At 44.7% G+C, this 126,922-nt stretch overlaps 8 protein-coding genes and 1 pseudogene across 10 annotated transcripts in view; 6 read left to right on the plus strand and 3 right to left on the minus strand.

Annotated features, from left to right (window-relative positions):
* Window positions 1-185, plus strand: part of LOC136494198 (pre-mRNA cleavage factor Im 25 kDa subunit 2) — a 4,230-nt gene extending 4,045 nt beyond the window's left edge. The window contains exon 7 of the mRNA XM_066490361.1: window positions 1-185. This exon is cut by the window's left edge and continues 126 nt beyond it. The gene's annotated coding sequence lies outside the window, so the exon portion shown is untranslated.
* Window positions 186-29,474: 29,289 nt separating this feature from the next.
* LOC136494199 (DNA mismatch repair protein MSH3-like) lies at window positions 29,475-37,354 on the plus strand. 2 transcript variants are annotated; one of them, XM_066490363.1, is made up of 13 exons: window positions 29,475-30,506; window positions 31,214-31,408; window positions 31,535-31,699; window positions 31,919-32,017; window positions 32,188-32,436; window positions 32,601-32,852; window positions 32,929-33,060; window positions 33,172-33,432; window positions 33,518-33,589; window positions 34,643-34,792; window positions 35,013-35,507; window positions 35,958-36,326; window positions 36,887-37,354. In XM_066490363.1, exons 1-12 carry the CDS (start codon window positions 29,544-29,546, stop codon window positions 36,246-36,248), a joined length of 3,324 nt encoding a protein of 1,107 aa, XP_066346460.1. In that variant the 5' UTR covers window positions 29,475-29,543; the 3' UTR covers window positions 36,249-36,326; window positions 36,887-37,354. The 2 variants fall into 2 exon arrangements, with proteins under 2 accessions (XP_066346460.1, XP_066346459.1); XM_066490362.1 differs by having other exon boundaries at window positions 37,041-37,354.
* Window positions 37,355-40,998: 3,644 nt separating this feature from the next.
* On the plus strand, window positions 40,999-51,864 carry LOC136492825 (K(+) efflux antiporter 2, chloroplastic-like). The gene is made up of 21 exons (XM_066488868.1): window positions 40,999-41,263; window positions 41,390-42,902; window positions 43,171-43,333; window positions 43,460-43,550; window positions 43,855-43,991; window positions 44,064-44,123; window positions 44,201-44,320; window positions 44,818-44,886; window positions 45,182-45,247; window positions 45,849-45,938; window positions 46,159-46,263; window positions 46,342-46,470; window positions 47,766-47,975; window positions 48,433-48,582; window positions 49,581-49,634; window positions 49,712-49,770; window positions 50,165-50,231; window positions 50,307-50,483; window positions 50,743-50,799; window positions 50,877-50,951; window positions 51,567-51,864. The coding sequence occupies exons 2-21, from the start codon at window positions 41,401-41,403 to the stop codon at window positions 51,675-51,677; spliced, it is 3,492 nt and encodes a 1,163-aa protein (XP_066344965.1). The 5' UTR covers window positions 40,999-41,263; window positions 41,390-41,400; the 3' UTR covers window positions 51,678-51,864.
* Window positions 51,865-69,854: 17,990 nt separating this feature from the next.
* On the minus strand, window positions 69,855-74,083 carry LOC136494200 (putative threonine aspartase). Its single transcript, XM_066490364.1, has 11 exons — window positions 73,844-74,083; window positions 73,231-73,281; window positions 72,842-72,962; window positions 72,622-72,706; window positions 72,219-72,300; window positions 72,014-72,140; window positions 71,054-71,208; window positions 70,675-70,838; window positions 70,405-70,525; window positions 70,221-70,322; window positions 69,855-70,126 (listed from the first exon to the last, which is right to left on the minus strand). The coding sequence occupies exons 1-11, from the start codon at window positions 74,036-74,038 to the stop codon at window positions 70,034-70,036; spliced, it is 1,296 nt and encodes a 431-aa protein (XP_066346461.1). The 5' UTR covers window positions 74,039-74,083; the 3' UTR covers window positions 69,855-70,033.
* Window positions 74,084-79,528: 5,445 nt separating this feature from the next.
* LOC136492540 (polyadenylate-binding protein 6-like) lies at window positions 79,529-81,633 on the plus strand. The gene is given in 2 exon segments (XM_066488521.1): window positions 79,529-80,131; window positions 80,133-81,633. Coding segments are annotated over 2 exon segments (1,959 nt in total). The 3' UTR covers window positions 81,489-81,633.
* A 479-nt stretch (window positions 81,634-82,112) lies between these two features.
* On the minus strand, window positions 82,113-85,082 carry LOC136494201 (phosphomannomutase-like). Its single transcript, XM_066490365.1, has 11 exons — window positions 84,635-85,082; window positions 84,406-84,450; window positions 84,242-84,308; window positions 84,021-84,097; window positions 83,709-83,744; window positions 83,562-83,617; window positions 83,376-83,475; window positions 83,190-83,285; window positions 83,015-83,104; window positions 82,766-82,817; window positions 82,113-82,455 (listed from the first exon to the last, which is right to left on the minus strand). The coding sequence occupies exons 1-11, from the start codon at window positions 84,707-84,709 to the stop codon at window positions 82,400-82,402; spliced, it is 750 nt and encodes a 249-aa protein (XP_066346462.1). The 5' UTR covers window positions 84,710-85,082; the 3' UTR covers window positions 82,113-82,399.
* A 13,138-nt stretch (window positions 85,083-98,220) lies between these two features.
* Window positions 98,221-104,059, plus strand: LOC136492541 (uncharacterized; annotated as a pseudogene).
* Window positions 104,060-114,554: 10,495 nt separating this feature from the next.
* LOC136494203 (16 kDa phloem protein 2-like) lies at window positions 114,555-116,345 on the minus strand. Of its 2 annotated transcripts, none has more exons than XM_066490368.1 (5): window positions 116,177-116,345; window positions 115,544-115,609; window positions 115,259-115,382; window positions 114,910-115,027; window positions 114,555-114,790 (listed from the first exon to the last, which is right to left on the minus strand). In XM_066490368.1, the coding sequence occupies exons 1-5, from the start codon at window positions 116,241-116,243 to the stop codon at window positions 114,761-114,763; spliced, it is 405 nt and encodes a 134-aa protein (XP_066346465.1). In that variant the 5' UTR covers window positions 116,244-116,345; the 3' UTR covers window positions 114,555-114,760. The 2 variants fall into 2 exon arrangements, with proteins under 2 accessions (XP_066346465.1, XP_066346464.1); XM_066490367.1 differs by having other exon boundaries at window positions 114,555-114,777; window positions 116,177-116,342.
* Window positions 116,346-118,394: 2,049 nt separating this feature from the next.
* LOC136494204 (cysteine protease ATG4B-like) lies at window positions 118,395-122,391 on the plus strand. Its single transcript, XM_066490369.1, is given in 9 exon segments — window positions 118,395-119,083; window positions 119,085-119,511; window positions 119,600-119,685; window positions 119,787-119,837; window positions 119,990-120,375; window positions 120,709-120,847; window positions 121,650-121,705; window positions 121,799-121,869; window positions 121,956-122,391. Coding segments are annotated over 9 exon segments (1,482 nt in total). The 5' UTR covers window positions 118,395-119,020; the 3' UTR covers window positions 122,159-122,391.
* The last annotated feature ends 4,531 nt before the right edge of the window (window positions 122,392-126,922 follow it).

Here is a 126,922-nt window from a genome sequence, read left to right on the forward strand (position 1 = left end):
TGAGAACTTGAGATGGATCATTGACATGCTGAGCTAGCTGATGAACGTACCCTGACTGATTTTATTTCATTGTGCTGGATATTTTTTTTATCTAGACTACTACTATCTAGACATGTATTTCTGATTGTATTTCTGTTGAATTTTTCTGTTATGTCGCATCCGAGGGGCAGATCCAGTTTAGGACATATATGTACACCTGATATTTTTTTTTAAAAAAAACGAAGTTAGTGTGTATATATAAAGCATATGATTGTAACTGGATCAGATCCGGATACAAATAGCTTGCCCTAGGCAGGGTTTGAGGTGCTCGGTTTAGCACACAGGAGGGAAGGGCGTTCCACGGAGTGGCTGACGTAGGCCTTGTTTAATTCATATCTTATCGGATATTTGACACATGCATGGACTATTAAATATAGACTAAAAAATAACTAATTGTATAAATTGCGACTAATTTATGAGACGAATTTTTTAAGCCTAATGAGCCCATGATTTAACATTGTGGTGCTTGGTGCTACAGTAAAGCTACATTAAACATGTTCTAATGAGTGATTAATTAGGTTTAATAAATTCGTCTCGTGGAGTACTAAGGACTTATATAATTTATTTTATTATTACTATTCGAACATTTTCATATGATACCGGATGTGATATCCCTAAACTTTAGCCTCTAGATTTAAACAACGGCGACAAAGGGCTTGACGAAGAGGGAAAGAAGACAAGAGAGGCTCTAGATTTAAACAACGGCGACAAAGGGCTTGACGAAGAGGGAAAGAAGACACGAGAGAGGAAGTGAATGCGGCGCGGAGATATTCAATCCTGGTCATCCGTTCTTACACCTCATTTAATTCTAACCATTTATTTAATTTCCTATCCCTATCCCACCTCCCATATCCAAACGCCACTTATATGTTTTCTCCAATTTCCATTTTTTCTATTTTTCTTGTTATAATCTTTGTGGTCAGTTTATAACAATCGTTATCTTTCCTTGTATATCCAACTGAACAGATTTCAAGGTATACATGCAATGCTTTTTTTAAGAAAAAAATAATATTCTCAAGTACGTTCACAGAAAAAATCCGTCTTGATCAGCTGTGCTATTTGGGCCGCAGCTGCACACATTTGAACTGCTGAGCAGTAGCAGCAACAGTTACGACAAGATTTGGCTATTTTTTTAAAAAAAAAATTAAACAAGATTTGGCCATTTTTTAAAAAAAAATACAAACATCGGTAGGTATTTTTATGTTTAGTTCGAAAACATGTAGATTATATACATATGTTTGTATTCAAAATAAATACTTGTAAAATATGTGTTTGTATTCAAATACTTGTAGAATATGCGTTATACTACGGTACTAGACTGAAGAATTCTGGATGCAGTCGTCCTCGGCTCCTCCCACCGTCGTACTTTCCGGTGTTTTCAGCTCCACAGACCTATATTCCTGCCCTGCTTTGCTTGCAAATTTTTGAATAATTGATTTTGGGAACTAATTGAAATATCAGAGACGGGACATGCTATTCTAGTTCTGGATCATCCGTAGGCGGTAGAGATCCAAACGCTCACTTTTGGAGCCGGGATTCTTCAGCTGGCACGTTAGACTGCAACCTTTTGGATTTACTACCTCCATTTTAAGAACGATTGCCATTCTAGTTTTATCCTAAGTCAAATTAACATTCTTTTCTTTGATCGTCAATTTCATAAACTTATGTAGTTTAACATATAAGAAATTATATATTACTAGCAAATATGCCTTATATTGTAGCACAAGAAAAAAAAACTATCAAACGTTAGTGAAAAACAAAGACACAGGAATGCTACATATCTATTTATACTTTACTCTTCCTATGAAATTTTAATTCTATAATTTATTTTATGAGGACCATGATATCTATAATATAAGTTATAATTCGTAATAATGTGATAATATCATATTAAGCTACATCGAATTAAAATACAATATTAATAGTTTTTTTTCCTTCTGATGTACATCATAGAAATATTTATTTGTAAATATATCATAACTTTAATATTGAGTCCCGGGACGTAGGTTTCGGTTGAACCTCGTTAACAAATATTATGACTCTAGTGCCATATATGATCTTACATGTTCATCTCGGTGGATCAAGCAAGTTTTCGTATAAACTCTTTTTTATTGACTAAGAAGTTGATCACACATCTTTGCGTACATTAATCTTCATCAAAACCAATTAACTATCAAGCTCTTCTAATTCATGTAACCAAGCCATCATTGAGATCAAGCCATGCCCATTTCCCTTTGCCTCATTTTGATTTATTAATTTGCTTGCATTTTCTTCATTTGCGATATGGCATGAATTTGATTTGATTTATCATTCAACCACTAAATCCCACTACAGGACTTGATGTACTTTCACACTGTCTGGTTTTATGTGAGGAGAAAAAAACAATGCTGGTGCCTTTTTTTTCCCTTTTCTTTTTGGATCACAATATAGCCATAGACATCCACATATAAATACACACACATCCCGTCTCTATGAGCACCTCCGAAAGACTGAGCTGGCAGATTTCAAGATTTACCAAGTCACCACGATGTTTTGCTATCGACGGGCACGTCGCCTACCTCCGAACAAAAGCGCCGTTAAAATTGTAGAATAAATCCAAAAATATGACAACCCGTGTCTAAAGATGGCAATGGCTTTGTACCCAATTGTTATCATCCTCCCATACCACTACGACCGTACCATCTTGGATTCTTTTTTATCCATGAAGAAACCCATTTCCATGTATGTGTCCGGTTTCGTGCCCATACCTATGCCCGTGCTCATGCCACCCATACCTATGCCCGTGCTCATGCGGGTTGGCGTATCCATGGCTTTTTCATACATAAGAATAAATATAACACATGCATTGGGATTCTTGGGACTAAATTGCCTCATCTCTCTTGTAGAAACCACATATAGAAATTATGTATGGAGAGTGTCTGGAACCCAACGAGCCGAACTAGGCTAAATGTTGTTTTTATCTTTTGAAACTTCAGTGTTGGTGTTTTGAGTTGTGTACCCATAAACCTATGACTTCTGTTAGTATTTTGCGAGACTTGCTTTTTTCTAGTTATTATTAACAAAAATACCCGTGTGTTACAAGTTACAACAAGACAACAATTTGTTACTAATGCTTTTGCAAATAATAATAAGTTAACTATTTTTATTGGATTTAATTTAAATTGAGTTTGGTCCAATACATTTATTGTAATAAATTTAAGAAATATGGAGGAGAGACACACGTCCACACGCATAGCTCGACGCGAATGAGCTCGGGTGACGAGACCAAGAGATGAGTGCTACACCGCCAAACAAACTTCAAATACTAGGAATTATATATTATTAAATAGCTAAAAAAAACTGATGCGCTGACTTGTCACTTGGCCATCGCTGCGAGGCTGGCTAGTTCAATCAAGCCAACATCATGATCGGAGTTCTCGGCCGTAGCTAATGTGGGAGCTTCCCCGAGGACCCCGAGTTCCCGACCCATCCACACGGCCATGCCCACGCCACGCCTCCCTCGCCGCCGGCCGACGGCAGCCGGATCCTCCTCATCCAACCATCCTGCAGCGGTCCACGCTCACACGCTCTTCCAGATGCCGAGCCTCATCGAGACCCCCATCCGTGCGCGCTCCCCACGTCAGCTGCTGTCGCCTTCAAGGCGGTGGCCTCGCCGTGGTAGGGTCTCGTTCCTCCAGCACGGGGACATGTACTCCCACCACAACCGGTGCCCATTCTGTCTATTTTTCGTTTTAACCAGCCTGATACCTCTTAGTAGACAAGAGATTTGCTCTTCCATTTCGTTAAAAAAGAGAGAGATTTGCTCTTCCATCGCTGCCCTTCTATGTGTTCCAAGGAAAACGATTTTCACATGAATCATTTGGCTTCTTCACCGTCAATTCTTCCTCTTTCCAGTTGTAATTTGCCTTATTCTAAGCTTGTTTGTTGCTGCTTTTTAATTTCTGTAATTTCAGATTGGCACTGGTGACGAGCTGAGGTACTTACTGATGGGGAACCTTGCATATTGATGAACCAAAGCACTCCACCGTGGCTTAGGTAACTGTTATCCATTATTTTTGGTATGGATGGTTTTACATATGTAGGTTAGTTATGACAATTGTTAATTTTTCATGTCTGTGGACCAACGTTAACATACTTGTTTGCTAATTACGGTATTGATTTATCATTTTTCATTCTTTCTGGTACTACGGACTGATTTGGATGCGAACTGTTTATGTTACTACTTACTAAAATAGTCCATATTGTTGCACTTACAAGAAGGAGGTCATAAATTTTGCTGTTAAAAGTTTCCTTTTACATCTTAGAATTATTGTTTATAATAGTTGCTGAATACTATTAATAATGAGGTTACGTCAGAACCTGACAAAGCAGGTCAGAATTAGAGTATGCTAATACGCAACATCAGGGTACTTATGTGCGTCAGACAAAAAAATGTTAGGATCTATGTCTATATTGGTGTTTGGTTCGTTTGCAGTCCCAATGTAAGTTTGGTGCCAAGCTGTTGGTGACGGGAGAGATATTTAAGGCAGAACCTGGATGAACTATGCATTGCCCCGGGACATTTGCATGAACGCTCAATTTAATGCGTAAACCTGAAATGAAAGGGTATAATGAGGAAATGTTGGTGGCAGAAAGAAATAAACAAGATGCATAAGAACAGAGATATGTGCACTAATGCTGGATAAGTTTATGGATAAAGACATAAATGCTATAGAATTAATTCCTGGTAGAATAACACTTGTGGATGCCTGGCTTCAATGTCCTTGTAAAGACAGTAAGACACATGTCAATTAGTGCTAAACCTGATAAATAATCTAGAGATAATGATTACATATGGTTTTTTATGTCTATTCATATCCACTCATCCAAAGGGTAAAAACAATACAGGTCATGGGGCTGCATCTGTTGGGAGAACTTTCCTTATTATACCACTGTTAGACTTTGATATTTGAATCATTCATTTGTCTTCTTGGTGATGAGCACTAAGATGATAATTCAATGATAAGAAGTCTGGGATTCCAAGTTATCAGAAAACCTCGGACCTTCAGAGATTTAGGCCCTGTTTGGTTACCCCTCCTAAAAGCTTTAGGAGCTAAAATCTGGATAGAATCTGTCTAAAGAACCAAACACCCCCTCCTAAAACCTCCTAAAAGTTTTAGGAGGCTGGTTTTTTTTTAGAGCTCCACTTCCTCCTAAAACCTCCTAAAGTTCTTCCTGGACCCCCACTACCCCTTATTTATTGCCCCCTCCCTCTCTCTCTCCTAAAAAAGGGTAAAAGTGTCTTTGTTCAACAATATTTTATGCTTTTAGTCAGTTTTAGGATGTGCAACCAAACACTATTTTAGGAGATTTTAGAAGGCCGCCTAAAACTTTTAGGAACTAAAGTTTTAGGAGGTCGAAACCAAACAGGGCCTTAGTATCATTGACATATGCATCTCAAGTTTTTTATTAAGTGCTTCACAAAAAGTAGCTATATCCCTGTTCGGCTTACCCCATATTCGGCTTGTTCGGCTTATTTTTTTTAGCCGGAATAGTATTTTTCTCTCACAACAATTCAACCGGAACAGTGTTTTTCAGCCAAGTTTCAGACCCGCGAATATATCTCAACTTGGATAGCACAACAGCTACATTTCACATTTTTGACATAATGCTTCACATGACATGACAGGGGATTGAAATGCAAGGAACTTTTATGCAGTAAAGAGGACATTTTGCGTCCGGAATGATATGCAACATCGGTGTTGGGTATCAGTGTGTGAATCATGTGCCCATATTCACCAAGACTGTAGCTTTAGTGGATCCTTATCTAGGCCGGGTTTAGTTGGCGATTTTTTAGGAAATAGTACTGTAGCACTTTCGTTGTTATTTGACAATTAGTGTCCAATTATAGTCTAATTAGGCTTAAAAGATTCGTCTCGTGAATTTCGTCCAAACTGTGTAATTAGTTTTATTTTTTATTTATATTTAATGCTTCATGCATGCGTCCAAAGATTCGATATGACGGAGAATCTTGAAAATTTTTGCAAAATTTTAGGAACTAAACAGGCACCTAGTCTGACTACAATCCTGCCTATGGTTTGTTGGAAAAAGATGGTGAAGCTACTGGTCAAGTGATGGATTGACATATGCTGCTGCAGCAATCTATGGTGTGTCCTGTAAGGTTAGAATTGTATGACACACTTTCCTAATACATGGTGATTATACATCCTGTTGTACCGTAACTTTGCTGGTTTCTGTTTGGCAACGGAAGCTACTTTTGTTGTTAGTCTTGTAAAAATATCTTGCCCTAGCGTGGCCATATGGGAAGGAACTAAGGATAGTACCACGACAGCACGACCTGTGGCATCATTTAACTCTTCCCTTCATGGAACACTGCAATGGATTAAGTGGCGGCGATGTTGCTAACTCGGCTTCAGCACCATTTGATTTACTGTTGTTCCTGATGGAGATCATATAGACATTCCACGTACAGTGCTTCCTCCTTCTACTTAGTAGAGTTTTTTTTAAAAGATCTACTCCATCCGTTTCAAATTATAAGTCGCTTTGACTTTTTTGATACATCTATTTTGTTATACATCTAGATATAATAATATATCTAGATACATAGCAAAATGGATAAAAAAAAAGTCAAAGTGACTTATAATTTGAAATGTAGGGAGCACTTAGTAGAGTTAAATCACATAGGTTTCTCACTGTTCATTTAAAAAAAAAAGGTTTCTCACTGTGTACATGTATAGTGGATGCACTTCTATGGCAATCTGTAAATATGCTACCATTCTTGGATGTTTTGGTGGAGTTTTTGTTGACATGAAATAAGAAATTATTACATGGAGGCACTCCATGCGATGAGTCTACTGTAGCTAAAGCAATAGAATGTGATTTTTTGTTATTGTTGTTTTAATCTATCCCTTATTAAGTCACTGGAAATGTGGACTGTTCAAAATTGCATCTCAATTTTGCACATCTTGTTCAGCAGCAAACCCTAAAAGATGCAGATGTTATATTTATAATCCTGTTTGCTGTCATGATTCGGGTACAACCACTGGTTGACAAGAGGGATCTAGTTTGGCTTCAAGACATATCAGCTTGCACATAGCTTTATTGAACGGTCAAGGGCTGCATTTGGAGTAGGGCAGGTTAGTCAGGTTGTTTCTGTGGCGTGCACAATTCCAGTTATAGCACTCAAATACTCCATTGTATCTGAGCTACACAATATTTATCACATGGGAACTACAGGATTGCACCAACACAATAATCATTTTCTTTACAGAATTGAAGTTCCAAAAGTTGGGATGAATGGGTACTTCCAGAGATGCATGAAGTTCTGATCTGTAAATCTGTTATGGTGGAGGGAGAGAGGGCTTCTTTTTTCGCGACCATGCATTGGCATGTATATCATTAAGTAGAAGTAAGAGTTGTTACAATGATAAACTCCGGTTGGCCTAGGACGCGAGTGGCACACTACGGCCAAACGGAGTTAACCAGGCAACAGGAAGCAAAAACGGTAAGGGGTAAAGGTAAGGCTAAGGCGATATTACATGACAACAAATGATGCGATGAAGGGGCTGTCGAAGATCAGGCGCCATCAATGGCCGCCCAGAGCGTAGCTAGGTGGTCGTTCCCGGTCTGAGACCACTGAACCGCCTCTTCCACTATGGAGTCCGTGATCGTGACAACCGACCGGCTGACGCCATCGAACACCCTCTGGTTTCACTCATTCCATAGGCACCACGATCCAAGGATAGTGAGGGAGTCGAAGCCTTTGCGACGTGCCGTCCCCAGCAGAATGCGGCGCGACAACCACCAATCTAGGAAGCTAGTCCTAGGCTGTGGCATGAGAAGCTCAAGGCCGATGGGAGCAAGCACCCTGTACCATACCTCCCTGACGAATACACATTCACCAGCAAGGTGCTGCGCTGTCTCCTGTTCCTGATCGCAGAGAGCGCAGACATCCCCGTCCTGTAGCCCTCAACGCTTTCTTCTTGCCGCTGTCCATAGGCGATCATGCAACAATAGCCAGAAGAAGAATTTGCACTTAGGCGGTGCCCGAGCCTTCTAGAGTTCCTTTGCGCCCCACAGCGACGTCATACCGATGAAGAAGGCTCTATAGGCTGAGGAGGCGGAGTACGTCCCGTTAGCATTTGAAAGGATCTAAACAATGCCTAGAGGGAGGGTGAATAGGAGTATCTAAAAAATTTCTAGGTAATCTCAAAGTCAAATGTCAGTGACAGTCGGGAGTCCCGATGGTTTGGGTCAGAACTTCCGGCAGCTGAAAGTTCCGACACAAATAGCCGAGAGTTCCAGCACCTACGAGAATAGCACTACAAGTGCTAAAACAAACTTTGAGTGAAAGATATCGTACAACCCCACTCCCTAGTGGTAAGATGAAGTGTTGGGGTTGTTCCTTTGACGCAGGAAGGTCACCACTCTGTAGATCGAGTCCAAACCCTAAGAGATGAGTTGGGGAGCTGTAGGTCAACCTTGACCAGCTGCTAGATGGACTTAACCCACTCCTGGGCATCCTCAAGCTTCACCGACAGCTTGGCGAGATCAAACTCCATGGTAAGTCCTCTCCACCCGAGGATGTCCTAGAGCTGACACTCCTGGGAATCTCGAAGGACGAACCGAACCATTGACGGGTCCTCGGGGTAGGGCCACTCTAGGTCACCCTCCTCCAGCCGGCCGGAGGGCCCAGCCTCTGACTAAACCACCGCTAGCTCCTGCGACGGTGCTGGTAGCTCCACCACGTCATCCGCTTCATCGTCGGAAGGGATCTCCACCACCTTAGTTTCGCGGGCCACCAACGGGTGTTCCGACTCTGTCCCGATCGCATCTCCCTCCGCCGCCTTCAGCTCCGACCATGAGGGAGAGCCATGCAGCCCTTTGCCCCACAAGGCAGGGAGCTCGGTCTCCTTCTCCTCTTTCGTCGTAGCCGGTGAAGGAGGGGCCACAAGGGATGCCTCTGGTGAAGCCTCCGCCGTCACCACTAGGATCGCCGCCAGCACCATCGCCGCCGCTGTCGCCGTACTAGCAACCGACCTAGGGAGCACCACCCCCAGAAGGGAAGGGTTCGCCTCCACCCCTTGTTCCCCCCGCCGCTCGCCGTGGCACGCTGCAGGGTGGGCCTCCAAACCTCCTGCACGGGAGTTGGGGCGATGCTCAAACCCATCACCGTCTGGCCGTTGACAAAAAGTACAGGTTAGTCATACTCCAAAAAAGACTCAACAGCAAGATCGAAAAGAAACAAAGAAAAACATATCGGGAGGTAAGCGGCATGACTCTGAAACCAAGACCCAATGTCCACAGGCCCACAGGGTGAGGACCGCTCCCGGGCTACAACCTGCGCCCCTCGCTTTAGCCGGGGGTGGAGACATCCCAACCGGCTCCTGCCCGGCCTATGGGTCATTGTGACCCTTGACTCGGGGCACTCCGACCGGAGCAGCAGGCGGGGCATCCTCCTATTGTGAGTCGCACGCTGGCACCGGCCCCGGCGACGCGCGGGTGTAGGCCCGCTCCTCTAACCTCCCGGCTCGCTCGGCTGTGTCCGCAGCAGGTGGGGACGAAATTGACGACTCCACCAAGGGGCACGGTGACCACGTCCGCTTCACCTCTTGTTTGCCAATGGTGTCCTCGCTCACAGCACGCTTCCTTGACACGGGGACATCGCCGTGCCTCTCTGCCTCCCGCTCATCGCCAGCAGACACGGCGTGGGACCACGACGCTCCGCCAAGGTCACAATGACCTCTAGGCTCTCCTCCTCCTCAGAGAAGATCATGTCATCCCCAACCTCTGTGGGGCCTCCAACTCAAGCTCTGACTCAACGTCGCTCCTACTTTCCTTGGCCTTCACGCGCCGGGCGATCTCCTTCTCCTTCTCATACTTCTCCGAGCCTCCTCGGCTTTCTTCTTCTTCCTGACATTTGCCGCCTCCTTCTGGGTGGCCTGCCGAGCCACGCCCTCTGGCCCCTTCAGAAGGTGCGGTCGGGACTTGTAAGCGTCAAGTCCCTACAAAACAGACGACTCAAAATCAAAAAGCAGGAAAGCAAAGGGGAAAAGATCATGGAGTAAAGAGAGGAAAACATACCAGTTTGGACACCACTAAGGCGTTGAGAGGTCCAGGATTTCCATCGACCTTCTCTTTGGGCTTCAGCTACAGCACCCGGTTGACGAGACTCCAGACCTCGTCGTTCAGCAGCTCCTTCAGTGACGCACGATTAGGGTCCATCGGGCCACCGTACTTCCACATCGGCTGCGCCCTATCCGCCAACAGAGCAACTTGACGGCGGTAGAGGGTGTGGAACACCCGCACCCCATCAAGGCCGCGTCGCACGAGCTTCTAGAGCTCTGCCTCAATGATCTCCACCTTCTTCTTCTCCCGATGGGATGGGTCCCACGACCAACTATCCTGCCTCTCCGGCCTCCCACCGGTGAACACCGGGAATGTCGCCTCCACCGGGTTCCTAATATAAAATCACTCCCCATGCCACCCTCGGTTGGAGTCGCATGAGTTATATGTGGGATACGAGCCCTCCATGCTCGGTTTTCTCTATAGGGCAAAGCCCCCCACTAGCAAAGATCGCCTAGAGAATAATCATCGGAAGAAATCAGCGTGCGGCTCCATCCCGAGGAAGGCCTCGCAGACGGTGACGAAGCCAGCGATATGTAGCACCCCCGTAGGATTAAGGTGCTGCAGCTCCAGACCACACTCATTGAGGAGCCTACGCAAGAACCAGTGCACGGGGTATCCTAACCTACACTCGTGGAAGGCAAGAAAGGAAACCACCTCGCTAGGCCGAGGTTATGGGAACTCCTCCCTCTCGAGAGCCCTCTAGTGCGCCACCTCCTTCGGTGGTAGAAACCCCTTCACGACGAAGGCCTCCAGCACCAACTCTCTCACCATGGATGACCTCTAGCCTGATATTTCACTCTAGATTCATGGACGGATTTGTGAGTTTTTCTCCTCTCCCTCACTCTCCCCTTTTTTCTCTCCTAGGAACCGCCATGGCACTCAAACACTCTTGGCGAGAAGGAAGAAAGAAGAGATGGCAGATGAGGAATAGGCAAAGGAACGGGGCAAAAAACCCTCTCCCTTCTCTTACTTAAAGAAAGAGGCGTGGTAGTTGGGGAAGGCACGACGATTAGGGAAAGGCGAAACGATGGGGGCAAAAACACTCTTCCTTCCCCATTTAATGCAGATGGGATACGATGGGACGCGTTGTGACCGAGGAAACGCACCCTACCCGATGGAACGACACCTGATCAGACGAGACATGGCCTGGGTATGGCCCACCACTACCGCATGCCGGGTGCAAAAACCAAAGTGCCACCACACATAGGCGCCTCTCCGCCTCCCTAGGCGGGACTTAGAAAAGGCCCAAAACTATGGGATCTCTGCCAGAAGAGACCAATGGGCTTCCTGAGTCTAATCGAATGGCTCAGGCAAAAACCGAGAGATAGGTAAGGAGCAAAGGGACGCCCCATGTAGGCCATGTCGACTTCGTCGCGAACGACGAGCACGGGTCCCGGTCGGACGTTTCTGATTGGAGCTCTTCAAAACCTGTCGCTCGAGTCATCAAAACACCCATTCATTCCATATGCCCGTGCCCCCTGGATATTTTGGGCCCTAAACCGCTCGGGGGCTCAAGAACTAAAGCATCGCACGTGTGGCGAAATGCACCATAACACTCCATGTTGCGTCACAAAGTGGCAGTTGCTTCATTCAACTTGAGCAATGATCGACCGAGGTACGAAGGCCAGCCCGCAAAGGGCTCAAGGCCACCTCACATCAAATAGAGTTAGGGGAGAAAAACATAGATGAGCCCCGTGCGACCCTCGCCTAGTCTGCCTCGAAGCGGACAGGGTCATCTCGACCTTCTTGTTTGATCCTAAACCTCTCGCCAAACCCACAGAATCTCCATCGAGGGGAGGCCAGCAGGCCACCTGGGTCGGTCTCTAGAACAACCTAGGCATCTGCTGGGTTGCAGGTAAAGGGGCAGTGGAATGTCACAAGAGGGCTATGCCGACCCTGTCATGAATGACGGAACCAAATTCCACTCGATCATACATGTTAACGAGCTCATCGAGCGCGTCACTCGAGCTCGAGCGATCGTGGCAAGCTACAAAACTTAGCCCCTCTGATTGTGAGAAACTGAGGATGGGGTAACGCATAAAACTCAAACCGACCCCTACCAAAGCCCAATGGGGCTTGGGGGCTCAAGACACTAAAAAACGCCTAGGTCTACGACCCTAAACTCGTCCCATCCTTCAGCTCCACCTCAACTGCACACCAAACACCTAGGTCTACGACCCCAAACTCGCCCCATCAGGATCCACGACTCCGACTCGCTCGATCCCACAGCGTGCACCGACGCCAGGATCCACGAGCTTTGTCTCGCTCGATCCCTAAACTAACTAACTAACTGCCTCGGCTGCGTGGGCTACACCGATGCCAGGATCCACGACTCTGACTCGCCCGATCCCACGACGCGCACCGACGCTAGGATCCACGAGCTCCATCTTGTCCGATCCCTAAAACTAACGACCTCGGCTACGCAGGATGCACCGATGCCAGGATCCATGACTCCGACTCGCCCGATACCACGGCGCGCACCGATGCTAGGATCCACGAGCTTAGTCTCATCCGATCCCTAAACTAACAGCCTTGGCTGCACAGGCTACACCGACGCCAGGATCCACGACTTCGACTCGCCCAATCCCCCGACACACACCGACACCAGGATCCACTAGCTCCGTCTTGTTCGATCCCTAAAACTAATGGCCTCGACAGCATAGGACGCACCAACATCAGGATCCACTACTCCGACTCGCTCGATCCCACAGCGCGCACCGACGCCAGGATCCGCGAGCTCCATCTCGTCCGATCCCTAAACTAAACCACCTTGGCTGCGTAACGACACCTTGGTTGATGACTCTGTCTCGACTAAAAAACATGCACACACTCCCGTTGAACCCCCCTAGATGATTCTACCTGAATCGCCCGGGGCTCGGGAGCTACACCCGTGTGTGTGCTCGCACGCACCTGCTAGCGAAATGAAAAAACTTCTCCTGCTGGCAACACAAAAAAACCCCAAACCATTCTTCCCGAATCGCCCGAGGGCTCGGGAACTACAACCGCGGGTGCGCTCGCGCGCACCCGCCGTTAAGACAAAAAATTCCTCTAAAGATTCTATCCGAATCGCCCAGGGACTTGGGAGCTCCTGTTGGGTTCATAAACCCAGGGTCCCTCAAGGACCGGCTTCCCTACAAAGGTTTGGCCCAACAGACAAATGCTGTGAACAAACGTGTAGCTCTTGGGCCAGCCCAAGAGCCTAAACGACATGTCAGAAGGGCGATCTAATCACTAACCGGAAGACCTGGCCGAGGAGGAACGACGCTCGCTTCCGACTCCGGCCCATCTCTCCGACCGGAGCGCTTGCTTTGGTCTTCAACCCACCTCTAGATGGCCTCTCTGACCGGAAGGCCTGGCCCAAACACCGCTTTTCCGACTTCGACCAGGGATGCGTCAAACCCATGCTCACTACTCTTCTCCGACTGGCGTGATCAGAGCCGACTGGAACCAACCGACCAAGGACGCTTGTAACACCCCGGTGTTATGCCTGTATTTAGGCACTGCAAATCACGCATATCATGCATCATCAAGCATCCAAATCATACCTGCTTAATCATGTGAATAACAATTGAAACATTGCTTTGAAACATCTAAAACATACGTGAAACCTGAATGTTGCATACACCTGTTTAAGAATTGTTTTGCCCTAAATTTATCTTGCTAGGTTAGTAAAACATATTTGGCGACTATTGTAAATCATCTAGCAATGTTTAGTTCAATTTTTGGAGCAATGTTTGTATTCAAATTAATTCAAAATTTGGCTTCAAAAATAAATTCCCAAAATTAGGGTTTTGAGCTAAACGTGGACTTTGATCTTATAATTCAAAATCTAGAAAGAATTTGGCTGTGGTCATAAAAGCAAAGTTGTAGAGAATTAAATTCTAAACAACTTTCATTTTTGGTACATTTTCAAAAGAGGTCATTTTCTTACTCAAAATAATATTTGAAAGATGACATTTAAAAATTCCTTGAAAATATATTTGGAAAAAGGATTTTTCTCCTTCGCGGGCCGCCGCCTCGCTTCTGGCCCGGCTGCCGAAGCCGGCCCAGCGCGCCAGCGAACCCGCCCGCGCACGCCAGCCCACCTCGCGCGCCGGCCTACTCACGCCATCCAGCGCTGTGCTCGCCTCGGCCCAACCCCGCGCCGTTCCCCTGCTCGCCGCTCACGCACGCGCCGACCGCGGCAGAGAACTCCCGCCGCGTGGCAACCATGTGCCGGCGTCGCCCGCCGTGCGGCAGCCGCGGCCTGACCCAGCTCCCACGCGCCCGCCTACACCTGCTGGTGCCCTTGCGCTCACTCACTCCCGCCCACGCTGCCTTCCCTCTCTTCCAGAGCCAAGAGCCCCAAGCTCTGCCCTTCGCCGTGCCCACGCCCCCACCGGCGCAATTCGCCGCGGCTTCTCCACCTCGGCCAGAAATCTCGCACTAGCAGCTCTGCCTCGCTCTCCGGCACCTGGTGCTCATGGTTGTGCCGTCGTTTGAGCCGAGGTAACGCTTTTTCCAAGCTTCACCGCCGTCGGCCATGGCGTCACCGTGCTCGACCACCGTGGAACTTCCCCTTCCTCCCCTTCTCCACCCTGCTTAGCTGCCTGCTCGCATTCGCCAATGCCTTGTGAACCTCCTGCGCTCGCTCGCTTGCCCTGGCCCAGCCGACAATGGCCGCCGGCCGCTGGCCGATCTGCGCCGCCGTGAAGTCTCGGCGTCGGCGTGTCCCCTTCGCTTCGGCCGAGCTGGGCCAAAGCGGCCGTGGGCCGAAGCCCCTGCCAGGCCGCCGCGCTCCCCTTTCGCTAGGACCGCGCGGGCCAAAAGTGGCCATGGGCCAGCTGTTCCCCACGGGCCGGCCCAGTATCGTTTAAATGAATTGTTTTTCATTTATTCTTTATTATTTGAAATTTGAAATGGTTTGAAAAATGTTTGGGTACTCAAATTTGCTCCAAATTTGTTGAAACAAATTTTACTAGGTTCCTTATCATCAGAACTACTTGTGAAAAATTGTGCATGTCATTTTTGAGATACTTTGCTGTAGAATTTTATTTAATCATGAATATTGCTGATAACTTGAAAAATATGTAGAAAAATCTATAGTCTTCAGAAAAATATGATTCCAAGTTTGTTAATCTTCTTATGTCATGTACTTCCTAGGAAAAATATGTCTCATGCATGTGCTGTGGGAAAATTTTTAGGTGTAGTTCAAGTACCTTTAATAGCTGATTTTTGTTATTTTAGCTAGAGAGCAAATTTTGTATAAAACATGCATGTGACAATTTTTGTACAGTCATTATATGCTATGAAGAACCTAGGAAAAATACTAATTCTGTTGTTTGACACTTTTCACAGTTCAAAGTATTTTTATGTACAAAATCATGCCATAGCTTATGATTTTTGTGTAGGCTAATCCACTCATTCAAACACCATGAAAATCTGATGGTAGTCTAATTAGAGTAGTACCATGCTACTGTAATTTTCTCAGATTTTTATAAGCACCAAAAATATAGATTGCTGTTGTAGCCCTAATTTAAAAAGGAAATAAAATAATCATCTTTAATACAAGATTAGTTAATAATAATAGCTTTGGTGTATCTTTGAAGCATTTGATAAGGTGTGTTGACTTAAACATATTAGTAGTAGAAGAGAATGCAGTAGATGACATGTGCTTGTAGTATAATTTCTTGGATGATGTTGACTACCTTGCATTTAAATATATCCATTGCATTCATCTCCTTCGATGCACCGTTTGCATAATCACCTACGCGCATTGCATCATACAGGATCGCAAACCAAGAACCCAGTCATCATACCCGAGGAGCCTGAGGAGCAGTTCGAGGTGCAGCCGTAGGAAGTGCCAGAAGCCGACGAGGAGGACGTTGAGGAACTTCCGGAGTGCCCCGATCACCGTCCGAGCTCCTTCGAGAGAGGCAAGCCCCGGAGCATATTTCTCCTGGTTTGCAATTGTTAATTAAATGCTTTACTTTAATTGATGCATTACGTTCAGGAGTTGTTTGCAACCGTTGCTGCATTATACCTTGTTTACCTTTGTTATACTATATCCTTGTTACCCTGGTATCCGCAGTCGAGTCAATGCTTAGCTGGCTTAGACCGGTAGAAGTCAGGTGATTTCCTGTCACCTGCGAGCTATAGGTGGTTACCTAGATCTGTTTGGATGACTATGAAGTCATAGTATAACTAAGTGTTAAATGAAGTTGAGATCGGACGGAGACCTGCAGAGTTTTAGACTGTAGTGTTTTCCGTATGTGTCGATTAAGGACCGACCATTGTTGGGCCTCGAGTCATGTTGAACGCATGCCTTACATTTAGCTGGCCGGATAAAGTACCTTCCGACCGTGAAGCTGGGAGATTTTTCGGGCCGAGTAGATTGCCCGCAACGTACTGTACTGGAGCAGGTGTGGTAGGACACAGGGGCAGGATGATAAGACCAAAGTGCAGTCGGTCAGCCCCCGAGTACATATGGTTCCTGGCAAACTCGAGATTCCTAGAAAGTTGACTCGGTAATCAATATCTCACTTTAGCGGGTGAGTGAGGTTTGTGTAAGGAATAAATCACCAGCTGGTTAGGAATCGATTCGAATCGCCATCGCTCCTGGACAGTGAGCACTTGACTTGAGTTACTTTATCGTAGTAAATGTTATGGAACACTTGGACAGTTATAATGAATATGACAGTATGTAAGTTGTTTAATGATCATTGGTTATCATTATCTGCTTAATCACATGTTTACTCTAGTATAGGTGCAAATATAGTCGACAGGTTAATAATAATTAACTTGGCAATAATGCTTTTTGAAAGATTCTTGAAATGCTAAAAATTCTTCTTTTTGCAAATGAGTCAGCTACCCTACTATAAAGCCTTCATAATCCTTGGTGTCATTTATTTTTGGTTATGTCGGGTAAGTCTAGCTGAGTACCTTCTCGTACTCAGGGTTTTATTCCCACTTGTTGCAGATGGGCAGATGTATTACGGCTACTGTATCAATTGCCTGTATCCTGCGATGGGTGATGCTTAGGACCATGGTCATGGTCATTCCTTACATCTCATCTGATGCTTTTGTTGGAGATGATCATTCGCTGGCACTAGATTTAAACTCCGCGTGAGTGTGTGTGTGGTTTGAACAAATGACTTCCGCTACTTTTATTTGAACTGGTTTTGTAATAACTATATTGAAACTCTAATGTACCTGTGATTGTGAACTTTTATGTAATATGTGATGGTGACCGCTAAACTTATTATGATCTTGGCTGGAATGGAAGTTGGTTTGAAATCCTTCGTGATTTCACGGACTACCGGGTTATACGGGCTTAAGTTTGCTAAATCGTCTGCTCTGGCGGATGATTTTCTTACTTAATTTCGTATAATTGGTCGGTTCTGTTATAGCTGGTATCAGAGCATGATTTAGCGTGTTACTGTTCACAAGTGTATTTAAAACAAAAAGGCATTTGAAAACGTGATTTTAAAACTATAAAGTGTGCCAGTGATTATATCCTTTATGCCCAGTTAAGGACTTTAGGTGGCTTAATTAAGTACTGACTAGGATTCTTGCATCATATTTCTCTTTCGTCGCTCATACGGCGTGCTATTGTATGAGTGCCACTTGTTTGAGTGATAATGTATGGATCATTTGCCTCTACGCCTCGGTAAGTGTGAGTTGTGAGAGCATGATCGGATACACCGCCGATCTAGGGTGAATGCTTATATGATGCTGGAGTAATTACATGTTTTACGCATATTTTACAAAGGTATCTCATGTATGGGTCTTCCGTCTGTGGAGGCGATGCCGTCAATAGGACGATGGTTCGGGTAGTTACTACCGTTGTACACGTATCTAGGAATTCATGTAGAGCGTGTAGATAAAAGTTACTGCTTTTTATGCATTCATTAGGAATTGGGCTGAAATGAATCTTCTGCAGGTACATAACAACGCTATCGTGTAGAACGTATTAGCTACATATTGAGAGATCGTTGTATGCCACCGAATTCGTCGTTAGAAATTATTTATTTCCTAAGTTTGTGAGAACGTACGGCACGTACATACATCATGTTACTTGTGCATTTCATTCATGTCATGCATTCCTCCCCTTATAAATTGATTATCTCTTTTGATAAAAGTTGTATCACCTAAAATATGTTTCCCCGGGGTAATAAAAGAACTTTTGCTACAGATGGCCCGCACGAAGCAAACCGCCCGTAAGTCCATCGGAGGAAGAGCACCTCAACGTCCGTTGGCCCTGAGGGAGCACCGCACCACGGACACCTTCTTGAGCGAGTTTGGCATGCCAACTTTGCTTTGGAGAGTGCTCCATGATGTGGGGTACCCAGAGGATCAAGAGCTGGTGTACTCTTGGAATGAGAGCTAGTTAGCAGAGGATGGACTCGCAGTGGTGGAGATCACGGTTTCTGCTCTCGGTGATGCTCCAGATTGGGATGGTTGGCATTTGGAGTTTGAGGGTCACACTCCGGCTGAGGGTGCAGAGGGAGCAGCCTTCCGTGTCATTAGGGACATTATGAGCAGATTTTCCAATGAGCTTACAGCAGCTCTAGCTGGTACTTTTCCTAGGGATGATCCTCGTGATGCCATTTGGGTTCAGCCTCAAGGAAGTGCATTGGTCAGAGGTCCAGCTGAAGGACAGGCTAGCGACAACTAGGCAATGAGTGCTATGTTCGCCACCATCAGAGCATATGAAGGTCTTGAGAGTACCTACTGAACTTTGACTGGCTTGCGTAGTGAGGATAAGCTAAAAGGAAAGAAGCTGAAGAAGAGACAGACACGTGCTATAGCTAGCTTGCAGGAGCAGTTGGCTGATATGAACTTACAGCGAGATCAGGCAGTTGAGAGAGGTGATAGAGCTATACAGCGAGTGCATACGTTGACTCAAGCCAACAACAATGCAGACCACATGATTGGACAGCTGGTTCAGGAAAGGAATGAAGCCTGGAACGCAAGAAACCTTCTACTGCAGAGGGTCGATGAGCTAGAGGAATACAACGGCTACCTGCATAAGGAGTTTCACGTGCTCTACAATGGGGTTAGCCCATATGCTCCACCAGACGCCGCTGGCATGGACATCGACGACAACAACGAGGACGAGCCTGCAGTTTCACCTGGGGGCGATGGTGACGTCTCCGATCCCGACGATGGCCCCGAGGAGTAGGCTAGCTGCCTTGCGCTAGTATCTAGGTCTCGTCGCGATGACCTTTCTTTTGTTGGCATGTAACCTATCGGATGTTGCTTCAAACGTATGAGACTTAGCATGTGGTTGGAACTTGATTTTCGAATGCGATATCTGAACGCATAAAAAGTCTAGTGTATGTATGCTGGCAACTTAATTGTATGGACGCGATGTTTGCCGTTGAAGTAATTCGATTAAGTATTGTTGTTTTAATTGGGATGCGATTGTTGTGCCTCTGTTTTATTACATGAATTTATTCTTTCCAGTAAATTCAGTACGGCATAATTTTTCCTTCACTCGCAATTATTACAGCTTCACTCAATCGTTACTTGTGGCTGAAATATGTAGATGACAAACACTCGCTGAACCACGTATGAGGCCGCTGAGCCCGGTGCTAACGGTGCGGGGATTGGTGGTGGTGGTGGAAATCACGGCAACAATAATGAACCTCCTCATGAACCACATTTGCCACCTCCTCCCTCGTTTACCCCCGAGATGTTCCTCGCACAGCTGCTCGGGAGTCAGCGCAACACGGAACAATCCTAGAAGAACATGGAGGATCTTCTGCGAACTATCGCCAACAATGTTCAACGTGATAACAATCAAGGTGGTGGCATGGGAGTGAACCAATATAGCAGCTTTAAAGATTTCATGGACACCAGGCCGCCAGTATTCAAGGAAGCAACAGAGCCACTCGATGCTGAGGAATGGATCAATACGATGGAAGATAAATTCCGTGTGTTGAGGATGACTGAGGTGCTGAAAACAGAATATGCTGCACTTCAATTGCAAGGACCGGCGGGAATGTGGTGGAAGCACCATCGCATCACCTTCCCTCCAAATGCTCAGATTTCTTGGAGAGAGTTTGCTGAGGCCTTCCGTGGAGCCTATATTCTACCAGGGCTGACCAAGATAAAGTTGGGAGAGTTTCTGGCGTTGAACTAGGGCACCAAAACCATGACGCAATACCTGCATGCCTTCAACAACTTATGTCGCTATGCTCCCGACATGGTTGACATAGATGCTAAAAGAATAGCCAGTTTTAAGTGGAGTCTCAATCTAAAAATGATAAAGCATGTTGGTACCAACAACCGCGTCAGATTCAATGACTTCATCAACGACTGTCTGAAGCAAGAGAAGAATAACAACGCCAGCACCGCGGCCAAGACATGCAAGAGAGCCTTTGAAGGTGGGCCGTCTCAAGCTAGAGCCCCTATGGGAGGTCGTCCCCCATATCGCCCATCGGCACCTAGCGCTAGGTTCCAGCCACCTCAGCAAAGAAGTCAGAATTTCTGTGGACCCCAAAAGCCGTACAAGATGGCAGTATAGCCCAACAAAGCAGCTGCAACTACGGTACAAGGCAGTTCCAAGGGAGCTGTGGGATCTGTCGGGACAGTGAGAGGACCCTGCTATAACTGTGATCAACCCGGCCATTTCTTGAGGTTTTGTCCGTACCTATCCAAGAAGCAGCAGACTTATAATGCTAGAGTGCATAGTACAACAGTGGATAAAATTCCTGAGGGAGAGCCCGTCACTGCTGGTAAGTTTCCTATCAACGAAAACCCTGCAGTTGTTCTATTTGATTCTGGATCATCGCATTCTTTTATGAGTCAAGCATTTGCACAGAAACATGGACAACTATGCACAGAATTGGGTTATGGGTACCATATAAGTTCAGCAGGGGCTGATGTTTTGACCAATCGGATGGTTCGAGGGGCAACCCTTGAATTAGGTAGCAGGAAGTTCCAAGTGAACTTGATAGTTATGCCTGGGTTAGTCTTGGATGTCATTATAAGGATGAATTGGATGAAGGATTGGGGAGCAGTCATAGATACTGGAAGTCGAGTACTTACCCTTAAGGATCCCCTGGGTGAGGGTACTTTCCAAGTACCATTGCCTCGGAGAACAGACCTGATAAGTGTTACATGTGCTACGGCAGTTGTTCCTATTCATCAGATTCCGGTAGTGTGTGAATTCCCGGATGTATTCCCAGATGAGCTACCTGGTCTTCCACCAGATAGGGAGATTGAGTTTGGAATTGAGCTAGTCCCCAGAATAGCTCCGATTTCAAGGAGACCCTATCGAATGCCTCTAGATGAGTTAGCTGAGCTGAAGAAGCAATTAGAAGATTTGTCAAAAAAGGGGTTTATTCGGCCAAGCAAGTCTGAATGGGGATGTCCCGCTTTGTTTATGAAAAAGAAGAAAGAGGGCATGTTGAGAATGTGCGTAGATTATAGGCCACTCAACGCTATGACCATCAAGAATAAGTATCCCTTGCCACATATTGATGTTCTGTTTGACCAATTATCCAAGGCCAAGGTGTTCTCAAAAATAGATTTGAGATCCGGTTATCATCAGATCAAGATTAGGCCACAGGATATACCAAAAACTGCATTTTCCACCAGATACGGGTTGTATGAGTATCTTGTCATGTCCTTTAGCTTGACAAATGCTCCTGCATACTTTATGTTTTTGATGAATACAGTTTTTATGCCAGAGTTAGATAAGTTTGTGGTAGTGTTCATCGATGACATTCTGGTGTACTCCGAGAACGAGAAAGATCACGAAGAGCATCTGAGAACTGTCTTGACCAGACTTAGAGATCATCAATTGTATGCTAAGTTTAGCAAATGCGAATTCTAGTTGAAGGAAGTTTCCTTTCCTTGGTCACATTCTGTCAGAGAATGGAGTTTCAGTCAATCCAAGTAAGGTGCGAGAAGTTATGAATTGGAAAGCACCGACCACAGTTCCTAAGATTAGAAGTTTCTTAGGACTAGCCGGTTATTATCGTCGCTTTATACCAGATTTCTCGAAGATCGCCAAACCAATGACAAGCCTCCTACAGAAGGATCACAAATTTGTGTGGACAGAGGAGTGTGAAGCAGCTTTCCACACATTGCGGAAACTGTTGACCACTGCTCCTATTCTAGCACAACCAGATATCGAGAAACCATTTGATGTGTTTTGCGACGCATCAAAGACTGGATTGGGATATGTTCTTATGCAAGAAAGGAGAGTCATTGCTTATGCATCACGTCAATTGAGAAAGCACGAGGTCAACTATCCAACACATGATCTTGAACTTGCTGCAGTTGTGCACGCCCTAAAAATTTGGAGACATTATCTACTTAGTAATGTGTGCAATATTTTTACAGATCACAAGAGTCTTAAGTATATCTTTACCCAACCAGAGCTAAACATGAGACAGCGTAGATGGTTGGAATTGATAAAGGATTACAACTTGAATGTGCAATATCATCCTGGTAAAGCCAATGTAGTGGCAGATGCTTTGAGCAGAAAGTCACATTTCTTGAATGTGCAGCCATTACTTGAAGATGGGTTCGATCTAATGCATCCTGCTGTGTTACATAGTATTCAGATTAGTTGCTTCTTGGAAAGTAAGATAATAGAAGGCCAGAAAACCGATAAGGGGATATTCCACATCAAAGAGAAAATAAAAGAGAAGCCGTCTCAACACTTTAAAGTGGATGAATAGGGCGTGTTGTGGTTTGACAACCGTCTTGTGGTTCCCAAGGATCAAGAGCTTAGGAATAAACTCATGGATGAAGCTCACCTTTCTAAGCTATCTATCCATCCCAGAAGTAGTAAGATGTATCAAGAATTAAGATCTCGCTATTGGTGGACCAAAATGAAGAAAGAAATTACAGCATATGTTGTTAGATGTGACACATGTTGTCGAGTGAAAGCCATTCACATGAAACCTACTGGTATGTTGCAACCCTTATCAGTCCCTAGTTGGAAGTGGGACGATATCAGTATGGATTTTATCATGGGTTTGCCCACTACTCAAAAAGGACATGATTCGATTTGGGTAATTGTGGACCGTCTTACCAAGACCACTCATTTCTTGCCGGTCAAAATAGATTATCGACCACCTCAATATGCCGAGAAGTATATCATAGAAATTGTGAGGTTGCATGGTATACCAAAGACCATAGTATCTGATAGAGGCTCATAGTTCACGGCTCACTTTTGGGAACATTTATACAAAGGCTTAGGAACTAGTTTGATTCGCAGTACCGCTTATCATCCTCAGACAGATGGTTAGACTGAATGAGTGAATGCTGTTTTGGAAGATATGTTAAGAGCCTGTGTATTGTCTTCTAAGGGATCATGGGAGTCATGGTTACTGTTAGCTGAGTTTTCTTATAATAATAGTTATCAAGAAAGCATCAAGATAGCCCCATTCGAAGCTTTATATGGCAGAAAATGTAGAACACCATTAAATTGGGTCGAGCCTGGTGATAGAAGGTATTATGGCATTGACTTTGTAGAAGAAGCCGAGAAGAAAGTTTATATTATTTAGCAGAATATGAAAGCGGCCCAATCACATCAGAAAAGCTATGCAGACAAAAGAAGGAGACCCCTTGCGTTTGAAGTTGGTGACTATGTTTATCTGAAAGTCACACCAATGAAGAAGAAAAGGTTTGGAATCCAAAGAAAGCTTGCTGCGAGATTCGTAGGACCATACAAGATCTTGGAACAAAGAGGTTCGGTAGCCTACAAGTTAGAGTTACCTGAGACAATGAGTACTGTTTTCCCAGTTTTCCATGTATCACATCTCAAGAAATATTTGCGTGTTCCAGAGGAAAGAATAGAACCTCGAGGTATTCAACTCAAATTAGATTTGGTGTATCGTGAACAGCCAGTCCGGGTGTTAGACACAAAGGAACGTGCTACTCGGAATAGTGTGGTGAAAACATATAAGATACAGTGGGATCATCATGATGAGGGAGATGCAACTTGGGAAACAGGAGAGTATCTACAAAAAGCTTATGAAGAATTTTATAACAAATGGTTCGTAACCCAAATCTCGGGACGAGATTTTTATAAGGGGGGAGGGCTGTAACACCCCGGTGTTATGCCTGCATTTAGGCACTGTAAATCACGCATATCATGCATCATCAAGCATCCAAATCATACCTGCTTAATCATGTGAATAACAATTGAAACATTGCTTTGAAACATCTGAAACATACGTGAAACCTGAATATTGCATACACCTGTTTAAGAATTGTTTTGCCCTGAATTTGTCTTGCTAGGTTAGTAAAACATATTTGGCTACTATTGTAAATCATCTAGCAATGTTTAGTTCAATTTTTGGAGCAATGTTTGTATTCAAATTAATTCAAAATTTGGCTTCAAAAATAAATTCCCAAAATTAGGGTTTTGAGCTAAACGTGGACTTTGATCTTACAATTCAAAATCTAGAAAGAATTTGGCTGTGGTCATAAAAGCAAAGTTGTAGAGAATTAAATTCTAAACAACTTTTATTTTTGGTACATTTTTAAAAGATGTCATTTTCTTGCTCAAAATAATATTTGAAAGATGGCATTTAAAAATTCCTTGAAAATATATTTGGAAAAAGGATTTTTCTCCTTCGCGGGCCGCCGCCTCGCTTCTGGCCCGCCTGCCGAAGCCGGCCCAGCGCGCTAGTGAACCTGCCCGCGTGCGCCAGCCCACCTCGCGCGTCGGCCTACTCACGCCATCCAGCGCTGCGCTCGCCTCGGCCCAGCCCCGCGCCGTTCCCCTGCTCGCCGCTCGCGCATGCGCCGACCGCGGCAGAGAACTCCCACCGCGTGGCGACCATGTGCCGGCGTCGCCCGCCGCGCGGCAGCCGTGGACTGACCCAGCTCCCACGCGCCCGCCTACACTTGCTGGTGCCCGTGCGCTCGCTCACTCCCGCCCGCGCTGCCTTCCCTCTCCTCCAGAGCCGAGAGCCCCAAGCTCTGCCCTTCGCCGCGCCCCCGCCCCCGCCGGTGCAATTCACCACGGCTTCTCCACCTCGACCGGAAATCTCGCACCAGCAGCTCTGCCTCGCTCTCCAGCACCTGATGCTCGTGGTTGTGCCGTCGTTTGAGCCGAGGTAGCGCTTTTTCCAAGCTTCGCCGCCGTCGGCCATGGCGCCACCGTGCTCGGCCGCCGTGGAACTTCCCCTTCCTCCCCTTCTCCACCCTGCTTAGCTGCATGCTTGCATTCGCCAATGCCTCGCGAACCTCCTGCGCTCGCTCGCTTGCCCTGGCCCGGCCGACAATGGCCGCCGGTCGCTGGCCGAGCCGCGCCACCGCGAAGTCTCGGCGTTGGCGTGTCCCCTTCGCTTCGGTCGAGCTAGGCCAAAGCGGCCGTGGGCTGAAGGCCCTGCCAGGCCGCCGCGCTCCCCTTTCGCTCGGACCGCGTGGGCCAAAAGTGGCCATGGGCCAGCTGTTCCCCACGGGCCGGCCCAGTATCGTTTAAATGAATTGTTTTTCATTTATTCTTTATTATTTGAAATTTGAAATGGTTTGAAAAATGTTTGGGTACTCAAATTTGCTTCAAATTTATTAAAACAAATTTTGCTAGGTTCCTTATCATCAGAACTACTTGGGAAAAATTGTGCATGTCATTTTTGAGATACTTTGCTGTAGAATTTTATTTAATCATAAATATTGCTGATAACTTGAAAAATATGTAGAAAAATCTATAGTCTTCAGAAAAATATGATTCCAAGTTTGTTAATCTTCTTATATCATGTTCTTCCTAGAAAAAATATGTCTCATGCATGTGCTGTGGGAAAATTTTTAGGTGTAGTTCAAGTACCTTTAATAGCTGATTTTTGTTATTTTAGCTAGAGAGCAAATTTTGTATAAAACATGCATGTGACAATTTTTATACAGTCATTATATGCTATGAAGAACCTAGGAAAAATACTAATTCTGTTGTTTGACACTTTTCCCAGTTCAAAGTATTTTTATGTACAAAATCATACCATAGCTTGTGATTTTTGTGTAGGCTAATCCACTCATTCAAACACCATGAAAATCTGATGGTAGTCTAATTAGAGTAGTACCATGCTACTGTAATTTTATCAGATTTTTATAAGCACCAAAAATATAGATTGCTGTTGTAGCCCTAATTTAAAAAGGAAATAAAATAATCATCTTTAATACAAGATTAGTTAATAATAATAGCTTTGGTGTATCTTTGAAGCATTTGATAAGGTGTGTTGACTTAAACATATTAGTAGTAGAAGAGAATACAGTAGATGATATGTGCTTGTAATATAATTTCTTGGATGATGTTGACTACCTTGCATTTAAACATATCCATTGCATTCATCTCCTTCGATGCACCGTTTGCATAATCACCTACGCGCATTGCATCATACAGGATCGCAAACCGAGAACCCAGTCATCATACCCGAGGAGCCCGAGGAGCAGTTCGAGGTGCAGCCGCAGAAAGTGCCAGAAGCCGATGAGGAGGACATTGAGGAACTTCCGGAGTGCCCCGATCACCGTCCGAGCTCCTTCGAGAGAGGCAAGCCCCGGAGCATATTTCTCCCGGTTTGCAATTGTTAATTAAATGCTTTACTTTAATTGATGCATTACGTTCAGGAGTTGTTTGCAATCGTTGCTGCATTATACCTTGTTTACCTTTGTTATACTATATCCTTGTTACCCTGGTATCCGCAGTCGAGTCAATGCTTAGCTGGCTTAGACCGATAGAAGTCAGGTGATTTCCTGTCACCTGCGAGCTATAGGTGGTTACCTGGATCTGTTTGGATGACTATGAAGTCATGGTATAACTAAGTGTTAAATGAAGTTGAGACCGGACGGAGACTTGCAGAGTTTTGGACTGTAGTGTTTTCCGTCTGTATCGATTAATGACCGATCGTTGTTGGGCCTCGAGTCATGTTGAACGCATACCTTACATTTAGTTGGCCGGATAAAGTACCTTTCGACCGTGAAACTAGGAGATTTTTCGGGCCGAGTAGATTGCCCGCAACGCACTGTACCGGAGCAGGTGTGGTAGGACATGGGGGCAGAATGATAAGACCAAAGTGCGGTCGGTCGGCCCCCGAGTACATGTGGTTCCTGGCAAACTCGAGATTCCTAGAAAGTTGACTCGGTAATCAATATCTCACTTTAGCGGGTGAGTGAGGTTTGTGTAAGGAATAAATCACCAGCTGGTTAGGAATCGATTCGAATCGCCATCGCTCCTGGACAGTGAGCACTTGACTTGAGTTACTTTATCGTAGTAAATGTTATGGAACACTTGGACAGTTATAATGAATATGACAGTATGGAAGTTGTTTAATGATCATTGGTTATCATTATCTGCTTAATCACATGTTTACTCTAGTATAGGTGCAAATATAGTCGACAGGTTAATAATAATTAACTTGGCAATAATGCTTTTTGAAAGATTCTTGAAATGCTAAAAATGCTTCTTTTTGCAAATGAGTCAGCTACCCTACTATAAAGCCTTCATAATCCTTGGTGTCATTTATTTTTGGTTATGTCGGGTAAGTCTAGCTGAGTACCTTCTCGTACTCAGGGTTTTATTTCCACTTATTGCAGATGGACAGATGTATTACGGCTACTGTATCAATTGCCTGTATCCTACGATGGGTGATGCTTAGGACCATGGGCATGGTCATTCCTTACGTCTCATCTGATGCTTTTGTTGGAGATGATCATTCGCTGGCACTAGATTTAAACTCCGCGTGAGTGTGTGTGTGGTTTGAACAAATGACTTCCGCTACTTTTATTCGAACTGGTTTTGTAATAACTATGTTGAAACTCTGATGTACCTGTGATTGTGAACTTTTATGTAATATGTGATGGTGACCGCTAAACTTATTACGATCTTGGCTGAAATGGAAGTTGGTTTGAAATCCTTCATGATTTCACGGACTACCGGGTTATACGGGCTTAAGTTTGCTAAATCGTCTGCTCTGGCGGATGATTTTCTTACTTAATTTCGTATAATTGGTCGGTTCTGTTACAACGCTCGCTCGGTAAGGACCAGAAAACGGACAGAGAAGGTAAGGCAGGGCGCACAAGTCAAACCGCAAAACCGGGGACCGTACCCTGTACACATGCAGAAACTGTACTCTGCGACCTCCCTGGCATGATAGAATCCAAGCAGTGTTGTAGGCACCGATATTTTTCCCTATAGTATTGTTGGCGCCATTAACTCACATACGGTAAGGCTCCCCCACATGCCTCTAGGCATCGATAGTGTTGTGGGCGTCGACATTTTCCGTACCAGGTGAACAAGGTAAAACCCCTTGCATGCCTCCAGGTATCAACAGTGTGGCAGGTGTCGACGTCTGCCATACCCGAAGAAGACAACATAACCTCCCACGTGCATTTGACATTCAACAGTATTGTAGGCGCCTACCATCATTCTGTACCTACCGGCATGAGCAACAAGGCTTAGTAGCATACGTATTCTCTCCTTCATCTATAAAATAGGATGCGCTCTCTTCCAACAGATAGGTAGATTCATTCAGATTTCATTGGATCGATCAGTTCACTAGTCAACAACAACAGAACCTCCAGGTTTAAACCACGAGTATACGCTCAAACACTTAGCGCATAGCGGGGCTCCCGTCACTCTCGGCTCCTCTGACCAGAATCCGATCGGACCTCTTGTACCCCTATCTTTCTCCTTCTCATTTGTAACCCCACTGCAAACTTCGAGCACCTGAGCTCAGGAATAAAGTCTCCGACCGACTTAAACTGGACATAGGGCACGTTGCCTGAACCAGTATAAACACTGTGTCATTGAGTGCTAGGCCACCTTCAATTTCAACGTACGGCAAAACTATAAATATTTACGTATTGGTCACTTTCTGTATCGTACACATGGTGAACCTAAAAGCCACTGTTTGGGTAAACAACCGTTTTGTCTTAGTTAAACACTATGTAACCATTACATGGAGATATCGTTTCTGTTTGATCGGTAGCTCAGATAATGGTTAAATAGTAGGTGGCTTGCTGTTTAGTGTTTGAAAAAAAACCCGCTAACAATATAGATCTTCTAATGCTAAAACCATATAGATTTGTTGATGGGGTCAAAAACAGAAAATAACTAATTTAGGACAAAGTTTCGAATCAGTGAACAAACAGCGGTAACTTTTGGAGGTTTATCAGCAGTTCAGCACTGGAGCCTGATCGCCTGGTGCACCGGCAAAGCTGATGCTGATCGGCTCATGGGGCCCAGTTGGAAGCCAGAGCAACCGGGTCCTTCAAGGCTTCAACCTTCCGGCATCCTGAAGGCCTGAGCGGCTGAACTGAACCCCTCAAAAACCCTCTCGCTGTGGCTGCGGCTGCACCCGGCACCCACACGCGGTCACGCGTCACGCCCCCACATTTCCCGCGCCGACCGACCAGGCGGAGGCGGCCACGCCATGGGCAAGCCCAAGCAGCAAGTGCTTTCCCGCTTCTTCTCCACGAAGCCCGCCCCCCAGCCCGCCGCCCCCGACCCGCCGCCCCCGCCTCCGCTCAACCCTAAACCCTCCGCGGCGCAACCGGCCGTCTCCACCGTCGCCTCCTTCTCCCCAGCCAAGCGCGCGCGCGCCCTCTCCCTCTCCCCCAAATCCCCCGCCGCCAAACGGCCCAATCCCACCCCTCCTCCTTCCCGCGACGCCGTCCGCCGCAGGCTCCTGGAGCCGCTCGACCCGCACCCGCCGCCGCCGCCTCGTCCCCTGAACCCTACTGCCGCCGCCGCCGCCGGCGGCGGCGGTGGCGGCAAGGGCTACACCCCGCTGGAGCAGCAGGTGGTCGACCTCAAGGCCCGCCACCCCGACGTGCTCCTCATGGTCGAGGTGGGCTACCGCTTCCGCTTCTTCGGCGAGGACGCCGCCGTCGCCGCCGCGGTGCTCGGCATCGTCGCGCACCCGGACCGCAGCTTTCTCACTGCCAGCGTCCCCAGCTTCCGCCTCGGCTTCCACGTCCGCCGCCTCGTCGCCGCTGGCCACAAGGTTGGGGTCGTGCGCCAGACCGAGACCGCCGCCATCAAGGCCGCGGCCGGGGGCGCGGGAAGCGCCGCCCCGTTCGCGCGGAGCTTGTCCGCGGTGTACACGCGCGCCACGATCGATGCCGCGGCAGGCGAGCTGGAGGGTGGCGGCGCCGCCGCGCCCGAGGAGGGGAGCAGCTACCTCGTCTGCCTCGTGGATAAGGAGGTGGAGGCGGCGGGGAGGGAGGGACCCCAAGTGAAGGTTGGGATGGTGGCCATCGAGGTGTCCACGGGTGAGGTCGTCCACGGGGAGTTCCTGGACAGCGACTCCAGGAGCGATCTCGAAGCTGTGCTGCTTGGATTGGCGCCCGTGGAGGTCATCCTGGGGACACCACTCTCTTTCGCCACAGAGAAGGTAAGGTAGCTGACGAGAATTATCAGTTAGTTGATCTTGACCCTCATGTGCTCATGTTCAAGTTGTAGGTTTCTTAGATGTTTTTGTTTTTCAACTCACATGATAGCTGTAGCTGATATTTTAGTGAGTATAATCGACCTCTACTCGCTTGTCATATATTCTTTATGGTTGGTCTAGTTTGTGTGTCACTTACCTTTCATGGCTAGTGCGCTTTTATTAATGGAAGTCTGTAGTTATTTAGCAAACTAATCAGAGATTTAGCTATAATCTTGTTGATTTATTAAATTAATTTGTAGCTTAATAGTTTTGATGTCATGCTATATGGATATTAATTTTCAGGATGCTGACACTACAGGTTCAATTTGATGCTATGGTTGCTGGCAAATTGGCAAGAACCACAAACAATTCACTGTAGTGTAGTTTAGTAGTATGTATAGCACACCTTTTCTGCTCCCACCATTGCAATTTCCTTTCTGTTTACAATTAATGCCAAGTTCACGTCCAGTTGTCTGTCATGAAGTGTCATTGCCTTTTCTTCATGGCAGCCTAAGCTCAAGAAATGTTTTCTTCTGATGGTGGATTTTAATGTGCTACTTACCCTACACCTTCTTCCTTTCCTTTTATGTATACTTTGCTTGAAGGTCTTGCTACTTGAGTAAATATTTCTCTTCCAGATTTATCTAAATCGGCATCTACTTGTTGTGTAGATTATGAAGGCATATGTGGGACCCACCTCTAATGTGCGGGTTGAGCATGTATCATGTGAATGTTTTGGCGAGGGTGGTGCTTTGGCTGAACTGATAACTTTATTTGAAAAGTCTGTGGACAATGCTTCTAGGGCTGAATATGATAGAAAGCTGATAGAAACAAATGATGACAACAACAATCTTCATGGGATTGAGGTACTGTTAGCCTTTAAATTCTATTCTGAGTGGTGTTTTGGTGTATTTATTATCATCCTGCCTAAGTCACCAATTGTTCATCATGTAGTATATGATTTCTCATAACGACCATTTGTTCAAAACTAGGGTATCATGGCGATGCCAGAGCTAGTTGTTCAAGCATTAGCATTATCGGTTCGATATCTCAAAGGTTTCGGCATGGAAAGGATAATATGCTTTGGTTCTTCATTCCGGCCATTTTCTGCTGGTACAGAATTTTCCTTATCAGCAAACGCTCTTCAACAACTTGAGGTAGAGTCTTTTGCAGCACTTTCAAAGTAAAAGTTCCTGTTTGAATATTTATTAATATTTCTTTCTCAGGTCTGTCCTTGGCCTCTAGCTTTGTGGACAGTTTTGTTGACAATAATTTCTTTCTCCCATACAGTCAACAGGACACCTAGAGTTTTTTTTTTCGTGAACTGCTGCTTCTCTTTTGTTCAATTCATGGTGTAACAACTAATGTGCTTTCAGGTATTCAGAAACAACTCAGATGGTACAACAGAAGGGTCTCTGTTCCAAACTATGAACAGTACATGCACATCTTTTGGGTCTAGATTGTTTAGAAACTGGGTAAGGCTATCTATGCCTTCTCATGAAAAGAATGTTTGCATGGTGTATCATTCAATTGAAACCAACTAAATGTCAGAACATTGCAAAATATGAAATGTGACAACCCCAAAAGCTTTACATTTATCTCAACTGTTCTTTCATAGTTCTTTGATAATTTGATGTTCTTGCAGTTAACGCATCCCTTATGTGATAGACATCTGATTTGTGCTCGTCACGATGCGGTATCTGAGATTTTTGAATCAATGGGATCACATCATTCAGTTAGCAATCTTCAGGATGGAGGGGATAGATCCTGCACAGCTTCAGCGCGTAGTGATTTGTGTACTGTCCTTTCATCAGTTTTAGCATTGCTGGGAAGATCAGTTGACATTCAAAGAGGAATAACAAGGGTTTTTCATTGCAAAGCCACAGCTAAAGAGGTGAAATGTGTATTCTTCCTTTTTGTTCTAGTTGATTGCAAACCGAATTCTTTGCCATTTCGTGTATCCTTGCTACATATCATTCTGGTCACTTGGTATTTATACCAATAGCTGACTGCTGTATTCTCTTATTGGTACCTCATTTCCTAATGTTTGCATTGCAGTTTGTTGGTGTTATCCAGTCTATCCTCACAGCTGGGAAGCAGCTGCAGAAGCTTGTTCTTGAGGATATTGGCACTGTCTCGTCTCAGCATAAACCTGTGCACTCCTCTTTGCTGAGAAGGCTAATAAGTACAGCTTCGTCATCCACTGTACTTAATAGTGCTATGAAACTTCTGTCTTGTCTTAACAAAGATGCGGCTGATCAAGGAGATATGCTAAACCTATTCATTGCATCTATGGATCAGTTCCCAGAGGCAAATCCTTCCCTCAAAACGAAATGAACTTGTTCTGTTTACCCGTTCTGAGGCTTGACACTCGCATGTTTTATAGGTTGCAGAAGGTCATGTAAATGTAAAAATGGCTGACCATAAACTTGATTTATTGATCGTGGAGTATCGGAAGCAACTTGGTATGTGCAACTTGGAGTTTAAAACCGTAGCTGGAACCACCCATTTGATCGAAGTTAAGTGGTCTGAGTTCAGCTTCAAATATTGTTAACTGCATTCTCAATTAGCAAAAAGGTTATATTTATCTTTTGTTATATTATTAAGACTATCTTTTGTGTGCCTGCAGCTACCAGTAGATAGAAGGGTACCATCAAATTGGATAAAGATAAATAGCACAAAAAAGGCCATCAGATACCACACCCCTGAAATATTGAAGAACCTGGACAATCTATTACTGGCTAAGGAGGAACTAGCTGTTGTATGCAGGTCTATGTGGCATAAATTCCTAACAGATTTCAGCAAGTACTATGCACAGTTTCAAGCAGTTGTTGAATCTCTTGCAGCTCTGGACTGCCTCTACTCATTTGCGGTTCTTGCTAAGCAGAATGTAATGAAAATTCCTCTCTCCTTGCGTCTGACTTTTTCTTGTGTGAAATTGTTCACCAATGGCCAACCTTTGTTCCATCTTGCAGAATTATATACGGCCTATTTTTGTCCATGATAATGAACCAAGTCAGATTCACATCAAAGATGGACGCCATCCGGTCAGTTGTAGTTGTAGCTCACTTTCCATGCCATTTCTAAACATCAGTAACAACAACAACAACAACAACAACAAAGCCTTTTAGTCCCAAGCAAGTTTGGGTAGGCTAGAGTTGAAACCCAACATGAGCCCCTAGTCTAAACATCAGTAACAAGACTATCTAATTTGATCAGCAAATCAGAAGCAGTATAATGTACTTTTAAACTTTCTTGTGGGTTCTGGGGTCGTTGAAGTAGATTTCTTTCAATTTTTTAGTTGTGTATGTAGTGGCACTGCACTGCCAAATTTTTATACGTCTCAAAGTTAGGAAGACAACAGACAGAGGAACCTTGAAATTTTAGAGTTCCTTTCTGAAAAGGTAGAGTAGTTATGCATACTTGTTGAGTACTGCATGCATACTTTAAAATACTTGAAAACTTGTATTGTACCTTTGGTTGGGTAGCCAACAAGATGGAATATATTATTTGCTATTACTACTGACAGATTCCACACTGTTATGTCCATTGTTTATTTGGGCCCTTCTCTATGCTTACAATGTTCTTTACAATCAAGATATTAAAGAGGAGTTACTATAATACTTCTATCTAAGATTATGCGTCAAGACATTGTTCTAAAAATGGGTCAGCTAAGTCTTATACTAGGGTACATGCATGGATTTCCCCTTCCTATCACTGCATTACTTGTCTGGTTAGGTCATATATTACTGCTAGGTGGGTGGCAATGAAAAACATCTATAGAAACGTACTTCATATCTTTAAATCCAACTGTTTATCTGGTAGGACATGGTCTCTTTTTCTTTCTTTTTTCCAGTTCAACACCATATATGGGCCTGTCTGGCACATCTCTAGCTCTGAGATTATTACAGGATTTTAGTTTATAGGATAGGATAAAATAATGTGATTTAAGCATGTGTTTAATCCAAATAACAACAAAATTGCTCAACCAAATGCCTTCATATGCCCACAGCTCCAGCTCGAACAATTCTTGGAGCTGGAGACAGGCCCTATGTTAGGTACATTGACAATGATGGTGACAGTTTGCTGTTGGGCTTTAGGTTCTGGAGTCTTTGCTTGGAAACAATTTTGTTCCAAATGACACCGAGCTTCACACGGATGGTGAGCACTGCCAGATTGTCACAGGACCAAACATGGGAGGAAAGAGTTGCTACATTCGCCAAGTTGCACTAATTACCATGATGGCCCAGGTATGTAAATCTCATGACATCCTTTATGGGAGCACATTGTGAATGTATTACATGATGACTTTTTTTTTGATAAAATGATGACCTTGTTGTTGGACATTCGTTCAAAAAGCATTACTAGGGCCTTCTACTGTCTCTAAAAAAGGAGTTATTTCTTTTAGCTGACAAACTTCATCATGATACTTAGATGATTCCTGAAAAACATCTTCATGTTTTTTTGTAGGTTGGTTCCTTTGTACCAGCTTCATCAGCTATGTTGCATGTTGTTGATGGAATTTATACCCGAATGGGTGCATCTGATAGTATTCAACAAGGAACAAGTACCTTCCATGAAGAGATGAATGAAGCTTCAAACATATTGCGTAACTGCACATCTCGATCCCTAGTTATCATCGATGAGCTTGGTCGAGGCACAAGCACACATGATGGTGTCGCTATTGCTTACGCTACTTTACACTATCTTCTCAAAGAGAAAAAATGCATTGTCATTTTTGTCACTCATTATCCAAAGATCCTTGATATTCAGAGAGAATTTGAAGGTTCTGTTGGGGCATATCATGTTTCATATCTAGCCACAAGGAAGCTTTTGGAAGTTACTGATAAACAGGTGGAAACTAGGCCAGAGGCAAATGATCTTGGAGAAATTATTTTCTTGTACAAACTTGTAGCTGGAGCTTCAGATAGAAGCTTTGGTCTTAATGTTGCCCTGCTTGCACAGGTTTGTTATGCTTATTTGTTAGGTTTCATGTTTTGCTGTTTTCATCTAGGTAGGGACTAAATTTTCATCGTCATGGTGTTATTGGTACCTACATTGGTGTGTCTAACTATCCAAATTATTAATGCATGTGTTCTGATTATCAGTCTTGCAAGTGCCGAATTCCGATAATCTTGACTACTATAAAAATATTATAGACATGGTTAATTTTGTCGTTTCTGCCTCATTGGAATGCTCTATGCAGCATTGTAGCAAATGTGTCCTGTGTTGATTGTTCCAGTAGTTGGGATGAACCCTCTAATTTATACGATAGCATTTATACACCAGCTACTATTTGAAGTGTGTCCTTTTCACATAATGTTTTGCATGTTGAGGCCCTGTTGAAGTTAGACAGTAGTAATGATCTCCACTGTTATACCTTGGTTACTAAGGTTGATCACTTGGTCCTTGCAGCTTCCATCTAGATGTATAAAGAGGGCATCAGTCATGGCAGCCAAACTGCAAGAAGAGTTAAGTGCGCGTGAGGAAGATAAGCTTCGGAGGACAACGGATGCACCAACCGTGGACGGACCATCTGAAAGTTCTGCAGAAGTTGGTTTGCTTTGTGCACAGCCTTACCAACGATTGGCAGAAACATGTCGCAGGGTACTGCTGAACGTCACGTTGGCTCAAAGCAATAATGATGTAGCGAACACACTTCCTTCTTTGAAGAATGCGCAGGAAATTGCACGGAAGGCGATATAAGGCTCAAGGCCATCATATGAAGCAGTGACCCATTTGACAATTGACATATTCTTCATCAGTGTGAAGGCAACTTATCAGGTAACTATCTCCCCCATTCTGTTCACTTGGTTTTCGTGAAGCTATCATCCAACCACAGCTCCCTAAACTTGCACACTCGTGACACACAGCTTTCTAAAGTTACATTGTACTTCCTGAGCTTCATAAAACTTTTAGCCTTCACCATATTGCTGTTTAGCAGAACTTGCCAACATGGCATAGTCAACTAGGTAGCACCTGGCATCATCACCACAACAATTTAGGATCTGTTCCCTCCTTTTCTTCCCCTCCTTTGTATTTCCACTTATTTCGTTGGCACGTGAGACTTTTTTATGCCACCATGGTTTGACTGGTCATTGTCTGCTCCCAACAAGTCTGGTAGTTTACTAGGGAAAAGGGGCAGTCGTGCAAGCTACGCCGCTCGGTCAGGGTGTTGAAAAGTTGAAAAGCAGAGTTTTAGGGATTATATGGGACACATCACACAACAGTGCAGTACAACAATTGCAGTTCTAGACTTCTTTTGAGGGAAACACTTGCGTTTATGGCTATACTGGCCCCGTTCGCTTGTCTTAAAGTTTGGCTTGTTCGGCTTGTTTTTTCAGTCGGAACAGTGTTTTCTCTCACAACAATTCAGCCGGAACAGTGTTTTTCAGCCAGTTTCAGCCAAAGTTCAGACCAGCGAACGGGGCCACTATACAGCACTTGATGTACATTTGGCACAGCATTTTCTCCAGAGCTAACTTTCTGAGGATGCAGGTAGGACTGTAGGAGCCGTAATGGTGGGAAGCATTTTGCTGGAGCCGTTTTTGTAACCCATGCTCTGCGAGGATAGCGCGCTTAAGCATTTTGGCCACAACTCAAAGCAGTGCCTGTGCGTAGTCGGGGTTCTGATCTTTGCTGGCACCTTAGGGGGGTGATAGGCGAAGAACCTCGAGCCTGTACTGTACCAGCCATAAGCTTAACCTCTGGATATATACTGGAGTACTTAGTATGTAACTGACTAACTGTATATTCCGTTCCTGTATTTATCTAGAACTCGTTTCGGTGATGGAAATGCAGAGAAAAGATACCTGTTTTCTTTGGCATCCTCGAATGTTTGTGCGGTACTCCTATACACCTAGGAAATTTTCCTGGTTTGAGCTAGCAGCCTAGCTCGTTGAGAGAATCAGAGTTGGAGAGTGCAAGTGCTCGTTTAAGCTAGCTAGCAGCCTAGCTGCTACTCTTGCAGCCACAGCGCTGCTGCTGCTGGTTTCCTTGTTGATTGAACAGTAGCTGCCGGAAGGGGGTACCGCAGCTGCAACGCTGTGGCTGCTGCAGCAAGCTCTTCCGAGCAAGCTGTTGCTGCTGGTTTCCTTTGTTGATTGAACAGTAAGAGTAGCAGCAGCGAGCAGAGAGGTGCCAGCCACCCTTTTGATGATCGTCCTCTTTTCTAAGCTTTGGGCCTCTTTGGCAGGGCTTCGGTGGCTCTGGCTCCCGCACCTGTCGGCCGCCCACGGGCCGATAGGTGGCAGGCGGAGCTGGGGCCGCGGAGCTCGAAAAACGAGCTTCTCCGGCTCCGCCTCGGTCTGTGAGAGAGGAAAGGAGGAGAGAGAAAAACGGCTCTGGTGAACAGTAGCCCCTGTCGGCCGACAGGTGCGGAGGGGCGGGAGCCGGGAGCCGTGTCAAAGAGGGCCTTTGTATGGTGTAAGGGGGCACAAAGATATTTAAAGGAAAAGTCTGTTCTTTTGCAGCAAAAAAATATTATAGAACACATTGGCTTCATCGTCAGAGGTCAATGGTCATAGGGTCACATTTATCATAATTAATTCTCTCATGCTTGACATGTTTTCAAAACAAGCCAAGAGCCATTTAAATTTTTTGGCTTTACCAAAATTGTTCTCAACGAACAAGATGGTATCATCTGCGTATTGCTGAGAGATACAATACCACTTGGGCAGACATTTGTGAGTAAGCCACTAATAAGATCACAGTTGACTGCTTTATTAAGAATTCTGGTATAGACATCTGCTACTAAGTTGAAGAGAAGGGGTGCTAAAGGATCCCTGCTTAAGGCCTTTCTCCGGTTTAAAATAGGGACTATTTTGGTCATTGGTACCGATCTACAAGAATAAAGAAGATATTATATTGGTATCGATCTAAAGAATAAATGGGATATTCAAAGTTATACTAATTACCGGGGAATTAAGTTGATGAGTCATACTATGAAGCTATGAGAGTTATCGAGCATCGCTTGAGAGCAATAACGCGGGTCTCTATGAACCAATTTGGTTTCATGCCCGGAAGGTCAACCATGGAAGCCATTTTCTTAATAAGCAAGTTATGGAGTGGTATAGGGAGAAGAAGAAGGACTTACACATGATTTTTATTGACTTGGAGAAGGCTTATGATAAAATACCAAGGAATGTTATGTGGTGGGCTTTGGACAAACATAAAGTCCTAACGGAGTATGTCGGGCTCATTAAGGACATGTACAACAATGTTGTGACTAGAGTTCGAACAAGTGATGGAGACACGGATGACTTTCCGATTAGGATAGGACTACATCAAGAGTTAGCTTTGAGCCCTTATTTGTTTGCCTTAGTGATGGATGAGGTCACAAGAGACATACAAGGGGACATCCCTTGGTGCATGCTTTTCGTGGACGATGTAGTGCTAGTTGATGAAAGCCGGACATGAGTGAATCAGAAACTGGAGTTATGGCGGGAGACTTTGGATTCCAAAGGTTTTAGACTCAGTAGAACTAAAACTGAGTATATGAGATGTGACTTCGGCACTACTACTCAGGAGGAGAAATATATTAGTTTGGAAGGTCAAGTAGTGCCTAGGAAGGATACCTTTCGATATTTAGGATCAATGCTACAGAAAGACGGGGATATTGATGAAGATGTTAGCCATAGAATCAAAGTAGGGTGGATGAAGTGACGGGAAGCATCTGGTGTCCTATGTGACAAAAGGGTACCACAGAAGCTAAAAGGCAAGGTCTATAGGACGACGATTAGACTTGCTATGTTGTATGGTGCAGAATATTGGCCTACGAAAAGACGACATGTTCAACAGATAAGTGTCGCGGAAATGCGTATGTTGCGTTGGATTTGCGGTCATACAAGAAGGGATCGAGTTCAGAACGATGATATACGTGATAGATTAGGGGTAGCACCAATTGAAGAAAAGCTTGTCCAACACCGGTTGAGATGGTTTGGACATGTCCAACGGAGACCTCCAGAGGCACCGGTGCGTAGTGGAATCCTAAGCCAGGAGAGTAACGTGAAGAGAGGCAGAGGAAGACCGAAGTTGACTTGGATAGAGACAATAAAAGGAGACATGAAAGGATGGAATATATTCAAAGACTTAGCCTTAGAAGACAGCTCTTCATGTGCCTGAACCTTGATTGCTTCTGCTGGGTTTTAACTCTAGCCTACTCTAACTTGTTTAGGACTTAAAGACTTTGTTGTTGTTGTTGTTGTTTGGTCATTGGTCCTTACACAGATCGAACCCCCTCTAACGATATTACTAATCCAAAAAAAATCCAGTTATCTCCAAAACCCCTGGAAGCTAGCATTTATCAAGGAACTGCTAGCTTACCTGATCGTACGTTTTTTCATAGCCTAAGGGCCTGTTCGGCAGGACTGAAAAATACTGTTCCGGCTGATTATTGTGAGAGAAAAATACTATTCTGGCAGGACGTGAACAGTGATTCTGTGAGATGAAAAACAAGCCAGCCGGCTGGCTTTGAGCCAGCCGAACACGCTCTAACTTAAGGATCACACCACTTTATTGCTTATGTACCACGTCATGAATAATTTCATGTGTAGCCACAACACTATATAGGATGTACCTCTTTATAAAAACAGTTTGATTAGATGCAATTAATCTATCACAGATCAACATAAGCCTATTATTCAACACCTTGGAGAATTTTTTGAAGCTACAGTTCTAAAGGCTGGTGGGTCTGAACCTTTTTAGATGTTTGGCTTCTGGTTCTTCAGGAATAAGGGTAATCATGGCACAGTTAAGTGTAGGCAAGCTGAGGTGACCCTTTCAATACATTTAACCAGAGCCATGAAATCCGATCTAATTGTTTTCCAAAAGTGTTGATATAGAATATAAAAGAGAAGCCATCAGGGCTCACGAGACTCGAACTCGAGAACAGCGTCTTTAATCTCGTTTTCAGAAAAAGGCCTCTCCAGGAGGTGTTTCTCCAAGTTAGTCCGCTTTTCATCGTTGCCCCAAAAATCACTATCTAGAGTAATCTCTGAGTCGGGTTCTTTGCCAAAAAGGTTTCTTGTAAAAATCCACAGCAATGTTAAGCATGTCGTCAGTCTTACTTGGCCATCCGGACCTTCAAGGGTGGTAATGCCTTTCTTTTTCCTTTTTCTCTGGTTAGCGACAGCTTAAAAACAAGCTGCGTTTCTATCTCCTTTTTAATTTTAATCTCCCTATCGTGGCGGTCCCGTCGCTGAATCAGTGGGGTACAAGTAGCACTAGTGAGGAATATACCATTGTCCGAGGATAAAAAATCCAAACAAATTTATCTGCAGATCAACAAAGCCCGGCCCAGAGAGATTCAGGTCGCGCGCGCCGCACCGGCCACAGGGCAGGCTAACACGATCCGCTCGGCTTGTCGCAGGCGCCAGTTTGGCTTGGCAGTTGGCCCTGTGGCTTTGCCTCGTCCCCTCCGCCGCCGCTGCCGAAACAAAGGGGGAGGATCGATCAGAGGAGGGACACGCAAAACAAAACTGGCCCTTGGCCTTAACCCCTCCCCCAAGGGCAAAAGCCAACGCGAGCGCCAGGGCCAGCGAGTGAGCTCGCCTCCCACTCCCCCTCCTCGCCTCGCGCAGTCCTGTCGTAGGAATGGAATGAGGCCGAGGCCCCTCCGCCCTTCCTCCTCCTCCTCCTCCTCCTCGTCGGCGCTTCTCCCGTGACAAGCCTCCGTTCCTCCGGTCCAGTCGCCCTCTGGCCCAATCCGTATCCACCCACCAGTACGTGAGCACTCACTCCGCCGTCTCTGTCTCTGTCTTCCGCTTTTGTTTCTCTCGTCCCAACCTCTCCTTTTCCGCGGGTTTGATCTGGGTTTCCGATTGTCCTCGTGCTCGGCTACGATACAGGATAGGGTACGATGGATTTGTCCAGGTTCGCCTCCGGCGTCGGGCCCAGCCGCGCGGCCCCGCGGGCGGGCCTGCAGATCGGCGCCGCCGGGAATGGCTTCCGGGCCTGCTCACTGCGGCGAGCGCGGCACCGCGGCGGCGGCGGCGGGAACGGGAGCCTCACGTCCTCCGCTGCCGCCGCCCTCCGCGGCAGCGGCGGGCTCTTCTACCTGGCTCCCACGCGCGGGAGCCCTCTCAGTCTCCGCGCCATGGGTCGGCCGCCGCGGTGCCAGGGCAGCGACTCATTGGCCTACGTCGACGGCCCGTTGGAGGCCGCCAAGGACTCCGGCGAGGTCAGCGACGAGGAGGCCACCAGCTCGTGGTCCGACGACGACAGGGGCCCCGGCCCCGCCGACGTCGACGGTCTCAGGGAGATGCTGCACCGGTCCAGGAACGAGCTGGAGGTGGCCAGGCTCAACAGCACCATGTTCGAGGAGAAGGCGCAGCGGATATCCGAGTCGGCCATCGCGCTCAAGGACTGCGCCGACGTCGCTCAGAGAGACGTGTCCGCGGCCGTTGCCACCGTGCAGGAGATCATCGGCAAGGAGGCAGATGCCAAGGATGCCGTCCAGAAGGCTACCATGGCGCTGTCGATGGCCGAGGCACGGCTGCAGCTGGCGGCGGAGGCGCTGGAGGCGAAGCGGGGGTCGGTCGGGCCGATGGAGGTTAGCATCGAAGGTGTGGAGGAGGAGGCCCTTGTGTCTGCACAGGAAGAGATTAAGGATTGCCGGGCGGCCCTGTCGCGGTGCGAGGAGGAGCTGGGACGAGTTCAGGACAAGAAGATGGAGTTGCAGAAGGAGGTTGATAGGCTGACGGAGCTTGCTGAGAAGGCCCAGTTGGACGCGTCCAAGGCCGAAGAAGATGTTGCCAATATAATGGTGTTGGCTGAACAGGCGGTGGCTCTTGAGATGGAAGCTACGCAGCGTGTCAATGATGCGGAAATGTTGCTGCTGAAAGCGGAGAAGGCCATATCCTCGGTTGACACTGTGGTGGAGCTAACGTCATCTGCTGAAGAGCAGAAAAGCGCTGAAGAGGATAGCGTTTCTGAAGGCTACGAGTATAGCAACGATGGCACTGATGATGTTTCTGTGAGGGATGAGGTGTCAAGTATCGAGCGTCTAATAGTTGGTGACTTGACTGTTGAGGGCATTGAGCAGCTTGAACCATCCCGTGAAATATATGATGAAGCAAGCAGTGATAAGATGTCTGTTGAGCCTCAGAAAGAAGCTGAGCCTGATTCAGATAAGTCGAAGCAAGGGAAGAAGCAGGAAATGGAACGAAAGGAGGTCACCAAGGAACCACTGAGTGCTCCAAAAGCGCTGGTGAAGAGATCATCCCGCTTCTTCCCGGCATCTTTCTTCTCCTCCAAAGTTGATGGAGAGTTTACACCTACATCTGTCTTTCGGGGGTTAATGAAATCTGTGCAAAAACAGGCTCCGAAGCTTGTTGTTGGGATATTGCTTCTTGGTGCAGGGTGAGTCACATGACAACTGCTGTGTGTTTTTTAGGTTTTGCATTTTGCAGTAAGGATTTGATTTCAGATAACTGCACTCCACCAATTTACCTTGTTGGCTGTTATTTGTGTACAGATAAAAGCATACTTTCTGTATAGTCACCTCTTCTTTGCACTGAAAATTAGAAATGAGAATGGAAGTGTTTTCCTTATTATAACTGGTGGACATCATTTTCATTCATGTCAGTTAGGCAATACCTGAAGGGGTTTTGTTTTATGGGTCCTGTAGGGCATTCTTCTTAAATAGAGCTGAGAAGAGTCAACTATTTCAGCAGCAAGGCATTGCCACAAGTATTGGAAAGGTAACCTCCACAACAAAGCCCATAGTTCGTGAGATACGGCAAATTCCACAGAGAGTAAAGAAGCTAATAGAGCTCTTACCTCATCAAGAGGTACAATTTCCTCATCTGAACTTGCTCATCTTCTGATTTCATTTTGTGTACGTCTATGATATTCAACTGTTATAATGAAACTTAGCTTGCATGTAAATTCCTTATGCTCTTCATTTCCCTACTCAGGTAAATGAGGAAGAAGCTTCGCTTTTTGACATACTGTATTTGCTTCTGGCCAGTGTTATTTTTGTACCATTATTTCAGAAAATCCCTGGAGGTGAGATACATATTCTAATATTGTTTGTGCACAGCATGGTTTAGTAGCATCTGTAGCTTTTGCATTATTTTGGTCACCCAAGGAAGTTTGCAATTGAACTAAACAACTCCCCTTCTGGTCTCATCAACTTGTACTGTTTTAGTGACAACTGTGCACCATGCTTTTCCTGAATTGAAATGCCTGGACTTCTGAAGTTAGGAGCTAGAATGCATGGACTCATGTGCATACAAAAGTTGGAAACATTTGTGATTAAGATCATCAGTTTTGTGACCTTCTGCAAATAAATTTTACCTTGATACCTTAGGCAGTCCTGTTCTTGGATATCTTGCTGCTGGTGTCCTCATTGGTCCATATGGGCTCTCCATCATCCGTAATGTGCATGGGACAAAGGCAATTGCGGAATTTGGAGTCGTGTTCTTACTATTTAACATTGGACTTGAGGTACACAACTAAGTGCCTTTGGATACTATTTCTTCTTTCAGCATATACTGGCTTAATATCCTGCACGTGCAGCTTTCTGTGGAAAGGCTAAGCTCGATGAAGAAGTATGTCTTCGGCTTGGGATCTGCTCAGGTTCTGTTCATGCTAACGCAACCATCAAACAGTTATCATTACTCAATTACTCCCTGATAAATTTGAACAATTGACAGGTGCTGGCTACTACTGCAGCTGTTGGTATGATAGCTCATCGTTTTGCCGCACTACCAGGACCAGCAGCAATCGTTGTTGGGAGTGGCTTGGCTCTGTCATCCACAGCTGTTGTCTTGCAAGTACTTCCTTGAAATCACACTTGTTTATCAAACTCTTGTTTCTTTGTTACTGATCGAACATATGAGCAGAAACATATACCCCTGATTAATATTCTCAGCTAATATGAGTTGCCATTTAGTATTTAATAAGCTACTAGGGAAATTTGTTTTCTTGCCACGCTTCAAAATGCCATGTTCAGGCACAAACTAGGTTTCATTTAGGTGAGTACAAAATTCTACTCCCTCCGGTCAAAGACACTTGACATTTTGGACAAAAGGCAAGGTCTCTATTCTGTCGCTTTGATCACTATTTACTATCTTTAATGCAATCAAATTGATATATTTTAAAAGTGCTTCCAACCCATGGTTTTCATGTTTCCAATTCAAATGTTTGACCGGAACCATGCCTGATTCACGTGTTCACATGACTGGGAATTATATATTTATCTATACTTTCCAAGTTTTGTGATGATCATTTGTTCCTTGGCCTTTAAGCATTTAGTGTCCTGCTTTTCTAGGTATTGCAAGAGCGTGGTGAAAGTACGTCACGTCATGGGCGTGCTACATTTTCTGTGTTATTGTTCCAGGTATAACCTCACTGTGCTCAGATATGTTCCCTGTTTTTTAAATAACGCAGCTTATGCTTCAGCTTTCCATTTGTTCATTTCTTGCTAATTTACTTCAGCACATCATTTCTGTTCACAACTTTTAGATCACACCTCACAGTTGCATATCTTTATGCATCTTTTGCTGTTTACATCTGTGATGCATACGTGTATCGACTTGCATCGCATACTCATTCTGAAGCATTGAGAGCCTTCAATCCTTTAGTAATGTTAATCTAGCTTGCCTTTTTAATATATTTTCTTGTGTTGTCCCCAGGATTTGGCTGTGGTGGTCTTGTTGATATTAATACCTCTCATATCACCTAATTCTTCAAAAGGAGGGGTAACCATTTTATCTTTATGCTCTTTTCCTTGTCTGTCCTAGGACCTTTTGCTTATTGGTACACATAGTTTATGTGCTGTATAGCCCAATGAGAGTATGACTCTACTGTAGCACGAGAAACTAGTCTGTGAACACCAATGTAGTATGATTTTTAGTGACTAGGAGCACTTCAAACTCATGTTGAATCAAAATTCCCATTGAATTTTTGTTGCTATTCGGGACCGTTAGAGTTTGACTGTGGCAATAGACATTTCTATATTTCAGATGGAATAGGTGAAATGCAAATTTGTAGCATTAGTGACTGATCGGCAGGATTATCCTTGTGCATGTTATTAAGTAAGAAAATTTGTTCAGTAGTCCTACGATATGTAAATTTTGGAAATAGCATCCAACTTGAGGATGATATATGGGGCCTGGGGCCACATGTGAGTGATGCAGCCAATGCCTTTCCCAGTTTCATGGTTTTTGAGGTGTCACTTAGGCGTTGAGGTGTACCCTAGGCGCCACAGGACGCCACAACGCCTCAAAAACCATGCCCAGTTTACACTTCCTTTTGAACTGCTTGATCTTGAGGCCTTCGTTCAATATCTGTTTTTTATAGGTTGGTTTCCAAGCAATAGCAGAAGCCATGGGAATGGCTGCAGTCAAAGCAGTAGCTGCTATAACTGCCATAATTGCTGGAGGTCGTCTGGTGAGTTGACTGTTCATTTACATTATTTTGCTTATCCTTTCTGGGACTTTTTTGTATGCCATACGTAGACTCTGGGCCCAGCTGGACATGGGCATGTTTCCTAGCATGCATGCATGTTTCCTTGCATGCATGCATGTTTCTGTTTTTTCTCCTTGCAACTGCATTTATCTGAATTTATCTGCAACTATTTAACAAGCATTTTCCATTTTGTATCAAACAGTTGCTCCGGCCTATTTACAAAATAATTGCTGAAAATCGGAATGCTGAGATATTTTCAGCAAATACACTCCTTGTTATTTTTGGCACAAGTCTTCTTACAGCCCGGGTTCGTATTCTATATGTTTATTTCTAGCCTTTGCATTGCTTAAAACTACTTTTGATTCTATGGTACTACTATTCACAGGCTGGGTTATCAATGGCACTTGGAGCTTTTTTGGCTGGTCTGTTACTAGCAGAAACGGAGTTCTCCTTGCAGGTTGAGTCAGATATAGCTCCCTATCGTGGTCTTCTGTTAGGACTTTTCTTTATGACGGTGAGTACCGTGAATATAATTTCCTCAAGAATTATTTCTTTAACACTGATATGCTGCTAGTGTTATGTTTCAAGTGTTCCTAACCTTGTACCATCATCATGGGTATCAAATTAAGTTACCACGGACTTGCTACTCTATTAGTTACTACCTCCATAATCTTTTGTAAGGCACGGCTTGACATGACACGGTCTCCCAAATTATGCTTTGACCATTTGTTTATTTTATAATATATTTTTTGTTATAAACTTATGATAATTGGATAGTATATTTGATTACGAATCTAATCGTATCAAGTTTGTATTATAATAATTAAAAATTATTAGCTAAATTGTTGGTCAAAGATTTTAAAGTTTGAATCTTGATATGTGTGTGTGCCTTATAAAAGAACATGGAGGGAGTATTTAACTTCATATTAAATTCTCAGTACATAATTTACCATTTTTTCAGTTGAGAACTGTAGATGGAACCATTTTCGTGAGTTCCTCAGACGACAAATATTTTTCTTATCAGAACAATCTTGCCAGTAAATGTTATCAGTGTAGCATCATACATTACAGTCTAGCCCCGCGCGCTATTCCTCCTCCCCCGCACTCTATTCCCTGTCTCCTGCGCACCTTCTTCCTCTCCAGTGAAGTTGTCAAGCCGCTGGCGCCCTCTGCCAGTTCAAGTCACCGCTGCTCTTCATGATGAGTCCTCCAACGGTGTCTGCCCTTTCCCTCCTCCATCCCTCAGTCCGCAACCTCTCTGCTAGTCTGCTTGCTTGCTGTGCTGCCCATCTGCTACTCACTTGCTGATTCTCCATCCTGAGATATGGAGTTCTGGACAGTGGAGAAATCAACTCTCACAAGTCACCAATTAACCACTAATATAGTCTTGATGCTTGCTTTATTGTGTATACTATATAGTATACATAGGTATATATATAATATGTATATGTCTTGAAATATATAGGATGACTAGGACCGAATAGGCTCAACTAATTGGTCTGGTCGATGACTAATCGCAATTAGTCACCTGGTCGGTCCCATGGCGACTAGGTTCGACTATACGAAACATTGTATGTTACCCAAATAAAGTATCTTTCAGTGTCCTCTTTCATCAGCTTGTCAAATAAATGCATTTTTTTTGTGTGTGTACATTGTCATCTGTTAGGTAGAATCAAATGTATGCCAATAATCAATGCTCGAGCGCTTATTTATCTGCCGATTTTGCTTGTCCAACATCAAGGTATTTTTATCATTTTAGGATGATGAGAATTCCTTGCTTAATTCTTACATTGAGGTTTGGTTTTCCAGGTTGGAATGTCTATTGACCCAAAGCTGCTTCTGTCAAACTTCCCAGCAATCTCTGTGATATTGGGTCTCTTGATAATTGGAAAGACATTATTGGTTACATTTGTCGGCAGGGTGTTTGGGGTTTCTACTATAGCTGCCATTCGTGTTGGCCTCTTGCTTGCACCTGGTGGTGAGTTTGCTTTTGTTGCCTTTGGAGAAGCTGTCAACCAGGTAACATATGTCGTTTTCTTTTCTTTTCTTTTCTTTGTCTCAAACGATGCAGGAGAGCTGTGTCATTTCATTAAGAAGAGAATAAAATAACGGAGGAGAGGCAGAGCCTGCTCCCCCCAAGTAACCAAGTACAGGACTCTTAGCTCCACACACTAGGAAAAAACACATGACCACTGCCCAACAAACGCCTAAGCAGCCATAGGTAGCAACCTACTAAGAAGCTGTTGCAGAGCCTTAGCTCCAGCCCAACACCACAATATACATTCTTCAGAAACTACAGCTAGAACTCTTTCTGTGTCACAGGTATCTAGTACTCTAGACCTACTTCTCCTGTACACAATAAATAGTTGATCATAGGAATATCTATAGTTGTTTTATGACACGAATCATATGATTGTTGTGCTATGGATAGATGTTATAGAGCAGAGGGAAAACTAATGAACACACTATTTTACAGGGTCTTCTATCACCTCAATTATCATCGTTGCTATTTTTAGTCGTTGGCATTTCAATGGCTGTGACACCATGGTTAGCTGCTGGAGGGCAGTTTCTGGCATCAAAATTTGAGCAGCATGATGTGAGGAGTTTATTGCCCGTGGAAAGTGAGGTATTTGTTTGTTCTGACTTTTGCTTCTTGCTTCGTTTACTATGTTACATTTTATGTAATTTTGGCCAAATGCATGCAAAAGCACCTTCGGTCTGCCATATCTCTAGTCTAACCTGCCATGTAGAATACAAGTTTCAATTGAATGCCTGATTGTGTAGCCAAGTGTGTTCCCTGTGTGAAATGTAGCTAGACTCATTTGCCATTTGATATTTGTGTGATTGAGTGGTTCTGACAATGTTAAGAAATCAAACAACTCAGTGGCCTTGTTTACTTTTTTGTGTGTGTTTCAGTACTTTTGATTATAGTAGTTTCTTGTGGCCAGCCCTAAGATTATTTCCATTTATGCTGATTGACAATTGTAATATCCAGCGGGAGATTCTAATTATGAACGAGCTAAAACTCAGAACTAGGTGATTCTCTCTTCAGATGGTTACCGAGATACTGAGGATGATTGATGAGCACAGTGGGTGTATTATTCTGTTTCAGTTTAGCAGCCATGACCCACCCAAGAACTGGCAGTAAAATAATGAGTGAGAGTTACATTTTTTTTTTGTTTGTACAAGAATAATGTGGATATTGCATATGCAGAAACAATGCTGAAGTTTGGCTAGAATTGTTGGTAGTTATAACTTTAGCTGAAGCATCTGTCTCCTATCTCAGATAATGATCAAAGATGAGAAAAAAAAAATCTAAAATCCAATCAGTTCATGTATCAGCTGGTGCAGTAGCCATTTTAGATGAGCAATCAACCAAAGAGCTTATGCCAGACAAAAAAAACACATGGTGGTGGGATAGTATTTCCCCAACTTGCTTGGGACTGACAGGCTTTGTTGTTGTTGTTGTTGTTTGTGGTGGTGGTATAGTATTGCTTCTTGTTTTTATAATCTGCCAAGTTTGTAGTCAAATAGCATGCCAGCTCTTTAATATCCTTTATTCCTTTAACATGTCAATTTTCGCCTAATGTTGCTGTCTTCTGTTTTTTGTGTCTATGTATGTAGACTGACGATTTGCAAGACCATATTATTATATTAGGCTTTGGACGTGTTGGGCAGGTTGTATTGCAATCCTCACACACTACTATTTTTTCCATGTCTGACTGATCCTAATAAATCTGTTTCCCACTTACTAGATCATTGCGCAACTCCTGTCAGAGCGGTTAATCCCTTTTGTTGCACTTGATGTTAGAAGGTATGGTGCTTCTTGCAATAACCTGAATTTTAAAGAAACCATGGATAGCAATTCAAAACCTTAGTGTTTGTTCTGAATTAATGTTTAACCATGAAGTATGGCTGCATGAACCTATGCAGATTTAAGTCTGTAAGTTACTGTGTAGAGTTGGGATGGTTGATACCATATTTTAGGCTAATGTGGGACCGCAGTTCGAATGTATTAAATCCACAAAATAAAACAAACTTTCAGGCAGACTCTTCCAGGAATTCAGGAAAATGCTGGCAAGACCCGCAATCTGATGGTTGCATGTCTTAACCTTCCTTTGGAACCAAATCATCCGTGTTCAATTTATCCACATTAGTGGTCAGGTCATCCAAATTTTCTTTTTTCTGATGCATATTTTCTTTGTCAGCGATCGGGTAGCAGTTGGGCGTGCACTTGACCTTCCAGTGTATTTTGGGGATGCTGGAAGCAGAGAGGTAGGGAGAGTTCGTTTATATTTTAATAACACATATAGCTTGTTGAGAGTACTGTTCTAAATTGAATTTTAATAGGTACTGCACAAAGTTGGAGCTGAAAGAGCTTGTGCTGCTGCAATTACTTTGGATACTCCTGGTGCAAACTACAGAGCTGTCTGGGCATTGAGCAAATATTTCCCAAATGTGAAGACATTTGTTAGAGCACATGATGTTGATCATGGTGTTAATTTGGAGAAAGCTGGTGCAATGGCGGTACGTGGATATTACAGAGCATTCTTGGTGATAATGGTTTCCTGATGCAACTTTTATTGACCATATACACTTACAATTTCTATTTGCAAAGAGAGAGTTCTATTGCTTTTATCATAATGTGACCAAGCATGCACCCAAAGTACTGTGTAACTTTTGTTGCTATTATGCACTATCGGTAGTTTCCCTTATATCAGATACCTTATTTCACATGTAGTACTTATAACATATCTTCTGATGGAATTGTGTGAACAATTTGAAGGTTGTCCCTGAGACCTTGGAGCCAAGTCTTCAGCTAGCTGCTGCTGTTCTTGCACAAGTAAGCTCTTATTTGATTGTACCATCCACTGTGCTTATTAGTAATGTATGGAATTTGATGCATATGCTTCATTTCAGGCAAAACTTCCAATGTCAGAGATTCAGGAAACCATCAGCGAGTTCCGGAATCGTCATCTGTCAGAGCTTACAGAGGTGTGTAATTATGTCATCATTCAGTGGTCTGCTAAACTTATTGATGATATTTGCAACAGAAAGCTTCTGACAAACAAAAAGATAAGCAGTAAACCAAGGCAAAGCAAATTTCCAAATGGTAGTAATTCAAGGATAGCTGTTGTAGAATCTGTAGATGTGTGTTGAAGTAAGCTTGTGATGACAGTCTCATGTTAGTAACTAGTTACATTGTTATATGATTAAACACTAGCCATTTGCTAACTGGAACAGTGATGGTATACACTATACAATATAAAGATCCTTCTGACTTTTAGCTCGGTGAAGCCAAAGCCCAAAAATCAAATTAGTAGACTATCGTATACCAAAGGAACAAATGGGTGCAGTTCGTTTCTAATAATACATGTAGTGTAATGGACATCCAATTTTTTTTTAAATATAGCAAGTCTTAGATGATTTTTTTTTTATGTTCTTGAGTTTTGAGGTTTTCTGAAGTCCATGTAATATGACACCATGTTGGAAAAATTCTTTTTCTATCAGGTTCATACAATCTGTGCTTCGTTCATGCAATATAATATTGAGCAATATCATTAAATTTTTGTAACTATATCTGATGGCCTTTTGTTGTTCCCTTTACAGTTGTGTGCTACGACAGGAAGTTCTCTTGGCTATGGGTTTTCCAGAGTTGCTTCCAAATCGAAGTCTTCCGATGATGAAAGCGAAATAGTGGATGGTGCACTAGCAATTTGATGCTGATTAGATAAAATGGGATCCCTTGATAGTACTAGATTGATTGCACACAGTAGATAATCTTGTTGCATGTAGAAAGAGAGTGGAATAATAATTCATGCAAGAGCTGTCACAAAAGTTGGCGTGCAATTTTGTATGTTAGAATACTTATATATTTCTTGTTTCTATATATATATCTTTTCCCATATTTTTTGTTGCCAGCTATGTAGCCCCAAAAAATGTTTGCATACACTTCAATAAAAACGGCGTGGCTAGCGCTCGAATGTTCGTACGCTAGCCTCTGTCCGAATGTTCGTGCCTGTTGTGCCCACCTCGCATGCCTGATGAGTCTGACACTGATAAGTCTGACTATGCATGTTGGTCTTGTTCGCTTCGCTGAAAAAACAAGCCAAAATATTGTTCCGGCTGATTTGTTATGAGAGAAAAATACTATTTTGGTTTAAAAAACAAACTGAAAAGTACGGATTATAAGAAAATTGAACATGGCCAATGTTAGTATCTTTTCATTAACATTAGTCAAAGTTTAAATTGTTTGAAAGCGAGAATTACATTTTTTTATGGATAGAGAGAGCATGTAATTTCTTAGTAACATTGTGTAGGATCTCTGGTACGCCTAAAGCTGGGATGAATAGGTCTGTAAAAATTCAACTCAAACCGAAGTCAAATTCACCGCGTGGCACTGCCGCACTGTGAGCGCGGCACTGCCGCACCTGCAGGAGAGATTAGTTCACAGTTTAAAATTTATCCAACAAAATTTAGATTGGATAAATTTCTTAGCTTCCTGCAGAGTAGTAGATCAGAGATCGAAAGCTGAAAGTGGTGGGAACACCACACACAAGTAGATCAGCCTCAAACTCTAAAAATCACCTCAACAACAATATGTCATGCAAGTAATGTAAATCAAGCACAAGTGACACAATGATTTATCCCGTGATTCAGCTCGCCACCAAGGCTTACCTACCTCCACGTTGTTGAGGTTAGCCACTAAGGCTTAGAGCTTTTCAGCCCTTCCTCATTCTCAAGTCAAGAGACTTAACTCTTGAGATGAGGAGTGAGTTTACTAGCTTCGAGAGATGGTTAAAAAACTCTCGGGGCTGCCACACAAGTTGGTAAGCTTCACGGACGACGCTCTAGCCGGCTAGGAGCCAAGCTCCAAGAGTAACAAACATAACCACCGGTCAAAACGTGAACCAAGTGCTCTTTAGAGTTTGGAATTCAACGGAGATGCTCTCTAATCAAGTTTTAGATCCTTTTCCCTCAAGGATTGATGTGGAAATCAATGGATTTGCTTGAAGGCTTGAGGTCAACAATGGAGTGAGAGAGAGAGAGAGAGCTCCTACTCTGTTTTAGATGTACTGAAGTGAGGAAGAAGAGAGCAGGTTGGTTTTATCTAGGAAGGAATGGGAAAGGTATATATATACCCCCAGCCCTCAACGGTCACTTTAAATCGCAGATAGCTGTTGACGAGGAAAGGGAAAGGTATATATATACCCCAGCCCTCAACGGACACCGCACCAAAGGGGTCGGGCGAGATGAAACCCGCGGCCTCGAGGTCGGGCGAGACAGAGCCCGCGACCTTAGGGTCAGGCGAGACAGAGCCCGCGACCTTAGGGTTAGGTGAGTCGGATCCCGCAACCCTAGGGTCGAGCGAGGCAGATCCCACGACCAAGGGGTCAGGCGAGCCAGATCCCGCTACCTTAGGATCGGGCGAGACGGAGCCCACACCCAAAGGGTTGGGCGAGACAGATCTCGTACCCAAGGGGTCAGGCGAGATGGATCTCACACCCAAGGGGTCGGGTGAGACGGAGCCCGTGACTAAGGGGTCAGGCGAGCCGGATCCCACACCCAAAGGGTCGGATGAGACGGAGCTCGCACCCTGCAAGACAACAAGGGTAATAGTAAAGTACATACTGTCTTGACTATGAATATGAGGATGCTTGTGGTTGTTAGAGCACTTAGTAGCACATATTAGTTTAAGTATTGTGTCCCTCTTTATAGTATAACTTTTTCTATACTCAAATTCAAGATATAAAATAATCTTAAACCTCTTTTGAGTTTGAAGCCATCTATATTTGTAATTGGGGGCTCCTCCGTTTTATGTAGCATCCTCGAATATAAATTCCCTGCTGGTCATCTCGATAAATCTCATTAGTTCTCTAATTGCGTGGTCATTATCACCAAAATCCACAATTAAGACTTGATTGCACTTTCAATCTCCCCCTTTTTGAGAATTGATGACAACACAATTAGAGCTTACAAAAGATATGAAATAAATACTGAGACTTTTCGAGCCATGGGTGTAGAGCCTCGCCTAAGTATGTGAATAGAGAATTGAATTATCAAATTGACATAAGAAGGCAAGATTTACATTTTAGTGAAAGTGATGGGGCTCCCCCTACATCTATGCTCTTATGGGGTGCTGCATACTGTGTCAGGTATATAAAACGTGATGTAAATGATAGTTTATGCACAAACTGATTTGCTGTTGCAGCTGAGTGCGGCACTGCAACACTTTCTGTAATAGCACAGATTAGAACAGACATCACATTGCATGTGATACATATAAAGATATATATTCTAGCACAATTGTATCACAAGTGACAGCATAGATTAATATATGTCCATATCCCACACAAAAAGTCAAAGAGTAGCATTATTTCATAATTTAGAGTTTTGAGCGACTCTCAAACTTTCCACCTAGCAAAGATTAACACTCATCGAATAGGACATGAAGCGCAGCTGCTGTGAAAAGTTGTTACCCCTCTAATTTTCTTCCCCTTTGAGATAAAGCACCAAAAAGAGAAGAAAAGAAGAAAGATCAACGCATACTCGTCATCTCCCTAGATGTCCGTCCAATCAATATCATCACCTTCTATAGCAGTCCCGGCACCACCATCACCATCATCATTATCGGAGTCAATACGTGCACGATCCTGACTGTGAGTCATGGTAGTGTAGCGAGTGGAACGCCTCGACTCCTGTCTCTAACGCTATCCCTCTAGGGTCTCATCCCAATCTATTGCTCGTCACTACTCCTCCTCATCATCTGAATCTATGTCGGAGAGACTCGGAAGGTCATACTGTGGCGGAGGTGGAATAGGAGGAAGTGGTGGAAGGTCCTGTCCACGCTGCTGACGCTGCTCAAGCTGTGTCTCATATGCTCTGTCAGCTGCATAGGTGCACTTGCCGAAGATTGCCTTCAACCACTTGCCAAACTTCTTTATCTTGCCTCCTCTATGAGACCTAGAGCAGGAAGACTCAGGGATATCTATATGAGCATCAGAGCTCCTCGCTCCCTGAGTAGCTGCAGCTAGTTGGGTCTTCTCAATTTTGTAGACAGTGTGCATCACATCCTTTGGAAAGTAGAATTCAGTGACCCTCTCAATCATGAATATGAGGTAAGGGGTATAGGGCAGACCCCTCCTCCCATCCTTCACTGCAAATCTCAACTCAGTCCACATGAATCTAGGGACATTGAACCTGTCCCCACCTGGAGCAAATCTAGCCAACACATTTTTCACATAGCCATTAATATATGAGGCCGCTCCATCATTTGGATTGATAGTGTTTCTGATGAGGTTGTTGAGGATGTAATAGAAGCTGTGTAAACCACTCCTCTTGCCATCTGCAATCCTTCTATCTCTCCATATGTAACTGATATCACGGATCTCAGCTCGAGGCTCATCATGAATGTAAGTGTAACCTCTGTGCTCCTCCCCAAAGCCAAGAATTTGGCTAAAAGTGACAAAGTCGACTCAGTAGTACCGACCATCAGTCATCCAGTGAATCTTATCAGAGGTCTGGTCATAGAAGTATGTGGCATAAAACTGTGCAAGGACCTCCTCATTCCAGTTATACTGGAAACCCATGATGTCTGAAAGCTGCAACTTGTCGAAAATTTTGATTACCTTGTCAAACTCAGGCTTCTCCTTCTCCTACATCTCATCCCAATCCATATACTGCATCTTGATGATCTTGGTTTTCTTAGATGCAAGAATGGCAGTGGCATAAAAGTTGGAATGAAACTTATTCCAGAATCTATAATCAATGTTCAAATCCTTGCGCACTACATAGGGATTGATCCCCCTTGCCTTTTCCACCAACTTTCAACTCTTGGAATAGATGACAACTACGTGCTGGCGGGAGTCATCTAGAGACCTCGTGATGATCTCACCCTCAAAATCTCTCATGTATCTGCCATCAAACTCAGAGAAATGTTGTAGGGTGTCAGGAATGGCATTAGAGGTATGACCTATCATCTCAAGCCTCTCCTCATCTTCAATGTACTGCTCGCACCTCCCCCTATCACCAAGTCCCCTTGGAGCTACACTACTGCCTACTGCTGTTGACCTCCCTTGACCACGATGAGGTGGATCCTTGTCTCTTTGCTCATTCATCTTCCTTTTTCCCCTTCGGTCATTATCTCTGTGCTCCATCTTCTCAAACGAGGATGGGAGAGGAGAGGGAAGAAATTACTCAGGCTAGGGACAGTAGCAGCCGTCAACAATGTTGAGGGAGTGCTGGCAGCTACCGCGACACTGCTAGAGATCGACAACACGTGGCCAAGCGACGGCGACGACAATGGCGCGGGCGTGAGAGGAGAGAGAGGTGCGGGCGTCGGCGTTGGGGGGAGAGGAAAAGAAGCTACTGTGGACCTGAGAATAAGAGGAAGAATAAATGAGCCCCACAGTAAAACTATTTTGGTCGAATCTCGATTGAGATTCAAAGTGCGGCACTGCCGCACTCTCTAAAATAGTGAGAGTTAGTTATAATCTATATGACTCTCTCTATATAAGATATGGACACATATCACTTATATACCATGACCAAAAATAAATAATCAATATAGACCACAATCATGATACATAAGTTGTCTTTTATAAATCATTTTTATGCACAATATAAATTTTTTCAACTCTTTTGCCTAGATACTAGTTTATCAAACAGAGACATGCTAAAATTCAAACTATGTTACGAGAATCAAGTATATTTAGCTCACTACGCAAAGCACAAAACCTTGACTCATCGAGGGGCTTTGTGAAGATATCGGCTAGTTGCTTTTAGGTGCTCACATGGCGAATTTTGATATCTCCTTTGATTTTATGGTCTCTCAAGAAATGATGACGGATGTCTATGTGCTTGGTTCTAGAGTGGCTTACGGGATTGTTTGCAAGTTTAATGGCACTCTCATTGTCACATAATAATGGGATTTTTGTAAAATGACATCCAAAATCATGAAGAGTTTGCCTCATCCAAAGTAGTTGGGCACAACATGCACCTGCCATAACGTACTTGGCCTCAGCAGTGGAAAGGGCTACATAATTTTGCTTTTTAGAACTCCAAGACACTAGAGATCATCCAAGGAATTGACATGTTCCCGAAGTGCTTTTTCGATCTACTTTGGAACCGGCGTAATAGGAATCTGAATACCCAAGTAGATCAAACTTAGAGCCCTTAGGATACCACAAACCAAGGTTAGGAGTGTGTACTAAATATCTCAAGATTCTCTTAACGGCCACCAAGTAACACTCTTTTGGGTTAGCTTGAAATCTAGCACATATGCACACACTAAGCATAATATCGGGCCTAGATGCTCACAAATAAAGTAGAGAACCGATCATGGAATGATATACCTTGGTATCCATGGCTTTTCCTTCAATGTTAAGATCAAGATGTCCATTGGTTGGCATGGGAGTTTTGATAGGCTTGGTATTCACCATGTCAAACTTCTTGAGCATATCATGGGTGTACTTTGTTTGACTAATAAAAGTTCCATTCTTCACTTGCTTGATTTGAAATCTGAGGAAGAACTTCAACTCACCCATCATGGACATCTCAAATCTCTTCATCATGGTGATACTAAATTTCCCACAAAAAGTATGATTAGTACTACCAAATATTATGTCATCAACGTATATTTGGCACACAAATATATCTTTACCAACTTTGTGAGTGAAAATGGTAGGGTCAGCTTTACCTATTTCAAAGCCTTGTTTAAGCAAGAATTCCTTAAGGCATTCATACTATGCTCTTGGTGCTTGCTTAAGCCCATAGGGCGCCTTTTGGAGTTTGTAGACGTGGTTGGGGAACTTGGGATCTTCAAAACCTGGTGGTTGCTCAACATAGACAGGTTCTTGAATGGGGTTGATGAGGAATGCACTCTTCACGTTCATTTGATATAGCTTAAAATTATGATGAGCGGCATAAGCTAGAAGCATTCAGATTGCTTCGAGTTTTGCCACCGGTGCATATGTTTCTTCAAAATCTAAGCCCTCTACTTGAGTAAAACCTTGAGCAACCAATCTTGCCTTATTTCTTGTCACCACACCATTCTTATCTTGTTTGTTACGAAAGACCCACTTGGTGCCAATGATATTGGCGTTGGGTCTCTCCACCAAGGTCCACACTTGATTTCTTTCGAAATTGTTGAGCTCATCTTTCATGGCCATCACCCAATCTAGATCACCAAGTGCTTGCTCAACCTTAAGAGGTTCCAAAGAGGAAATAAACGAGTAATATTGGCAAAAGTTTGCTAAATGTGAACGAGTTGTTACCCCCTTTCGAAGACTCCTAAGGATGTTGTCAACGGGATGATCCCATTGTATTGTTTGCCTTAGCCTTGGATGATCAATGGTCTCTTATCCATCTTCTGGATCTTCATTATCTTCTTGCTCGAATATAGGTTGTAGATACTGTCCTTAAATCAGAGTTGGACTTGCTGCTGCTGTCAGAGGGAGTGCGGCGCTGCCACTCTTATATGCGGCACTGTCGCTCTGCTAATTTGCAGTAGGGGTCGGCTCCCCCTCAGCATCAAGTACATCAGTGGAACTTTGTTCATCAGCAGCTTGAGGAACCTCTACTTTAGTGACTTCATCTTCTTGTGGTCTTATGTCACCAATAGTCAATTGCTTGATTGCTTCACATGGTGGATCCTCCTTTCCTACAATACTTGAATCAACTTGCTCCACTTGAGAGCCATTAGATTCATCAAATGTCATGTCTACTGCTATTTCAATTCTCCCAGAGGTTTTGTTGAAAACACGATAGGCATGCTCATTTGATCCATAACCAAGAAGAAAACCTTTATCAACTTTAGGTGCAAACTTAGAGGTTTTGGGTTTCTTATTAAGTATGAAACACTTGCACCCAAACACTCTAAAGTAGGACACCTTTGGTTTGTTACCGGTTAGGAGCTCATATGAAGTTTTCTTCAACTTCTTGTGTAGGTAGAGGCGGTTGATGGCATGGCAAGCGGTGTTGACGGCTTTGCACCAAAAGAGGTCCGATGTCTTGTACTCATCTAGCATTGTCCTTGCCATGTCAATTAGTGTACGATTCTTCCTCTCTACTATACTATTTTGTTGAGGGTGTATGGAGTTGAAAACTCATGCTTGATGCAGTCTTCATCAAGAAACTCCTCAACTTGGGTGTTCTTGAATTCGGTCCCATTATCGCTTCTCATTTTCTTGATGGAGAGACCGAACTCCTTTTGATATCTTCAAACAAAAGTCTTCACTTTGTCTCTAACTTGACACTTATCAAACAAGAAAAATACCCAAGTGAAACAGAAATAATCATCAACAATAACAGGACCATATTTGTTACCCCTGATACTTAGGTAGACGGTCGGTCCAAAGAGATCCATGTGTATGAGCTCCAATGGTTGTGTCATGGTCATGATGCTCTTTGGTGGGTGAGGTACGCCAACTTTCTTTCCGGCTTGACAAGCGCTACATATCTCCTTTCTCCGGTAATATGATTTGTACATCCACTATCAAGCACCCAACTTAACCCACCGGAGGAGTATGCCTGTAAAACAGATTTAGTTACTTGATTTAGGTCCCCAATTTGACTTGGGGCCTTGCATGTTAGTCACAAGAAATTTAGGAACCCAAATAGAAGTATTCCTATATATGTTGATTTTCTTTCCAACATATTTTGTAACCAATTTTCCACTGTTGTTGTTCCTCAAAACAAAGCATGATGTCATGCTTTGTCGAGGTGCATAAGTCTTTGGTTGATAGGCATACTTATTCTTGGTGGCCCACACTGGTTCCTTAGACTTCTGGTAAACTTGTTTCTATTGGAACACCTTCTTCTTGGGCTTAGTTTGATCAGGAGCAGAATTGGTAGCCTTCCTATTTTTACAGGGAGCGGCACAGCCGGCCTTCACTACGACACTGCTACGGTGCGGTGCTGCCGCTCTGGACTATGGCACTACTGCTATCTGTGCAGGCTGATCTGTACCAACTCTTTCATTCCTCTCAAACTTGACACACTCATAGCCATTTATGATCTTTCTTCCATTTGTCTTGGCTCATGTAGTGTGTCCAAGCCCATGCTTGATTGAGGGTGTCACCCTTGCTTAAATTGAGGCACTTTTGAATCATTTGCCTTATTGTCACTTACTTGAGCCTTGCCACTCAAGTAGCCCTTGCCAATGATCTTATTGAGTCTAGCAATTTCTTTTCTCATTACCTCCATGTTTGCAAGGTTAGTGGAATAAGCATTCAAATCAATATTATAACATTTTCCACAACCTTGACTAATGGAGGTAGTAGAGGCATCCTTTGCCTTAGAGGGATATGAGTTGCTATCCCAAAGAATGTTGTATTGCAGCTCAAGTTCTTTGTGCTTTTCATCTAAGTCACAATACTTTTTCTTGAGAGCAATATTTTCTTTCTTTGTGATAGCATGGTCCCCTTGTTCTTTGGCCAAGGCCTTGTGCAAGGATTTCACCTCACTTCTCTCTAATGCAAGAGCTTACTTGCTAGCAGTGTAGAGATTCTCTTGTTGGATAAGAGTTTCCTCTCTAAATTCTAGCTCGACTTGGACACTCTCTAAGTCCTCTATTAGTTTAGTGATGAATAGTTTGGTCTTTCTATCTAAGTTCTTAGTCAATTTATCAATTTCTTCATCACTAGATTCATCATCACTAGAGCTATCACTAATATCACTACTAAAGATATCACTAGGAGGTGGACATGGAGGAGCTTTGGCATTGGATTTAGATTTTACCTTCTCACCCTTTGCCATAAGACAAATGTGAGGAGAGTAGTAGTCATCATCAGACATATTGGTGAAGAGTCTTGGTGAAGAAGATGGCTCATGGATAGCAATGGTTGTAACTTTCTCATCTTCTTCACTTGAGCTTTCAATACATGAATCCCATTCATGCCCAATGTGAGCTTCTCCCATGTTTTTCTTGCTCTTTCTCCGATTGGCCTTGTCCTCCTTCTTCTCTTTTTTATACTTGATCTCATGTGGGCACTTGGCAATAAAATGATCAGTGCTTCCACAATTGTAGCATGTCCTCGTCTTCTTGTTTGGAAACTTCCACTTTACTACCTTGTACCCTTGCTTCTTCAACCCTTTGTGAAACCTCCTCATAAAGAGAGCAACATCATCCACTTTCTTATATTGGTCATCATCATGTTCACTCTCACTAGAGGATAAGGTGGTCTCTGCTCTTTCTTGAACTTGCTTGATTACTTTGGGCTTGCTAATTGAAGCTTGCTTGTTGGTCTTGGATTTGCTAGTAGAGCCTTGCTTGCTTGATTTGTTGGCCTTGAGAGCTACATCCTTGTTGATCTTGATGCCCTCTAGCTTTGCTTGCAATTCTCCAAGCTTCTTCCTCTCATTTGCTTCTTCTCTTTGCATGTCAAAGGTCAAGATCCTCCCAAGTATAACATTTGGTGTGAAGTACTCAAACTTCTTCTTGTCTCTAATTAGAGTTACTACGGTCTCATTTCTTGGTGAATAAGCTTCCAACATAATCTTGACAACTTTGTGATCATCTAGCTCATCACAACCATAGCCTCTAATCTTGCCCACCATGGTCATTAACCTATCAAACATCTCTTGTAGCCCTTCTCTATTCAAGATAATAAATCAGTTGAGCTTGGACATCAACAAATCAATTCTTACTTTTCTCACTTTGTCAACCCCTTCATGTGCAAGATGCAAAGTATCCCAAATTTGCTTAGCAACATCCACACCAATCACTCTATTGTACTCATCACCATCCAAGGCACTAAGTAGCACACTAGTAGCTTGACCGTTGAGGTGGATGATTCTCATTTCTTCTATGGTTGGATTCTTAGGATCAACTAGTGGCTCAAATCTATTGCAAACAACCTCCCAAATGCCGGGATGAAGACCTATAAGATAGGCTCTCATCAAGTGCTTTCACTTGGCAAAGTTAGTCCCATCGAAATGAGGTAACTTGCCCGTGGGCACATTGATGAAAGACTTGCGATCATGGTTAGTCATAGACATAGAAGAATAGTTAAAGGATACGTCGGCATATTTGTTGTCATCATTCTTCTTGCCCTTTCCTTTCTTGTCCTTCTTGTTATGCACTTGGTAGGACTCATCATCATCACCATCTTTGGAGCTGCTAGATAGCTCACTTGAAGATGCATTGGAGGCTTTTGCTTCTTGTTCCTTCTTCTTTCTTGCTCCTCTTCTTTTTCTTCTAGCTTCTCTCTTGAATCTTCTTTCTTTTTTTTGCTTTCTTCTCTTCTAACCGCTACTGCTCCTTCTTCTTCTCTCTTGCTTCTCTTTTCTATTTTCTAGCTGCCCTTCTTCTTCTTTCTTCTTTATTTTGAGCTTTTTTGGCATCGGTTGCCTCTAGCTGCGGGAGCGTGGAGGTGCTCGCTGTAGAGGCGCTAAGCTCACTGCTGTCGGTGTCATGTAGCCCAACGTCCTCTGGATTGACGTTGATGGGCTTCACAACACCGAATCCTCCTCCGGGCTCCATACCTCACGCGGTGAAGCGCACACGAGGTAACTAGGCTCTGATACCACTTATAGGATCTCTGGTACGCCTAGAGAGAGGAGAATAGGTCTATAAAAATTCAACTCAAACCAAAGTCAAATTAACCACGGCACTGTCGCTCTGTGAGCGCGGCATTGCCGCACCTGCAGGAGATATTAGTTCACAGTTCAAAATCTATCCAACGAAATTTAGATTGGGTAAATTTCTTAGCTTCCTGCAAGGTAGTAGATCACAGATCGACAGCTGAAAGTGGTGGGAACACCACACACAAGTAGATCAGCCTCAAACTCTAGAAATCACCTCAACAACAATATGTCATGCAAGTAATGTAAATCAAGCACAAGTGACACAATGATTTATCCTATGGTTCAGCTCACCACCAAGGCTTGCCTACCTCCACGTTGTTGAGGTTAGCCACTAAGGCTTAGAGCTTTCTAGCCCTTCCTCGTTCTCAAGTCAAGAGACTTAACTCTTGAGATGAGGGGTGAGTTTACTAGCTTCGAGAGATAGTTACAAACCTCTCGGGTGAAAGCTCTAGTTTGGTTTTGGTTAATTGATGAAACCCTAAGTGCTAACCTAGTTTATCAAAGTGATTATGAGATAGGTAGCACTACTCCAAGTGATGAAGCAATGACGAAGATCATGACAATGGTGATAGCATGGTGATGATCAAATGCTTGAACTTGGAAAAGAAGAAAGAGAAAAACAAAAGGCTCAAGGCAAAGGTATAAAATGTAGGAGCCATTTTGTTTTAGTGATCAAGACACTTAGTGAGTGTGATCACATTTAGGATAGATAGCCGTACTATTAAGAGGAATGAAACTCGTATCGGAATGCGGTTATCAAAGTGCCACTAGATGCTCTAACTCATTGCATATGCATTTAGGATCTAGTGGAGTGCTAACACCCTTGAAAATATTTGTGAAAAAAGGCTAACACATGTGCGCTTTCGGGAAAATGAAATGTCTATTTTCTATTGCGCCGGATGCAAAATTCTTGGTAGTTGGCACATTTGAGTAAGGGTGAAGAAGTTAGAGTTGAAATGGAGTTGGTCGAAATGATGCTGGCGTCGGTCTACTGACCGGACGCTGGGTCACTCAGCGACCGGACGCTGAAAGGCTACGTCCGGTCGAGCTGGCAGAGAGGTCGCCAGTTTCGGTGTTACACCGGACGCTGGACCTGAGATGCACCGGACGCTGGTTTTTGCGTCCGGTCAAACTGACGGGTCTGCACAGTCGCTGGGGTTGAGCACCGAACGCTGGTCTGCGTCCGGTCAAGATGGACCGGACGTGTCCGGTCGAAAAAACATGCCTCGGGGAGCTTACTGGAAACGACCGGACGCTGGGGCTTCAGCGTCCGGTCAGTTTTGACCGGAGTGTCCGGTCAACTTCGTAGCCGTTGAAATCTGACAAACAGCGTTTGAAGCTGGTGACGCGTGGCGTCCATCGGGTGACCGGACGCTGAGGGCCAGCGTCCGGTCAGTATGACCGGAGCGTCCGGTCAGAGCGCGTTTTGCCCAGTGAAGGGGTATAACGGCTCTATTTGATGGGGGCTCTATTTATAGCCCCATGGTGAAAGGTCCTAATATGGCTAGAGGGGGGGTGAATAGCCTATTTAAAAATCTACAAATCAACTAGAGCAATTTGATTAGTATGACAAATAGCGTAATGCAAACTTGCTCTAGCTCTACAAGTGTTGCAAGCCACCTATCCAACAATTCTAGTTGCAATGATTACTTAGGCACACAAACTTGCTATGTAAATACTCACTAAGAGCTCTCAACCTTGCTACTCTAAAGAGCTCAACTAGATGAATATAAATAATAAAGCAAGCTCTCAATTCTAATTACACTAAAGAGCTTGTGTCAACTAGTTTGCAAGAATGTAAATAAGTGAGTAGAGTGATTATACCGACGTGTAGGGGATGAACCAATCACAAGATGAATATATAGCCAATCACCGGGAGAATGCCAAAGATAAGAGACAATCGATTTTCTCCCGAGGTTCACGTGCTTGCCAACACGCTACGTCCCCGTTGTGTCGACCAACACTTGGTGGTTCAGCGGCTAAGAGGTGTTTCACAAACCTCGTCCACACGATTGGACACCGCAAGAACCGACCCACAAGTGAGGTAACTCAATGACACGAGCAATTTACTAGAGTTACCTTTCGGCGCTCCGCCGGGGAAGGTACAACTCCCCTCACAATCACCGAAGGCGGCCACGAACAATCACCAACTCGTGCCGATCCTTCACCGCTACTCCAACCGTCTAGGTGGTGGCAACCACCAAGAGAAACAAGCGAAATCCGCAGCGCAACACGAATACCAAGTGCCTCTAGATGCAATCACTCAAGCAATGCACTTGGATTCTCTCCCAATCTCACAATGATGATGGATCAATGATGGAGATGAGTGGGAGGGCTTTGGCTAAGCTCATAAGGATGCTATGTCAATGAAAATGTGCAGGAGTTTTCCTTTGAGCCGGCCATGGGGCTATAAATAGAGCCCCCATCAAATAGAGCCGTTGTACCCCTTCACTGGGCAAAACGCGCTCTGACCGGACGCTCCGGTCATACCGACCGGACGCTGGCCCTCAGCGTTCGGTCGCCCGATGGACGCCACGCGTCACCAGCTTCAAACGCTGTTCGTCAGATTTCAACGGCTACGAGGTTGACCGGACGCTCCGGTCAAAACTGACCGGACGTTGAAGCCCCAGCGTCCGGTCGTTTCCAGTAAGCTCCCCGAGGCATGTTTTTTCGACCGGACGCGTCCGGTCCACCTTGACCGGACGCAGACCAGCGTCCGGTGCTCAACCCTAGCGACTGTGCCGTCTGACAGCTCGACCGGACGCAGCCCTTCAGCGTCCGGTCGCTAAGTGACCCAGCGTCCGGTCAGTAGACCGACGCCAGCATCATTTCGACCAACTCCATTTGAACTCTAACTACTTCACCCTTACTCAAATGTGCCAACCACCAAGAATTTTGCATCCGGCGCAATAGAAGATAGACATTTCATTTTCCCAAAAGCGCCGAATCCCGCCGAGCAAGCTCGGCGGGAGGGAGAGAGGGACCCAAACCCATCTCAACCCTGCAAACACCTTGCGCACATGTGTTAGCCTTTTTTCACAAATATTTTCAAGGGTGTTAGCACTCCACTAGATCCTAAATGCATATGCAATGAGTTAGAGCATCTAGTGGCACTTTGATAACCGCATTCCGATACGAGTTTCACTCCTCTTAATAGTACGGCTATCTATCCTAAATGTGATCACACTCACTAAGTGTCTTGATCACAAAAACAAAATGGCTCCTACATTTTATACCTTTGCCTTGAGCCTTTTGTTTTTCTCTTTCTTCTTTTCTAAGTTTAAGCATTTGACCATCACTATGCCATCACCATTGTCATGATCTTCACCATTGCTTCATCACTTGGAGTAGTGCTACCTATCTCATAATCATCTTGATAAACTAGGTTAGCACTTAGGGTTTCATCAATTAACCAAAACCAAACTAGAGCTTTCACATGGCTGGCTCAAAGGACAACTCTTGCACATTTTCATTGACATAGCATCCTTGTGAGCTTAGCCAAAGCCCTCCCACTCATCTCCATTATTGATCCATCATCATTGTGAGATTGGGAGAGAATCCAAGTGCATTGCTTGAGTGATTGCATCTAGAGGCACTTGGTATTCGTGTTGCGCTGCAGATTTCGCTTGTTTCTCTTGGTGGTTGCCACCACCTAGACGGTTGGAGCAGCGGTGGAGGATCGGCACGAGTTGGTGATTGTAAGGGGAGTTGTACCTTCCCCGACGGAGTGCCGAAAGGTAACTCTAGTAAATTGCTCGTGTCATTGAGTTACCTCACTTGTGGGTCGGTTCTTGCGGTGTCCAATCGTGTGGACGAGGTTTGTGAAACACCTCTTAGCCGCCGAACCACCAAGTGTTGGTCGACACAACGGGGACGTAGCGTGTTGGCAAGCACGTGAACCTCGGGAGAAAATTGATTGTCTCTCTTCTTTGGCATTCTCCCGGTGATTGGCTATATATTCATCTTGTGATTGGTTCATCCCCTACACGTCGGTATAATCACTCTACTCACTCAATTACATTCTTGCAAACTAGTTGATACAAGCTCTTTAGTGTAATTAGAATTGAGAGCTTGCTTTATTATTTACATTCATCTAGTCGAGCTCTTTAGAGTAGCAAGGTTGAGAGCTCTTAGTGAGTAATTACATAGCAAGTTTGTGTGCCTAAGTATTCATTGCAACTAGAATTGTTGGATAGGTGGCTTGCAACCCTTGTAGAGCTAGAGCAAGTTTGCATTACGCTATTTGTCATACTAATCAAATTGCTCTAGTTGATTTGTAGATTTTTAAATAGGCTATTCACCCCCCCTAGCCATATTAGGACCTTTCATCGGGGCTGCCACATAAGTTGGCAAGCTCCACGGGCGATGCTCTAGCCGGCTAGGAGCCAAGCTCCAAGAGTAACAAACACAACCGCCGGTCAAAACATGAACCAAGTGCTCTTTAGAGTTTGGGATTCAATGGAGATGCTCTCTAATCAAGTTTTGGACCCTTTTCCCTCAAGGATTGATGTGGAAATCAATGGGTTTGCTTGGAGGCTTGAGGTCAACAATGGAGTGTGAGAGAGAGAGAGAGAGCTCCTGCTCTGTTTTAGACGTACTGAAGTGAGGAAGAAGAGAGCAGGTTGGTTTTATCTGGGAAGGAAGGGGAAGGGTATATACATCCCCTAGCCCCCAACGGTCACTTTAAATCGTAGATAGCCGTTGGCGAGAAAAGGGAAATGTATATATATATACCCCAGCCCTCAACGGACACCGTACCAAAGGGGTCGGGCAAGATGAAGCCCGCGGCCTCGAGGTCGGGCGAGACAGAGCCCGCGACCTCGGGGTCGAACGAGACGGAGCCCGCGACCTTGGGGTCAGGCGAGGCGGATCCCATGACCAAGGGGTCGGGCGAGCCGGATCCCGTGACCTTGGGGTCGGGCGAGACGAAGCCCGCACCCAAGGGGTCGGGCGAGCCGGATCCCGCACCCAAGGGGTCGGGAAAGACGGAGCTCGCACCCCGCAAGACAGCAAGGGTAATAGTGAATTGCATATTGTCTTGGCTGTGAATCTGAGAATGCTTTTGGTTGTTAGAGCACTTGGTAGCATATATTAGCTTAAGCATTGTGTCCCCCTTTATAGTATGACTTTTTCTATAATCAAATTCAAGATATAAAAGAATTGTATACCTCTTTTGAGTTTTAAGCCATCTATATTTGTAATTGGGGGCTCATCCGTTTCGTGTAGCATCCTCGAAGATAAATTTTATGTTGGTCATCTCGATAAATCTCATTAGTTCTCTAATTGCGTGGTCATTATCACCAAAAACCCACAATTAGGACTTGATTGCACTTTCACATTGGTCTCCTCAATAAATCCTAGAAGTGCACTTATTTTGGGAAGGAGATAGTAAATTTTGATCGCTTTGGTCTATTTTCTTATGCATTAATCCGATTAGTTTGACCACATTTTATAAAACTAAATAGATCTAGATGAACTTGCATGCCTTCCTCCATTCATTGAAATTTATCTTCGTTCTTTCTTTTGTCCAACCTTTTACTCAGTAGAGGAGCCAGAGCAAAAAAAAGTGACTCCTCAAGTGCTCCGGCTCCTCCGGAGGGGGCACATGTAGCAGAGCCTGTCAATTATCGATTAAAATTTGTTCTAAAATAAATGCACTTCTAGTTATGTGACCACCAAGCTCAAGTAGTTTTCCCGCTTTCTCTATTCCCCAAATATAATTATTACATGCTGGAACAACTTTTAATAGAGGTGTATATATATTTAATTACTTAGTAACATTGATCTCCTTAATGAATTCTAGAAGTGCACTTTATTTTGATGAGTAATAACTTTTGGTCTATCTTCTTAATTATATATGTTAATCCTATTAGTTTAACCACGTTTTATAAAACTAAATACGTCTAGATGAACTTTCATGCCTTCCACTCACTGAAATTTATCTTCGTTCTTTTCTGTGTCCAACCTTTGGCTGTGTCTTTTATGATAGGAAAAATCAACAAAAGGCTACTAGTTCCATGGTGGGGAAGAAGTGTAGGCTCGGCAGACGTAACGAGCTCGGTACTAGGGTATTTGATTTCAAAGGCGGCGAGCAATACATGGGCACCATGTGCAGAACCACGTCACTTGGGCGCGAAGCGTCACTCAGATTGGAAATGCGAATAACGTCAGAACACTCTCAGAGGCTGAAACGTGCGGGGATGTTTAAGTGGCAAGCTTACAAGGACAACCGGGACCAGACCAAGGTTTCTGAGAGAGCGGCTCGCGAGGTACAAAGAGCGCCGGCTCAAGTTTTTGGGCTCTTTTACCTGGGGCACCACACAAGGAGAGGTTGTCCGTCGTGGTCGTCAGCCATCTGAAGCACATGCCGCTCAAGGAAGCACTCAGAAGGTCGCGGCTAGACCTCGACAGGAGCTAGGAGACGCACTCTTGAGAGATACAACGCTCGTCGTCAGCCTCCTGCTCTTTCATCACCTACAGCTAAACTTGTGTTGTACACAGTTTGCTCCGTGTTCTTGGCTTGTCTGATTATATTATGTTAGAGAATATTTTTTTATTACAATTAACTGTAGTATGCATTTTTTATTTATTTGGAGCCATCTTGATGCATAAATAATAAATATAATTCACAAATACAGGTTCAAACATTGTATCGATTATTTCATCACCAAGATGGCTTCAAACAAAAAAGTTGTGAGCTACAAAATCATAGGTCACCTTGAGCACCGTAACGTGTTTACAAGTTTATTAGAATGTATGAATTTTATAGATCCTTTTCAGTTTTCTTAGAACTAAATATAATATTTCAAAGCTTCTAGAGATATTTTTATGAGCTATATAAATATTTTATTCGGTTTTCTAGCGTCCTAATATACTATAAGATTTTTCTCAAAAATTTCATAAGTTTGACGATACATTTTGTGGTTTAAAACCTTATCAAGTTTCTATTGGTTTGATTTTTAACTAAAACTGGTAAACTGCCTTGAAAACCATTTCTAACCAGAACATGAGGTTAATTTAAATGATTTTGAGAGTTGAAAAAGACAAATTGCTTGGTTGTTGTTTTTTCTCAATTATTATGGTACGGACATAGACACTCGTATATGTATATCTTAATTAACATGCATGTACTTTTAACATAAGTGTACATTTTAACATACATGTACATCTTGAGATGGAAACGTTGGGCTTGCACGATAGTCCGAGGTGAAAGGAACTTTTGTTTTCCAGAAGTGGGGCGTAGGCGTATTCACAGGCTTCGGCAGCGCTACTAGCTGAATTGCATGCTGTCGTTTTTCCATCATATATCCTTTCTATTTATGTTTACTTTTTTTACCTCTATAAAAAATGATAGTTTTCACCTTAAAAAATTATGGTTTCTTCTCGAGTTTCCTACAAATTCAAATGCTGTTCAAACAATCGAAAAAATACCGTTAAAAGGATTCATGATGTAAAATGTTACAAGTGCTTTTGCATGGCCTGGGTCGTCGTCATTGTTCAGATGATTCTCTATCAAACTTGACGCAGGTCGCGAACTGGTTGACCGTTTTGGATGGACCTTCTGGTGTTTTAAGCATCAGAACCTGCAAAACACAAAGGTGCATAGAATCATTGGTCCAAATAGTCAAAGTAACAACAAGCTCTACATAATAAAGAGTGTAAAGCACCTAGTACTACCTTAGGATTATTCATATTGCTTCCGAAATAACCAACACCAAATGATGGCGAGGAATAGGCAGCAACCAGCTCAGCGGCTTCCAGTTCAGACAAATCCCCTCCCTACCAAAAGATACATGGTTCAGCTCACAGTGGAGGGGCTTACCCATCCAAGATCTAAGCAGATGGGATTGGAAATACTCACCTTTAGAACATCAGCCTGAACTAGCAACAACCCAGCGCCTGTGTCATGAGACATCTTGCTGCTGCTTTGAGCCACAGAGCGGAGAACTTTAGTGCATGCAGAAGCAGGACCAGATTGTGACCTGACAATATAATACATATATATTCAGACTTACACTTGCAGGGAATATTTGCTGAAAAATTATGTAGTTGTTTAGTCCTACTGACATACTGAACAGATGTAAAAAGGCAAAACAGAAAAGGAAAGGAAAGGAAAAAGAAATGATCATACAACGATGATGAGATGCAACATTCACGGGCAGCAAATCCTCTAATCAAGTGTTCTCCAGCTCCAGTTGCACAACAACCAACCAAGAATGGTGTACCAAAGGGTCCTTTGGACGAAGCCCAGCACCCAGAGCCATACATAGCTGCCAACCCAACCCGGCCATCTACCTGACAAGTGCTATGACATCAGTCTGTTTTTCTTAGAACCAACAGAACAATGAGAGGTTTATGCTAATGCTAGAGTAAATATAAATTTCATGAGAATCATACTCACTTATCCAAAACAGTGTAAACTAAACTAAAAATAAGAGGATTTTCAAGGGACAACCATTTATTAGAAACTTTGAACAAGAACTGATGAGAACAATGACCAGCAGACCGACCTTCAGGGCAATACCACCACTAGATGCACCTGATGCTACATTTCCGTAGCTATCTACACAAATGACACCAACAGTGTCCATTACGCAATCTGTATTATCTTCCATGAATGACGTTAATATCTTCTTTACATCAGCAATATTCTCAGATTCAGTTCCTACAATCAAAATTGACACAGGTCAGACAGGTGGAGCAGGAAGCCTTTCATTTGCTGAAAATATAGTCCAAAAATCACTATCGCTACCATAGAGAAAACAAGTGCAAGAATGTAATATTAGTACCACATTCCTGAGACTCTCAGTAGAGTAACTAAAAATTTGAGTGGTGACATAAATATTTTCTGAGCTGATATCATACCACAAGTCCAAATGAAAGTAGTGCATAATGTGTTAAGGACAAATGGATAATTACTAAATGTCCAACTGAACTCATACCAACCAGCAATGTTATCAAATCGTCTAATTGATCATAGTCGCCATGGCACCGATCAGCCCAACTAATTGCGATTAGTCGCGATTAATCATGACTAATCATAGTGCATAGCTGATAACCATGGCACCGATCAGCCCGACTAATCGCATTAGTCAGACAACTTGGTAACATTGCCAACCACTGTGCTGTGTTTTACTTTTACATAAATGCTGATATCTGTTGGACATTGTGTTCATGAAAAATATGAAAATTGTATATACAAAATCTTTTGACAGACGATAATGAAAAAAAAAAGTAAATACCTAGCAGAATAGAATTTGGCAAGTAACAAAATAGAAGTACAAAGTAGGGCTAAGTTCTCAGACAACCCAATAGTCATTGAATATCATTATGTTAAGGAAATAAAGTTAAATATTCAGATGATATTTCAACTTACACAAGGTGGAAGTTTGAATAAAATATCATACATATTAATAAAATATTAAAGTGTAACCCGAATAAGATAAGTAGTAAGTAAACATGGAGGTAACCTGGTGCTTCCAACTGTACTGAATGTTCTGAAGCAGAACCAGTGTTATGCTCTAATAATTTCTTGGTATTAACAAGCAATGATGTGTATTTCACCCACTGCGCTCTTGCATTCTCTGTCACCAACCACTGTTTGAGAACATAAATGTTCCAGCCAATCAGGAATGAATAATTGGTTTAGACAACAAAAAACAAGAAGGGACTCACATTATTAGCCCCCGATGCAGATTCAACTAGGTCCATTCCTTTAGATTTTGCCCATTGATATGCTCCTTCACCAACCAGAAACCTATAACAAGGAATAGTTCAATATTTAGATAAAGAGCTAAGATGGGTGATAGGTTAGTAGTAAATTAACAAAATCAACATAAATGAGTGTTGAATATATTGTGCATTGATCAGATTACATCCTGAAATGAAATTGTAAAGGGAACTTTGTATGTAACTGGTTCAATGGATAAAGCAATAGCTTGCATTACAAGATGAGATGCAAATCATGCAACTTTGAAGAACATGTTACTATAGTGTGCAAGTGAACAAAACATATGGGCAAAAAATTACAGGGGAAAACAGTTAAAAAGTGGAGAAGATACTCGGTTTTTATGATTACATGGGGGGTATCCGACCAAGCAATGACGATCCTGCCATTTGTTCCTTTGCCAAGTGCAAAGCGACTTGGATTGGATTCTTTACATCTGATCTACAAGAAACAGAAAATATGGTCAGAGCTGGGGTCAAAGTTCATGGGACAAACATATTAGCATTTAGCACTAATTTTCATTTCATAGTACTTAGTTATAACCTTCCATGTCCCAAATTATTATAAGTACCTCGAATAGCTCCAACAGCTCCAAAAGAACCAGTACTTCCATCCATGATGCTTGCATCGCATTCCACATGACCACTCTCAGTCAAATTTGAACCCCGGCCAGCATTTGTGACGGGATCATCCTAGTTAGTCAGATATGAGAATTAACAGATTCAGATACCTTTAGCTTAGAACAAGCAAGGATTTTCCCAGAATATACCACTAAACCTTTACTGTAGTTAGCATGCAAATATTAGGAAAAACATTTTGAAATCTGAAACAACACGTATCACATACTTGTTTCATTTATTTGCACAATCTATATCTTGATCCCAATGTTTTCAAGATTAATTATACATAGGCACTACAAGAGTAAAACTACAGGAAGTCATAAAGCGTAACAATACTAACCTCCAAAACTTGAATGGCAGCTGCAACAGCATCCAGGCTTGTGCCACTGCCCTGGAAATGTACAAAACATCATCAGGAATCCACTACTGAAAATAGAATCTGCAAGGATGGATCTGGCAGCTGCAACAGCATCCAGGCTTGTGCCACTGCCCTGGAAATGTACAAAACATCATCAGGAATCCACTACTGAAAATAGAATCTGCAAGGATGGATCTGAAGGTTGCATTTCAACATGATCAAAATATCACATCATAGTGTACAAGTGCACATCAGCACATGGTGCAAATGTTAATGGTCCAGCACAACCTGAAGATATCCTTTAAACAACCACCACCTGAAGCTACAGTAATAAAATCAGTCACCTAGAATCCCCATATTTATAGAACTGAGGACAAGCAGGCCATGGCCGGCTCAGTTTATAATGCACCACGTCTCCCTAACTGAAATGGACAGTGTGTCCCAAACTCCCAATCCCAATTAAACCCTACGCACTCAACAATTCATACAGCGGCTAAAATCCAGGCGCCACGCCATACCAAATTAACAAGCCATGCCAACAAGCAACAGGAGGGAGAGAGTGGGTCATAAAAGGATAAGAGCTCGATGACCGGACCTCGCGGAGAACGGCCGCAGCGGCGAGGCAGGCGCGCTTCATGGCCCTGCGGTACGCCTTCTCGTTCGCCGGCGCGTGGAAGCCGGCGCCCACGTGCAGCGCCACGAAGAACCTGCGGGTGGGGATCCTGGAAGCGCTCGCGTTCTCCTCCCCGGCGCCGACGGCCGTGTCGCTGGCGCCGCCGCCGGTGGCCATCACGACGAGCACCCTTGTGAAATTATCAGCTGGGACCCTTGTGGAGCTGGATTTTACGCTTTGTATGTTTTGCAAAGGAAAAAAAATGGATATTATTTCAGTTTAGCCCCTTGTGAAGGTCATATTAGTGGTCATAGAACTTTTGTCTTCTAAAAGTAGAAAGAATATTTCCACGTCTCTTTATACAGAAGATAGAGTTTCCTTGTTCGTGCAACGCTACAATTTTACAAGGCTGCCAAGTTTTTTTTTTTTTTGAAACGAAAGGCTGGCATGTTTTTTTTTTTTGAAACGAAAGGCTGCCAAGCTTTTGGTTTTATAAAAGTGCATGCGGGTTTTATAAAAATTGTTGAGTCGTTTGAGTTAAGTATTGCTTCGGCCCTGTTTGGATACTCTAGCACAGCTAGAGGTTAGAGTTAGTTTCTAGCTCAGGACTAGCCCTGAACTAACTCTAGCCTAAGAGATGTTTGGATACAAGGGTTAAAATGATAATAAATGTGCTTTCCAAATCATTGGTGCGGGTGAAAGTAGAGAGAAAATAGTGGACCCCACCTCAAATAGCCCCAACTAGCCCAAATAATCACCTCTTTGGGGGGGTAATTTTTTAGGGTGAGCTAGTTGTAAATAACCCACTCTAGCCCTCCTGTTTGGCTACTTTAGGGCTAGTTGAGCTCCAACTAGCCCAAACTAGCTCTAACCCATGGATCCAAACAGGATCTTCGTTAGCATGAGAGTGTTTGGTACTATTTGGTTCGGTGATTTTTGGGTGTAATAGAATCATGCTACAATCACAAAGTGATAAAGTTACATTCGTTTGTTTCACGAGCTCTGTAATTTATTTATCTTCTTCATTAAGTAGCAAACGTGCGCGTATGCAGCAACATGACTTAATGTTAGAAGATTTATGCGGGCCCAAATAATATTCCTAAATAAATTTCAAAAGCCCATTCACACATGTATGCAATGGTGGGGACCTTAGGACATGTTTGGTTTCACCCACTAAAGTTTAGTGGTCTCTAAAATTTAGTGATCTTTGTTTGTTTTTCCACTAAAACAGTTGTCTCATGTACACTTTAGTCACTTTTAGCTATCATTTTGTGACTAAAAGCCACTAAACTTTAGTGACTCCTAAACTTTAGTGGGAGTGTTTGACATTTTAGGGTGTTTAGATCCAGTGACTAAAGTTTAGGAGGTGTCACACGGGGTCTCGCATGGGGTGTTCGGATACTAATAAAAAAATAAATTATAGAATCCGTCAGTAATCCGCGAGACAAATTTATTAAGTCTAATTAATCTGTCATTAGCACATATTTACTGTAGCACCACATTATCAAATCATAAACTAATTAGGCTTAAAAATTTATCTCGCAAAACAGTCTCAATCTGTGCATTTAGTTTCGTAAATAGTCTATATTTAATACTCCATGCATGTGTCCAAACATCCGATGGGACAGCGACTAAAGTTTAGGAGGTGTAACCAAACACCCCCTTAGTGACTAAAGTTTAGTCAGGAGGGGTGAACCAAACAAGCCCTTAGTCCCACATTGCTACTCTAGAAGGAGTGATGCCAACTTAAATGGTTGAATTGTCTACTAATAGTTGAAGCTATTGAGGAGAAGAAAATGAAGAAATCCACGCGGGTGCTTGCTCTTGTGGGCGCGCGACATACGCGTGAATGGTTCGGCGATTTCTCGCCTTGATCTTGCGGGTGCGCGACTTCCTTTTGCTTTCTCTATATTTTTGCATGCATGAAGAAAATTGCGCTGGCCTATTTTGACAGGCAATTATTCTAGCATTAATGGTGATTGGTTTAGTCGACTAACGGGAGATCAATCACGTAAATGTTGTGATTGCGCGGCTAATTACTTAGCTTAGCTGCGACGCGACGCGTGTATATATTGAGACGGGATGTCATTCTCATTACAGAGAATTCATCTATTCCCTTCCACTATGCTGCGCTGCCGCCGTCTTCCCCATCCCGTCGCCAACGTGACATTAGCGCCAGGAGAGCAGGTCTCCGAAGCCTACGTCTCCTCGTGTCCCTGCACGGGATAGGGGCGCATCAGGTTTTTGGAAAGCGCCATCGCGACTGCTCGCTCGACGTCTTCTTCCCTCTACACCGCCAGTGTTCGCGAATCTCCGCTGACAACCTCACTGAAAGAATGTCTATTCTTTCTTTGTTGTTCGTTTGTATGTTCCTACTGTTACTAACACTAGATAACTTGAGTTTGCCTCGGATCATACTGCTAGTGATAAATCATACACCTATGATATATATTGTTGTTCTTTTTCTCATTGTCGAAATTAATTTATGCGTCACTAAATTACTATTATTTTCAACACAATATGTTTTGAGATCGGAATCTATACTACTACTAGACGCGAGTAGTTCTAACTTAGTATGAGCACTTATTAATGAGCCCGGGTCACAAACAAAACAGAGAGCATAGGACTAGATTTGAGCAAATTCAGCCTGGTCTAACTTGGCCTATGGGCCCAACCCAAGCCCGACAGGTTTTGGCCCATCCACAAGCCTTAGTGGATAGGGCCTGGACACAGATCCCATTATCTAGAAATATTTTTTCAAAACGAGTCCTACCTAAAATATTTATTTTAGCTATTTTACACTATAAACTACGTAGATGACCCATGCAGCCCGGTCCGAGACCGCCTCAAAAAATCAGGCCTGATTCGCCCAGTGGGGCAGTCATGGGCAAAATTGTTTTGGTCCAAAACAACTAGATGTTTTTTTTTACCCGACCCAAGCGTGACGTGTAGATGATATACTTTCTTTGTCTCCACAAGGGTTGTTTTTGTTTCCTAAGAAGTCAATTTGCTTTTAACTTTAACTAAATATATAAAAAAGAATTTTAATAAACAGTAGTACATAAAACTACTTGACTCGTCATCACACAAACAAGACACCAGTTGAAAGACCGCCATGGCGTGTTTATTCGTCGCACTAGTAGTCATCACGATCAAGCTGCTACCGGGAATTCGGGAGGGAGACGAGAGATTGTTTGTTGCCGCTTTGACTTATAAGATGTAGTTTTTAGTTAATGAATAATATTTTTCTCCGACCACAAATATGTACCAGGACGTGATTGGTGTGCAGTTTTGCAACTCAGTCCCTGGTACGCAGGCATCTTCGCTTCCGCCATGCAACCCATCCAGGCCAATGGCCGTTCACGTGAACTGCTTCCACCTGCCCTCCCTCCCACTCACCTCCCATGCTCTCCTCTCCTCCGGTCGACTCCGGTCCTCCCTCCTCTAGTCCTCCACCACTGGAACATTGCAGAGCAGCAGAGGGGAAGGAAAACCCCACCTCCACCACGCACGCAACCTCCGATCGGGCCGCCACCACCACCACCTCCTCCTCCTCCGGATTTGTTGCTGCTCGTGCTCGCCTGTGCTCCCACTCTCCAACTCTAAAGCCGCGCTGCAGAAAACCCCCGGACCAAGCCGAAGCGCCTTTTCTCTGTTGCATCGCGCGCTCCCGCAACCTCGCATTTCCAATCGGAGGTTTGTTTCCCAGCGCTGCCTCGTCCCCGAAACCCTCATTGCTCTTGGCGTCCGTCGTTGCGTTTGCGTGGGGGAGGAACCGCGTGGTTGATGGACGATATTCTCCTCCGTGCATTGCTTTTGGCTGTCGTGTCTCGTGGGGTTTTCTGCCTGCTACTTGGCTGGGCTACTACATGTCTTTTTTTTTTGGCGTGTGTGGATTGAGAGTCCAGCATCAAGGAATTTCGTGTAGCATCTAGGTGATCCTTTTTAGTGCGAATGTGTGATTCATAGCTGCGTTTCTATGCCTCTGATTTTAGTGGTTTTGTCTTATATAGGGTTTTGAGTTAGCATTTTTTTTCTTTTTTTTAAAGAAAAATTAGAGGAGCACTGCACACTGGAATTACTAGGGGATGGGAAGGTAAAACATGTTCATGTACAAAGAACCCTACCAAAAAATGGTTTTACTTGTTACATGCATTCTTTTAAGAAATTTTCTTCAGCGTCTGTGTTGGATAAAGAATCCCAAAGTCCTTGGGAAAAATTTAATACACAGACATATGCTATGGCCCTAATAAAGAGGTTAACTTAGTTGGATTCTATATACTTCTCATTTGATACTATTGACTCTGCGCTATGGAGCAGCTGAGCCTTGGAAGTAACTGTTGTTACTGTGCCCTTTTAGTTCGATTATTTGCGCAAAGGTTTGATGGTTCTGCAGATTGCGTTAAACTTTTGTATTGATTGAGTGACAGTGCAGCTGGATCACAATATTAGTTTATCCAATTATGTAACTAGTTTTTACCGGTGTGGAAAAAAATTATGTAACTAGTAACAAGGCAAGCAATGCAATTACATGAGGAGCTGTTACTGAACATGTTGCTATCGCTTTCAGTCCCAGTAGTCGAAATTTAAATGACGATGGAAGAACAATGGAGCTACTGCGGTGGCGGAGGAGGGACGTGGTGCGCGCTGGGGCCGGCAATGGCGACGGCGACGCTGCAGTGAGCTGCTGCGGCTGCTGCGGGCGAGCGCGAAGGCGAAGGAGACAGCTAGGCGAGGAAATGAGAGTGCAGGGGCGTCACGGGCGAGCTCGGCGTGATGTGCCGCGCTGTAGCTCGACGTGGCCTGGCCGGGCGGCACAACGGCGCCACGCGGCGTCGAAGTTCTGAAAACGGTCGGGCACTGTAGATCGCCATCAGAGCGAGCGAACCGGCCTGACAGCGAGATTTTTCATCGTTCCAATTCCTAATCCGAGAAGCATTAGAGCAAACAATCAAAACAAAAGTTGTATCCCTACATACCATCTATAATTCCTATTAAAGGACCATAGTCTAATTCCCAACCAATGCAGGGTAAATTCATCACCAATGTCGAGCCATTACACTAGAAATCGGTTTTGGACTTAGAAAATTTCTAAGTGCTGAAAAACAGTGAAATATCGATTTTGTGATCTCAAAATGACTAAGCTATGCACTGAATTAGCTTATGACCCAAAAATAAAAGTTGTTACACTCCTCAAGTACTACAACTTTGTTTTAGGGTTCACATCCATGCAAAGCTTCCAAAATGTAGTTCAACTCCAGTCAAACCTAGCACCTAAAATTGGTACCTTACACTATAAGTATGACTTAGAGGTTAAACTAGCTTTGGTCATGAATACCAAAATGGTTCCTAGTAACATTCTAAACATGTTAGAAGCATTCCTAAAGTTCCACAATCATTTCATACATAGATCACATGTAAACCCTAGGTCAAACCGAGCATATCATCACTTAGGAGCTTAATTAGGTGAGGTACCCTACATGAACTTTGTTCCATTAAGTATCCTAAGTGTAACTAAGGTATTTTAGTGACCAATATCCACCACTAGCACTCAATCACACATGATCATAAAGCATACATAAAATGAAACATAAAAGAACAATAGTATGTTTCATAGCAATGTTTCATATAGAATTGCTTATGCATGAATGAATGATGCTTATGCTCATGCAATGCAAATGCAATTATGCAAGCCTAACACCTAGGGTGTTACAAAAGGTAGCCATGGATTTCACGTCAGGTATAAGTAAAGGATATGGCTTTGTGAAGTTCTCTGACCCACACGATGCAGCCCATGCTGTTATTGAGTTGAATGGACGTCTGGTTGAGGGGAGGAAGATATTGGTTCGAGTACAACCATCAAGCTCGCCTGTGGAATCACATGACAACAACAGGACCCTCAAAGAAATCGACATGTCTAATCTATATGTCTGTAACATCCCCTCGTCCATGAACAAAGCCAAGTTGGTGGAGCTTTTCCTGCCATTTGGTAAGATCACCCATGCAATGGTGGTGGAACAATCCAATAATTCAAGCAAGGGATATGGATTTGTCAAATTTGTTGATTATCATTGTGCTGCTGAGGCTATTGCACTGATGAATGGAGCACTGATTGAAGGTGAATCGATCTCGGTCAGAGTTGCTGGCCTTTCTCCGTCAGTATCCAGCTCAGTTTCACAGCATTCACCACACTCAGAAACAAATGCCTCTCCTGAAATCAACAACTGTAGACTGTACGTCACCAACGTTCCACAGACCATGCCAGCTGACAAAGCTTGTTAGTCTTTTCATGCCCTTTGGTCAGATTGACAGGGTGGTGATGTACGCGGAGTACAGTCTTGTGCTATATGCAGATATAAACTCAGCAGCGAAGGCTCTCAAGCACATGGATGGGTACCTGATTGAAGGAAAGAGGCTAGTAGTCAAGGGATCTGAGCCTCTTCCAGCCAATGCAGGTAGCAAGCTTGTAAAAGAAATTGACATGGCTAATCTGTATGTTGGCAGGGTTCCATCAGCTGTGACCTGTGAACAGCTGGTGCAGATTTTCTGCCTATATGGAGAAATTGTTCAAGCTAAGAAGTTTGATGTCGGGTATGGCATGATCAGGTATGCTAATGCTTCATCTGCTGCTGCCGCAATTGATCAATTGGATGGTTACCAGATTGGAGGAAGCACTCTGGTTGTGAGAGTTGCAGGGCTTCCTGCAGAATCTGATGTAGCCACATTTGCTCGAACCCCTCAGACACCTGGCAATGAGCACAGACAAATTGACATGACTAATCTATATGTGGGCTACCTCCCGCCGTATGTTACTACTGATAAGTTGATTGAACTTTTCCTGCCATGTGGCCAAATCACTCAAGCAAAAGTAGTTGTGGATAAGTTCACCGGTGTCAGCAAGGGATTTGGATTTGTCAGATTTGCTGATGCTTACTCTGCTGCTACTGCGATCACTCACATGAATGGTTACCCATTGGATGGGCATATGTTGGCGGTTAGAACAGCAGGTGTCCAACAGAGTGACATGGCCAGCTACATGGCACATTTCTACTCCTACTTCACTTCCCCTGATCCCTCAAGGATGGCTGTTGGAATCCCGGCATCAGACTGGTCATACTATTATGGTCAATCTGCATATAACCCATACTATTATGCTGAATCCGCATACACCACACCGGCCGTGCACCAGGGACAAGGTGCTGGATCTGCTGCGACTGCTGCTGGTAAAACATCTCAGCTGGAAGGCCTGTCTGGACCTGAACCGGTCGGTTCAGTTGCTGAGAGAGATGGCTCTTCTGTGTCAAATCCTGCTGCTTCTGATGGTTCTCGGTTGGATGTTTGGGCTGGTCCACCTGGCTTTGAGTCCCATGCTGTCGCCAAGAAAGATGCCACTACGATGAATACTTCTCAAGCTTGGGCTGTCGCCAAGAAAGAGGTCAGTATGATGAATACTTCTCAAGCTTGCTCAAAGGTGCATATGGTACAGTCGGAAGGTTGGGCTGGTCCACCTGGCTTTGAACCCCATGCCATCGCCAAGAAAGATGCTACTGTGATGAACCCGCCTCAATCTTGCTCAAAGGTGCATATGTCTGTCAGTGGGAGCGAGAAAAGAACTTCAGTTGTCTAACATAATATGCATGTCTACCTGTAGTCTGATATAACATAGCAGGATGCTCTTCGGATAGGCGTGTTTTGGAGAAGATTATGCTTACGCAGTTTTCCCTCGTGGAAGAAACTGTATCCTGTGCATTTTACTCAACCCAACATTTTCAGTTGCGCATATTCTAGTATTGGATGTTTTTTTTCCCTTGACTGTTATTCCAAATCTACATAACGTTTTCCTATGTTTTTTCTTAGAAATGTTTCAATTTACTTCCTCCGTTCCAAATTATAAGACGTTTTGGCTTTTTTAGATTGTTTTTACTATGTATTTAGACATAGTGTATATCTAAGTGCATAACAAAAAACTACGTATGTAGAAAAGCCAAAATGTCTTATAATTTGAAATAGAGAGAGTAGCTGTTAAAAATTCCAGTCAGCATTAATCCATTACTGAGGGTCTATGTGAAGTATCATAGTTCAGTCAAAGATCGTAAAAACCAACTTGGATTTGAGGCGGTAAAACAATTTTCAGCATGCTCCCATACAAACAACTTGCTTAGGTTCCGTTCAAAGCATTTGAAGCAGCTGCTGGAAAGGCACTTGCAGATGCCTTACCTTGCGCCCAAATTTCTCATGAATTTGCAGACAATAGCTAACAACGGCAATGCATAATTATCATCTTTTATTACATCACCCCTGTCTCAAGGAACATCTCGATTAACACAGGGTAAAATGAAACAGGTAATTCTCATCTATTTTCGCCAATTTGTACATGTAATCTGAAAAATTGTGAATATGGAGCAGTACAATCTGTTTGGACTTGGAAGGAAAAATGGATGCATGTAATTGTCATGAAAAAGATGCCAAAAGGCATTTAGTCAAAGATCACTTAATAAATGTGAACTTGATAAATATATGGTGCAAATAAACTAGAGATCATTTCGACATGAAGAGAGATCTGCATTGCTGAGCTGTGTCATTGGGGCTGGTAACTGCAAATCAAAATGATATGGAATCAGTATGGGAATGACAGAAATGGTGACTTGGTGAGTGAGTAGCATTTGTTATATGCAACTACTATGATGATGAAAGAGGTCTCATTTAACATTAAAATTAAATTCTGCGGCCAAAATTTCACGCAAGCCTCATATTGATTTTGCACTGATGCTTTCTTTTCCTATTTATTTTTATTTTCTAAGGAGAACTAAAAATGTCTCTCTTTAAGCTATGTCCATTCTTGTTAGGTGGCATTACAAATTCATAGGCATAAGAATATCAGCCTTTGCCATACAGCCAGCATACCTGTATGGCCAACTGTTCTTTCAGATTCAAATATCTCATAGTCATTGCCACCCTGTTCAATGGAAAACAAGAATTAGTCAGATAAATTACCAAAATAAAGGCCATGTTAGAATTAAGCTGCTGGTTACTAACCAAAAAATATAAAAATATACACGCAAATTATTTTGGGTCCTAAGAAGAAGCTACATATCCACAAACAAAATTCAAGAGTTTTATACGATTTAAACACCAGTAAGGAAGACATATCACCTTGTAGGTCTTATCCCCAAAGAAATGGATTTCTTGAAATTCCTCAAGATATCTCAAGCAGTAAGTCTTGTCCCAACCTTGGGGAAATACCTGGAATTTTTGCGTGGTAGTAGTAAATACCATGATTCCAATTATTTCAAGAAAATACATACGTGTACAAGTCTAGGGGACTCACATCAAAACTAATCTGCCCTCCAATAGAAAATGTCAGGTTCATGTGTGCAAACTTTTCACGAAGCACTGACACCATTTTAGGTCGAATGTTATGCACCTGCAGGAAATCAACCGTTTCAGTCCCATAGATTTGATTCCCTCCTCTCTGACTAAGAAAATGTACTGACTTTTAGTAGACGATTTATACCTTATCATACTTCTCAAATTCATCACGTTCTTCTTGGCTACAGTTTCTTCCTATAGGAGATACATTAATCATTCCACTTCGGAACTCTATGAACGTACCCCTGAGCAATCAGTCAATATTATAAAGGTCAGTAACGACTAACAAGCTAGTGCAAATCATAACTGTTGAACAGGGTAATTAACTGACCTTTTAATTGGGATATCCAAGTCAGCAATGTAATGAAGAGTGAAGTTAATAAATTCCTGGAAAGAGAACACGTTGTCTTCAGCAAGGCCTTAGGATTTTATCAAAAGAAGCAGTGCAAGAACGTGAATACACCACATTTAGGCTTACCTTTAGCTTGTCTTCTCCAACAAATGATTTCAAACTCTGCAGAGTGCACAAGGACAGGTTTTAGCATATATATAAAGGGTCTCTAGGTAAGTCCGTTATTCTACTGGACTAGAACTTTGTATGGACAGTTTGTTTGGTCGGTGTTGCATGTCAACAAAGGAAAAGAACAGAGGCATTCCTTTATTAAACTAAATTTCTGACAATGTCAGCGTGTGGAACATTTCTCATTCAGAACGAAATATCAGGAGACGTTGACCAATGCATATATGTTGAGACAGTGTATGTAACTATGTAAGGTGCACAGAGACTTACTTGAATTCCAATTAGTTGGCCATTTTTGTGTGCAACCAGGCCGTTTTCAGAGAAGACGTAATCATAATCAGTAATAACTGCAAAAACGAAAAAAAGAAGGGCAAACCAATTGCTTCCAACGTTGCAGAGTTCATCATCGTCAGTGCAATGATGGGGTCACACAGGGTGACACAGCAAAGAACTCCTAGCAAGTCCAAACTTGAGCGCCTATGTTCAGTCACCTGTTTCACCGAGCTGCTCGGTAATCTTCACAAGATCAGATCCGCCAACCACGCCCACAGTCACATGCTGCTCCCAAAATAAATAAATAAATGAAGCTGTAATTTCTCGTCATGCAACGAACAAATGCAGCAGGAGTAAGAGGACTAGCGATCTCAATTCTCACCTGGCGCAGCTGCTTCATGAACTCTAGCATCTCTGGCGTCACCACCTGCCCAGAGAATCACAAGATCATTTCACAAAAACAAACAAAAAAACGGCGGCGCTCGACAATTTCGAGCTGCAGCCCACTCCTATCCTATCGGCTACTGAGCTCCTCCGAGTGCCAAGCTACCGCAACCGGAGGCTGAGATTGAGAAAGGGAGACGGATCCAGGGGAGGGGAACTCGCGGCACCTTGCGCGGCGCTGTGAGAGTGCCGTCGACGTCGAAGAGCGCGAGGACGCCCGCATTCCTTGCCTCGGAGGCCATCGCAATCCGTCCGCTCCTCACGCCCCTGCCTCCGCTACGACCGCGAGCAGAGGACGAAGCGGCGGTCCTCGCGGCCGCGTGGTAGTAGTAGTAGTAGTAATAGTAGCAACGGCGCCCGGGCCGGAATCGCGGGGAGAAGAAGGCGTGGGTTGCAATAGTCAGCTCGGCGGCGCGGATCTAGATGCGGCCCTCGCTTGGCGTGTGGACTGTGGAGCGTGGAGTCGTCGCGTCGCGCGCAAGGGAAGGGGCGTCGGGATCTGCGCGCGGGGAGGGGAGGGACGAGGAGGAGGACGAGCGGGGACTGCACAAGCCGTCAGTCGTCACTCCCCTGGAGGCTGGAGCGGATGGATGGATGGATCATGGCTGCAGTCGTGACTCGTGGCGACGACTGCGCGCCACGTAAGATGACTAGACGGGGTTTCGCTGCTTCGCAGGCGTTTCCTTTAAGGGCGCGTTTAGTTTCGATTTTTTTTTTGTTTAGGTACTGTTTAACCACACTTTTGTTTGTATTTAGTAATTAGTATTTAATTATGAATTAATTAGGTTTGAAAGTTTCGTCTCGCGATTTCTCATCTAACTGTGGAATTAGTTTTTTTTCGTCTACATTTAGTACTCCGTACATGTGCCGCAAGATTCGATAGCATACTTTAGAGTGAAAATTTTTAGAATCTAAATACGACCTAAGTAAAAGCGTACTACTTCGTTGACGCTGTACATACATGATAGTATGATACGATACGAGGCATATTCTGCGAGCATCGTTTTTGTCTGGTACTTATCAGGTAGCAGGATCGAATCCGGTAGGGTTCTATCAGAATTTACGAGATTTGTAATATGTTGTAAATCTTTAAGTCTATAATGTTTATTTTAATTAATTTCAACTAGAATCCATTTGGATCCTTGGAATTGAATTCATTCAAATAATTATAATTTATTCATAGATTAATTAAACTAATATAGTTGTATATGGAATATAGTTGTATATGGAATATAGTTGTATATTATTGTTAACCATACGAGAGACATACTTTATATGTTACATTTCTATTGTAGGGAAATAAGTTGAAGAGTGTGTTATAAATTAGAGAGTATAAACATAGCATGTCCCTTATAAATTTGAGATAGGATTATTTGTGAGTTTGGCAAAGTCGTGGAATACCAAATTCTAAGCAAAGTAGCCTAATTCAATAAGTAAATTTCATTTCCTCTAAAAGAAGGGATCTAAACGGCCCTAATGTATTTAACCTTTTAGATTTAAGTAGCTCCTAGAATTAATTTTAACCCCTCTTAACTTCAAATATTATTTTACTACTACTGAATCTTTTTAAAAGTCATCTTCTATCTTCTAATATCTATAACTATATCTACATATCTTATAATTCTAAACATATGTTGTAAATGTTTAAGTCTACAATATTTATTTTAATGAGTGTATTTAACTTTTTAGAATTATAAGTAATTCTCAACATTATTTTTAGGCAAAATTGGCTACGGGACACTGAAAGTGACCTCTATTTGTTGCTAGATATGCAAAATGGAGCAGTTTGCTGATAGACACTCTGCTTCTTTGTCAAAATTTGCTAGTTGAAAGCTCTAGTTTGGTTTTGGTTAATTGTTGAAACCCTAAGTGCTAACCTAGTTTATCAAAGTGATTATAAGATAGGTAGCACTACTCCAAGTGATGAAAGCAATGGCGAAGATCATGATGATGGTGATGGCATGACGATGATCAAATGCTTAAATTTGAAAAAGAAGAAAGAGAAAAACAAAAGGCTCAAGGCAAATGTATAAATTGTAGGAGCCATTTTGTTTTAGTGATCGAGACACTTAGCGAGTGTGATCACATTTAGGATCGATAGCCGTACTATTAAGAGGGGCGAAACTCGTATCGAAATGCGGTTATCAAAGTGCCACTAGATGCTCTAACTCATTGCATATGCATTTAGGATCTAGTGGAGTGCTAACACCTTTGAAAATGTTTGTGAAAATATGCTAACACACAAGGTGATACACTTGGTGGTTGGCACATTTGAGCAAGGGTAGGAAACTTCACCGACGGAGTGTCCGCCCGTAGAGTACGGACAGTCCGACGATGCCACCGGCGCCCTAGACAGAAAAGACGAAGGTCAATGTAAGTGACCGGACGCTGGTCTTAGTTGGACCGGCGCGTCCGGTCAGTAGCAGCAGTGAGCGCGTGGTTTCGGTCTTCGACCGGACGCTGGCGCTAAAAGTGACCGGACGCTGGCAGGGTGCGTCTGGTCAATGCTGACGTATGCTGACGTGGGACACACAAAGGAGACATTAAGTAACCGGACGTTGGGTGAGTCCGGTCGGGCATGACCAGACGCGTCCGGTCGTGAAATGTCACGTTTGGAACCTTACTGGAAATGACCGGACGCTGAGATCCAGCGTCCGGTCACTTTCTAAGGCCTCGTTTAGATCGTGAAAAAAAGTGAACCCGATGAACAGTACCACTTTCGTCTTATTTGGTAAATATTGTCTAATCGTGGACCAACTAGGCTCAAAAGATTCATCTCGTGATTTCCAACTAAACTGTGTAATTAGTTATTTTTTTACCTACATTTAATATTTCATGCAAGCGGCTAAAAATTGATGTGATGGAGAGAGAGTGAAAAAACTTGGAATTTGGAATGCATCTAAACGAGGCCTAACTGACGCGTCCGGTCATCACTTGACCGTTGAAATCGGGCGATCGGCATTTGAAGCCAATGACACATGGCGTACATCGCACGACCGGACGCTGAGATCCAGCGTCCGGTCAATATGACTGGAGCGTCCGGTCGGCCCAAGTTAAGTACAGTGAGGAGCCCAACGGCTCTATTTCGTGGGGGGCTTCTATTTAAGCCTCATGGGCGGCTCAAGCTCACTCTCTTGGCCATTTGTATTGACATAGCAACCTTGTGAGCTTAGTCAAAGTCCTCCCACTCATCTCCATCATTGATTCATCATTTTTGTGAGATTGGGAGAGAATCCAAGTGCATTGCTTGAGTGATTGCATCTAGAGGCACTTGGTATTCGTGTTTCGCTACGGGGTTCGCTTGTTGCTCTTGGTGGTTGCCACCACCTAGACGGCTTGGTGCAGCGATAGAGGATTGGCACGAGTTAGTGATTGTTCGTGGCCATCTCCGGTGATTGTGAGGGAATTTGTACCTTCCTCGATGGAGCGCCAAAAGATAACTATAGTGGATTGCTCGTGTCATTGAGTTACCTCACTTATGGGTAGGTTCTTGCGGTGTCCAATCGTGTGGACAAGGTTTGTGCAACACCTCTTAGCCGCCGAACCACCAAGTGTTGATCGATACAACGGGGACGTAGCGTGTTGGCAAGCACGTGAACCTCGGGAAAAAATCAGTTGTTTCTTGCCATTTGGCATTTTCTCGGTGATTGATTTCATCTTCATCTTGTGATTGGTTCATCCCTCTACACGGTGGTATAATCATCCTACTCACTCTTCTATATTCTTGTAAATTAGTTGTGGCAAGCTCTTTAGTGTAATTAGAATTGAGAGCTTGTTTTGTTATTTAAGTTTATCTAGTGGAGCTCTTTAGTGTAGCAAGATTGAGAGCTCTTAGTGAGTAGTATCATAGCAAGTTGTGTGTCTAGTAATCATTGCAATTAGAATTGTTGGATAGGTGGCTTGCAACCCTCGTAAAGCTAGAGCAAGTTTGTATTTCGCTATTTGTCTTACTAATCAAATTGCTCTAGTTGATTTATAGAATTTTAAATAGGCTATTCACCCCCCCCTCTAGCCATATTAGGACCTTTCACCAGTGGATATCGGACCGAATAAAATATTCATTGCCGGGTTTAGAGGATAGAGAAGAGCGATGCAATGCCCTTAATACCACTGCCTCTTTCTCTTTTCCATTTTTTTCCTTCTCTTTCTTCCCCACGCTGCCCATGCCCTGACCTGCTGCCGCCACAAGCCGAGCCCCCGCGACCTCGCCCGCTCCTCCACCCTGCCCTTGCCGGCGGCCTCGCCAGCATGCCACCCCTCCCTGCACCAAGTCGAGCCAAGCCCTGGCCCCGTCCCCGTCCCGCCCCACCAGGAGCCGCGGCTGCCCGCGCCCTGGAGGTCGTGCTCATGCACACCATGGCAGCCGCGGTGGCCCGCACCATGGTGGCCACGCTCGTCCTCAACCCAACAGCCGCGCCTGCTCGAGCGCGCCCCGACAGCCACAGTGGCCCGTGCCCTGGCTGACGCGCTCACCCACGCCCTAGTGGCCCCGCCTGCTCGAGTGCGCCCCCACGGCCCCACTTGGCCGTGCCCCGGTCGTCATGTTGGTGCCCCGGGTCCGTGGCAGGGCGCATGCGGGCACGCGTGCTGGTGCTCGGCCGCGTCATAGCCGCGTAGGACAAGCAGGCAAGCAAGCGGACGCGGGCAGCGGCGGCGGCATGAGCAACCGGGCCCGAGCAGTGGCGGCGCGTAGCAGGCAGCGGAGACGGCGGCCTGGACAGCAACGGCGCGCGGCAGCGAGCTGCAGCGGTGGCGCGCAGGAGGCAAGCAGCAGCGGCGGCGGCAGCGCGAGTAGCCGGGCCCAGGCAGCAACGGCGTGTGGCTGCGAGCTACAGCGATGAGCGCTCTTAGCAGGCAAGCAACAGCGCGGCGGCGCGAGCAACCAAGCCAGGGCGGCGGCGGCGTGTGGCAGCGGGCTACAGCGGCGCACGCGTAGCAGCAGCAGCGCCGGCCGGATTTGGCCACCGGCTATGCGTTGTGCTCTGCTCTTGGAGTCCGCGGCGGCCCTTGTGTCCACGGCGCAGCCAGGTGGGCTGAGGAAAAAAAGAGAAAGGGAGAGAGGAAGAAGAAGGAGCCAGGGGCAAAAAGAACATTTCCCCTCTGTTTTCTCTCCGCAAAAGTGAGAAATGAATATTTTATTGATCGCGGTGTTCAGGAGCAAATTTGACAACAACAACAATGTCCACCAGCAAGTTGGTCCATTTTGCATGTCCGTTAGCAAAAAAAAGATCACTTTGAGTGTCATGTAGCCAATTTTCCCTTATTTTTAACGTCTCACAACTTTAAATATTACTTTATCACTACTGAATCTTTTTAAAAGTCATCTTACATCTACATCTATACCTATATATCTTATAATTCTAGATATAATTAGAGGTTCTATCTCGACATTCACCTCATACAATTATAGCTCACTAGCGTCAGCGATTATGATATACATCTCAGCGATACATATCATCAACTAATATGCATTTAGTTATTCATATCAACGTGTCATGTCACCTAACATTAACTTATGATAGTTCACCCCATCATTTAAGTAATTATATCATTATATGTAGTCTAATTTCATTCTAAATCATCTATAGTTCCAGCAGGCGTAGGTATGCTTCTAGTATGTCTAAGTAGAATACCTTCAGCCTTCACCATGTGATTTCTTTGGTTTCTTGTGCTGCCATGTCACCCATATCCTCCTTCAGCTTCTAGGCTGATTGGAACTAAACAAACAAAAGGTTCCACTGCTCTATGTTTGTCTATTTCCCTCACGCTTCTAGGCTGATGATTGGAACTAATAAACAAACAAAAGGTTCCACTGCTCTCTATTTGTCTATCTCCCTCACGCTTCTAGGCTGATTGGAACTAAACAAACAAAAGGTTCCACTGCTCTCTGTTTGTCTATATATCTCCCTCACATCATGCGACCTCAACTCATGGTTCTGAAACTACTTCCCACCATGATGGCCTCGTTAATCTACCAGCCCGATCCCTTCCCCCTATTAATTCATCAGATTGGACTTCAGTTGCTCTTGGTCAACTCGCCTAATTAAAAGGCCCCGATGATCGCACATCTCTTCTCTAGGCATCCCATCTTCGACAACGATTGCACGCGAGTTGTCGCTGGCATAGATTAGCAATGACGTTTCCTCATCCCAGCCAAGCAGTCCTCTTTGACCCTTTTGTTTTGGTTCCAGTATCCTATTTGGATTAAGATGTTATGTTATTATTTCAAATTCTACTTTTCATAATTTGTTCTTTTTTATAATTTTCAAAATGCATGCAGCATTACACATGCGTCCAACACCTAGTGACAAGGAACTAACGTGTTGTTTAGTTCCTTCGATGCTGATAACGCAAATGGAGGTCCTTTGCTAGGATGGTCTAGCTACGGCTGTTTTAGATCGACCTCTTTCGATCCTCGATAGAAGCGCGTCATCTATATGTTTAAACTCTTCTTCTTAATACAATGGTAGGCAAACCTTTTGCGTATTCAAGAAAATAAAAAATGGAGGCAAAATTAGTTCAAATTGCATGTCCGCCACAATGTCCACAGCTCTAATTTGTTTCCATTGCGTTACAGTTGACGAACCAAACATCACCTAAGAGTTAGTTAGAAGGTATTTCATTCTCACTTTACTTTAATTACTTTATAGATATATATTTCTATGCTTTTACAACAACAACAACAACAACAAAGCCTTTAAGTCCCAAACAAGTTGGGGTAGGCTAGAGTTGAAACCCAACAGAAGCAATCAAGGTTCAGGCACGTGAATAGCTGTCTTCCAAGCACTCCTATCTAAGGCTAAGTCTTTGGGTATATTCTATCCTTTCAAGTCTCCTTTTATTGCCTCTACCCAAGTCAACTTCGGTCTTCCTCTGCCTCTCTTCACGTTACTATCCTGACTTAGGATTCCACTACGCACCGGTGCATCTGGAGGTCTCCGTTGCACATGTCCAAACCATCTCAACCGGTGTTGGACAAGCTTTTCTTCAATTGGCGCTACCCCTAATCTCTCACGTATATCATCGTTCCGAACTCGATCCCTTCTTGTATGATCGCAAATCCAACGCAACATACGTATTTCCGCGACACTTAGCTGTTGAATATATCGTCTTTTCGTAGGCCAATATTCTGCACCATACAACATAGCAGGTCTAATCGCCGTCCTATAAAACTTGCCTTTTAGCTTCTGTGGTACCCTTTTGTCACATAGGACACCAGACGCTTGCCGCCACTTCATCCACCCTGCTTTGATTCTATGGCTAACATCTTCATCAATATCCCCGTCCCTCTGTAGCATTGATCCTAAATATCGAAAGGTATCCTTCCTAGGCATTACTTGACCTTCCAAACTAACATCTTCCTCCTCCCGAGTAGTAGTGCCGAAGTCACATCTCATATACTTAGTTTTAGTTCTACTAAGTCTAAAACCTTTGGACTCCAAAGTCTTCCGCCATAACTCCAGTTTCTGATTCACTTCTGTCCGGCTTTCATCAACTAGCACTACATCGTCCGCGAAAAGCATACACCAAGGGATGTATTTCTATGCTTTTATCTTGATTTTTTTCCTTCTCGCTTCTGCTTTTTGCTAGGAAGTAGCAGAGTTGCGATTATTTGGGGACACTTTAGTCATGTTCTAATGATGTTTCTAATAATATATTGTATGTCATGTTTAGTATAGTGCAGATCGAATTAATTTTAGGCAGGTAGTTCCATATTGACTTACTCCTAAATGTAAAGAAAATGTTTCATTAACTGAACAAGACTGTGTTCCCATGTTCTTTTCATTTACAAGCCTTCTTTCACTGCCGGATTCAGCTTCTTTGCCGAGTGACTGAGTGTTACACTCGGCAAAGGGCGCTCGGTAAATAGTTTATCGGCAAAGACCTCTACCGAGTGTACTTTATCGGGCACTCGGCAAAGCCTTTGCCGAGTGCTAACCTGACACTCGGCAAAGAAAAGTCGCCGTGACGGCGAGCGCCACCGTGACGGCGGCTTTGCCGAGTGTCAAGGTCAAGCACTCGGCAAAGGTCGCCGCTTTGCCGAGCGTCGTTGGCTCAGACACTCGGCAAACATGCAACCTTTGCCGAGTGCCTGGCCCGTGGCACTCGGCAAATCTGTGATATTTGCCGAGTGCAATGGCCTTTACACAGCAAAGCATGTTTCCAGGTAGTCACTTCGCCGAGTGTCATGGCCATTGCACTCGGCAAAGTGACTGAAAATAGCCTTATTTATTTGTTTTTTACATCCCATCCAAACAAACAGAAGATATATATAACAAACATCACAAATTGATGTCACATTATCGTTGCATTAACATGCAGTACAACTAATAATACATCGTACCAATCATAGAAACATACATTGAGTTTCATTTATTAGCGAGTCCACTGCTGTCACATAGTTTGAGGACAATCAATTCACGATCAAGCTAACTAGTATGTATCAATTCACAATCAAGCTAACAAGTATTTTGTCCTATATATCATTTCTAAGGCAAATGGGTAGCACTTCCCCTATCTCGGCATCAACATCTCTTGTCTTTGGTCAGAATCTCTTCTAGAGAGATGATCTGCAAAAATGGTGAAACATGCTTGCAGATAACCGTTGGGCCTCTGCCTCCACGCACCACACTGCTGTCTCCTCAGGCCTTCTATAGCCAGATTGTCCTATAAAATAAGACCACAAATCAGTAAGCATTTCAGTTAAATGAGCCATAAGTTCATTCATAGTAAAGTGGAACCAAAGACAGATGCTAATTGTAAGACATCACCAAAACAACTTAATTATAGTTCATCATAATAGGCATGTACACTTTTCATAAGTCAAATGGGCAAATGACAAGCATATTGAGAGCTCATGCCTTTTTCATAAACTACAGTCCAATATCATGCATTAAAGATATTTTCTAGCATTATACTTTACACATGAATTTAAATCTATCATACACCAGTAAGTTGAAAGCAGCAGCAGGTATCATCAGATAATGTTATAAAAGATGTACATCTAGGAACTGATGCAATTTAGATGAAGAAATGCTGAGGACAGTTTCTGAAACTACTATACTCACATTTGCTTGCGTCCAATATAGATGGCCTTGCAGATCTACTGGGTCTTCCTTTTCTGCTTAAGCCAAGGTTAAAGATTCATGTGCACAAGTGTTGTGGTCAATAGCAAACCGTGTAACTGTTTCAGTAGAGACCCTTGAATGTTCAGAGTAATTTCAGAGCATCTCATGAGTCAACACAATCCAAGAAATATGTTTTTATCAGCAAACCAAGAGATACAGTGAAACTAAGATGGTTACAGGTATTATACCAATTGATGTCTAACTAATACATACGAACATTGGATTTTTTATGAAGTTTTGGTTAACTGCTAAATATACCTGTACCTTTTAAGAAGACAGGTAAATTATCCCAAATTCCATGCGGGTCAATTATCCCATTTGCGTTCCCATCTGAATATAAGCTCTAAATACAAGCTAATAATGTCCAGACCTCAATTGATAACGAAGGGAAATCCAAGCTCTAAATACAATCATCATACACACCTACTCCATCTAAGGACCAAGGTAGCATCTCCATCCTCCAGTACCCTAAACAAGAATACAAGATACATAATTTTTAGAAAACAGACACCGAGAAACGAAAGTGCATGAACCTGGACGTGGCAGATCCGGTCTCCCTCGAATGAGCGGCCGTGGATCTGGCCTCCCTTGCACGAGCGGGGACCTCTAATGGCCGCTCGATGCCGGGACTTGGTGACGGATGACGACGGCGACGGACGAGACTGAGTGGGGATGGAGGCCACAGCAGGGACGACAACCGCAGCAAGGAGGGAGAGGAGTAGGCGGACTGGATCTATGCGCAACGGGGACGGCGACCGGACGACCACGCTACGGGGACAGTTGCCGTGGCGGCTGCAATGGCGACCGCGGCGGAGAGGACAGCGGACACAGCAGAGACGGCGCCTCGATGAGCTCGCGTTGGCGCTGGAGATGCGGAGAGGAGCGACGCTCGGTGCGAGAGTCCGTGAGAGATGCTGCCAGCTCGGCGCTCTCCTCCTCTCCTCCTCCTCCTCTCTTTCTCCTCCTCCTCCGACGGCGCGGTGCGGGGGGCGGCGCTGGCATGGGCGCGTGGGCAGGGGCGGCGCGGGCGCGGGCGAGGGCGACGGCGGCGGCGGCGCAGCGCGTGCATGTGTGCGGTGTGTGTGGGCCAGCCTAGCCGGTGAGGTTAGACCCCCCCCCTTTGCCGAGTGCCCCCGATCTAGCACTCGGCAAATGTTTTTTTTTAATTTTTTTTAATTCTTTGTTGAGTGACACTTGACCTGGCACTCGGCAAAGAGGTTTTTTTTTAAAAAAAATCTTTGCCGAGTGTCCCCGATCTGGCACTCGGTAAAGTATTTTTTTTAATTTTTTTAAATTCTTTGCCGAGTGCTACCTGGTCTGGCACTCGGCAAAGAGGGGTTTTAAAAAAATTAACATTCTTTACCGAGTGCCAGCCGTCCTGACACTCGGCAAAGAGGCTCTTTTGCCGAGTGTTATTTTTTGACACTCGGTAAACCATATTTTTTTCACTTTTGACCTCCAAACTTTTTCTGCAGTCCTCATACAATACCTGGTACTCCATATTTCAATGTGACACTCGAACTTTTTCTATATTTTTTAATTTATTTTGTTTAATTGAATTTTCTTGGATAATTCAAATTATAACTGCTAGTCATTCGAATAATGAAAAAAATGAATGGAAAAATTATATTCATGTTATTTAGTATAATGTGAGGCCGTATGCAGGAACAGACCACCAATTTCGAACATCTTATTCACGAAACATGACCACGAACTTGCAGTCGAGTTATTTTTAAATTCTATAAAAAGAAAACGAAGTCCAAAAATCATAAAACTTGTCAAGATATCAAGATATCATATGTGGAGGCTATGATAAAAAATTGAGGAGGTTTCGCGTAAGTTTGTCACGTACAATGCTTACCACCTCGTCGGCCTCTTCACGAAATCATGAAATTTCTTCGGAGATTCTTCGGTTTGCAAGCATCGTACATAACAACTTGCGCGAAACCTCCTCAATTTTTATCATAGCCTCCACATATGATATCTTGACATCTTGACAAGTTTCATGATTTTCGGACTTGGTTTGCTTTTTATAGAATTTAAAAACAACTCGACCGCAAGTTCGTGGTCATGTTTCATGAATAAGATGTTCGAAATTGGTGGTCTGTTCCTGGATACGGCCTCACGTTATACTAAATAGCATGAATATCATTTTTCATTCATTTTTTTCATTATTCGAATGACTAGCGGTTATAATTTGAATTATCCAAGAAAATTCAATTAAATAAAATAAATTATAGAAATATAGAAAAAGTTCGAGAAATGTGTCACATTGGAACATGGAGTACCAGGTATTGTCTGAGGACTGCAGAAAAAGTTTGGAGGACAAAAGTGAAAAAAAATATGGTTTGCCGAGTGCTAAAAAATAACACTCGACAAAGGAGCCTCTTTGCCAAGTGTCAGGAGAAGACACTCGGCAAAGGATTAACGGCGGTTGCCGACCGTTAACGGCGGCGGCCCTTTGCCGAGTGTTATTGTTTGACACTTGGCAAATCTGGTCTTTGCCGAGTGTTATTATTTGCCGAGTGTTCGGCACTCGACAAACCACCTTTTTATCGAGTGCCATTTATTTGCCGAGTGCTTTTTCTCTGACACTCGGCAAACAGCCTCTTTACCGAGTGCCCGATAAAAAATACTCGGTAAAGAAGCCGTCTCCGGTAGTGGTTCTATGTTTCAGTAAATCTTCATGTTCACTCAGATGAGTTGCTGGAATGAGTAGGAAATAACATGACCGAAACAAATAAATTATTGAGAAAATTTCTTATTTGGCCTTGGTTTAAAGTTGTCTTTCTTTCTTGGCCCTGAAACAAAATTTTTTACATATTTGTTATGAAAATTAGATTCAAAGTGCTCAAAATTATGTTGTTATGCTGCCTGGGTGACCTTTGGTTTCTCATAATGTCTCAGGGGCAGTTTGGTCTTTTCATGTGCCACTTAACGGTGTTAGAGGCGGGAGATGACGGTAAGGCCAGATTAAAAAACAAAACTTCGAGTGAGGCCAAATAGGTAAGAAATTTTGTTTTAGGGCTAAAGAAGAAAGACAACTTTAAACCAGGACCAAATAAGAAATTACCCCTAAATTATTTGTGAATATTTATTTCCATTTTTTCCAACTGGGTCTCATCTACACGCTGTCCAGATTTTATCGTAAATGAGTTAGCTGAGATTTTAGAAGTGTAGTTGATATTGGTGCATGTCCAAATTTAACCCAATAATGTCCATATTCAAATAACTTCTCACCAGGCCAGGTGTACCTTATCTCTATTCAACCTGAATGTAAGGTTCATTTCAGACGTTTGTACAATCAAGTATAATTGTCTAAACATGGATCAGGTCAAATTGGCTCAATGTCTCTTTACTTTGGAGATATTCATTTAGAGCACCACAGTTCCTATCAATGGATGAGTAGACTTGTGTCAGAGAACTACACTTCACGCCCTTGACTTTTCTCCTATCCACTAAGACAAATTACTCCAATAAACTCAAGCCACGTAACAACATACTCTGGCGACGAGAGTCTAACATAGACGGCTATGTTAAGTCCCAGAGAAAGAGAAAGCCGATTGGTGGACCCTCTGACCGATACTATAGATCGCTCGGGGCTTAGGGGCTATACCCATCAGGTACACTTGCGAGTACCCTTTGGAAGGAGTTAGGGCGAGCCCAAACACACCCGCAACCGCTGCTCAGGGCTCGTCACGACCCCGGACCGCCGAGCGGCGGTGGCACAAGCCTGACTCCTATCCAGCGCACACCTGGGCCAGTGCCCGATCAACAACCGACGTCACGAGCCACAGGTCAGGGCCACTCATCAGCCTCTCCAGATGGGGGCTCCTTGTAGGCCAAGGAAGCCTCGAGAAGGCTCATTTTCGGGGGAGGCCGCGCCGCAGCAGATAGCCCCCCCCCCCCCCCCCCCCCCCTTCCTTGGACGAGAGGCTTCATATATATATATTTGGTGTAACAAATATGGCGTTCCATGATTTAGCAAAATTTGTTAAAAATAAGATTATAATTTAAGGAGAAACTTTTAAAGTGAGTTTATTCCATGGCTACATGCTCCATTTGAGTATTTTCTCGAATTATTTAAAATTCTTAGAATGCATTATATGTCCTCTACCCTAAATTATTAGACGTTTTGGCATTTTTAGATTCATAGCTTTTACTATGTATCTAGACATAATATATATCTGGGTGCATAGGAAAAAGATGAATCTAGAAAAATATAATTTAGAACGGGTGGAGTATTAATTATAGGTGGAGGGGTATGTCACTAGAAAAAATTGAGAATATGACATTCTGTATACGTCTGTAGTAGCACGTATTAATTGTTGCAGCTATATACGGCTGTAGTATAGCACTTATTAATTGTTACAGATATATACTGCTATACAATATACATACATCAAAAATACCAAAACAGAAGGCATCTGCATGCCCTGGTCCCGGGCTCTGCTGACGGACGATAGTCACTACTCCCCTTCTCCTCGCCTTTTAAACGGCTCCGGCTGGCGCGTTGCCGTCACACCAGAGCCACCCGACGCTCCGACCCTCTACTTTCCATCCAGAGAGCACGGCTTTAGCTTCAGTTTCGAGCGGCGGCCGGCGCGTGCGAGCGGTCGACGGAGATGGCTGGTGGTTCAAGGACGTCGTCGCCAATCGTCGTCATCTCGGATGATGAGGAGAAGCCGGTGTCGCCGCCGGTTGACGCGGTCCTCCCCGATGCCGAGCATGGGTGGCCGCCGACGGCGGATTGGTCCGAAGACGAAGATGTCCCGAGTCCGGATTGGCTTCCCGACGGCTTCGGCATGGAGGGCTACCTTGAAGACGGCACGTTCCAGGCGACGGTAGGTCCATCCGTTACTCATCGACCATGATCATCTCTCGCTCGTAGCCATAGGCGCCCCCGTCGCACCACTTGTACGTACACGTAGCGCGCCTTGCGTTTTACGGCGGCCGCCGGCAGGGCAACCTGTATGTGCGCGCGCGGGGCTCTGCGCCGCCTCGTGTACTCGTCGACCGGCCCGTGCGCCGCTGGCCGGCTTACATATATAGAAATTTTGAAATGGCCTGGATGCGTGCGAGTTATCTAGGGTTTTACAACAATTCTACTACATCTGGTGTGTGTAAACAATTAAACTTTTACGCTTGCGTGTTCGTCCGTGTGGATGTATGTATATGTATATATGCAGAACTTCATCTGCCCCGTGACCGGCATCAGTTTCGGCACCAAGAATGAGGTGCTCGACTACTGCGCCTCCGGGGGCTTGCAGCGCGCCATCGAAGCAAAGAACACGCTCGACGACAAGACCACGCTGCAGGTGACTCATCAAGCATATCGTCTATCTATCTAGCTACAATCTAGGAGTTTGACCACACGAGTTCGTTGTAGATGTCCACCTTGCATTGCCTTTGCTGAGATTGGATTCAGAATCTCATCACCGTTGCGGAATGCATGTGCGCGTGTGTGTGCAGGGGAAGTACGCATGGCTCAGGGGGGATCACAAGTGGCTGCTCGAGATCAGGCGGGCTGCTGGAGGGGAGAACGGGAGAAAGATGATGTACAAGGTAATAAAAAGGACAAAAAAGATTCCATGGCTAACAAACTTTAACTTCTCTTGATGCACTAAATGATTATTGTTAGCTGTATATTTAATTTGTCTGTTGTTGCTGAATGCATAGTTGGAAAACGTTACTAGTAATTATTATATATGTTCCTAGCTAAGCATGCATGAATGTAGTGGTATAGGATTTTACTGCGGTCAAAGTTACAGCAGGGATATGATCATTCTAGCTAGCTTTATGGGCAAGAGATCTAGATCGATACACATTAGCTGTTGTATTGTATTACAAAATGGAAGCTAGCTAATTAAGAGGTGGAAACTATTGTATGTATATGCCTCCCATGTATCTTCCGGTTGTTATTGTAAACATGTATAATATATAGGAAATAAATGATGTTACCAGGACTCACGCACCATGTAGAAAGGTGTTTACTTCTTCTTTTTTCGCCATTTTGTGTTAGTACTAGCTTAGTAAAGGAGTTTTAGTGAGTGAAAATAAAGCATTTTGTGTTACATGGCCACTATGCAAAGTAATTAATAAACACTGCCCACTAAGTTAAATATAGGAGTATATATTTTGTTTACAAGGACTTATATATATGTAATACAGATTGAGGTAAGTTGCAATTGCATGAAGTTGACCCTAAATTCAGAGTAACAAATATTCATGTTTTCATACATAATTGCGATTGAATGTTTTGAAGCTTATATCGGTGAAAGAGCAATGGTTTTCCTTTATGTTTTCATATTTGTATTGGCCCCGTTCGCTGGTCTGAAACTTGGCTGAAACTGGCTGAAAAACACTGTTCCGGCTGAATTGTTGTGAGAGAAAAATACTGTTCCGGCTGGAAAAAGAAGCCGAACAAGCCATTTTTAAGACAAGCGAACGGGGCCAATATATGATGCATTGTTTCTCTTTTCCAGGTTTATGCTCACCCGTCTTCCAAAGTGAGGATTACATCAAAAGCTGAAGTGACGCGCCTCATAGATGAGGGCAAGCTCCCTGATGAATCTACCAATGATGGAGACTGCAACGACACGAGCAACAAAGATAACGTATGGATTGGCATGCTAAAATATTCTACATTTAAATATATAACATTGTGGCTATATATTATATGCTTTAACATTCTCAAGAACTAACATTCAACATTACATGTAGATCATTGCTCAACTTGATTTCAACGTCTCGTGTCTTCCGCCAGGATGGGTTAAGGAAACTACATTTAAGAAATGCAGTGGCGGCATTAGGACAGATAGGGTAAATTAGATTGAACATAGAGCTCACCCATTCCAAAATATCTAGTTCATTTATGTTTTCTTATCATTCTTTGTTTGATTTTGTAGTACTATACAGATCCTGTGACAAAAAAGGTGTTCCGCTCACTGATGGCTGCAGAACAATACTTTAAGTACAGAAAAATAATGGATTGTTACAAACCAACCATGAGTGTCACCGACTTGTACTCCTTTGATGGGTGCGTTGACATGGTAATTTTTCTTCCACTATAATTGTTCTTATCACTCATCCTGTTTTCTTTTTTGGTGGGGTCTTTACTATTTTGAGTCTTGCAAATTTTTACCTTGCTTGTTGGTGTGTATAGTAACAATCTTAACATGCTACAGCCTCTTTGGTTAGCAAGAAGAGTGAAAATGGATGGAACAAAAGACCAATGTGAGGAAGAATGCCAGACTTCATGCTTGTAAGTATTTCCAGTATTTGCTAAATGCACCTATAGAACTTTTACTGACAAACTTTATTTAGTTATGTCACTTTTGGTATGATATGAGATCCTTCTATTATTCTCCTCCTAGAAATGAGTTTAATGTTTTATAAATGAAGTATCACCTAAGCCATGATACATCTCCAATCGCATTTCCATAAGTAGGAGGAAGGGTGGATCTTACCCTGACGAGGAGGGGACCTAGGGAGCTCGGGTCCTCCCCAACCACCACCACCACCACATGTGTGTGTGCACACACTTCTTTTTTGTGTTTGCCCAGTAAGTAGGAGGGGCACTCATAGGATCTTAAGGGTTAAGAGGCAATGATTTCTTAGCTAGTCATGTTTGGTTTAATTTACCAATTGTTGTCATTAGCTTCCACTATGTTTGTTGGTTACTAGTGAAGTTACTAGGTGCTTGGTTTGAGGGACGCGGTGGGTTGGAGTGGTCTCGTCCTAGGTTTTTAGGGATGGTATCTTCTCATATAATTTTGGTTAGGGAGACGGGACCATTCATGTTTGTGTTTGGATTGAGATCCCACATGGGACCCACCCATCACCCTCTTTTTTTCTCTTTGTTCTTTCCCATCCATTGCTTAGTTCTTACAAATGCATTCAAGTCACCACACAACTCCAAGGCCACCGCCCACCTACTCCCATATGGCCGCAACTCACCCACACATGGCTCTCACCTCTGAGTTGCCACCTGCGCCCGTGGACGATGCCCCTAATCCGCACCCACAAACAGGTATTGCCATATATCTATAGCCGACGCTAGCCCTCATATTCACGAGTGGGCATATTGCATGGGTATGGGCTTGTCGTCCCCAACTGCTTCCCCCCTCCTCCACACACATACACACCATCACTGATGAGCTAGAGCATCTTATCCACTACCACGACCATACCCATGGGCCACCTATGTGCCCTTCACTTTCCACACCCCTCTCCCAACATCTTATTCCTCAATAGTGGTGGTGGCACTCGTTGACCCACTCACAACCGACTATGCTTGCCCACATGTGTCCTATGTGTGACTGGAATAGTCCACCCAATTTAAGGGGATGGCCACGCTCCTGCGTCTAGACGGCATATTCCTTTGGGAATGGTCCCATCCCTCTCGCCCTAGAACCAAACACCTTGAAATCTAGGCTCACCACATCCCATCTTCCCACTGTCTGGCCCACCAGTCAAAACACATGCTTAGGTTCATGCAATCAATGATTGGTTCTAGTGCATCCTCTTACTAATTGTAGTTATTAAGTTTGGTTAGCGATGAGGCATGGGTTATGCATTAGTGGCTCATGAATGACAAGGCACTAGTCTAGTGCAGATGAAAGTTCATATAACTTGTGTGATATGTGCTGCTAGGGACGTCTTGTGTGCTCATCTAGTGAGGCCTGACCGTGTGTCCACTATCCATTTTAATTGGGCAGTGTGGGCCTCGTCGTCGCCTCTTAATGGTTTTGATGAAGCCATGTTGCATCACGGGCTCATAGTAGCGTTGGAGCATTGCCACTCGCACCGTGTGGAGCGCCTCGGTCACTCCATGGGCATGGTTGTGGGGGTCGCATGCCCTTTATGCGTTTTGCCTATAGTAAGCCAGCTCGTGGCCTCCATGTAGACGCGTCAAACTATGTTTTCCTCTCTTCCTCCCTCAACCTCGATACCTCCATCACCCTCCTTTCCACTTGGGCTTTGTTTATGTTGTTACCAGATGAGTGTTGTGGTGTGGCAACACAGTGGTGTGCATCAGTGCTTTTGGGCCATAACCGACCCGTCATCACCTTGTTGTACTCTCCCTTTCCCCATGCTCATCTCCTTGTCGATCTGCCAACTCTCTTCTTCCCATCTTCTCTTCATACTCGAGTAGACCCAGTAGTAGCAAAATCACCATTGCCCCCGCTCCAATTCAAGCCCTCATCCCCTCCTTCAGTCAACCACACCGTTGTAGCATTCCCATTGGCCAATGTGCCGGATCTGAGATAGAGGATGATTGCTTAAGTAGCTAGCCTGCACTAGGTACATATTCATGACTGCTCAGGCACCCTCCTAGCGATGCATCGGTGCCCTCGCTCGACTGCCCTAGTTCTCTACCACTTCGCTCTCCCTCACATCTGTCAGCCGACTAGGCGATAGGGCCTTCCATACTCTAATGTGAAATAGATTCAGGGTTTGTTTGTTTTTTGTTGCTATCGACCTATTTTGAGTTGATGTCGTTGTCCTTCTCCAGTGGTGCTGGACCTTGTTCCTACCATCGCAAGCCTTGCTTTTTGAATATGATGCTTACATCTTATCATCCCTACACTTTGTTAGACCTGAGAAAATTGAGCCCGGCCTGGCCCAAGCCTACAGGGTTTTGGCCCACCCATGAGCCTTAGTGGATAGGGCCTTGGCTGAGGTCTAACTGCCTAGAAAAAAATCTTGATCCGGGCCCAACCCTAAAATATTCCTTTTATTCGTTTTCCTAATAAAAATAGCAGGCAACCTGCTTGGCCTGACTCACCATGGGACAATGGTGGGTAGGATTTTTTGTCCCGGTTTCAAAAATGCTTAGGTCTATGCTTTGTTAGTGGTGAGGCTCCACCATGCATTGATGGCTAGTGAGTAATATGTGCTTGTTTAGCACCTCGTCTTACCAGCTTCACAATGTTTTCCCTTTTACCAATACCCTTCATGTATCTCTATGATATGTTTTATTTGATTAAAATTGGAATCAATGTACAACGGTAACAGCTTACTATTGTAAATGTCAATAGTGGGGTGCTCTACTACACAATTTATTGCCTCCTTATGCTTCAGTGAATGACCCATTAGGTCAGACACCGACCATAGAAGTGGGAGAGGATGGGAAAGAAGTGCTCCATGGTGATAAGCAAGGAGAAACTTGACGAAGAAGAGTGTCATGGTGATGACAAGAAGGAAGAAGACAAAGAAGAGGCACTCAATGGCGATGGCAATGAGAAAGAAGATAATGAAGAGATGCCCCATGGTGATGGCAAGGAGGACGAGGATGAACCTAGGGGCACTCCATGGTAGTGACAAGGTGGGAGTGAATGGAGAAGGAATGCCCTGTGGTGATAGGCGTGGAAGATGGATGGTGCTCTTCGTTCACTTACAGAGTTGTACTCGGTACAAATTGAAAAAGGCAACTTGAAGAGAAAGGGAAAAAAAGAATAGACTAGTGTAGAATGGGAGAAGCGAGAATGTTGTCTTGATCTTTGTTGCCCATAATTTCGAGGTGTTAACTTGAGATTTAGCAATTTGCTCTCATTCATGTAATCTTTTTTATTAACTCTGGAAATGTGCTCTACCATTGAATTAAGTAGAAGTAGAGTAACTACCAATCTATTGTCTCGACTTAGGGAAAAAATAATCAAATAAAAGGAAATAAACTACATTGCCAATTACGCTAATGATTGTAGAGATTCTGACACAACAATAATCCCCGTGAATAAACTAGGTTGAGGATTGTATTTTCCACCGTAGTCATCTCCATTGCAAACGAAGTGCTCGGTTGAAACTTCTGAGATCCAAAATGTCAAGTCCTCCCGATGTCTTAGGATGAAAAACACATTTCCATTTGACCAAGCAATGGTCTCCCCATGCCTCTTCTTCTTCTTTCCATAGACATTTTTGTCATGTTCGATCAATTCTCTTATCAATAGTGTCATCCTCCCGTCTCTTGTTTGCAATTAGCCTTTCCACTCCTATAATTACATGAGATGTTGACCAAATGACCTTGAAACTAATGGAGTATGTGATCCATATCTAGATCTTCACGCCAAATTTGATTGACCTCTACTTTTTTAAATATAGTTCTTTAGGCCAATGGCTTCACCATAATTATTAAGGATCTATTGTAAGTTGTTCAAGTCTGTTACTAATGGCTGGAGAAAAAGGGCAGCATCATCTATATACAAGGTGGTACAAAAATGCCTCGGGTCTACCCCAATTTGTGAAAGCAATCATGAGAGGTTGCTTGGTCATCTTAAGGGTGTTGAATCAGGGCCATTGCTAATGCTAAGTAAAAAAACGTAGGTGACTAGATCACCATAACCCCCTTTGTTGAATTATGTTCCGCTCTAGCTATGAGTTCGATCAAGTATTGATAGATGTTTTTGTTATCTCTTTTCTTCCTATTTTTGAACGAGAATATGTCTATTTTCTTCTTCGAGTTCAATTAAGTGTTTTGCAAGTTATCGGGACAAAAATAGAGGTGGTAAATCCTTTGGATCAAACTAAAACAACCTTCCAAACGATAAAGGTTGCAAGTGCAAGAAGTGCTACTAAGCAACCAAGGAGGCCATGTGGGAAAGTTTCCATGTTATTAACAAGGATGAGACTTACTTAGATCCACATTTTTATCCAAACATAAAGAAGTTTATAACCAGGAGCATCCATGTGAAGTTCAAATAAACAAACAAGTACATTTTGATAAAAGAGATGAGACTATCAAGCAAATGGAGGGCAACCATGGGAAGTCCAAATAAAAAGATATTTTTGGGGGAAATTGTATATTTCCACCTCTTCATTTTCTTTTAAATTGGCATAAACATATTTGTTACTTTAAGCAACAAAAATGATTTTATATGGAAAAGTCGGGAGAGAGGAAGGGAACCCGCCCAAGAGGTATAGTGACACATAGTTAATTGGTGGTCTATGTGTTTTTTACAAACAATATCACAGTATCAACTGCATTTAATTGTTTGCTTACTTATCTAAAATATAATCACTAGGGTTAAACATCACAATATGAGCTCTCAACATTAGTTTGGTCCATAAAAGGCTATTGACGTAGCGAGCTAGCAAATACCTACAATCCCACCCTTTTTTAAAGTTGAAGTTAGGAGAAGTTGGATCATATCCAACTGTTTTGATCATGATTTGGACAAGTAGTTCAAACATGCCATGTCATAATACCCACTATTTATGTCATCAGTCATTGTTGTTAGTCTTGGATAATAAATTCTATACATCATTCATGTTGGAGCATCAATATTGTTTCTCTGTAGCACCACATATGATCCATACGCATCTAGTCATGCGAATGTCCCTGTGTCTCAATCCTCACAGAATTTTCGTTGTCATTCCTTCTTCGCTTGCCCAATAATCCCTACTCACATTTGTTGCCATGGTGTCAATGTCATAGCCTCAAGTTTCATTGATGCCATTTGCTCATCACTATCAATACTAGTTTATAGAGATGTTCCTGCTAAAGGTAGATAAGAAACACCACTCAAAAGAGAGAGAGGAAAGTGGACAATGCTTAATGTGGGTAGAGTAAAAGAATAGTAAAAGGTGCTCGGGATAATTGCCTCTAGTAGAATTCATGAAATAAAGTTTTCCAAAATTTTCCTGAATGGTTTGGTTTGCTTAACTTTGCATTTCCCTAAAGTGAGATTTAATTTTGAATCATGAACAAAAAAGGGAAATTTAGGTAGTTTCCACTCCTAGAAATGCTACCTAATACAATATAGTGCAAACACCTCCCAAAAAACATTACATTTATTGTTCTTTTACCTTAGTTTTTAAGAATACATCTTAAGCGTCCTAAAATGATTGTTCCATCACCACTCCCCTTCCCCGTCCTATTCACTTTTATCCATCCTTGTTTTTTCACTAACCAACTAATGGTTCCGCCAAGGCATGGGGTTGCACATCATCTGATCATCTCCCTCAAAGTTGAAATATCCAAGCGCATATACTAAATAGGTGGCCATGCACCATGCTACTTCATCCACACAAAGTTGAAAAACCCCTCATAACATAGTCTCACCATCGTAATAAGCGCACCATACGTGCATAAATGTGACCTAATGAAGCTTGATTTGAACCCCTACACACTAGCTAATTGAGGCCAATCTTTATCATATATTATGACTATGACTATAGAATATGTTTGTGTGTTGCAATAGATTTCAAATAAAAAATATAAACTCGATCGACTATTCCCTAAGCCTTGAGGATAAAAAAACTAGAAATGTCAAATAACTTTCTCTGAATGTAGAAAAGGTTTGTGCCAAGCCACATATATCCTAATCCTCCCTCCATCTTGTGATATAAGGGTTCTATGAGTTTAAAATGTGTACCGAAATATAAGGTATTATAGGTCCTCAACCATCTTTCTCCTTTATTTTTTGGGCTAGGAAATACTTGGGATTCCTTTTAAACTTATTAGTGTCATCCAAAACAACCAACATTAATTAAGAAAAATAACAATTGAACTAATCCATCCATCCTAATTAGTGAGGGTCAATATGGTCTTATGATGTCAGGCCCTTTATTTTGTCTAAAAGTCTCTTGGATCCTTTATATTACGGGATGGAGGGAGTATCATCATACAACGTATGAGGATATTCTATACACATTGATCCCTTCTTTTTCCTCGAATGGCATATGAGAGTTGCATGTCATTTCATTAAGAGAGAAAAATGATGCAATGGTGAGGCGAAAGAGGTCCCAACCGAACACGCACAACTTACACACTCGAAAACCTACAAAACACTTCACCAAAGAGGGAGAACATGACCAATGTGAATAGCTTAATAATCAGAAACGAACTAAGGATGTGTAGCGATTGACCTTAAGAGTAGCTCTCGAAGGTTAGAAGCACACAGTCAGCCACCGTAAACTACACTCATTAGCTACCTTTTGCCAGAGGAAATGTAAGTTAGGGGAAACTCGACCACATAGGCATTCCTATATTCCATACTTCCCAAGCCACCAATATGATTAGGGAGTTCAGCCCCTTGCACATCTCCTTGATAGTACTTTTTAGGCAAAATTTTCTCGAAAACACTGAAAGTGACCTCCTTTTGCTGGTGGACATAAAAAATGGAGCGATTTGCTAATGGACACTTGTTGTCAAATTTGTAGTAGGACACCGAACACATTATAATGATCATTTCTGGCTCAGAAGGTTATAGAACAGAGAAATGATGTTTTTGCCCCTATCTCTTTCTTCTTCCTCTCTCCCTTTCTTCTTCTGCTATGGCGAGGATGCCGAGCTCTAGCAAAATCCCGGCCGACGAAAGCTCACTGGTGGCAGCAAGGTGGCGCTAGGGCTTTCCTGGCTGTTGTCGCCGCTCTCCTTGCCCTCCCTTGGAATAGCGCACAGAGCTGGCCACCATTACTGAGCAAAAAGCGTGCGTCGAGCATCAAAGATCCCCGCGCGCTGTTGTCCCTACCATGTAGCGCTATCCCGGTCGAAACCACCGACTCCACTACACCTCCGACGTCTCTCCGTTCCCTTGCTCTACTCTGCTAGGCCAAATCGGGCCTAGGGACACCTTGCCGCCAGCGTTGACGCCGTCGATGTCAGCTGCTCGCGTGGCCAGGCCTCAATGGGCTATGGTCGTGGGCAAGTTCCACAGGGCTCCTAGCCACCATTGGAAGGCCGCTGGCCGCTGTGCGCGCTAGCGCAGGCCACCGCAGGTTGCCACGGTAGGGCCACTGTGGGCCCCCACCGGTGGGGTTGCGCCCCTTGGTAGGTGCGCGTGGGCCTAGGCAAGCCCTAGCGCCGCCTTCCTACCGCTGGCGAGCTTCCGTCGGTCAGGATTTCACCGGAACCTGGCATCCTTGCTGTAGTAGAAGAAGAAAGGGAGAGAGAAAGAAGGAAGAGATGGGGGTCATTTAGCAACTGTTCTCTCATCTCCTGAGCCAAAAATGATTATTTTAATGCGTTCAGTGTCCTCAGCAAATTTGACAACAACAAAAGTGTCCACCAACAAATTCCTTCATTTTCAATGTCCACCAGCAAAGGGAGGTCACTTTTAATGTCTAGGAGCAAATTTTGCCTACTTTTTATAGTGTTTCACCACCATCTAAAAAATGACTTGCATCAGCTGAAGGTGTCATTGTAGCCATCGAATGGTTTCTACAAAAAACAAAAATCTAGGCCTGCTAAGTGAACACACAAGAGATTAATGTTTCTTAACCTGATCACAGAAAGGGCAGCCTAGTTACTAGGGTAGCTCATTGTAGGATCTCTAGTATGCCTAGGGGGTGAATAGACCTATAAAAAATTAACTCAAATCAAAGTCAAATTCACCCATGGCAATGCCGCTCTATGAGCGCAGCACTACTGCACCTGTAGTAGAGATTAGTTTATAGTTCAAAATATTCCCAACAAAATTTAGATCAGGTATATTTCTTAGCTTCCTGTAGGGTAGTAGATCACAGATCGACAACTAAAAGTATTGGGAACACTACACACAAGTAGATCAGCCTCAAACTCTAGAAATAACCTCAATCAACAATATGTTATGCAAGTAATGTAAATCAAGCACAAGTGACACAATGATTTATCCTGTGGTTCGGCTCACCACTAAGGCTTGCTTACCTCCACGTTGTTGAAGTTAGCCACTAAGGCTTAGAGCTTTTCAGCCATTCCTCATTCTCAAGTCAAGAGACTTAACTCTTGAGATGGGGGTGAGTTTACTAGCTTCAAGAGATGGTTATAAACCTCCTGGGGCTGCCACACAAGTTGGTAAGCTCCATGGGCAATGCTTTAGCCAACTAGGAGCCAAGCTCTAAGAGTAACAAACACAACCACCAGCCAAAACATGAACCAAGTGCTCTTTAGAGTTTGGGAATCAATGGAGCTGCTCTCTAATCGAGTTTGGGATCCTTTTTCCTCAAGGATTGATGGGGAAATTAATGGATTTGCTTGAGGGCTTGAGGTCAACAATGGAGTAAGAGAGAGAGCTCCTACTCTGTTTTGGGCATGCTGAAGTGAAGAAGAAGAGACCTGGTTCATTACCGTTGGGAAGGAAGGGGAAAGGTATATATACCCCCGGCTCACAACAGTCACTAAAATCGTAGATAGCCGTCGGGAAGGAAAGGGAAAAGTATATATTCCCCCAGCCCTCAACGGACACTGCACCCAAGAGGTCGGGCGAGACGAGGACATGACCAAAGGGTCGGGCAAGCCAGAGCCCGTGACCTTGGGGTCAGGCAAGACAGAGCCCGCGACCAAAGGGTCGGGCGATCCAGAGCCCGCGACCTTGGGGTCGGGCGATCCGGAGCCCGCAACCAAAGGGTCGGGCGAGCCGGAGCCCGCGACTAAGAGGTCGGGCGAACCGGAGCCCACGACTAAGGGGTCGGGCGAGCCGGAGCCCACGACCAAGGGGTTGGGTGAGCCTCTCTTCAAGTGCGGCAGTGCCGCACCACGCAAGACTACAAGGGTAATAGTGAAGTGTAGACTGTCTTGGCTGTGAATTTGAGGATGCTTGTGGTTGTTTGAGCACTTGGTAGCACATATTAGCTTAAGCATTGTGCCTCCTATTATAGTACAGCTTTTCCTATACTCAAATTCAATATATAAAAGAATTTAAACCTCCTTTGAGTTTGAAGCCATCTATATTTGTAATTGGGGACTCCTCCATTCCGTGTAGCATCCTCAAATATAAGTTCCCTGCTTGTTATCTCGATAAATCTCATTAGTTCTCTAATTGCGTTGTCATTATCACCAAAACCCACAATTAAGGCTTGATTGCACTTTCACTCATGCTTGGCTAAGCAGTCGATCATCCAACACCAATTAAGGATGGCTAACCAAAGGAAGAACTTGCATTTTAGAGGGGTGAACTCTTCTAAACCCTTTTCCAAGGACCAGATTTATAGTTCACAAGAAGAAGGCAGTATAGGGCAACTTGCTAGTGTAGGCGCTAGATTGTGTAAGCTTCCAACGACGCTGATCAGGGATAACCGATTGCAACACCAAGCCATCCACCAAGTCCCAAACACGGGCGGATATATATAGTAAATTGTGGGTGCGCCCGCACCCACAAAAATTTGAAAAAATAATGATAGCGTCTAAATTTTTACCATATTTGCACCCTCACGATAAAAATCTATGCACCCACAAGGCAAGCGCACCCCCTCGAATTTGCTGTAGCTCCGCCACTGGTCCCAAATGTATACGTACCCAACCATCACTTGTACTGTCAAAACTCTTTTGATACCAAACACCCAAGTTCAGCCTTTAAGAGCCAGAGCTACTGTTGTGGTATTGCTAATACTTGAGATCATCTTGTGCAAGTTAGGGGCTTGTTTTGCTAAAGTCCTTCCTTGTAACCATCAGTCATCCCAGAACCTTATCTACTCTCCCTTCCAACTATAGAATCTGCAGCAACAATGAAGAGAGGTTGAGCATTATGCCGTACTTGAATTAATAGACCATCCCATGGCCATGAAGGGTGTGTCCCTTTGGGATCCCTTCCTTCATTGAAATCCACCATGCCACAAATCCATGTGAAGCAATTTATGAAAGAGGGTGCCTCTAGTATTAAAGAAAATGATAATGACAAATAGTCCATTAACACAAAATCTGGCATTTTGAAGACCCGAAACATGGCCGACATATCTTAATAAGAAGGAGAATTACATGCACAAAAAGGTCGTTGTTGTACTAATCCTACAATGCACGAAGAGACTAATAGACATCATCTTGCTGCTCCTCCTGGCTTCAGGCCACTTCCATCTCTGTTTGCTGATCCTTCTTCTTTCAAATCTGGCATATAATGGCTTATGTTGTAACGTTGACATCCGTTTGCTTATGCGGCCAAAAAATCAGACATGGAGTGTAGCAGAAAGGACACATCCTCCTGGCTTCAGGCCACTTCCATCTCTGTTGCTAATCTTCTTCTTTCAAAATCTGGCATATAAGTGGCTTATGTTTGTAACCTTGTGACATCAGTTATGCTTATGCGGCCAAAAAATCAGGACATGGAGTGAGCAGCAGAGGACACCCACGACCCCCACGTCATCTCTCTGAGGCGACTCGGGGCCAACCCCTGTCGTCGCCGGTCCTTCGGGGCCGCTCCTCCGGTCGTCGTCGTCGCTCCTTCTGATGTGCGGTGGCGGCGGCCCGCAGTGGTCCTGCCTCAAAAAGGCAGCTGCCGCTCCTTCCCCTCCCCTCCTGCCTCCTCTTCCTTCCTCCTCCCGTCCTCCTCGAGCTCCACCTCAAGCAACGGCAACCATGGGCTGGCGGAGTTCCTGGGCGCCGGATCTAGCTCTGTGGTGGCCGGATCTTGCAGCCGCACTCCGCGCGTGCTCGGCTAACTGCAGCCGGGGCTACGGTGCCACGCGGGATCCGGCCGGCTGCTACACCAAAAAGCCTCCTCCATCCTAGGGACGGACAGATCTGGCCGGGTCTGCGACGCCGGCAGTTGGTCGCGCGCGCACCCTACATCCGCGTTTATGGGGTGGGCGGATTCGGCGCCTCTAGAGCCTGAAGCCGGGCGGATCTGGCGCCTTCAGGTCCAGCTGCGTGCGCCGACCTGCCTCCTCTATACGGGGATGGGCGGCAAGCTTTGGCCGGGGTTGTGATGCAGGCAGCCGTGCGTGGCCCCTAGATTCGCGGTCTACGGGTAGCGGCTGGCCTCCAGCACTAGGGGTCGGGCAGACCCGGCCAGCTACGTGCGCCCCTTGTGCCCAGCAGCTGGCTCGCACTTCGGCGGCCAGCGACCGGCAGGCTCTTAGGCCGACGGTCAGTTCACGTTTCTGTAGCTGACCCTGCTGGCTCCGCGCGATGCTGAGCCCCAATTGCGGGGTTGACGTCACCCTGCTGGCTGCCTAGGGCGGCAGGTTGGAGGCATGGAGTTCTGGGCGAAAGCTCAGCTCGGTTTTGGTCGAGCGGGCGGCGGTGACGCCTCGAGCACCACATTCCTCCTTGGAGGCATCGTTGTTGAACCCCCATGCTTCCCGCCGATGATGCCAGATTCTGGGTGTAAACCCCGCCTTACAAGCTGTAAGGCCAACAATGATGGCGTCCACTGTGGGCGTCACCTCCTTCCTGAAGGAGTCACGAAAGAATCTCCAGCTCATCGCTTGTCTCCCTTGCGGTCGCTGACATCCATGGCTCATCTGTTCCGTCGGCTTTTGGTGGAGTCTCTCGTTGTGCCTGTGTGTGCTCTTGTTTTACTCGTAATGGTTTGTCCTGCAGCATTTGACCTTGCCGTCGTCGTTTGGCTGCCATAGCGGATGCTTTGCCGCTATCCTTATCTCCATGGCGGATGCTTGGCCATCATTGGTTTCTCGAGCGTATGCTTTGCCGCCGTTGTCGTCGGCCTCCTCACTGGCAGATGCTTTGCTGCCGAGTGTGTCTTGGTCGTTCCCCCTGAGGATGCTTTGCCGTAGGGCATCTTCTCTTGGTGGATGCTTGGTTGCCGTGGTCGTTGGCGGATGCTTTGTCGTCGTTGTCGTTGGCCTCCTCTCTGGCAGATGCTTTACTGCCGAGTGTGTCTTGGTCGCCCCCCTACGGATGCTTTGCCGCAGGGCGTCTTCTCATGGCGGATGCTTGGCCGCCGTGGTCGTTGGCAGATGCTTTGCCGCCGTTGCTGCTGGATGCTCGCTTCTCTCTGGGTGGATTGTTTGCCACCAGGGCACCGTCTTGTTTGTAGGCAACCATTGCGCCTTTGTATCATTTTCTTGTAGGCTCAGTTGGTAGGTTTTGGGTGTTGAGGGCAGTCGCTCCTTTTTTTCTCTCTTTCTTTCTTGTTTATTACATTATATTCCAGTTTACTCACCACTGGCTTAGTGGTTGGTAATCCTGTGCTATGATGGTTCTCTCGTAGCTAGATCTTGTAATTCTCTTCTGCTTAATGAAAAACTGGGCTATATTCCCCTGATCGTGAAAAAAAAAGAAAATCCGGCTACTAGTTTACTCATGTGCCGAACATGCATGCAACTGTATGACTCGTGGACCCGCACATGATAATTAGTAGAGGGCCAATCCATTGGAGTAGTGCACGAGATGTTGTTGACATCAGCAATTGTTATTGAAAGTGGAAGTCTTGTTTTTTTTTGTCATATGTATGAGAAAAGCAAAATACATACTTAGTAGAAGAGCTAACTTATAGTATATTTTATACAGTAGAAAGGAAAGAGAACGATGAAAAACAACTAGATAGCACTTTATGAAGAGCTAAACTCGTATACTTAATTCATTTGTTGTTTACGCTCACACGATTTTTCATGCTAATATATTAAGCTGCTCTATGTTTATTTTTTAGCATTTTTAAAAGTCTATTGGAGACACCCTTAGGCAGATGTGACATATCATTGGGTGTAAACACGAGATAGATGTGGCATATCATTGAGCGTAGCCAGGCCTGATATTCAAACTATCAAAGTGAATGCGTATTTTGTAGTGCTCAGCTTCAGTAACAGGAATTGATGTTTTGCAGTCGAATCTTGCTAACTAATTTATGTTTCCATGTCAATCAAAAGGTAAGAAGGCTAAAACTAATAAGAAGGCAAAAGGCAAAGCAGCATCAGGGACCCCAGGCGCCAGCAAGACACGAAAAACAAGAGGAAGGCCTTAAGCAAAAGAGATCAACACCAGCTTGATCATGAGCATTGAGCAGTACTTCATCCGTGTGTTTGTCTAAAAGCTGATCGATCCGAGGAGCGTTGAACTCTCGCGGACATGTTGCTTGTCCTGTATTTTCCCAAAGTCTTGTGGTTACCTGGTTGCAATTAATTTCCAGACTCGTATGGTTGCATTTGGTTTTTCTTGTCCTCATGTTACACAGTCTTTGGTGGCAGTTATTTAAAGTCTAGGTGATCCAATTCTGCTGTACATGTGAAACTGTAATTATGTTGCTGTTTGGAAATGTTAGTGTTGTAAACCCATTTCATAGTTACAACTTTGTTTGAGAGATGATGATAGTTCTGCAGGCCATGCATATATACTCGGTGAGGTGCACAAACCAAACAGCTCTGAATAGTTATCGCAGTGCTGGGAATTACATGCAAACATTCAGTTCATGACAAAGCATATACAGGGTCGCATAACAACAATACTAATTCTTCAGTAAATTGTCCTCTTGTTCGACGCATGCATTTCAGGCAGATCAACTCCAGATGCTGTCATCAGGGCGGCGAGTTTCCTGGAGAAGAGTGCTGATCAGATTAGCATCGCATCCATTGTGAGTTTGTGATATGTAATACAGGCTGATAGCATGGCTTGACTGTTGCAGCTGGCAAGAATGTTGCAAGGGAGATTTAGTTTAGTGATATACCGCTGCTGGAGTGAAGGTGAGTGCAAGCTTGATCTCTCCGCAGTATTTCTCCTCCTTGACGACCGGATGAACTGCCGGAGGAAGGCTGCCTTCCTGAAACACAGCCTCCAGGGGGATGCTGAACGAAAGCAGTTCAGAAGAACAGGTGCACAAATTAAAGGCTAGTCAGGCTTGCTTAGAGCGACAAAACCATGCAATATGTATAACTGAAAGTTCAGAGAGAGGCATCCTGGTCTTCTGAACTTGGCTCAGAAAGAACATAGATTTTTCACAAGCTGTAGTATTGCAATTCCGTGCATGCAGGAGTAAATTTGCAGGTATGGTTTGTCGGATAAGGATAATTACTTACGTTGCTTCGCCAACGAAATCATCATCGGTGAGATCGCTGTCCATGATCTTGAGATGGAGCTGCGGGGTTTCGTCAGAGACTGTGAAGATGAAGGTCTCGTTCCATTCAGGCTCGCTTCCTGCTCCTGAAAAAAATGGACAGCAAGATTGGCATCGAGTTACCTTCCGCATCACTGCATATATCAAGTGATGTGCCCTCTAGCAATAGCAGATACACAAACTCAACGAAGAAATGGGGATTCTTGTGAATGAATGGTAAAAAAAAGTACTCCTACACTACACGTACCATTTGCAACGCTGCTCTTCTGCTCCTGGGTGCGGCATGTAAGGATCACGAAGGGGTCCATGTTATCTGACGAGCATTTGCATTTGCACAAAGAAAAAGGCATAAAAAGATACATGGGTTAGTACCGAGTACCGACAAGGATCAAGAAGATGCTACAGTAACCGTATACTGAACTTTTCTTCAGCTGCAGCATATATACAACTACTAGTACTTGTTTTAGAACAGAACAAAGATCTCACGCATCGATCAGTATGAGACTGATCCAAATGCTTTTGACGATCCAGGCAGGTTAGTCAGTACATGAAAATCCAGAGCTCGTTACAGTTTGCCGACCCACGGTGACAAATACGGAGCTAGATCAGCGATGAACATGCCGTAAGCAGGCATGATCACTGAACAGTGAACTGTGAACACCACGGTTAGTCATGGCATCTACTGTGCTGCGTGGCTCGCAGATCTACCTCAACCGGCAGTGACGAAGCACATATATACGACGCGCAACGAAGACAGCACAGGCGTGGCGCGTACGGCTCACAGAACAACAAGGGACCAAGAACGAAAGGGGACAACTTTTGCGACCCGGCGGAGAAGAAGAGGATCGGAGGAAGCTATGAGAGAGGGAGAGAGGTTTACTGAGGAAATCGGTGTCCTCGAGGCCCTTGGCGGAGACGAGAAGGACCTCCAGCTTCCCGTGCACCATGTTTGCCGGTGCTTGTGTTCCTCGTCAATCGACGACTGCAGCTTCTTGATGCGTCCAGAGAGGGTCAGAGGCGACGGCACTTTCCCCTTGGCGACCAAACCAGAGCAAGTGTGACATATATGGAGAGAAAAAGTCATGGCAAATAGTGACGAGGAGCCATGCTGTCGCCGGCCGGCCGGCCCCAGCTTGGCAGCTCTGGATCATCAATCATGCATGCCTGCCAGTCTGCATCACACATGTGATTTTGATTGTGATGGTGATCTACTACGAGCCGTGGTTGGTAAATCTTGAAAAAAAAAGATGGAAAGTAAGGATTATTAGTTGCCAATTGCACACGTCTAGCGGTAGCTGTTAGTAGATAGATTTATTCATTGACCAATATACGATGATGATGGCGGCTTTCTTCTCTTGCTCTTGTTGTCTGCTCTGCCGTGGAATGGAAAAGAAAATACTCCAACTACTTAGCAGCATGTCCTCGGGCAGGCAGCTTTGCTTGGTTTGAGCTGGACTGGTACTATGGCACATGACAACATGCCCGCATCCGGATGTATGCATGCACCCAGCTGCCATAGTGGCATAGTGCCTTGCAAGTTCCTTCAGATCCCGGGAATAACGCAAGGTTTGATTGCTTGCTTGCATGTTCTTTCAATGATTTTAGTATTTATTTACTACTGTCTGTTTTTAGTGAATTTAATTTATAGTAGCATCCAGAATTGGCTTCATTTTTATATAAAAAGGAAAATAAAAATAAGATTGAGAGGACTTGGGTATTTTTCATTTTTTCCCCCTAGACTTGCTGGGATCATTATTTGTTTTATCATCAGGCAAATGAGCCAAGCCAAGGCAAAGCTGTGTCTACAGCCTTGGACTAGAGTACGCAAGCTTGGGCGGTTGCACGGGCCAGGCCCATATATACTGCAGAAGCATCTGATGGGCCAGATGCGATTCTTTTCTGGCTGCTGCCTTCCGCCGTCTGGGAAGATCACTCTCTCACTGCCCTCGGAGACGTAGTAATGGGGGTTACGCAAATGCAAAGTTTATTACACGACGCCTTGCGCTCGCGCGACCCGTGGCCGCGCACGTGCCCGACAGAGAGGAAGAGGAAGGAGGCCATGCCGCCATTAGAGAGAAGAAAAGAGGGGGAGGAGGGCTCGCCGATGCTAGGTCGGAGATGAAGAAGACGATGATGGCGCGGCTAGGGTTCTGGCAGCTGCGCCCCACCCTTCTTCCCTAAATTCGGCGGACTTAGAAGGGCCCGGGCAGGCTGGCCAGGTGTATGGGGAAGGAGGTCGGGCAGCTTAGGAGCCCTGGCGGCGGCGGCCGGGCCAGGGAGGGCAGGGGTGCCATGGCCAAAGGGAGGTTGCCACTACCGGAGCTCGCCGTGGTCGGAGGAGGTGGGAAGAAGGCTCTGGCGAACCCTAGCGTCCGTGGCAGGATGATGGTCGGTGACAGGGGCGAGGACGAGCAGGACGAGCGCGGGGAGGGAGAAGAAGACTGCGGGAGCGTGCTCGTCGCGAGGAGGACCACGGAGAAGAAGTTGTCGCGGGGAGGAAGATGAGGCCGCGGGATAATGTTGTCCTTACGCCAAGAAGGGTGGAAAACGGAGCAGGCAACTCTGGACAGGGTGGAGGAAGAAGAGTACTCCACTACTCTACTCCTATTTGAAATTCCTTTCCATTCCCATCTGGCCATCTCTTTTGTTGCTTGGGCGTGGAAGCCACGGCTCAAAGCAGCGTCGTGCCGTGCAATCAGCTCAGCTGCCCAATCCCCGGTAACCCCGAAGCGAGCGTTGACTTCACCGGTAGCCGTCCCCTTCACAAACTAACCCACCCACTTGAATCACGTCACATCATATAAAATTCGCATGAATTTTGAGAAAATTTATCCATATACGTGCCAATCGCATCACATTTCTGTAAACAACGGGCCCAAACGGGCGGCACAGGGTGTGTTGACGTGCCCGTGCAAATTCGGCACTCGCACGCATGATGCATCCACCACTCGCGGTCGCGGTCCCGGTCGCAGTCCGAGGGATTCCCATTACACTTGGGCTCTAACGAGGGCCCATACCATGAGACAAGCCCACCAACTCTGAAATTCCTCTGGTCTTGCCAAAGCCCAGCTCGATACGCCCGTACGTCTTCGTCCCCCTCTCCCCCTTGTTCCTCTTCCCCTCCGATTCCGACTCCGCCACGCCACCTCCCCTCCTCTTCCCCTCCACCCCCCTCTCCCTTCCGCGGTGCGCCCCGATCCCTCGACGCTTACGCACCCCATGCCGACCTCGTCTCGCCGAGGACTGGATCGCCGCAGGGTAAGCAAGCCACCCTTCTCTCGCCGCTCCCCCTCTTCCAGCGGCCGGTACTACTACTAAATTGCCCGCCGGGCCTTGCCCAACAACCTACGGTACTGCTGCGGAGTCCCTGTTGAATCTGGGATTTCTTCGATCCTGTGCTCTCCGCTGACCTAGTCGAGCACGGCGCTTACCTACCCGCGCGGGGTTGCTTCTAAGTTCTAGCCCGTGTCGCCCCCAACCCCAATTGCAAGTTTTCTGTCGATGCTGCTAGCGTGTAATTACGAATTACGCCTTGGTGTTGCCAGATTGCTATGAACTAAGCTCCTCGCCATGTTTGGTGCTACTGCTATTATGTCTTAGACTTTACATTAGCTCTGAGCAAATTCAGTGTAGGGTCTGAAGAGCCTACGATTTACACAGCTGATTCGTTACTTTGCTAGGACATCGTGGGTGTCTTCACACACATGCGGCGTTAGGTTAGGTGATGACGAGCTTGCCTGAGAGGGAAGAAGCACCTGCACCTCCACCAGATTCACCACGTGAGGAAAGCCGCCGCCGCCGCCACCCCAGCTGCCGCCGTTGCCTCTTCCTCCTCTGGGTCTGATCAGAAGGAAGACAGAGGCTCCAGGCAGCCCAAGGCCTCCATCCTGTCCGGCGTCTTCACGCCCCCTTTTGCCATATTTGAGGGGCAGCAGCAGGACTCCTCGTCGTCGCCGGTGTGCGACGCCAGGTCGACGAAGTCGTCCTCGGGATCCTATGCTTGGTCCAGGATTCTGAGGAGGTTCGTGGGCAGCGGCTCCATGTGGCGTCTTCTGGGGTGCGCCAGGGTTCTGACCTCCGGTGACGTGTGGTTCCTTGGTAAATGCTACAAGGTGCCTCCTGAGGAAGAGGAGTCCGGCGACTCGGAGTCTGACAGCGGGCATGCTGCGTTTCTGGAAGATTTCTCTTCCAGGATATGGATCACTTACCGGAAAGGTTAGGATTTGCAGTACTACGTTTGTGGTGGAAACTTAATTTCGTGTCCACGGGTGCCTAGAAGATATTGACATGTTTATTGTCCCAGGCTTTGATGCAATATCTGATTCCAAGCTGACTAGTGATGTGAACTGGGGATGCATGGTTAGAAGCAGTCAGATGCTGGTTGCTCAGGTAAACTTTGTCCCTTTCAAAGTGTCCCTTCATTGCCAGGATGGTCACTGCCACTGCAATTGTAAGCTGTAACAGACAAGCTATATGGCAAAATTTTGCAGGCACTGATTTTTCACCATCTTGGAAGATCTTGGAGAAAGCCCCCAGAGAAGGTGAGAGATATATGAATTGATTATTCTGGTCTGTATTAGAGGTTCACCTATGCAAAGAAAAATGAGGAACTTCTGCTCAGTTATAGTAGGTGATGGAGCTCTTTAAATTCTTAATGTAGGGTTGCTTATAATGACCAAATGTTCATATGCAGCCATACAACCCAGATTATATAGGGGTCTTACACCTATTTGGTGATTCTGAAGCTTGTGCTTTCTCTATTCACAATTTACTTCAAGCTGGAAGGAATTATGGTCTGGCTGCTGGATCATGGGTGGGTCCATATGCTATGTGCCGGGCATGGCAGACCCTTATCCGCACAAATAGAGAGCAAGCTGATGCTGTCGATGGGAAGGAAAATTTCCCTATGGCGCTTTATGTGGTTTCGGGTGATGAAGATGGTGAAAGAGGTGGAGCTCCAGTTGTTTGCATCGATGTTGCTGCTCAGCTTTGCTCTGATTTCAACAAAGAACATTCTACATGGTCACCTATGCTTTTGTTAGTTCCTCTGGTTCTTGGCCTTGACAAAATTAATCCAAGGTAATCAGCTAAATTTCCATCCTGTGGGGGCTGCATAAGGATCCATGCTAGGCTATCTGAATTTAAGAGCCATCCTAAGTTAGGCTTACCTACCTATACACTACATAACTTAAGGACAGTGACGTGCCTGGGACTGATTTTGTAAAAATGGCTAATATTGCGATATTGTAGTCCAACATGATGGGTTATTATATAGATGGTTATTCTAAAGATACAAACCAATCTTAAATCCATTCAGCCATCATGGCAATGAATAAAGATGCCCTCTAATAATTGATGTTTCTGTTGATGTATTGATATGTAACTAATTAGTACCTGTTTCCTTTCTATCAGGTACATCCCATTACTAAAGGAGACGTTTACATTCCCACAAAGCTTGGGCATTTTAGGTGGAAAACCTGGGACATCAACATACATTGCTGGGGTACAGGATGATAGGGCCCTCTACCTAGATCCCCATAACGTTCAGATGGTAAACCTGCATACATTTTATATTTACTTAGCATGCAGATGCATCTATTTCAGAAATGCTGTATAGTTTTCTACCTTCTAACTTAAGTTGAGCACCATACTTAAGAAGTATCAAATTAAAAACGGTATGTTCTTTCATGTATGTGAATGCCATTAAGTAGTTGTCTAAGATCATGGATATAGTCTGGCACCTTTCAAGTTTCAAGTTTGAACTGAGTTCCATTCTCTTATTCAAAGACAACAGTGGCATGTCTATTCTGCAGAAATTCCTATTACTTAGGCAACTATAATCTGGTTATTTCTGTTGGAGTGAAGTGCATTGTGAGTCCCTAAAATTTGTTAGGTTGTCCCAATTGGGTCCCTGAACTTGGCAGCTGAAGATTCAGGTCAAGGCATGGCCAAACTATATCGGTAGTTAAAGATGACATGGTATTTGATAGCACTGTAGATTGTTTAATTTGGCAGCTATCATGTGAAATCAGCAAGGATTCCATTTTCTGGATTATAGAGCAAAGTTTTTGTATCCTAACTTTCATTGGTCTTAATTAGCAGGAGCCATGCTAAGCCTATGAGTCATTTGTATCCCTTATGGGCCCTGACACAACCAATTTTGTTAGACATAACTGTGCTTGTGCCTTGTGTATGTATATACTACTGTTTTTCAATTTGTGCACTCTTGTTTGCTTGGAGTACCATTTTTTAACACTACGAAAACACAGATAATGGGCCAATGCATTGGCCAGGATGCATGATTTTTTAGCTATATAGTAATGGTAGTAATACTGGAATTCTCTATGTGTCAGACGGTCGACATTGCACCGGATAACTTGGAGGCAGACACTTCCTCGTACCACTGCAGGTATGTGTGCTGTTGTGGAATGAAATCTGATGAATGGAACTGCAGATTCATTCTCTATGCATGCCTCTGATTCATGTGTCTGCACTTGTACAGTGTTGTACGAGATTTGGCTCTAGAACAAATAGATCCATCCCTAGCTATTGGTTTTTACTGTCGCGACAAAGGTGAGCCGTTGTAGTTTCTCAGATGCCCATCAGTCATTTTTTCAAGCTCTAATCTCTATGTTTTCTATTTGCATCTTTTTATGCAGGCGACTTTGATGATTTCTGTTCTCGGGCCACTGAGTTGGCAGAGAAGGCCAATGGAGCGCCACTCTTTACCGTTGTGCAGTCAATCGAGCCATCGAAGCAAATGTATAAACAGGATGATGGGCTGGGTTGTTCTGGCAGTAGCATGGCCAACGACGATGACCTTGATGGCTCCGGTGAAGCAGAAGAGTGGCAGATCCTCTAAAGGAGGCGAACACCGATGACATGTTGGGCTGAAAAACTTGCATGGAACACGTTGTCTGAATGCCCTCATTTGCGTGTGAATACAGGGGATTATTTGTGATCACAGGGTGTCGTTGGGTGCCAACGTCCCTTAGGAGGAAATGTTCAAAACGTGACAGGTGGAAATGTTCAAAAACATACACTTGTGGATGATCATAACTACTTATTATTCCATATTCTAACACCATTTCACCACGGCGTGCTCGCTTTTCAATTGGTTGCTAGAGTTGCACCTGCCAACATGTTTGTGGTGTTGGGATGCTACACTTGCAATGCCAGTGGCGGGGCCAGGATTTTTGTGGAGCCTGAGCGAGAAGAATATTAACAACTCATTTGGTAGGGCTCTGTCTTCTCTTAAGATAGCTCTGGCTCTCCTTATGTGGGGAGTAACTTTTTTTTTTTAGTTAAAGCCGTTTACAAAAACATTTGATAAAAGTGGCTCTAGTGACAGTTTTGTAATAATTTATATTAGGTTACCCAGAGGAACCAGGGAAAACAACATTTCTACGGCTCCAGCTATTATATAAAAATATGACATTGCACATGAAAACAAAATTAGAGAACCACAGTAATTTTTTAAGCTAATCCAAACTTCCATCTCCCTAGTACAGGTTCCTAGCTTGTGTAGTGAGTCCTAACGTCTTACCACTACCTACCACCTCCCGAGCTCTACCGAGTAGCAGAAAGTTTGTACTGTGCTTGTTGATCGAGTGGCTCTACATAGCTTTTCCAACCAATTAGCAAAGTCATCAACAATATGCTTGATGTGCTGGCCTAACGTGTTTCACCAGCGTCAGGGACACCAATTCATGTAATGCTAAGACTATCTCCAACAGGGAGACGCATAACGAAACCTAAATTCAAAATGCATGTTGCATGTTACTTTAGCGCAAAAAACAGCCCCCAACAGGGTAGGCATACAAAGGAGGCATTTTACGTGAGAGGCTAGACGCAATCCAAATACACGTCTCCTCACAGCCCTGGCCAAAGTTGCATGCTACGCCTAGCTCCCGCCCCACACCGCTCAAACTATTGCTGCCCGATCGCGTGTGCATGCATGGGGGTCTTCTTTTGCGTCCCCTGTTGGAAAACACCAAAAATAGATAGGTGACATTTTTGCTACAGCGCCACGCATTTCATCTAATGGGTCTCCTATTTGGGTCATATTTGTTGGAGATAGTCTAATACTGATGCCGCAGGTAACCAGGAGGCAGGAGCTACAGGACGCCCTGCTGCTGAGGAGCCTCGGTACCAATACCAAGAAGATGAGCTGCGGAAAAGCATCAAAGGAAGCCCAACAAGAAGTATTATGGAGACGTGTGGGTTAACTGACACCATATTCGATTGGGCTTGTTTGGCTTATAAGCCATATTTTTTCAGCCAACGAATAGTATTTTTCTCTTACACTAAATCAGCCAACAGTGCTTTCAGATATCATGTCAGGTACAAAAAAACGGGGTACCCCGAGCGTATACCAAAAGGGTCACTTAAATCCCATCAACAACAAAGCTAGAAGGTAAGCCATGGGTTCACCACCAGCCCCGACCAAGCCCACCGGCTCTCCGCCTCGCCTGAGGCCTCGCACGGGAGGTCTCGACACCCTGACGGAATCTTCGCCTCGCGCGAGGCCTCTCGCGAGAGGCCTCGGCAGAGAGCCCAATCTCCGTCTCGCCCGAGGCCTCGTGCGTCCAGCCTCGAGCGAGACAGCTATTCTCCGTATCGCTCGAGGCTGGCTTGACAATAACCCGTCGCTCTCGCCTCGACCAGCCTTCCCGACAGCATGTCACGTTCCATTAATGTGTCAACCACTCCCGCAATCTCAGCCGGACGACGGCTCGACACCGCGGAGCGGCCGACAAGACAAGGAGTCACATCAACGCCATACCGGCTGGGATAAGGCGCAGCGGGGGTTACCGGCCACTGTGTTCTGGCGCTGTGCCCACGATCAGCGCCTGAACTTCACTATGCCCCGTAACCCCCACCCCAAAGACAACGCAACATGGGAAATCTGGCCCGGGTCATCATCGCCTCCGAACCAGCGTACCAGATTGACCGCTCCCTCCGGGCATCGGCACTCTACGTCAGGGTCTCGGCTATCTCGGGATTCACGTCTGCCGAGACCCCCCACCGCGGTTCAGCCTCGGCACCAACCGAGCCTCGACCTCGCGCGCAGTCAATCCACAGCGACCCGCACGCTGGCCGCCACGCCCGCTCTGAGGCAGCCTTGGAGCTCCCATGACGCACAGGATCGGATGTGACCAGCACGTCGCCCCAGCGCTCCAAGGACGGACCGCTCCGACGACCACACCGCCATGGGAACATGCTACAGGGCTCGGACACGCCGCCTCTGTTCGCATGACGCCGTATAGTTAGCACATGTACTACCCTTGTCCTCCATTCAAACTATAAAAGGAAAGGACTTGGGCCATTTCTAGGGGGGAGACGGGCACCCACCAAAGCAACACTCTGTAACACGCACACTTCTCTGCCGCCTGAGAGCAACGTCTCAGGCAGCCCGCATCACTCCACGCCGAGACCTGGGACTAGCTCCCTCTCTCACCCAGCTTGTAACCCCCTACTACAAGCACTTCGGTGCAAGGAATACAAGATCAATCTCTCAGACTGGATGTAGGGCACGAATTGCCCGAACCAGTATAAATCTTGTGTCTCTTTGTATCACCATCCGGGATCGGGAACACGCAGAACAAATTCACTAGTTGGTTGAGGATCCCCCGATCCAAAACACCGACAGTTGGCGCGCCAGGTAGGGGCCTCTATGTGTCAGTTTCATCATCCCAACAAGTTTCGGATGGCAGACCCCGTACGACTGCTGCGTCTCGGCACGGTGGTCTGGTTTGGGAGCCTAGAGTTCATGTCTCTAGGGCACGAGTACGACATGGTACTTCTCACACCCCGAGCCCCGCCTGCCGATGACGACGTCATGCATCGGTAGCCCAGGCGCAGGCGGCGCCCGGGTGGCCGCTCTCGCCGCGCTCACCGGGCACGACGCGAGCAGGATCACCCCGATGCTACGCGAACCCAGGGCGACTCGCCGCTCTCCACCGATGTCCTATGACCAGCTGTTGGCGCAGGGTCCCTGATTGGGGATCTGTCTAGCCTAAGCCTGGACAAGGGAAAAACGCCGGTGGCACCCGGCGACGCCCCGACATCAAGCTCCGCTCCACCACTCCCTGAGGAGCCAACTCCGGTGGAGCAGAGCCCGGCAACGGCACCATCTCCATACCCCTTTGGGTTGAGAAATGCCGCCGCCTCTTATGCTCACGCCTATGCTTCCACTCACGTGGATCTCTCAGGGCACCGCCAGCGCTTCGTTCTCGACTTCGACACCACCGCGTCGACCCACACCCACGCCGACTCCTCGGAGGAGGACGAGGCATGGGCTGGAGCAGATTTCTCCGACCTTCACGACCGCGAAACCATGCGCCGCTTCTTGGCCGCAAGTGACTATTGCTTTGGCTACTCCGATTCTGACGATGAAGGTACTTACGATCCCACTCGTGAGTGCTTCCACGTCGGACTTGGGATGCCAAGCACAGGCGACGAGGATGAGGGGGTAGGCAACCGCACTCCGCTTCAACAGGGAACGGGCGATGCCACGCCTTCACGCATTATTCCACCAGCAGCACAGAACAAGAACCTTGCCCTCGGACAATTTCGACGCCCGGACCTGGAGCAGCTCCGCGAGCTTTAGGCCAAGGTCAAGCAAGATCGACTCCTTCTGCAACAGCTCCAAAACACTCTCGAGCAGGAGCAGCAAGGCCACGCTAACAGTGGAGGAGCCCGACGACGGGCTTGCGACGTGCACCACCGCATCAACGACGATGAAGGGGACGATCGTCCCCCAATCTTCAATCGCGCTAGCCAGAATGTTGTGGCTACGGCGATGCTAGTGCGCGCGATGCCCGAGCCCTCCACCACGGAAGGGCGATGGGTTCGCAACGAGCTTTGAGATCTCCTCGAGACCGCCGCGGTGCAGCAGGCCGAGAGTTCCACCTCCCTATGGCACGGTGCCATCTCGGACCTCCCCTCAGCACTGCATTGGCAGGATAGGGAGGCCTCGGTTCGTCCCGAGCCTGCTCACTAATCCTCCTGTCCTGGTACCCCCGGCCAGGGATGAGGCCCTCTTACTCTACGTCGCCGCAACGACCCAAGTGGTCAGCGCTGCCGTAGTAGTAGAAAGGCAGGAAGAGGGGCATGCTCTACCCACCCAACGACCTGTTTACTTCATCAGCGAAGTGCTTTCTGAGACCAAAACATGCTACCCCCACATCCAGAAGCTGGTCTATGCCATGGTCCTGGCCCGGCGCAAGCTACGTCACTACTTCGAGTCCCACCCAGTGATCGTGGTATCGTCTTTCCCCTTGGGAGAGATAGTCCATAACCGGGAAGCCTCAGGCAGGATAGCCAAGTGGGCCGTCGAGCTTATGGGGGAAGCCTTGACTTTTGCACCTCGGAAAGCGATTAAGTCTTAGGTCTTGGCCGATTTTGTGGCTGAGTGGACCGACACCCAATTACCACCTGCTCAAGTCCAGACAGAATGCTGGACCATGTACTTCGATGGGCCTCTGATGAAGACTGAGGCAGGCGTGGGTCTCCTCTTCGTCTCGCCCCTCGAAGTACACATGCGCTACATGGTGCGGCTCCACTTCGCCGCCTCCAACAACGTGGCCGAGTACGAGGCCCTCGTCAATGGCTTGCAAGTCGC

Source organism: Miscanthus floridulus, chromosome 11 (assembly GCF_019320115.1).
Source record: "Miscanthus floridulus cultivar M001 chromosome 11, ASM1932011v1, whole genome shotgun sequence".
NCBI lineage: Eukaryota > Viridiplantae > Streptophyta > Magnoliopsida > Poales > Poaceae > Miscanthus > Miscanthus floridulus.

Excerpts from the sequence above, each read along its gene's own strand:
- LOC136494200 (XM_066490364.1), bottom strand. The coding sequence starts at position 74,038 with ATGGCCACCGGCGGCGGCGCCAGCGACACGGCCGTCGGCGCCGGGGAG. Across the intron at positions 70,839-71,053 it reads GTGGTGGTATTGCCCTGAAG|GTAGATGGCCGGGTTGGGTT; the intron begins GTCGGTCTGCTG and ends AGCACTTGTCAG. Across the intron at positions 70,323-70,404 it reads TTCAGGCTGATGTTCTAAAG|GGAGGGGATTTGTCTGAACT; the intron begins GTGAGTATTTCC and ends ATCTTTTGGTAG.
- LOC136492825 (XM_066488868.1), top strand. The coding sequence starts at position 41,401 with ATGGATTTGTCCAGGTTCGCCTCCGGCGTCGGGCCCAGCCGCGCGGCC. Across the intron at positions 45,939-46,158 it reads TAATTGCTGGAGGTCGTCTG|TTGCTCCGGCCTATTTACAA; the intron begins GTGAGTTGACTG and ends TGTATCAAACAG. Across the intron at positions 46,264-46,341 it reads CAAGTCTTCTTACAGCCCGG|GCTGGGTTATCAATGGCACT; the intron begins GTTCGTATTCTA and ends TACTATTCACAG.
- LOC136494199 (XM_066490363.1), top strand. The coding sequence starts at position 29,544 with ATGGGCAAGCCCAAGCAGCAAGTGCTTTCCCGCTTCTTCTCCACGAAG. Across the intron at positions 33,061-33,171 it reads GAACCACCCATTTGATCGAA|CTACCAGTAGATAGAAGGGT; the intron begins GTTAAGTGGTCT and ends GTGTGCCTGCAG. Across the intron at positions 33,590-34,642 it reads TCAAAGATGGACGCCATCCG|GTTCTGGAGTCTTTGCTTGG; the intron begins GTCAGTTGTAGT and ends GTTGGGCTTTAG.
- LOC136494203 (XM_066490367.1), bottom strand. The coding sequence starts at position 116,243 with ATGGTGCACGGGAAGCTGGAGGTCCTTCTCGTCTCCGCCAAGGGCCTC. Across the intron at positions 115,610-116,176 it reads CGAGGACACCGATTTCCTCA|ATAACATGGACCCCTTCGTG; the intron begins GTAAACCTCTCT and ends AATGCTCGTCAG. Across the intron at positions 114,778-114,909 it reads TCACCTTCACTCCAGCAGCG|GAAACTCGCCGCCCTGATGA; the intron begins GTATATCACTAA and ends ACTCTTCTCCAG.
- LOC136494201 (XM_066490365.1), bottom strand. The coding sequence starts at position 84,709 with ATGGCCTCCGAGGCAAGGAATGCGGGCGTCCTCGCGCTCTTCGACGTC. Across the intron at positions 84,451-84,634 it reads CTCTCACAGCGCCGCGCAAG|GTGGTGACGCCAGAGATGCT; the intron begins GTGCCGCGAGTT and ends TTCTCTGGGCAG. Across the intron at positions 84,309-84,405 it reads TCATGAAGCAGCTGCGCCAG|CATGTGACTGTGGGCGTGGT; the intron begins GTGAGAATTGAG and ends TTTTGGGAGCAG.